This window comes from Ornithorhynchus anatinus, chromosome 2 (genome assembly GCF_004115215.2).
Source record: "Ornithorhynchus anatinus isolate Pmale09 chromosome 2, mOrnAna1.pri.v4, whole genome shotgun sequence".
Taxonomy (NCBI): Eukaryota; Metazoa; Chordata; class Mammalia; order Monotremata; family Ornithorhynchidae; genus Ornithorhynchus; species Ornithorhynchus anatinus.
In genome coordinates this window covers 77,833,418-77,943,569 of record NC_041729.1, presented here as the reverse complement: position 1 = coordinate 77,943,569, position 110,152 = coordinate 77,833,418, and the positions used below count along the sequence as shown (strand labels likewise).

Here is a 110,152-nt window from a genome sequence, read left to right as displayed (position 1 = left end):
TATATTATCTTATAGTATATTATACTATGTTATAGCATATTATAGTATAGTATAGTATGTTGTAGTATATTATACTGTGTTATAGTATAGTATAATATATTATGTTATAGTATATTATATTATGTGATAGTATATTATGTTGTAGTATATTGTATTATGTTATAGTATATTATAGTATAGTATAGTATAGTATATTATGTTGTAGTATATTATATTATGTTATAGTATAGTATATTAGGTTGTAGTATATTATGTATAGTGTTATAGTATATTATGTTGTAGTATATTATATTATGGTATAGTATATTATACTATGTTATAGTATATTATATTATAGTATATTATATTATGTTGTAATATGTTATATTATGTTATAGTATAGTATAGTATGTTGTAGTATATTGTATTATGTTATAGTATATTATGTTGTAGTATATTATATTATGGTATAGTATATTATACTATGTTATAGTATATTATATTATAGTATAGTATATTATGTTGTAATATATTATATTATGTTATAGTATAGTATAGTATGTTGTAGTATATTTTATTATGTTATAGTATATTATATTACGTTATAGTGTATTATATTATGTTATAGTATATTATATTACGTTATAGTGTATTATATTATGTTATAGTATATTATATTACATTATATTGTATTTTCTTATATAGCAATCATCATAATCATTCATTCATTCAATAGTATTTATTGAGCACTTACTATGTGCTGGGCACTGTGCTAAGCGCTTGGAATGGACAGTTGGGCAACAGTTAGAGACCGTCCCTGCCCAACGACGGGCTCACAGTCTCTGGTACAATAAATGTTAAGGACAAACACCACCCTATTCCTACAAGTATCCTATTATCTTCAGTCAAGGTAAAATGTTCTACCAAGTGCACCGTAGATCTAACCAAAAATGGACTTCTTATAGTAATAATATACATTATTACGGGATTTGTTAAGCATTTGCTAGGCGTCAAGCACTTTACTAAGTCCTGGGTAGATAGAAGATAAGCTATACAGGAGCGTGTAGAATTTAATAACAATGATAATAATAATAATAATAATGTTGGTATTTGTTAAGCACTTACTATGTGCAGAGCATTGTTCTAAGTGCTGGGGTTGTCTGATTCCCCATTTAATCACAGTCTTCATCCCCATTTTACAGATGAGGTCGCTGAGGCACGGAGAAGTGACTTGCCCACAGTCACACAGCTGACAAGTGGCAGAGCCGGGATTCGAATCCATGACCTCTGACTCCCAAGCCCGGGCACTTTCCACTGAGCCACGCTGCTTGTCTAATCCTCTTTCTATTGGCTCACACTGCTTCTCATTTTTGTGTTCTTCCGTCAATCTCAATGCGGGTAGGCAATGAGTCTGTTTATTGTCGTGCTCTCCCAAGCACTTAGTACAGTGCTCTGCACACCGTAAGTGCTCAGTGAAAACGATTGAATGAAGGAAGAAAGGAAGGAATGATGAGCTCAGAGCCAGGTGAGGAGGGGCCATAAACTCAGCTCACCCTGAGATCCCCAAACAGGCTGGAGGATAATTGAGGGCGAGGTGAGCCTCCCTTCCAGAGATGCTGTGGCCGGGCAGAAAAGAGGGCCGAGTACCCATTTCCCTTTCCTCCTTTCCCCTCTCATCATCATCCCTCTCTCCACCTCAGCGCACTGCTGGTGGAAATCCACACATCGGGCCGATTTTGTCCACCTCGACCTCATCCTTGCCTACTTTAACTCAGCCGCACAACGTTATTTTTCCATCCCTCACTCGTTGTTTCGGACGTTTCACTCCCTCCCCCTGCCTCTCCCATCTCATACCCCTAATAAATAAAATAAATAAATTGTGGTATTTGTTAAGCGCTTATTATGTGCAAAGCGCTGTTCTAAGCACTGGGGGGTACAAGTTGATCAGGTTGTCCCACGTGGGGCTCACAGTTTTAATCCTAGAATTCCTTAACTCCCATTCTCTCCTAGACCCCCTCCAATCTGGCTTCCATCCCCTCCACTCTACCGAGACTGCTCTCTCTAAGGTCACCCATGACCTCCTTCTTGCCAGATCCAGTGGCTCCTACTCCATTCTAGTCCTCCTTGACCTCTCTGCTGCCTTTGACACTGTTGACCGTCCCCTCCTCCTCCATACCTTATCTCACCTTGGCTTCACGGACTCTGTCCTCTCCCGGTTCTCCTCTTACCTCTCTGGCCGATCATTCTCGGTCTCCTACGCTGGCGCCTCCTCCCCCTCCCATCCTTTAACTGTTGGAGTTCCTCAAGGGTCAGTTCTTGGCCCTCTTCTGTTCTCCATTTACACTCACTCCCTCGGTGAACTCATCCGCTCTCACGGCTTTGACTACCATCTCTACGCAGATGACACGCAGATCTACATCTCCGCCCCTGTCCTCTCCCCCTCCCTTCAGGCTCGCATCTCCTCCTGCCTCCGGGACGTCTCCACCTGGGTGTCGGCCCGCCACCTAAACTCAACATGAGCAAGACTGAGCTCCTCATCTTCCCTCCCAAGCCCGGTCCGCTCCCAGACTTCTCCGTCACCGTGGATGGCACGACCATCCTTCCCGTCCCGCAGGCCCGCGATCTCGGTGTCATCCTTGACTCGTCCCTCTCGTTCACCCCACGCATCCTATCCGTTACCGAGACCTGCCGGTTTCACCTCTACGATATCGCCAAGATCCGCCCTTTCCTCTCCACCCAGACGGCTACCTTACTATTACGGGCTCTCGTTATATCCCGGCTAGACTACCGTGTCGGCCTTCTCTCTGACCTCCCTTCCTCCTCTCTCGCCCCGCTCCGGTCTATTCTTCACTCCGCTGCCCGGCTCATCTTCCTGCAGAAACGATCTGGGCATGTCACTCCCCTTCTTAAACAACTCCAGTGGTTGCCTATCGACCTCCGCTCCAAACAAAAACTCCTCACTCTAGGCTTCGAGGCTCTCCATCACCTTGCCCCTTCCTACCTCTCCTCCCTTCTCTCTTTCTACCGCCCACCCCGCACGCTCCGCTCCTCTGCCGCCCACCTCCTCGCCGTCCCTCGGTCTCGCCTATCCCGCCGTCGACCCCTGGGTCACGTCCTCCCGCGGTCCTGGAACGCCCTCCCTCCTCACCTCCGCCAAACTGATTCTCTTTCCCTCTTCAAAACCTTACTTAAAAATCACCTCCTCCAAGAGGCCTTCCCAGACTGAGCTCCTCTTCCCCCTCTACTCCCTCTGCCATCCCCCCTTTACCTCTCCGCAGCTAAAGCCTCATTTTCCCCTTTTCCCTCTGCTCCTCCACCTCTCCCTTCCCATCCCCACAGCACTGTACTCGTCCGCTCAACTGTATATATTTTCGTTACCCTATTTATTTTGTTAATGAATTGTACATCGCCTTGATTCTATTTAGTTGCCATTGTTTTTACGAGATGTTCTTCCCCTTGACGCTGTTTAGTGCCATCGTTCTCGTCTGTCCGTCTCCCCCGATTAGACTGTAAGCCCGTCAAACGGCAGGGACCGTCTCTATCTGTTGCCGACTTGTTCATCCCAAGCGCTTAGTACAGTGCTCTGCACATAGTAAGCGCTCAATAAATACTATTGAATGAATAAATACTATTGAATGAATCCCCATTTGACAGATGAGGTAACTGAGGCACAGAGAAGGAAAGTGACTTGCCCAAGGTCACACAGCTGACTAGCGGCGGAGCCGGGATTAGAACCCGTGTCCTCTGACTCCCAAGCCTGCGCTTTTTCCACTGAGCCACCCCTAATGGCCCGGCCACTTTCTTTATGGAGAAAATTGAGACCGTCAGGCGTGATGTCCCTAAAATCTCCCCTGATCTTCTCCAGTCCTGCCTTTTCTTCAACTCTCCCCCATCTGTCAGATGAACAGCCGGGGACACGTACATCCCCTTGATTCTATTTATTGCTATTAAGTTGTCTTGTTTTTGTCCGTCTGTCTCCCCCGACTAGACTGTAAGCCCGTCAGTGGGCAGGGATTGTCTCTATCTGGTGCCGAATTGTCCATTCCAAGCGCTTAGTACAGTGCTCTGCACCTAGTAAGCGCTCAATAAATACGTTGGAATGAAGGAAAGAGGCAAGAAAGAGTGAGGTCAAGGGGAGAGCCTCAGCTAGATGTGAGGCCCATCCTTTGACCAAGAGCCCTTTAGTTGCTCACGTTTACTGATTTTCTCCTGGAAACAGGCAAAGTGGGGTGAGATGCTCTGTCGTTCTCTCCCGTAACGATTACCACCTGCACCTTCTTCTCGCTTTTATTCTCTGAACAATCAAAGTATCTGTGGAGTGCCTACTACGTGCAGAGTGCTGCACTAAGCGCTTGGGGGAAGTTCTGCTCTTGAGCAGTCCCTGGTTGCCACCTTTCATTCAATCATTCGATAATATTTATTGAGCGCTTCACTACGTGCAGAGTGCTGCACTAAGCGCTTGGGGGAAGTGCCGCTTTTGAGCAGTCCTTGTTTGCCACCTTTCATTCATTCAGTAGTATTTATTGAGCGCTTACCAGGTGCGGAGCACTGTACTAAGAGCTTGGAATGGACAATTTGGCAACAGATGGAGACAATCCCTGCCCAGTGACGGGCTCACAGTCTCATCGGGGGAGACAGAGCAAAACAGAACGAAACAAAAACAAGACGACATTATCCCGATAAATAGAATCAAGGGGATGGACGCCTCATTAGCAAAATAAATAGGGTGATAAATAATGTATATAAATGAGCACAGTGCTGAGGGGGAGCAGAGGGAAGGGGGCTCAGCTGAGGGGAGGCGAAGGGGGAAAGGGGAGGAGGAGAGGGTGGAGGGGGAGCAGAGGGAAAAGGGGGAAGCTCCGTCTGGGAAGGCCTCTTGGAGGAGGTGAGCGCTCAGTAGCCACCTGGACTATTTGTGTGTATCTGTGCAGTTTTGAGGGGGGTAATTGCTTGGGCCCCAGACCTGTGGGGAGGGGAACGGGGATGATGCTAAGGATCAGTGAGTCAACTGTATTTATTGAGCGCTTACTGTGCGCAGAGCACTCTACGATGCAATTGAGAGAGGACAATATACCAATGTGACGGACACATTCTCCACCCACAGTGAACTCCCGGTCTAGAGACGAGCTCACAGTCCGACTCCGAGCCAGCAGAAAGTGGTTTGAGCAGAGCTTGCTGAGCCTGGTCCTTCCTTGGTGAGAGGGAGGGCTTGCCCCACTGCCTGCTCCTTCTTGGTGGGCAGGGAGGCTCGCCCCACTCCTAGGGATTTGGGGGGGTTGGACGGTGGGGTGCGAGACTCACTTACCTGAAGGACGATGGGGTCGGACAGAAGAAGGAGAGCGTGGCTCAGTGGGAAGAGCCCGGGTTTGGGAGTCGGAGGTCGTGGGTTCTAATCCCTCCTCCGCCACTTGTCAGCTGTGTGACTGTGTGCCAGTCACTTCACTTGTTTGTGCCTCAGTTACATCATCTGTAAAATGGGGATTAGGACTGTGAGCCCACAGGGGACAACCCGATTACCTTGAATCTACCCCGGTGTTTAGCACATAGTAAGCGTTTAACAAATACCAGCATTATTATTATCCGAGATCCTGCACTCTTTCAACCAATCAATGGCATTTATTGAGCGCTTCATGTGTGCAGAGCACTTGGGGGAGTCCAATACAACCTGAGTTGGTAGACATGATCCCAGCCCTCAAGGTGCTTTTAACGACCGGTGCCAAACTCTAGACTGGGGATAAGCCGAGTGAAGGAAAAATCATTCCTGCTGACCCATTTCTGAATCCAAGCACCTAATATAATGCCACGATATAGAAATATTCAGTAAAGGTGGTTCATAATTGTAACTAATTTTTTTTTCACTTTTTGGATACACCCCACCATCATCTTATCTAATTTTCTGAATGATTGCTTTTTTGTTTTCCTTTTTTTTGAAAAATGGCAATCAGGGCGATTTTGTACCCTCTCCTTTTTCAAAGAAGTAAAAGGACAAAAATGTAACATTAAAAATAATTTACTCAATTTTGAGGTGCGAGGGCCTCTTCTGATTTCACCGGTTCACGCTATCAGGGACGTGACACGTCAGCAAGGAAATGCATTGCTTAATATCCCTGAACTTAAAAACCAGGATAGCAGCGTAATGCACTTTGGGACGCACAGAGAAAATCTTCTGAAAGGATCTTCTCGGGAAAGGAATGCCCACTTTGGATCCAAAAACACGGTGCTATTTTTCCAAAAGCCTGGTTCTAAAAATCAAAACAGATGTCGCTGATGATTAATTCAATGGTTGCGTAAGAATTGCAATGATTTCCTCCCTCCGTCCTGGAAATTGGAAGTTGATATGTAATAAAGGATTTCACCTTAGTTTTAAGTCTGTTCTAGAATTCTGGGAAAAAAAATGTAAATTAGAAATCTGATTGGGTGTTGACTTGTCAGGCCGTGCTGATCAAAGGCTGGGGCAGAGGCGCTTACTTTGGTAAAAATACAGAAAGTAAAAATTGTTTTAGTGGGCACTCCTGGGGGACGACAGAGATGGTTGCCCAATGTGAAAGCCTCCTGGGGCATTCAGGCCCAAATCAACATGATTATTATCCGGAAAGCTTACGGTATTACACAAGTTTACAATATTGCACAATTTTACAATATTATGCCAGTGTTGGTTCAAAAAAAGCACACATTTGAAGGTGAACAAACTGAGGCAAGTATATGGGGCCACGTGGACAGAAAGAACCAAATAAATCATTTACAGTGTTCGAGCAGTGGGAGATGTATTTTTGGATGGTGAAGTGAGTTGTGAGCGTTACTGAATTCAGCTGGGCCAGGGCCGGGTGGGGAAATTTCCAAAATGGTTCTTTGGAAAACTTTTTCCTGTTCTGTTCAATGTCCCACCTGCTTAGTTTGTGAATCCCATGTGGGACAGGAGGCTGCGTCCTACCTGGCGATCTCGTGTCTTCCCCAGCGCTGAGGTCAGTGCTTATCGCATAGTAAGTGCTTAAGAAATGCTATCTCATTATTATTATTATCATTACCATCATCATGATCTCTCACCACCACCTTCATCATCATTATCGTCATCATTAGAGAGGCAGCGTGGCTCAGTGGAAAGAGCACAGGCTTGGGAGTCAGAGGATGTGGGTTCTAATCCCGACTCTGCCACTTGTCTGCCGTGTGACCTTGGGGAAGCCACTTAACTTCTCTGTGTCCAGGTACCTCTTCTGTAAAATGGGGATTAAAAGTGGGACGACCTGATTAGAACAGTGCTGGGCACATAGTAAGTGCCTAACAAATGTCATCATCATTATTATTATTATCCATGGAAATCACAGAGAAACATGTAAAAGCATCACCGCTTTGAAAAAAAGAAGATAGACTAATGGGTGTAAAACGGTCCTTGTTCTTTCGACTTTTTGGTTTAAGTCTCACATGCCTAAGTCAAGTGCGACTGCGATTCCTTTTTTTATTTATTCTTTCCTTCGGAAGGCTTATTTTCCTTCCCATTTGGTTTTGCCACGAAGAAAATCCACCCCACGCCAAGCTCCCCCACCTCCTCTGGGTGTGCCGCTTCCCTCCTCCTCCCTCCTCAATCAATCAAATGGCATTTATTGAACGCTCACTATGTGCAGAGTGCTGTATGAAGAGCTCGGAAAAGTCCAGTACAACAGAATTAGTCCGCCTGTTTCGTAGCCATAACGAGCTGACGGTCTAGAGCAGCTACAGTGGTTGGCACATAGTAAGAGCTTAAGAAATACCATCACTATTAATAATAATTATTATTATTATTACGGTCCTCGCTCCTCCCTTCTGGAAAGCAACTGCTGGGAGGCAGGGTGGCCTAGTGACAAGAGCCCGGGCTTGGGGGTCAGAGGTCGCCGGTCCTAATCCCGGCTCCTCCCATTATCAGCCGTGTGACTTTGGGCAAGTCACTTCACTTCTCTGTGCCTCAGTGGCCTCATCTATCAAATGGGGATGAAGACTGGGAGCCCCAAGGGGGACAAGTTGATGACCTTGAATCTACCCCAGCGCTTAAAACAGTGCTTACACATAGTAAGCGCTTAACAAACTCCATTATCATTATTATTCTCATTACATATTAATAATTTACCATTATTATTCCCCTCCCTCTCACTTCCCTCCGTGCTCCCTCCTCCTCCTCCATCCTTTCCCTTCCTCTCTGCTCCTCCATCCTTCTCCATCCTGCTACTTCTCCTCCATCCTGCTCCTTCCTCCCTGCTCCTCCTCCATCCTGCCCATTCCTCCTCCATCCTGCCCCTTCCTTCCTGCTCCTCCTCCATCCTGCCCCTTCCTCTCTGTTCCTCCTCCATCCTCTTCCATCCTGCCCCTTCCTCTCTGTTCCTCCTCTTCCTCTATCCTCCTCCACCCTGCCCTTTCCTCCCCACTCCTCCTTCTCCACTTATTCCTCCTCCTCCTCCATCCTGCTCCTTCCTCCCTGCTCCTCCTCCTCTTGCTCCTCCATCCTGCCCCTTCCTCCCTGCTCCTCCTCCATCCTCTTCCATCCTGCCCCTTCCTCTCTGCTCCTCCTCCATCCTGCCCCTTTCTCCCTGCTCCTCCTCCCCCTCTTGCTCCTCCTCCTCCATCCTGCCCCTTTCTCCCTCCCTGCTCCTCCTCCTCCTGCTCCTCCTCCTCCACCCTGCCCCTTCCTCCTTGCTCCTCCTCTTGCTCCTCCTTCATCCTGCCCCTTCCTCCTTGCTCCTCCTCCCCCTGCTGCTCCTCCTCCATCCTCCTCCACCCTGCCCCTTCCTCCCTGCTCCTCCCCTTGCTCCTCCTCCATCCTCCCCCTCCTCCTGCTGCTCCTCCTCCACCCTGCTCGGTCCTGCGCTCCCAACTTCAAGATGGAGAGAAGGCTGGGCCGGGCTGGGCCGGTCCTGGTCCTGGTCCTGCCCCTCCTGCTGCTGCTCCTGCCGCCGGTCCTGCTGCTGCTGCTGCTGCCGCCCCAGGTCCCTGCCCTGACCCCTGACCCCTGACCCCTGACCCCCTGGGAATCAGGATGCAGGGCTGGCCGCCTGCCGGCCCGGGATGGACACCGAGGAGGGGGAGGAGGAAGAAGCATGGCCTAGGGGCTAGAGCATTCATCCATTCATTCAATCGTATGTACTGAGCGCTTCCTCTGTGCAGAACACTGTACTAAGCGCTGGGAATGGACAGTTGGGCCGCAGAGAGAGACCATCCCTGCCCAGTGACGGGCTCACGGGCCTGGGGGGTCAGGAGGTCATGGGTTCACTCATTCAATCGTATTGATTGAGCGCTTACTACGTGCAGAGCACTGTGCCAAGCGCGTAGCACTCTACTATTGCATGAAGCAGTGTGGCTCAGGGGAAAGAGCCCGGGCTGGGGAGGCAGAGGTCGTGGGTTCTAATTCCGGCGCTGCCGCTTGTCGGCTCAGTGACTTTGGGCAAGTCACTTCACTTCTCTGGGCCTCAGTGACCTCATCTGTAAAATGGGGGTTAAATCTGTGAGCCCCACGTGGGACAACCTGATCGCCTTGTATCTACCCCAGCGCCTAGTACGGTGCTTGGCACATAGTAAGCGCTTAAATACCAACATTACTACATTATTATTACTATTCTGATCCCGCCTCCGCCACTTGTCTGCTCTGTGAACTTGGGCAACTCACTTCACTCTCCGTACCTATGTCCCCTCATCTGTAAAATGGGGAGGGAGACAGTGAGCCCCACGTGGGACAGGGACTGTATCCCATCCCTCCCCATTTTCCTTGCTCCACAAATGGCACAACAGGATCAGAAACAGTCACCCTTTCCCTGGTTGGGCCAGGTGAGGAGACCGGACGGGATGGACTCCAGTGGGATTTCCCAACGATGCTCTCTGGTGAGCTGAAATAGGAGGGTCCCGTCCAGGGTCCCAGTGTGACCCCGATCCTTGCGGCCCACCCCGTACAGGAAAAGAACTGCCATCGGCACCCAAACCTCGACCTGCGTTTCCCTGTGACATTTTCTGTCATTTTGAAGGAGATTTTTTCCCACCCACCATTGACTCCAGCCCTTATGCCAGTGACTATCTGCAGTTGCTGCGAGAGACAGTTTGGGGACCAAACTACTGCTGGAGCCATGACTGAGCTGAACGAACCCACTAACCCAGTAACCTCACGACTCTGCTACCGGCCTTGTGTGAAGCTGAAATTGTGTGCCCTGGTAAGTGTCCCGAAACAGAACTGGGTGGCTTGTTTGTAATAATAATAATAATGCGGGTATTCGTTAAGCGCTTACTATGTGCAGAGCACTGTTCTAAGCACTGGGGGAGATACAGGGTCATCAGGTTGTCCCACGTGAGGCTCACAGGTAATCCCCATTTTACAGATGAGGGAACTGAGGCCCAGAGAAGTGAAGTGACCTGCCCACAGTCACATAGCTGACAGGTTTGTACCCATCCTAGCGCTTTAGTACGGTGCCTGGCACATAGTAAGCGCTTAATAAATGCCATAATAATAATAATAATAGTAAGGGGAGCGGTCCACTCAGAGGGGCTTTTAATGATTGATTGAGCCGCGGTGGGCCGCAGCCCGGAGAACCAGGCCTCTGCTGGCCGGGGCTCACCGAAACCTCAGCCCTCTCTGCCGCCTTTGGGGATTACCTCGCCTCTCCTTCCCGCACAGCTGGGCCCGAAAGACGGGCCGGTCACGGCCTGTCATCCAGAGTGACAGACACTCCGAGAGGCGGTGGGCAAAAGGAGCGTGAGAAGCAGCCAGGCTTAGTGGAAAGAGCCTGGGCTTGGGAGTCAGAAGGTCATGGGTTCTAATCCCGGCTCCACCACTGATCAGCTGCGTGACTTTGGGCGAGTCACTTCACGTCTCTGTGTCTCAATTCCCTCATTTGTACAATGGGGATTAAGACTTTGAACCCCATGGGGGACAAGGAGGACTGTATGTGACCTGATTAGTTTGTATCTATCCCAGGGCTTAGAACAATGCTTGACACGTAGAAAGTGCTTAACAAATATTATTCAAAAATAAAAGGAGCGGATAGTGAAGGAGAGCAACCCAAAAGCCTTCCTTTTCCAGTTCTGTTTCGGGACACTTACTTGGGCACACAATTTCAGCCTCGCACAAGGCAGGTAGCAGAGTCATGAGGTTATTGGGTTGGTGGGTTTGTTCAGCTCAATCATGGCTCCAGCAGTAGTTTGGACCCCAAACTGTTTCTTGCAGCAGCTGCAGATAGTCACTGGCATAAGGGCTGGAGTCAGTCGGGGGAGGGAAAAAAAATCTTCAAAATGACAGGAAATCACAGTGAAAAGCAAGACGAGGTCTTGGTGCCGATGGCAGTTCTTTTCCTGTACGGGGTGGGCCGCAAGGATCGGGGTCACACTGGGACCCTGGACGGGACCTTCCTATTTCACCACACCAGTGAGCATCGTTGGGAAACCCCACTGGAGTCCATCCCGTCCGGTCTCCTCACCTGGCCCAACCAGGGAAAGGGTGACTGTTTCTGATCCTGTTGTGCCATTTGTGGAGCAAGGAAATGGTGTGGGTGTGCGTGTGGGGTGGGGTGTATGGGGGTGGGGTGTATCTGCACACTTGATATTTGAAGAACATAGGAATGACATTATTCAGTCGGACCAATGGTCCATCTAACCAGTAATTTGTCACTGGCAGCGGTAACAGGATATGCTTAAAAGAACTCTGGGTTGGTGCCCCCCTCCTCAAAATCTAACCTACTGTTTAGTAAGTGCCTTCTTGCTTCTCTTACATCGGTTTTAAAGCCCTCAATCAGCTGGCCCCCTCCTACCTTGCTCGTTGAATTCCTACCACAACCCAGTCCGTGCACTTTGCTCCTCTAATGCCAGTTTACTCACTGTACCTCGATCTCCTGACTGATTCCTAACCCACATCCTCCCTCTGACCTGGATCTCCCTCCCGCTTCATAAGTGACAGACCGCCACTCTCCCCACCTTCAAAGCCTTATTAAAATCACATCTCATGCAAGAAGCCTTCCCTGACTAAGCCCTCTTTTCTCCTACTCCCTCTCCCTTCTCTGCCGCCTATGCGCTTGGATCTGTACCCTTTAAGCATTTTATATTCAGCCCCACAGCACTTATGTACCTATCCGTCATTTATTTGCATTAATATCTGTCTCTCCCTCTAGACTGTGAGCTCCTTGTGAGCAGGCAGTGTGACTGCCAACTCTGTCCTGTACTCCCAAGTGCTTCGAATGGTGCTCTGCACAAACTACGGGCTCAATAACTACCATTAATTGATTGATTCTCTAATTTTTCCCTTCTACATTCTTAATTTTTTCCCTGGTGGTCGGAGGTTAGATGGAGTCTCCCATTGAAAAGCAGCGTTGCCTAATGGATAGAGCACGGGCCCGGGAGTCAGAAGGACCTAACTTCTCGTCCTGGCTCCACACCATTTGTCTGCAGTGTGACCTTGGACAAGTCACTTCACTTCTCAGGGCTTCAATTACCTCACCTGTAAAATGGGTATTAAGACTGTGGGACGGGGACCGTGTCCTACCCGATTAGCTTGAATCTACCCCAGCACTTAATATAGTAATAAATACCATTTAAAAGAAAAAAAAAAAGCAGTGAGTGATGACCACCTTATTCATGCATTTATTCAGCCCTCCTTGAATCTCCTGATCTCTTCTCTGTTAGTGCTTACCACATGCTACCACCCAGCGTGTAGAGGGGTTTTCTTGTGTTTGTTTTAAACCAACCACCTTTAGGCTTCAACAGGTGATCCTCTGCCTGGATTAAATGGTGGTATTTGTTAAGCGCTTACTATGAGCAAAGCACTGTTCTAAGCGCTGGGGGATACGAGGTGATCAGGTTGTCCCACGTGGGGCTCACAGTTTTAATCCCCCTTTTACAGATGAGAGAACTGAGGCACAGAGAAGTTAAGTGACTTGCCCAAAGTCACACAACTGACAAGTGGCAGAGGCAGGATTCGAACCAATGACCTCTGACTCCCAAGCCCGGGCTCTTTCCACTGAGCCACACTGCTTCTCTAATTAGACTGTAAGCCCATCATTGGGCAGGGATTGTCTCTATCTGTTGCCGAATTGCACATTCCAAGCACTTAGTACAGTGCTCTGCACATAGTAAGCGCTCAGTAAATACTTTTGAATGAATGAATGAATGAATGCTGTGGGAATTGATGACTTTTAGTTCCCTGTTAACCCTATCCTCACCTCGTATGACTCTTGAGTCCTCGATATGTTGTCTCAGCCGACGCGTCCTTCCTAACCAGAGAATCCTGATTCTCTCAGTCTCTCCTCAGCTTCCCCATTCCCCTGCTCGCTGCTGCTGACGGTGAGATCCTATCCAGTGAGAAGATCTGTGTGGGGCCAACTTTCCAATGTACATGGGCCTGTAAAAATGATCCTTGGCTCTGTTGATTTGTTTGCCACTTGCGTACCCCATCTCCATTTTTGACTGTTAATTGTCTTTTTGTCATTACCCTGTGAGATGAAAACTTACTAGGCTCACTCTCCACTGATATGGAGTTGAGAGTGGCCTGCAAGTCTGTTCTTATCTCTTTTCTCTTTTAGACTCTAAGCTCATTTTTTAGGGGTTTTTTAATGGTATTTGTTGAGCACTTACCATGTGCAAGGCACCGTACTAAGCGCTGGGGTGGATACAAGCCCATCAGGTTGGAGGGAGTCCCTGTCCCATGTGGGGCGCTCAGTCTTAATCCCCATTTTACAGTTGAGATAACTGAAGCACAGAGAAGTGAAGTGACTTGCCCAAGGTTACAGGTAAGACACGTGGCAGAGCTGGGATTAGAACCCAGGTCCTTCTGACTGCCAGGCCCGTGCTCTATCCACCAGGCCACGCTTCTCCTTGTGGGCCGAAACGTCTCTGTCAACTCTGTTACACTCTACTCTCCTAAGCGCTTAGTACAGTGCTCTACACACAGTAAGCGCTCAGTAAATATGATTGATTGATTGATTCTTGTGTGCAGTACATCCGTGCCCTGTTTGACGGAGTGGATGCTGGGAAAGAATTGAGATTAGTGGAACATGAGCTTTGCCAAGAAACCGACTAGACAGTCAGGCCTTTTTCTGAAGAGAGCCAAATGTCCAAACCTGTAGTGACTGGAGAATGTTGGCAACACGCCTGGCGTTCGGACTGGGCATTTGGGAGTCGTCCAGACATTTTGCTTTCCAAGAGAGTTAATCTTTTGTTAGAAGAAGAAAGCAGGGCAGAGTAAGCATTCCAGGAACCTATCACATAGAAGGATCGGACCCATTTATGCATGCCCCAGGACTCCAACAGATTGCATTTTTGGCTGCACTGGGAAGCCGAAGGATTTGAGATTTTTGTCTCGCCGGCTAGCGTGCAATCTTTATTTCCCCATCGAGGAAAATCCAAACCCGGCCTCTTGGTTTAAGACTAAAGAAGCTGTTGAAACGGTATTGACCATTCACACTGCTTGGCTACTTGGAAAAAAATAGCTTTTAGGGATGCCTCTCCCCGACCCAGTTAAAACAACAACAACAGTGTAACAGTGTACCTGACACATCCTTCTGGAATATATAAACTTAGCTGATTTAGTGAATTCGTGAATCAGGTAAAGACTACATGAAGTAGGAATATTGAAGAACTGAAATCCAGGTTTGATTGTTTGGATTGACAGTAGTACTTATTGCTTGGTCCTTTAATATTAGAAAAATGGGCTGTCCCCAGGGAAAGCAGCTGAAAGCCATTTCTGTACCAGACGTTTGTTCTCACTTAGGTAATAATATTTATTTATGCACATGTAAACACATAAAATATTAACATTATTAATGTTTTATGTGTTTATATAAATATATATACATACATACTACACACACACAGAGGTATTGAACTTCACGGGCAAACATGTCAACCTACTTGCTTTTCCAACAATCTGGCTGCGAATGAGATCACAGAAATGATAAAACATATCATCGCTCAGGGGGTGGAGGCAGAGACATGGAGAGATTGGCTGATGGATGTTCAGGGGAAGCCGAGGTGCTGAGATTTTATTAGTTGAATAGAAAAGATCCCTAAATTGGCTGCAAAGCTGGGGTCTAAACTGGCCAATGATGATAATAATAATATTTGTTAAGCGCTTACTATGTGTCAAGGACTGGTCTAAGTTAATCAGGTCCCACATGGAGCTCACAGCCTAAGTAGGATGGAGACCAGGTATTTCATCCCCACTTTACAAGTTGAGGAAACTGAGGCACAGAGAAGTTAAGCAACTTGCCTAAGGTCACACAGCTGACAGGTGGCGGAGCTGGGATTAGAACCCACGACCTCCAAGCCCTTGCTCTTTCCACTAAGCCACGCTGCTTCTTGTGGTGTATGGGACTGATGCCCAAGGGGACTCCAGGCCAGACCCCGTTATACTTCCGGAAGAGCGGTATATTTCAAGAAGGCCCCAAACAGGGTAGGACAGGAATCAATAGTAAATTTTTGATGCCTACTGTGTGCAGAGCACTGTACTAAGCACTTGGGGGACTACAATAAAGTAGACAATGTCCATTACCCGAAGAGCTTACACATTAGAGCAGTCTGGCTTTTTCTGAATTTCTGCCCGGCCAGAGTACTGTCCTGAAGCCTGGCTTAGGCCAAGGTCCAAGGATGCATCTTAGGCCAAGAAGTTTCCAGTAAAAGATATCAGAGAGTCGCCAGTGAATGATGGCTCAGAAACCACAGCGATATAAGAGAGATGAGCAGGTCTGAAGTTTACTGGAGATGTGAATTAAGCTGGAAATAGAAGACAGGGCATTGCTCGATCATTCTCTAACTAGCTAAAAGGAACATTGTCTTCTATGCATTTTTACGTTTCCAAATTAAGAGAGGCAGAGAAGTCAGACGATTGAAACTACAAACAGAAGAAGCTGTTTGTAGTTTCAATCGTCTGACTTCTCTGCCTCTCTTAATAATAATATAATAATAATAATAATATAGGTAATCCCACCCCACTTAGGTTTCTAACCTTGTCAAGACATATATGTCCTTTCCCCAAACTTTTCCACAGAACAGACTATTTTTACTTTGAGAACAGAATTTTCTCTCCAAGTGTCAATCAATTCAAACGTATTTATTGAGGGCTTCCTGCATGCAGAGCACTGTACTAAGCGCTTGGGAAGTACAATTCAGCAGCAAACCTTGCCCACAGAGGGCTCACAGTCTAGAAGGTCTCCCCAGTTTATATTAGCCTAGTGGCCACTTCAGTAATTCTGCACCCCCTAAGCGGTACTGGAGAAGGTCATGAGTCCGCATGTGCCTATTTTATATGCTTCATTACTTCCTCCTAGCTCTAATTTGTTCATATCTGCCTCCCCCCAACAAACTCTAAGTCCTCGAGGGAAGGGATCCTCTCTCCTCATTCTCTTGTACTGCCCATTGCTTTAAGAACAGTGCGCTGCCCGCAGATGCTCAGTACTGTTGATCGAGTCTGTCTAAACTAGAATTTCATCTGACCGTCTTTCTCCCGCTCTGAGGTTATCTTCTGTGGAAGAGGAAATAAAGAAAGGTTAATTTTCGTGGGCATATATGAGGCTTCCCCCTTCCCTGGCCTATATTAACTGAATTCAGGTGGGTAGAAACCTCGAGGCAGCCCTGGGGTGGAGTTTCTGTCAAAACACTGGCCGTATAGTAATACTAATAGTAACTGTGGTATTTGTTAAACTCTTACTCTGTGCCAAGCAGCATCCCAAGCATGAGGTAGGTACAAGAGTAGACATAATCCCTTTTCCACATGGACCTCACAGTTTAAGGGGGAGGGAGAACAGATATTGAATTCCCACTTTACAGATGAGGAAATGTTATATCGTTATATCGTACACCCAGTCGCTTAGTACAGTGCTTTGCACACAGTAAGTGCTCAATAAATACGATTGAATGAATGAAATGGAGGCCTAGAGAACTAATGTGACTTGTACAGGCATGTGGCAAAACTAGGATTGGAACCCAGATCCTCTGACTCCTAGGTGACTCCTGTTTTTTTCTCACAAATGCCAAGAATAACAGAATGATTGAGCTGGATAGGACCTAAGAGAGATTATCCGGACTAGATCTCGGCCTCTGAGCAAGCGAATGACTGAACTATCTCGGAGAGGCGTTGTGTTCTGCCTTTATTTACCCACCTGAGCTCTAGGAGTAGACTCGGGCCTGACTGCATTGCTGTAACTTAAAAAACAAAAACCCAGACCTCCAACTTCCAGGGTTTCAGTTAGATTCCACCTTCCTTCCTTCTCCCTCCTTTCTAGTCACGCAACTCTGCCGGACACCTTAGTGCTTATTTGTATTTATGAATGTATTTTAAGTGTATTAGTTTTTTTTAATGGTATTTGTTAAGCACGTACTGTGTGCCAGGTACTGTAATAATAATTATGGCGTTTTTGTTAAGCGCTTACTATGTGCAAAGCACTGTTCTATGCGCTGGGGAGGATCCAAGATGGGGCTCACAGTCTTAATCCTCAGATTAAGAGGAACTAATCTTGGTACTGTACTAACCTCTGGGGTAGATACAAGCTAATCAAGTTGGACTCAGTCCATGTCCCACATAGGTTCTCACAATCTTAATCCCCATTTTACAGATGAGGGAACTGAGGCACAGAGAAGTGAAGTGATTTGCCCAGTCATATAGCAGACAAGTACGGAGTCAGGATTAGAACCCAGGCCCTTCTGACTCCCAGGCCTGTGCTCTGTCCAATTAGGCCACGCTTCTTCTCAATTCTTAGATTGCCCTGGCTTGTACCTGTGACACCTACTATTTTACTTATTGTCTATTCAGCAAGTTGTAGCGGCTTCTCGGCCCCATTAATAATACTAATGCTGGTATTTGTTAAGCGCTGACTATGTGCAGAGCACTGTTCTAAGCGCTGGGGTAAATACAGGGTCATCAGATTGTCCCACGTGAGGCTCACGGTCTTAATCCCCATTTTCCAGATGAGGTCACTGAGGCCCAGAGAAGTGAAGTGACTTGCCCACACTCACACAGCTAAGTGGCAGCGGTGGGATTCGAACCCACGACCTCTGCCTCCCAATAGTATTTACTGACTGAGTGTGGTGCGCTGCCTGAACTAAGCGTTGGGGAAAGTGCAACCTAAGCAAGAGATACATTCCCTCATCACGAGGATTTTACAATCTAATGGGATTACTAATCCATCCAGTTCATGATATTAGTTACGATATTTATTACGCATCAACTCCATGCCAAACCCTGTGCTAATTTCTGGGTAGAGTCAAACCCACCAGATCAGACACGGGCCTCGTCTCCCATGGGGCTCACAATCTAGATATATTTCTTCCCCTACTGAACTCTCAACCCCCAACACTCTTTGCCCTAGTGGCAAGAGCAAGGGCTTGGGAGTCGGGGGACACGAGTTCTAATCTCGGCTCCGCCACTTGTACGCTGTGTGACCTTGGGCGAAGCACAAAGAGATGAACCTTAAATTCCTGAAGTCATCAAGCGGGAGTAAATCTCTCAAGTGAATGGAAACTCAAATTCAGGCAGGGCTGATTGGTTGACGATGGGGTCCGGTGGAAAAGGAGGGGCGAGCTTTGATCCTGAGATGATCGGGAATTGATTATAGTATCGGTGGTCTGAGCGATGTTCCCACTGGGGCACGGAGGGCAGTGAGGGACGGGGTGGGCAGAAGGACAGCCCAGAGCACACGAGGGTTTTCTTATGTGCGGTGCCCATTTATGACCAGAGGGACGGTAGTGCCGTGCTAATGCTGTGCCTCAGTAATGTTAAAGTACTGATAATTGTGGTATTTGTTAAGCACGTACTAAGCGCCAGGCACTGTACTAAGCGCTGGGGTAGATACAAGCTAATCGGGTTGGGCACAGTCCCTGTCCCACATGCGCTCACACTCATGAGGGAAAGCCTCATTTTCCCCTTTTCCCTCTGCTCCTCCACCTCTCCCTTCCCATCCCCACAGCACTGTACTCATCTGCTCAACTGTATATATTTTCGTTACCCTATTTATTTTGTTAATGAATTGTACATCGCCTTGATTCTATTTAGTTGCCATTGTTTTTACGAGATGTTCTTCCTCTTGACGCTGTTTAGTGCCATTGTTCTCGTCTGTCCGTCTCCCCGATTAGACCGTAAGCCCGTCAAACGGCAGGGACTGTCTCTATCTGTTGCCGACTTGTTCATCCCAAGCGCTTAGTACAGTGCTCTGCACATAGTAAGCGCTCAATAAATACTATTGAATGAATGAATGAATGAATCTTAATCCCCATTTTCCAGATGAGGGAACTGAGGCTCAGAGGAGTGAAGTGACTTGCCCAGGGTCACACAGCAGACAGGTGGCAGAGTCAGGATTAGAACCCAGATCCTGCTGACTCCCAGTCCAGCGCTCTCCCCACTAGGCTGCTTCTCTATCATTACCTAGCAGGTGGTTGCCCATCTGTCCCCATTTGCTGTCCCCAGTGGCCAATTTTGGGCCCCACTGATCAATTTTTCTGGATTTCTGATGAGCCTGTCCATCTCACAGAATATGATAGATGGTTCTTTAACCCGACACCTTCACTGCTGATGGCCTAGCCCCATCAGGCATTCTTGATCTCCGCGGCTCCCTCCAGTTACCACCCTATCTCCATGCTACCCTGCCTTTTCAGACTCCCTGAGTGAGTTGTCCACACCCGCAGCCTCACTCCCTCTCCTCCAGTTCTCTCCCTGATGCCCTGCCATCTGGCTTCCACCCCCTTCCCTCTACAGAAACTGCCTTCTCTAAGGCCATCGCTGACCTCCACGCCAAATCCGGTGGCCTCTACTCCATCCTGATCCTCCTTGACCTCTCAGCTGTCTTTGACCCCGGGGACCACCCCCTTCTCCTGAAAAGATTATCCATCACGGGGGCTCAGGAATGGTTAAAGAGCAAAGAAGGTCTAGGGGAGTCTTTCACTGGAGAGTGAAAGGAATGGAATGCGTGGGAAAGACGCATCTTTGGGTGTGTGAAGGAGCAGCGCTTTTATGTTGCTGAGAAAAACTGTCCAGACAGCTCTAGTTTTTAGATAATGCTTATTTTAAAACTGTTTTTCTCTGCTGGTGGATGGGCCGGTGTCGTTTAAAACATGAGCTTTAAGGGTAATTTATAGCCTTAGGGCCAACCTCACAGTTTCCTGGTTCACGTATCATATGAGGGATTTATCAATCTTCCAAAGTAAACAAACCATAAGCCCACCTCAGTGATATTTTTGTTTATTAACATGGTCATTTCACCCTCTTTTCAGGACAACATCCGAATTAATGTGACTCTCCTGAATAATGATGGGGAACTGCACGAAAAACAGGTGTGTCTTTGGTTTTTTTTCTTAATTTAAGATACCACGTATTACTCATTTAGTGCCCCTCATGAGTTCTTTTAATGAACTACTACTTTAGCTACGATTTGGAAAGGTTTTTCCCAAATGACAGGAGTAATCTGTGCTTTCACTCTTTTGTATTTTAAGGTTGTCCTCAACGTCACCTATGATGGTGGCCAGATATATGTAAATGATTTTCCTATGAAGACTGGGGTATCCCGCATAAGATGCCAGACCTTAATAGGTGAGACCTGCTCAATTGTTTTCCTGGGACATCTTTTTTTTTTTTTTTAACAATCTAGACAGAATTATCCAGTTCCAGTTCAAAAGTCATTATTAAAAGGGTAATTAATATTAAGTCTGAATCTTGGGCATTTGAGCACTCAGAAGTTTAGGAGATCATTTCCCCCGCTGGACTGTAAGCTCGTCGTGGGCAGGGAATATGTCTCCCAACTCTGTTACAATGTACTCTCCCAAGTATTTAGTACAATGCTCTGCATACAGTAAGCGCTCAATAAGTACCATTGTTTGATTGCTTAATGGACTGTTGCATACATTGTACATAATCTACTGCATTCTCCATAATCTACTGTGATACTACTTTACTGAAAGAGTGAATAGTCTTCCTTTCCTATCAGGGGATATAATTAGGGACTGGGAGATCAGGCATATAATTCTTACAATTTTTCTTCCAAGCAAAAAGATAACTTACTTAAAGGCAATTCATTACATGTAGCTCGTGTATTTGTGGTGCCTTGGATAAACATTTATTCTCTTGGAAAAAAAATCCTTCATTTGAGCTTGGAAATAATGCCACTGCATCTTAGGCGTTTCATTGTAAATACAAAGGACTGGAACATTGAGTATACCAACATTTAGATGGCACATAGCTTAAAAATAAGTAGCAAGATGATATTTCCTCTAAGGGGAACAAGTTGGTCTTCTTTAAAATCTCCTGTTCAGAAAATCAGCACTATTTTTTATACTTGGAACGGGGACAATAACAAAGCATCCACATTTAAAAGTCCACCTGTTGAAAATTTCATTTGTCTTTTGGAAATGCCGGCAACTGGAATTTGAGAGTCGACAAACTCAGGTGTCAGAAATGCTAGGTAGGAGTCTGAGCAAGGACTCTGCCCATTAGGCAACACTGCTTCTCATTAGGCATTAGCAGGGATAGAATGTGCTTAGTTCCTTTTTACACAGCTTGGCCTAGTGGATAGAGCACGGGCGTGGGAGTCAGAAGGACCTGGCTACTAATCCGGGTCCACCACTTGGCTGCCGTGTCACCTTAGGCGAGTCACTTAACTTGTCTGCGCCTCAGTTACCTCCTCTGTAAAATGGGGGTAAAGACTGTGAGCACCCTGTGGGACATTGCGTCGTACTTGATTAGCGTGTATATAGCCCGGCACTTAGTACAGCAGCTGGCCCTAGTAAGTGCTTAATAAATAACATTAAAAAAATTCTAAGGGGACATTTTTACTGCTGCTTTTACGGTTTGGCAAATGCAATAGAATCCTGAATGCTTGTGAAAACTTATCAGGCGACTAGCTTATTGGAAAAAAAGAATCAACTGTAGTCCCTTTTGGTGTTGAGAAAAAACCTCGGAGAGATCAAGTTCTTTTCATTTGAGGAAACATATTAGGCTCTAGGCAGTTTGAGATAGGTAGAGTGTTTGGTTTTGCCCTTTGGGAGATAAAAAAACTCTAAACTCCAGAGTCTGTTTCCAACGGAACGAGGCCAATTTCCACTTTTAATTGGGCCGTGTAGACGGGGAGAATTCCCACCAGCGCACCAAGAATTAGTGGATCAGTTTAGTGCCACAGTGCAGGGTATCTGCCCTATGTGCTCACAGGAAGCCCGTGGAGGCAGCACAGTTCAACAAAACTTGTAGGAGAGCTGGAGAGTTGTTTTAACCATCTACCTTGGAGCATATCAGTCAACCAAATATATTTACTGAGCATATACCGTGTGAAGAGCAATGTACTAAACACTTGAGAGAGTACATGTCGATGCTCACCCTGATTCAGAATCTGCAAATAACAGGTGGCCTGTCCCCGGGGTTAAGGGACCAGGAAGGAGCAGTCTTAAGTCATTTCTTTGGAAATAATAATAATAATTTAAGTACTTACAATGTGCCATGTATTGTCCTAAGCGCTGGGGTAGATTCACATTAAGTAGACCAGACATTGTCCCTGTCCCACGTGGGACTCCCAGTCTACTAAGAGGAAGAACGGATATCGAATCTCCATTTTACAGATGTGGGAACTGAGGCACAGAGAAATCAAGATCACACGGCAGACCAGTGGCAGAGCCAGAATTAGAACCCGGATCCTCTCAGACTTCCGGGCCCATGCTGTTCCCATTAGGTTAAGCTGCTTTGGTACTTGGGATCTCTGTTGGCAGCGATTGGTGGGAGGTGGATATTTCAGAAGGGGCCGTCTTGCCTACTTGGAGGTCACAGGTTGAAGGGGCAGTGGTCATTCCTTAGAACGGTGCTTGGCACGTAGTAAGCGCTTAACAAATACCATCGTTATTATTCCTCTTCCTTAGCAATCTATGCAAAGGAACCACATACGATACCCAAGATGGAGTCCTGGGCTGTCGTTCGGTGCCCAGTCCCAAGCCTACTCATTTTAAAAATTCATATAAGATGTTCAAGATCTTGTAATATCCGCACACAGTGCTGTTCCGGCTGGTTTGAAACAGCAGTGAATGTGGATGTAGTGGTGAAGCTAAGTGCTTAGCTTGTGTGTTTGAATCTACCCCAGTACTTAATATAGTAATAAATGCCATTTAAAAGAAAAAAAAAGCAGTGAGTGGTGACCTCCTTATTCATGCATTTATCCAGCCCTCCTTGAATCTCCTGATCTCTCCTCTGTTAATGCTTACCACATGCTATCACCCAGCGTGTAGAGGGGTTTTCTTGTGTTTGTTTTAAACCTACCACCTCTAGGCTTCAACGGGTGATCCTCTGCCTTGATTAGACTCTAAGCCCGTCGTCGGGCAGGGATTGTCTCTATCTGTTGCCAAATTATACATTCCAAGCGCTTAGTACAGTGCTCTGCACATAGTAAGCGCTCAGTAAATACTATTGAATGAATTAATGAATTCCCAAGGAATGGCATTTTTATGTATCTAAGCTAAATGGCACTGACTGGATAATAATTTCCCTTTCATCTTGTCACTCTCGGTTAAAAGAAGAGAACGGAAATTCTGGAAACCTACCTGTCGAAGGGAACTTTGGAGTTGTCAGTCTTCGAATTTTAGTTCATGTATGGCCCATGACTTCCAAGTCTGATGTGCAGCTGATTGTCGTTCAACAGGAGGTGATGGAGATTGATGGAAAACAAGTAAGAGAATTATGTTACTCGTGAACATCAGCGATTTCAAATCATGTCCTACATCTTCATAAATAAAAACATATTTGATTTTCAGTTTGTCCTTCCGGTGGGTTTACCCAGAGGCTTATTTCATTTTGCATATCATTTGTGGAAGGACATAGGGGGATCGATTCTCAGGGTTCGAGGCTTAGCTCTACCTCTGATTTACCGTGTCTGGGTTTCCACGGCCAAAGGGAAGTGGAAGGAGAAGGCGGTTATGTTGAAGATTCAGACAGAGTCGGACTCTAAATCATCATCACCATAATGAAGTACGTCTGTTAATCATATCTAATGAGCGCTTACTCTGTGCAGAGCACTGTACTGAGAGCTTGGGAGAGAAGCATACAAGAGAATTAGCGGACACATTCCCCATCCTCTCCCTCCCTCACCTCCTCACCGGGGGTCAGGGGCTAGCCATAACTTGTAGATGTGCCGGGACTCTGGGAAGGCTGCTGCAGTTTGGAATTGTGGCCTGGAGTGGGAAAAACCATTAGCCCTGCCCCTGAAAGCACTATCTTGCTCTTTACCAATCTGTCTCTGCCTGCTTAACTGCTGGGAGATAGAAGTAGAGGCGCAGAGGTGAGCGTTCATCTGATTTTAGTGGGACGGTCACTTCCTGTAGTCTAAATCTAATGTTTCTCTAGGCAGCTCAGTTGATTTTTGTAGAATAATAATAATAATGTTGGCATTTGTTAAGCGCTTACTATGTGCAGAGCACTGTTCTAAGCGCTGGGGGAGATACAGGGTAATCAGGTTGTCCCATGTGAGGCTCACAGTTAATCCCCATTTTACAGATGAGGGAACTGAGACACAGAGAAGTTAAGTGACTTGCCCACAGTCACACAGCTGACAAGTGGCAGAGCCGGGAGTCGAACCCATGACCTCTGACTCCCAAGCCCAGGCTCTTTCCACTGAGCCACGTAGAACTAACTTGTCCAACCTGTTTGGTGCAACTGGCTAAAGGGAGCTTTTTCCTGAAGGTGACAGTCGAATGCCAAGGCAGGTAAATTCACCTTCAGGTTACAAATTCAATGTACCAATCTGAGAAAAAGGAAAAACAAAACGACTTTACACAGGTTTTTTAGCTACTAGTTAAGGGACTGCAGAATAGAGAGGTCAAAGGGACATTGGTTCTATCTAGGGATTGGTCCTATTTATTTTTTTTAAATCATATGCTTTAACTTATAGGTTCAACAAAAGGATATGATTGAAATTGATATTTTAGTTAAGGAGGAGAGAATTCTCAGACGGACGAATTACACAGTTCCTCTACAGGAAAGCATGCTGTACTCTATTCCCGTGGGCAGTGACATCGTATTGACACCTCCTAATCTTTCCAGAAAAGGTTTGAGACTATTATTTAATGGATCCCACAAAATGTTTTCTTAATATCTACCTACGGGCTAGTTTTATTTTAGAGTCTTGAACATAAAAACATTTTATAAGGTGGTTCACTTCAGAAGTTTTCACTTTTTCTATTTGGCTCTAACCAGGTTCTTTACTTTGTACCTGAATCACGTGTATGGTAAGGTTGTGTTTTACCTGTGTTTCAAACAAAGGGGAGACTGCTGACTTGGCGCAAGGAAAACCAGAAACATTTTTGAAAATGTTTGGTTTCGCTATATTTAGGCAGAATTAAAAGGGTGTAAATTGAATTCGTCTAGATTTGTAACATGCTTTTAAATACATCTTCTATACCACATGCTTTTAAATACATCTTGTATACCATGAGCATGGACATCTTTTTCCAAAAGCATTAGAGAAGCAGTATGGTCTAGTGGAAAGAGCAGAGGCCTGGGAGCTAGATGACCTGGGTTCTAATCCCAGCTCTGCCACTTCCCTGCCGTGTGACCTTGGGCAAGTCACCTAACTTCTCTTTGCCTCAGTTCCCTCATCTACGGAATGGGGATTCACCATCTGTTCTCCCTCCTATTTAGACTGCGAGCCCCATGCAGGACCTGATTATACATCCCCCGCGACGCTTCGTATGGTGCTTGGTCCATAGTAAATGCTTAACAAACGCCACAGTCATTCTAGTAAGCACTGAACAAATACCATTAAAAAAAGAAGTCTGGCCTCAGGTGCATTTATTCTATCAGACACAAATCCTAGGAAGAGTGGCAGAGATTTCTTCCCCCCTCCCAGCCCCAAAGCACTTATGTACATACCTGTAATTTTATTTATCCCTTTGCTCATCCCCTCTCCCGGCCCCAAAGCGCTTCTGTACATACCTTAATTTTATTTATTTGTATCGATGTCGGTCTCCCCCACTGTGAGCTCCTTGTGGGCAGGGAGTGCCCCTCTTTACTGTTGCATTGTACTTGCCCAAGCACTTAGAACAGTGCTCTGCCCACAGTGAGCGTTCACTGAATGAATCGAATGAATGAATGAGTGATAATTAATTATGGCATTCTTTTAAGTTTACAATCTGCTAAGTGCTGAAGTAGATTCAAGATCAGCCAGCCGGACAGTTCCTTTGCCCCGCGAGTTAACAATTAAAAGGAAAGAGGAAGAGCTCTTCTTTGCCTCCGTTTTACAGATGAGAAAACTAAAGCCCAGAGAGGTTCAGTGGCTTGCTCAAGGTCACACGGCAGGCGAGCGGCACAGCTGGGGCTAGACTCTGGGTCTCCTTCCCCGCTGTCCCGTGCTCTTTCCATTAGAGAAACTAAGGCACCTTGACATTAATGCTTTTTCTCTTCCTGCTTCTGCAGCCAGTGATGGTCCACTGCAGACAACGAGCCAATATCTTCTCAGGAATGTGGAAACTACCGTAGATGAAGACACACTTGCCGTCAAGTTGCCTGAAACCCCTCTTCGAGCAGAGTCTCCGTCTTCATACAGAGTAAATCTTTGGTGTCAAATACTCTTCTTAAGGAAAGGAATTATGAAGTGGTGGGAGACACAGCAGAGTGTCACTGCCCAAAAATAACGGTGGAAATTTAAGGGGCTATAAAAACCTCTAGCATCCTGAAATACGTTATTAAGGGTTCCTTCCTTCTGCCACAGAGGCAAATTGCTGGCGTAAGTTTTTAAGCGGTGCTCAAAGGTAGTTCAAACATTTTATTCGTCTTAGTGTGGTAAGAGCTCCACCAGAAATAATCCCGGACGTTTTGATCGAGAAGGGCCGAAAGACTGCGCGTATAAAACGCATTTCTCATTTCCAGGTGATGTGCCGGTGGATGGAGGGTGTGAGAGAAGATTTACGGAGATTCTGGGTTAAAGCCTTCCCGGTGCTGTTTAAATTTATGAACGTCATGCTGGTTGGAATCATAGGAGCAGCTGTGATCATAACGTTTTTAACCATGTTTTTTCCCGGGCAGGAGAGCAAGTAAGTCATCCTTGCTGTAGACAGATTAAACATATGTGGAGGATTGGAGCAGCCCCCATCAGTCTAAGACTTTTCACTTTTAAACATCAATCGTTTCAATGTATTTATCGAGCGCTTACTATGTGCAGAGCACGGTACTGAGTGTTTGGGAGAGCAAAGTGAAGCAGAATTAGCACTCAATCAGTCGTAGTTATTGAGCGCCTGCTGTGGGCCGAGCAGTCAGGATGTCCATCGCGTATTTACTGAGAGCTTACTGTGTGCATGGCGCTGTATTAAGTGCCTGGGACACATTCCCTGCCCACAGTGAGCTTACGGTCTAGAGCCGGAGACAGACATCAGTATAAATAATGTATATGTACGTAAGTGCTGCGGATCTGTGGGGGGTGAATAAAGGGAGCAATTCAGGGCAGCGCTTAAGGGAGTGGAAGAAAAGGAAAAGAGGGTTTAGTCAGGGAAGGCCTCTTGGAGATGGGCCCTCAGTAAGGCTTCGAAGCGGGGGGAGAATAATTGTCTGCCGGATATGAGGAGGGAGATTGTTCCAGGCCAGAGCGCTGTACTAAGTGCTCGGGAGAGTACCGTACAGTAGTTGGTAGGCACGGTCTCTGCCCTCAAGGAGCTTACAGTCCAGCGGTCACAGTTCAGTCTTCTGGGTTCCACGGGCGTCCCCCCTCAGAAGCAGCCTCCGCCTGTCCTACGGAGGTATTGGAAATGTAGCGTTAGAATACAGTTGGCCTTAGCGCTTGCGCCGGTGCCCAGCTGTCGTTTGGCCGGACCGCAGGAATCCGGGCAAGGAGGGAAGAGAGGAAGGCTGTAGCAGAGTGGTCCATTACCTTCTGCTGCAACTTGAAACTCCAAGCGTTTAGTTCAGTGCTCTGCACATAGTGAGCGCTCAATAAATACTATTGAATGGATGAATTGTAAAGTTCTAGTGACACATCTGATCAAAAGCGACGGTGACACAGCCGATGTTCCTTTACAAACCCAAAACATCACCCCTGGGGGAATGAAATCAAGTGACGACGTGTGAGAGACTAAGGTAAGTTGATGTGATGATCATCATCAGAGAAAATGCTCGCTTTTAATGCTGAGCAATGCCTGTCTTGCAGAGGAATTCTTCGCTTGGATAAAGTGAACGCTGTACCTATAGCATCCATCAACCCTTTTCCCAATATCCCAGAGAAGGCAAAGGACGAGAAGATGGGCGTTGACTACGACGTGCACTGTGGAGCGAGTCTCTTGTAGTCCTGAGATTTGGCGCTCAGATCCTGAAATTCGAGTCATTTTGCTTAGCCAAGGTTAGAAACCAAATTAAGAAGGGTGTTTAATAACGAGCATGCTAAGAGCCAGTCTGGCTGTCAGCTGTAATGAGTTTGTTAAGGTGTGGGAGTTGCAACTCTAGCTGGCAAGAATGGGGCGGAGGAAGGAAAAGCCATGCAGAGCCCGGGTCGGAGTGCGTACTGAAAGACCCTTCGCTCATCCTAGACCACTACCCTTCTGGGTGCCTTTTATTGAGAAAATTCAGTCCAGCTACTATCGAACAAGTTGCACAAAACAATTAGCTGGATCTCAAGCACTTTATGAAAAGGCCAAGAAGTTGTGAAAGCACTTATTTTTTAATCGGTTCGTGATGTGCCTTTTGTATAAAGTTTGAGGCTGAAGGTCCAACAACAAAAAAACCCCTTCAAAAATGAACAAGATTGCTTTTATGATAGCTCCCGTACGGAGGACGCTTAATGGGAAATGATCAAGATTCAAATATGTTGTAAACACACGTGCTCACTTCCAAATAAATTCTCAATTTTTTTGAAAAGATGTCTTGAACCCTCATTGTGTTTTGGCTCTTTTAACCAAATGTATAGTATTAATGCCACAGATAGTAAAAATAGTATTCCAAGTAATTTATGACTGATTAGTTTTAGAATGTGATTCAGGAGGAAAGGTAGGTTTTGTCATTTCACCTAGCGAGTCCACTTCTGGGTTTCTTACAGTGAAAGGTATACTCTAAAATTAGCAAAAACACCTTCAGGGCAAAACATCTACCTCTGTTCCCTTCTTTTCTTGTCTTTCATATAGTGCTCTCTCTTCGCGGCGCTGACTGCGTTTCTCTGCTAACACCGTTTTTAGACGTCGTCTACTTTTCTTCTCACCCTGTAAGTTCCTTCTGGTTGTCTTTTTAGGGGCTTCAAATACTGCCCTTTCTTCTCCTTGGTATTTTTTGCCTTTAACTTTTCTTGTCGTTCTTTGCTCCTTGGCTTGCTTGCGTTTATCGGGACCGAGACGGGATCCGCGCTTCCACCTCAGAGTTACAGGACTCGGGTCTGCTGGGTGATGCGGATGGCTCGGGATAACTCTGGAGGAGGGGTCTTCCTAGCAGCAGCCCCCCGAGGCTCTGTCTGCTGTTAAGGTAAGCATTTCTTTCTCGTTTTCTTTCTTATTTACACTGCTGTGGAGCCTCTGCTTTTAGTTCCTCCCTCAGTCTCCCTTTCTCCATCCAGAAGAGGGGCAGTCCTGGTCACTGTGCAATCGATGTCTGTCTCCCCCTCCATTCATTCATTCAATAGTATTTATTGAGCGCTTACTACGCGCAGACCACTGTACTAAGCGCTTGGAATGTACAAATCGGTAACAGAGACAGTCCCTGCCCTTTGACGGGCTTACGGTCTAATCGGGGGAGACGGACAGACAAGAACAATAGCAATAAATAGAATCAAGGGGATGAACATCTCATTAAAACAATAAGCTCGCTGTGGGCGGGGAACACGTCTATTCATTGTTATATTGTACTCTCCCAAGGGCTTAGCACAAGGCTCTGCACACAGTAAGCGCTCAATAGATACGATTAAATGAATGAGCCAATGCACGAAGGAGCAGCTGAGAGCTTGTGGCAGAGAGGCAGAGGTATGGAGGAATACTGCTCGTGGTAAGGGCTCAATCAGCGCTGCTGCTGGTTTGCAGCACAGAACGACGAAGGCTGAGAAGCGCCTGGAGGGAGGCGATGAAAGTCCACAAAATTCTCAAACGTGGTAATAATAATAATGTTATTTGTTAAGCGCTTTCTATGTGCAGAAAACCGTTCTAAGCGCTGGGGTAGATACAGGGTAATCAGGTTGTCCCACGTGAGGCTCGTTTTCCAGATGAGGTCACTGAGGCACAGAGAAGTGAAGTGCCTTGCCCACGGTCACACAGTTGACAAGTGGCAGGCTGTGGACGGGTTCAACAGAGAATAGTTGCTCGCCATCTGCTACAAATGGACTGTAGGGCTGACTAAAATAAATAGAAGGAAATGCTTCAAGCAACCAGAGGCGAGCAGATAGAGTTGTTATTACTGGATGTTCTTGAGATTCCAGTTCCCTAATAAGAATCCTAGAAGGCAATCGAAGGTGTCAGTTGGTTTCACACAGCGAGATGGATGCCAAAAGATACTCCTACCTTTCCGAGACTGACTATGAGAAGCAGCGTGGCCTAGTGGAGTATGGGCCTGGGAGTCAGAAGGTCATGGGTTCTAATCCCGGCTTCGCCACTTGTCTGCCGTGTGGGACCTTGGGCGCTTCTCTGCGCCTCAGTTACCTCAGCTGTAAAATGGGTATCGAGACCGCGAGCCCCACGTGCGACAGGGACCGTGTTCAGCCCGATTTGCTCGTATCCACCCCGGCGCTTAGTACGGTGCCTGACACTAACAAGTGCTTACAGGCCATTATTATTATTGGAGGGATCGTTGGTGTGATCCAGTAACGGAACTCGATCTTCTGCCCTTCTGCCCCTCCCAGAAGTACCCCTCCCCTCGTTGACTTGATTCTATTTAGTTGCCATTGTTTTTACGAGATGTTCTTCCCCTCGACTCTATTTATTGCCATTGTTCTCGTCTGTCCGTCTCCCCCGATTAGACCGTAAGCCCGTCAAACGGCAGGGACTGTCTCTATCTGTTGCCGACTTGTTCATTCCAAGCGCTTAGTACAGTGCTCTGCACATAGTAAGCGCTCAATAAATACTATAAATAAATACCATTGACTTTGAGAAGCGGCCTGGCACGGTGGATATAGCGCAGGCCCGGGAGTCCGAAGGACCCGGGTCCCCGGCTCCATCACTTGTCTGCTGTGTGACCTCGGGCAAGTCACTTAAGTTCTTTGGGCCTCAGTTCCCTCATCTGCAAAATAGGGAGTTAGACTGTCCCACTGGATTTACTTGTATCCAACCCAGTGCTCAATACAGCGCCTGGCACATAGTAAGCACTTAAATACCATAATTTTTATTTTCGAGCCCCCGCAACCCCCGCCCGCCCCCCGCCACCTTTGGTTTTGCTCCTGTTTGCTCCGATGCTGCTCCTCTTCCTGTCTTCTAGTCTGTGTTCATGGGAACATTTTGCCTGCTGCCTTCCAAATAAAGTTAGATTCTGCGTGCACCAATGTCTCCTAAGCTCCTACCACGTGGGGCTGGTGCGGTGGGAGAGAAAGAAGGGGACTAAAGCAGGCTGACTGAAGGGTCAGTTGATGTGAAGCTGAAGTTCAGGCTAAGTGGAGTAGAGTGAACATCTGCGAGGGGGACAGTGCGGAAGAATAACCCCTCTGGGGCACCGGGCCTGATCGAACGCACCACGTATCACCCGGCGCCAACCCGAGAACTGCGGGCCCCTTCATCCTGAAAACCCACAGGGTCGCTGTGGCCGGAGGGGCTAGTGGTGAGCGATACGGAACGGTGGGCCCCTCGCTTCGGCCCAGTGGTGTCCCTGGAAGGCCTATCGTATCCCTGCACGAGGGGGAGGACAGCCACAATTTATATATTAACGTCTGTCTCCCCCTCTTGACTCTGAACTCAGTGTGGGCAGGAACGTATCTGCTGTTATTATTGTACTCTCCCAAGCGCTTGGTACAGTGCCTCGCACACAGTAAGTACTCAGTAAATACGAATGAACTTCGGGAATGCCGTCCTCATCTCACAAAAGGGGAGGTGGTCAGACAAACCCAAACACCTGGGCTGGGGGAAATCCCGGACTTGGGTGTGGGGATATTTAATAATAATGTTGGTATTTGTTAAGCGCTTACTAGGTGTCGAGCACTGTTCTAAGCGCTGGGGGAGATACAGGGTAATCAGGTTGTCCCACGTGGGGCTCACACACTTTTGATCCCCATTTTACAGATGAGGGAACTGAGGCACAGAGAAGTTACGTGACTTGCCCAAAGTCACACAGCTAAGTGGCAGAGCCGGGAGTCGAACTCAGGACCTCTGACTCCGAAGCCCAGGCTCTTTCCACTGAGCCACGCTGCTTCCCAGGGCCATCGCGTGCCCTCCTCCCTCTACTGTTGTATGTGAAACTGGCAGAGCTTAGAAAAAGGCGCTGCCCCCCCCCTTATCCTTGAGATTCACCGTGGGCGGGCAGGTGGCCGTGGGCAATCCTCACGGTCGCGGCGCTTGGGGCGCGAGTAGAACTTCCCTTTGGAAACGGCTGCTTAGCACCTGCCGGCTAAGCACAGGGTGCCACCCCGTGTCTCCGGGACCGATCTCTAACCTGGCCGAGCAGACTCGCGGCCGGCGCCGAGTTGGTTCACGCCTCGCTCTCTGGCTCTCGTCACCACACCCGATATACTTGAAGGAAGCGGAGTCGAGTCTGCCTGCAGCTTAAAAAATTACTTTTATTCAGAATCATGTTGTTCTCTTTTGATTTTGTCATTATAAAAGCTTAAAAAAATAGAGCGCGGGGTGCAATGGAACGCTGGCTTTCATTACAGACCGGAACGAATTAAGACTTAAGGCAGGTTTCTCAAGATTAGGTTTAGTTAGAAAAGAACTCAGCACGATCCAAATTCGACTATCCATTTCTCGTATCTCTCAATGTCCGCGGCCGATACTGACTTAGAAACCTTTTTCAAAGCCATGCCGAAATCCTCCATGGTGGTAGGCATGTGCATCTCATCTCTGGAAAGATTCCGGATTTCTTCGGGCGTCAACCCTTCGATCCGTCTCCTCATGGCCATCAGGGATGCATCCCTAAATTGGAAATACAGCAGTGAGGGGGGACGATAAGTCCAAGTCGGAGCGAGCGAGCACGGCTCCGGCTGAGCCGCACAACTGGGACACGATAAACCCTTGACTGTTTCGGCTGTGCCCGAGACTGCTCCCAGGCAACTTACTGTTTGCGAGGCCGTTCTTCATCCGGGCCCGGCAAAACCATTAACGCCGCAAATTTGGAGCTTGCGAAAATTTTCCCCGACGCTCTGCTGCGATACTCACCGAAAGGAGTCGGAGAGAAGGGGAATGGCCGGCAGGGAAGCGGGGAGAAGTAGCATGCTCTATCAATTAATCAATCGATCGTATTTATTGACCACTTACTATGTGCAGAGCGCTGTACTAAGCCCTTGGGAGAGCACACCACCACAGAATTAGCAGACACGTTCCCTGCCCGCACCACGCTTACGGTCTAAAGAGAGAGACAGACATCAACAGCCCTAGTGGAAAGAGTACAGGACTGGAAGTCAGGAGACTTGCGTTCCAACTCTAGCTCTGCCTCTTGCCTGCTTGGTGGCCTGGGGCGAGTCACTTCTCTCTGTTTCCTCATCTGTAAAACGAGGATTAAATACCTGTTCTCCCTCTGTCCTTAGACTCGGAGCCCCCTGCGAGACTGGGACTGTGTATGATATCTGTGTGAGGGTGTGACACATTCTAAATCCTGAACTATCCTGGATACAAAGACAGTCATAAAGGAAAGCCACAGTGAGCCTACAAAAGAGGGAGAATTGGCGACAGTGGGATAGGGAAAGGAGGCTCTAAAAGAGGGAGAGGAGTTGGGGGTGCTGTAGCTGTCTTCACAGTCAGCGTGAGAGTCTGTTCTCTTCCCACCATGGGTGGGGGATATAAGACCCTCACTGCACGCTGTTGACCACAGGGAACCAAGCAAGAAAGTGCAGAGGGCTCAGCACAAGCCATCACACTTGAGTGAGTGTCCTGGAGGTGGTGAGACTTTAAAAAATGATGAACAGAAATATCCCTCGTCCCTCCAAAAACCACGACTTTGAAAGTTTTCCTCTGACATACCTGCAAACATTGGTAATATCTGCACCGGAATAGCCTTCCATATTTTCTGCAATACTCGCAAGGTTGACATCATCAGCCAGTTCCAGTTCACGCAGGCTTATTCGCAGGAGCTCCTCTCTGCCCTTTGCTAGAAATAGCCCCAAAAAGAAGAAAAAGCTTGAACCAACTCCAAGTCACCCTCCTGATCCTCTGTCTTTCTAAGCTGTGCCCTTTCACCCACAAGAACTAGTTCCCGTGGTCTGTTAAAGAAAAAAAAATACAAGTACTAGGATCAGATTCATACGTCATTCCTGATGGGAGACTTCATCAATCAATCAATCATTTATTGAGTGCTTACTCTGTGCAGAGCACTGAACTAAGCACTTGGGAGAGTACAATATAACAGGGTCGGGAGACACGTTCCCCACTCACAACAAACTTAGTCTAGAGAAGACAGATATTAATATAAATAAATTACAGATATGTACCTAAGTGCTGAGGGTGGGGTGAATAAAGGGTGCAAATCGAAGTGCAAGGGAGATTAAGAAAAGACTGGGAGAAGAGGAAATGAGGAAACAGTTGGGGAAGCCTCTTAGGAAGAGATGGGATTCTAATACGGCTTTGAAGGTGGGCAGAATGATTGTCCGAATTGAAGGGGAAAGAGGTTCCGGGGCCAAGACAGGGCACGGGTGAAGGGTCAGCAGCAGGATGGACTAGAACGAGGTAAAGGTAGTAGGTTGGCACTAGAAGAGGGGAGGATGTGAGCTGGGTTGTAGTAGACAATCAGCAAGGTGAGGGAGGAGGGGGGAAGGTGATTGAGGGCTTCAAAGCCAATAGCGAGGAGCTGCAGTTTGATGTGGAGGGTGACGGGCAACCACTGGAGGTTCTTGAGGAGCGGGAAGACACGGTTTGAGTGGTTTTGTAGAAAAATGATCCAAGCAGTAGAGTGAAGTACAGAGCGGAGCAGGGAATACTGGAGGCGGGGAGGTCAGCCAGGAGGCCGACGCAGCAATGGAGGCGGGATAGACTGTGTGCTTGGATTGACTCCATTGTAGTCCTAGAGCACTGCAGGACTGCAGGGTGTAAGGTTGGGCAGCTGACTCTAGTATCCACGAGCATCTACGCTGGAGAAGCAGTGTGGCTTAGTAGCTAGAGCACGGGCCTGGGAGTCAGAAGGACCTAGGTTCAGTGTCTGCTTTGTGACCTTGTGCAAGTCACTTCACTTCTCTGTGCCTCAGTTCCCTCATCTGGAAAATGGGGATTAGGAGTGAGAGTCCCATGTGGGACAGGGACCGAGTCCGGCCTGACTGACTTGTGACTTGTATCTACCTCAGCGCTTAGCACGGTGTTTGGCACACTGTAAGCACTTATCAAGTACCATAACCATTATTATTATCCTTCTGTGATAAGCGATGCCCGTTCTCCACCTAAAAAGGCCAACTGACTAATGGTGAATTTCAATTTCAAAATCTGAGAAAAAAAATCACAGCAGACAGCGCTTTTATATAGGATTTGAATGAAGATACCTGATGGTAGTGGAATATAAATTCTTTTTTCTAAGCGTCGTCTTAAGGCCTCATCTATATCCCAGGGAAAATTAGTAGCCGCAAGAACCATAACCATTTTGGAAGGATCATCATTTTCGGCAGCACCCCCAACACCTAGGAAAAGGAAGAGGATAACAAGGCCAATATATGACTCTCACATAAAGTTTAAGTTTATCATGTATCCATCCCAGCGCTTAGAAGAGTGCCTGGCACCAAATAGGGGCTTAACAAATTCCATAATTATTATTATTATTACTGTTAATGTGATGAAGACAAAATATGGCACCGCTGCTATTGCAGTCAGCCCCCTTAAAAGGCCAAGAACCCACACTCCTGAGAGAAAAAGACAGTCCTTAGCATGGCTTATTCAAAGTGACTCAACTCATTCAATTGTATTTATTGAGCACTACTGTGTGCAGAGCATGGTACTAAGCGCTTGGGAGAGTACAATATGATAGTAAACAGACATATTCTCTGCCCACAATGAGCTTACAGTCTAGAGGCGGGGAGAGAGACTTTAATAGAAATGAATTACAGATGTCGGAGAAGCAGCGTGGCTCAGTGGAAAGAGCACGGGCTTTGGAGTCAGGGCTCATGAGTTCGAATCCCAGCTCTGCCACTTGTCGGCTGTGTGACTGTGGGCAAGTCACTTAACTTCTCTGTGCCTCAGTTCCGTCATCTGTAAAATGGGGATTAAGACTGTGAACCCCACGTGGGACAACCTGATTCCCCTGTGTCTACCCCAGCGCTTAGAACAGTGCTCGGCACATAGTAAGCGCTTAACAAATACCAACATTATTATATGTACATAATTCATTCAATCGTATTTTCGTTCTATTGTAATTCTTGAGCACTTAGTGCAGAGCACTGTACTAAGCGCTTGGAAGAGTACAATACAGTAGAGACATTCCCTACCCACAACGAGCTTACAGTCTAAAGATTTATTTGCTATTGTTTTAATGAGATGTTCATCCCCTTGATCCTATTTACTGCTATTGTTCTTGTCTGTCCGTCTCCCTCGATTAGACTATGAGCCCGTCAAAGGGCAGGGACTGTCTCTATCTGTTACCGATTTGTACATTCCAAGAGCTTAGTATAGTGCTCTGCACATAGTAAGCGCTCAATACTACTGAATGAATAGAGATGAGCTTACAGTCTTGAGTCCGTACCGATACTAGCAACAAGTCAAGCAAAAGCGATGGGGTAATGATGGTTATAGACAGAAACGGCTGGAGAGAAAGTGTGTGAATAAAAACGCAAGATAATTTTTTCCTTGGCTGAATAGTCTCCTTCTGAAAGTTGGTTTTCAAGAATATCATTTAGCTTATTATTTAACATCTAAAAATATCTTGTAGTAGCTTAGATTTGAAACTAATATTGTTCCTGTTTAGTAAATTACCTTAAATTTTGGGCTCCAAATCATAAGAAGGTTTGAAATATCTTAAGATTTGGTGGTCCTGCTAGAACCTAATCACAACCAGAAAGAGCACAACTCTTTTGCAGGGACGGCGGCTAGATCTGTAGACTGACACTTTATAATCAGGTAAAAACCTATCACCACTAAATTCCTTAAACAGCAGTTTATCACATTTATGGAGTAAGCTTGACTCCGGCAATGAGGTGATGTGCCAAGGCACTGATTTAGGGTTAATACACAAATATTGACTTCTTTTTCCTACAGACTATAAGTGTTTTGATTAGGGAGATCACACCCATCACCACAATGTATCCCTCAGTTGTATAGTGTGCTCTGTCTCTGTGGCTCCTCAGTCAAAACGGGACTAATCTGAGATCTGAAGCGGACGCTGGTTCGTTACGACAAGTTCACTTACCATCCATCTGAACTAGCAGCTCGGCTTTCACCCTTCGACTTGCTTCGTGCTCCTCAGAGGTTCCTCTGCGACTACAGATGGAATCGATCTCGTCAATGAATATAGTGGTTGGTGAGTAAAATCGAGCCTAAAGGGGGGAAAAATAAGATCAACAGAACAGCGGGACACTGACATTTTAAAGCCGCCTCGAGAAAAGAAACCCCACTCCTCCTGTTCCCGGCTACAAGGTGTCTCCCCAGCCCCAGCTTCCCCCTCTTCCAGAATCAACCCATTCGCTCACAGCCACCTCCACAGGAGGAAGAGCGCGGTGAACCTCACGTGAGTAGTATTAAGTTTAAAGTTAGATACAAATACATCGAGTCATAAAAGTGTCAGTGGGGGTTGGTGGTGCCGGACCGCATCTCAGATGGGCTATATTAGAGTGTACACAGACTTGTTCACCACCAGGAAACTAATGGTCGTGAGCCTAAAAGCGTTAAGTACAAGTTAGACAAGAGGAAAACCTTCCAGAATATATGGTCAAGCAGATGGAATGTTACTGGAGGAAACTGTGAAGGCAGTAAATATGTTTCAGTGGTCCACAGTGATGATTAGAAAGCAAGCCAGAAGCACTCAGAACAGTGCTGGACACATAGTAAGCGCTTAACAGATACTAGAAAAATGATCACTTAAAAAAGGAATGTTAGGAAATAGATATAGATATTAGAATGTGGAATTATGAACTATAATTTTTATAAGGGTTACTAATTTTAAAAAATGTTAATAATATTAGATGGTTCATCCTAAGCTCCAAGGCTGGATATCAAAGATAGCAACCACACTGTTGCTCCGAGTATCCTTTGTTGCTCCTGTTGACGACAGACTGTAGCGTTAGATGGGCCGCTGATCCAGGCCTTCCCCTTACTCTATGACAGAATTACTTTTACTAAGACTAACTCTTATTTTGAGCACTTATTAAATCTACCTATGGTCTAAATAGTTAAAAAAGAAACCTAATCCCTGGAAAAGTTTTTTTTTTTTTTAAATAAAATTTTAAGTTAAATTTTATGCAAGAAAAGGTGGATACGCCCATTGTGGGCAGGGACTGTCTCTGTTGCTGCATTGTACTTTCCAAGCGCTTAGTACAGTGCTCTGCACACAGTAAGCACTTAATCAATATGACTGAATGAATGAATGGTTACCAGCAAGATGACAGAATTACATTTTCTCATTCTTTTTAACTAAACACCATGAAGTCAGAGCACAGAAACTTAAGGATCATCTGGTAACTAAAAGAAGTAACCTATCTTCTTAATTACTAAACTCTATAATAAGATTAAGGTGGTTACATGCAAACAACCAAACTGTATGAAGGAACCTATTTTCAAAGTTGCTTTATAAAAAAATGCAATGCCAATATCAACACTATGGCTAAAGATCTCTTGGAGGCAATTTATTTTTTTTTTAAGCAGTTTAGAGTGGTCTGCTAAACTTCCTCTTGTCACAAATTTACAGTATTCCTGACCCTAGGAAACTGCCTTTAGCCCTCACAAAAAGTACAATTAAGGGATGAAGGAAACAATACGAAATGAATTTCTCTGGCTAGAAAACAGCTTAAAAAGAAGGGAAGACAGATCCTGAGAATGTGTTAGGTTTAGAAAGGAGGGTCTAGAACAGTAAACCTTAATCCCACCTGAGCCTTCTTGCATTCTATTAGAGATATCTACAGTCAACTTCCCACTTTCCATCTTCTGAAGAAGCAGGATATGTGCAGCAGTCTTTACACTGATGTTTAAAAATATATTTTCAATGCAGATTAAACACGCAGACTGAGTGCAAACACTTGGAAAGTCACGGTTCATTCTTACCCCAATATACTCAAATTTCCTGAGGGAGGGGAAAAGAACAAAAGTGCTAAAGCCTGAAAAAAGGACTTCTTAACTCATATCTTGGGTCATTAGGTTGAAACTATGAGGTGACTTTCCCCAAGTCGGTGAATGGAATAACGATTATGGAAACATGACTGTAGTATCAGTTTGGGGGAATTATTTCAGTGAGTAACGGCTAATTATAGGGAAGGCAGTGTAGAAATAACTTCAAGCTGCTCTAGTTGATGAACAAAAATCCTGTTAGGCACAAGAATAGGCACACAGCCAACAGACAGGCTCACATTTCGAAGTGGACTCAAACTAGGCGGTCAGGCTAAATTAATGGCCTTCAACAGCACCAAGAGCACAATATCCGCCTCCAGTTGTCACGCTGATGAGGGCTCCTAGGATTTGCTCAGCCACTGAGGATAGTTACGACTCACTTATTCCCCCTCACAGAGGTACAGAATCATTAGACTCTCTCGAACATTCACCATTTCAAACAGGAGCCGGACCAGCTTCTCGGATTCTCCTCTGTACTTGGACGTGAGGGTTGAAGATGAAACATTGAAAAATGTCGTTTTGCACTCAGTAGCTACTGCTTTAGCAAGCAGAGTCTTCCCCGTGCCGGGCGGGCCAACCATCAACACTCCCTGTTGAAAACACCACAGAGGAATTAAATGGTTAAGAGAGACCACCGATAAGACAGGCACCAAAAAGGGATACGGTTTTCTGCGACAAGGACTCTGTGTTTTATAATCAGCCTATACACGATATTGAAAGATGAACTTTTGTGAAAGTTTATACCGAACCCAGTATTCTTCAGAGGCAGCTCTGAATTCTGGTGCTTATTTTTAAATAACAAATGCAACGAGCACTAGCCTGGGCGTCAGAGGACCTGGGTTCTAATGTCGACTCTGCCAGTTGCTTGCCGAGTGACCTTGGCAAGTCACTAAATTTACCTGTGCCGCTGTTTCCTCATCTATAAAATGGGGATCATCTGGTCTCTCTCCTACTTAGACTGTGAGCCCTACGTGGGACAGGGACTGTGTCCGACCTAATTAACTTGTATCTTCCCCAGTGCTTAGACCAGTGTTTGACCTATAGTAAGCACTTAAACACCATAAAACAACAAAATAAACCATGAGAATGACATTTTTACCTAGAAAATATTGATAACATTAAGACGGTAATTGTTACAACTTTATTTCTGATACCACAGAATTGGAAAACTTACTTTCCAAGGTCTCCTAATGCCCTTGAAGAACTCTGGCATCCACATGGGTAGAACCACAGCTTCTTTGAGCAATTTTTTGGCTTCTACTAGGTCAGCTATATCATCCCTGAAAGAAGAAAATCCATTTTTTTCACTGCAATCCAGGACACTTCAGAAGGTTTCACTATATTAACGTTACATGGCCATTCTCTATTCAGTTTGAGATGCTGTGATCTCATCACAACCAGAAAACTGATGGATGGTATGGTGTGTGGTGGTGGGGAGGGGAAAGGAAGGGAAAAAAGCTATGGTTATGCCTCTAGGGATGGCACTGAATCAACTGTCCACAATATATAGTTATCATAAAAATTGGAATATACACAGAGCTCAAAAATCTCAACTGAAAATTGCTAATAATTTTACTGTGGGTTTCAGGTTGGCTATTGGGCAAAATGATAATCTGTTCATGAGTTCCACCAATCCTACCCTCAGCTCCTCAATCAGGAAAAGAATCCCTGCCTCGCTGGCCCAGAAGAGTGACCAAAAGTGACACACAAGTCAGGATTGCGAGGGAGCTTATAATTTGATCTGGCAGTGACCCACTTCTAAAGCTTAACCAGATCACCCTCCTGAAGGTCACCAATCTCAAGAGCTAGAAAAAGTGACCTAGTACTAAATCGAGGCAAAATCACAGCAGTGACCTCAGAGGTTGGAGCAGAGTTCGAACTATCACTCATGCCCAATTCCAATAAAAAGTGCAGCATTTGGTACTCTTAAGGGATTACGATCGGGGAGCTAGACAGGCTGAAGGGATCCTAGAGAGTTCTAGCCACTCATTACCGAAGGCTGTTTTACAGGGCCAAGCTGAGGCCAAGCCGAACTATACTGTGGATAAAATTCATATTCTATGAGTGAAAACAGTCTCAGAAGGAAGAAAGGAATTAGAAAACAGCAGCCAATCACTTGATTCAATCCCACTTTAGCAGCCCCAGGCAGACCTGCATCATCGGGGGAAGATTTCCACTTCACTTTGCTCAGAACGTAACTTACCATCGAATATTGGGATTCTGGGAAATGATATCTCTCTCTAAGGCTTCTACTAAATCTTTATCATACCCGGTACCGTCAAATTTATGTATTTCAGGTTCTGAAACTTCAGCAGGCGATTTGTTCTAGATGAGAAAAAAGAACCCTAGAATTAGCCCAGATGCTGCTGATTGAATAACGGGCTGCAATTTTTTTTTTTTTGCCTTAGTGAGGTTGGTACCCTTCCTGCGGGCAGGAAATGTGTCTGTTATACTTTTTCTCCCAAGCACTCAGTACAGTGCTCTGCACACATTAAGCACCTAATACAATTGACTAACAAGCTATCAAAATACTTGGCCATAAAAATGTGGAGGCTGCTCAGACTCCACATTTTAAGGGAGACCCCTGAAGGCCCTTAAAGAGAGATCGTCCTCGGGCATATGAATGGCCATGTCACCCAAAGGCACATGACAATTTAGTCTACATAAAATTTCCGTGGATGGGATTCATTCGTTCAATTGTATTTACTGAGCTCTTACTATGTGCAGAGCACTGTATTAAGCACTTGGGAGAGTAAAATGTAACAATAAACAGACACATTCCCTGCCCACAACAAAGTTACAGACATTAATATAAATGAATAAATTGCAAATATGGGAGTCCCACAACCTCCCTCCAAAGGTCCGCAGCCCGCTCTAGTGTTTCACTGCCCTGACTCAAGAAGCTCTTCCTCTGATCTAAAACATCTCCTGTTTTCATTTAAAGCCATTTCCTCTTGTTCTTATCGCTGTGGGTACAGAGAATAACAACAGAGAAGCAGTGTGGCCTAGTGGACAGTCAGAAGGGCATGGGTTCTAATTCCGGCTTTGCCACTTATCTGTTGTGTGACCTTGAGCAAATCATTTAACTTCTCTGGGCCTCAGTTTCTTCATCTATTAAATGAGGAATAAGTAAATAGGCTCACAGTCTTAATCCTCATTTCACAGATGGGGTAACTGAGGCACAGAGAAGTTAAATGGCGTGCCCAAGATCACGCAACAGACAAGCGGCGGAGCAGGAATTAGAACCCAGGCCCTCTGACTCCCAGGTCCATGCTCTATCCACAAGGCCCAATAAATACGCCTGATTGACTAAGTAATTGCTGGAAAGAGATTGGAAGAGATTGGAGCGGTTAGCTGAGGACAATACACTTAGGTCTATTATCCATTTCTATTGCATCTTGGAACATTCCAACAGGAATTCTACTTTCACATCGCTCCTCTCTTCAGCCTTTCCTTTCTTATTTGGGGAAAATATGTTATTTCTCATATACAAAAGGATAATGCTAATCAGCACCTGCAATGCTTTCAAGAGGAAAACTGTTAAAGTAACGGTCCTCCAAGAAATTTCATCATTTCAATGCACTTGCACTCTCATCTCTAATAAATAAGGAATCAATTTTAAAGGAAGTGTTAAACAAGCAGTGTGGTCTAGCGGAAAGAGCACGGGCCTGGGACTCGGAGGACCTTGGTTCCAATCCTGACTCCGTCTCTTGCCTGCAACGTGACCTCGGGCACATCACTTAACTTTTCTATGCCTCATTTTCCTCATCTGAAGACGTTTTCCCTCCAGCTTAGACTGTAAGCCTCATGTGGGACAAGGACCGTGTCCACCTGAAGAGTTTGCACCTACTTCAGCTCTTAGAGTACAGCTCTCATGCTTGGCACAAAGTAAGCACTTAATTGCCACGGTTATTAATCATTTCATTTAGAGCTTTTTTAAAAATTAGGGAAAGCCAGGAATGTCACACCTTCTCCTCTCTTCCTTTACTGGACTGCTCCTTCTTTTCCCGACCTCGGACTGCTTTCCCTTTGTCATTATTGGGGTTTCGAGCAGACGGCCGGTGTGGGCCTTTGGCTGCCACACCTGGACGGTTACTGTGTGTTCTCGAATCACTGCATTGAGCAGACTGGCGTTTTCTGGGTCCCGGTGAAGGTCTGATCAGTCAAACAGCAAATTGGGGGGAAAAAACAAAACAAAACAAAGAACTTAGGAAAAACAGCAATACACTGACCTCTATTTTACGGTCTACCTTGAAGCAGTTTAAGACAAAGCCCCACTTTTCCTCATCTTCCACTCCCTCTGCATTGCCCTGACTTGCTCCCTTTGCTCTTCCCCTGCTCCCAGCCCCAGAGCACTTATGTACACATCTGTCATTTCATTTATTTGAATTGATGTCTGTCTCCTCCCCAAGACTGGCAGCTCATTGTGGACAGGGAAAGTGACTGTTTATTGTTGTATTGTACTCGCCCAAGCACTATATTGCACACAGTGAGCACTCAATAAATACAATTGAATGAATTAATGAACAACATCCTACCATGTCACCTACCATGGGGAGTCATTTGGCTCATTCGAAATATGAAAGAAAACTCTGCAAACATATGACCATTATGATTTACCTTTATCCATTATCCATTTCTCTCCCTGACTTGGTGATAAATACATTTACTACTAAGTTTATATCCGTGACAAAGAAATGCTTACCCTATGGGTCAAATACTCAAGTAGCTGCCACACTCTTCCATACTAATAACTATTTACTGCTACTCTCCACGTCTGAATAAGAAATGGATTCTCGGCTCATTTTACAAAGGCCATAAACTCTGGTTTATTTCATTTAAACCAACTCTGTTATGTCATACTCTCCCAAGCCTTATTACAGTGCTCTGCACAGTAAGTGCTCAATAAATACTACTGCTTGATTGAGAGAGAGGGATCTCGGTGCACTATCTGAGTACGTATTCCAATCAAAAAAGAGACATCATTGGTATTTATTGAGCACTTATTGATTTAATTTTAGTGCTTTTTAACCACGACTTAAACACTACACCTGCACCAAGTCTAGAATATTTTCTGTGACTTCCACAATTATAGAGACCATATCTGGAGGGATTGTGGCTACCAATCAGGATTCGACAGTCTTGCCCACAACCTTGGTGTTATCCAGCTCTCCTCAATGTCTTTCGATTCTCACGTTCAACCAACGGCCAAATCTCACCAGTTCCTCATAAAGTTTCTCCCAGATCCGGCCCCTTCCTCTTTCTCCAATTACCTGCCATTTTGGTGCAAGCTCTGCTTGTATCATGGCTGAATTACTATATAAGCCTCCCCCCGACTCCAATCTATGGTACAAGCTGCCGCAAGGATCAACTTCCTGACACGTCTCGGCCCAGACCACCTGGCTCCTCAAAACTGTCCACTGGCTCTCGATGACCTTCACCTCAAACAAAAATTCGCCCCACTTAGCTCTACAGTTCCCCATCCAATACTATAGACCTCCTTCCTCCACCCCTGCTAAGACAGCTTTCTAACCACATTTCGCTCTTGACTCTCCTGTCTCTGTCTTCTTGCTATGACTGCTTCCTCAGCTCAAGAACTTCCCACCCCTCCGCCCCTGTCCGGCAGATTTCATTCATTAGACAGTATTGAGCGCTTACTATGTGCAGAGCACTGGACTAAGCGCTTGGCATGGATAATTCAGCAACAGAGAGAGACCATCCCTGCTCAATGACGGGCTCACAGTCTAAATGGGGGAGACAGACAGCAGAGCAAAACAGAACAAAACAAAAAGACGACCACATCATCAAGACATAAAATCAAGGGGGGGTACACCTCATTAACAAAATAAATGGGGTAATAAATAATATATACAAATGAGCACAGTGCTGAGGGGAGGGGAAGGGGGAAGAGCAGAGGGTGGGGGGAGCAAAGGGATAGAGGGGGCTCAGTCTGGGAAGGCCTCCTGGAGGAGGTGAGCTCTCAGTAGGGCTTTGAAGAGGAGAAGTCTTGTGAAATGTCTTCTGGACTCATTCTGACCACTCTAGTTGTAGAGATTTTTATATTTGTCTCTTCCTGTAAGTTCATTGTTGTGTAGCAGTGATGAAAGATCACAGGCCTGGGAGTCAAGAGACCCAAGTTCAAGTCCTGGCTCCATCGCCCACCTGTAGAGACATCTTGGGCAAGTCACTTAACCTCTCTGAACCCCCGTTTCCCCAACTGTAAAAAATCAGTCATATTTTGGAAGATAAGACACCTGTTCTCCTTCCCCCTTATACTGTGGACTCCGAGTGGGTCAGGGACTGTGTCCAATCTGGTTACACCGTATGAACTCCCAGGAGCCGGTACAGTGTTTGGCATATAGTAAGGGCTAAAAAATACTACAATTATAAATTAAAATATCTCTTCAGGGAGATCACCACTTTACTCATACTTGCAAATCCTGCGCATTTCTCTTACCCCAACTCATTTCTCATATCAACTTTCCTTCTAAAATGGTCTGAATTTTCATGACCCAAAGCATAATCTATGCTAACCTTTTGCAGTCCTATTTCCTACCTTATTTCCTTTTAACAAACAAGTTTACAGAGCACTATAGATGAACATTATAGAGATAAAGGACTATAAGAATGGTGTTATTAGGCAAGTGGAAATAACTGGAATCTTTGAATTGTGGCGTAATGCTCCCAAAAGATTAAAAGCATTGTGGAGAAAATGGAGGCAGTAGAAGTTTGTTCTAGAAAGTTTGGAAGTGAAAAAAAGTAAGACAGGTGTTACTGATGGAGAAATGCCTTTTTAAGGATGAAAGAGAAGTTTGTTCTACAAAGTTTGGAAGGGAAAAAAAGTAAGACAGGTGTTACTGATGGAGAAATGCCTTTTTAAGGATGAAAGAGATGTAGTGTATTTGAAAAAAGCCTGTCACATTTGCTCTTGTCATGTAAAAAAAGGTGGAAATGTCTGAATGAAGGAGACTAAAGGAACTTATTTAGGCAAAAATCAGTTCCTTAAAGAATGCTACAAAGACATGCTCTATGTGAGGGAAGAAAAGAACCTTCCGTGGTTGCCCATCTACCTCCGTGAACAGAAACTCCTTACCGTCCGCTTTAAAACCCTTTAAATCACCTTGACCCCTCCTACCTTATTTAACCTCTCTGATTTCCTACTACGACCCGGCCTGCACACTTTGCTCCTCTAATGCCAACCTATTCACGGTACCTCAATTTCATCTACCTCAGTGCTGAACTCTCACTCACGTCCCGCCTATGGCCTGGAACGGCCTCCCTCTTCACAGCCAGCAGTTGATCACTCCCACCTTCAAAGCCTTATTGAAGGAACATCTCTGTGAGCCCCTTGCACTTGAATTTACACTCTTTATTCAACCCTCCCTCAGCCTCACAGCACTCATATATATATATATATATATCCACAATTTATTTATATTAATGGATGTCTCCCCTCTATTGACTGAAATTTCGCTGTGGGCTGGGAACATATCTACCAAATTGGTTATACTGTACTCTCCCAAGTGTTAGTGGAGTGCTCTGCAACAGTAAGAGCTCAAAAAATATGACTGATTGGAAGCCGAAGTTTTCAAAGAATCAAGAAGGGTTTGGAGAAAAAATAAAGAGTCAATAATGGAACTGTAACCTGGCGATCATCAGGGTAGAACACAAAGGGATGATTTAAAATGCGTTGTCTGTTGATCGGACAGCATCTTGAAAGTTATCAGTTATTACTGTAAGTTCAGTCAAGCTCGTATTTTTGTTCTTTGTTCTTACGAGATTTCTACTTACCGACGTTCGACAGGTACTGGTAAGGACCAGACTTCTCCATCCGGAGTTGGGAGCTCCTGATGTGCTGCTTTCAAAGGGGTGCTGTCTAATTTAAAACTTTCCAGAGTTTTCATGATATCCTTAACATGCTTAGCTTCTACGCTTATCTCCTGCCGCACCTGGGTCAAAAAGCAAATGACAACTAGGTACTGGAAATTTAGAAATTTACATTTTTACAGACTTTTTAGTACTGAATAGTGTTATGAGATGTTTCAGCTAAATTTCCGACCACCAGCAGCATAAGGCTTTCCTGACAAGTCTTCACGTATATACTCATGGACAACTCTACATTACTAGCATTCAAGTTCTCATTTAATTTCTAATAAAATACAGCCAACTCTCAGTTTTCTTAGAACTAAAAGTCATTGTTAATAATCTGCTTCCTCACCAAACCTAAAATTTCCTGAAGATATCGATACAATCTATCACTAAATCCTGTCGATTTAACCTTCACGACATAGCTGTAATCTGCTCCTTCCTCTCCATCCAAACTTGCTGCTATGGTAATCCAAGCACTTAAACTATCCCGCTTTGATTACCGTGTCGGCATCCGTGCTGACCTCCCTGCTTTCCCGACTCTCCCCACTCTAGCCCATACTTCACTCTGCTGCCCGGATCATTTTTCTACACAAACATTCAGTCCAAGTTTCCCCACTCCTCAGTAATAATAATAATAATGTTGATATTTGTTAAGCGCTTACTATGTGCCGGGCACTGTTCTAAGCGCTGGGTTAGACACAAGGGAATCGGGTTGTCCCACGTGGGGCTCACAGTCTTCATCCCCATTTTACAGATGAGGTCACTGAGGCACCGAGAAGTGAAGTGACTTGCCCACAGTCACACGGCTGACAAGTGGCAGAGCCGGGGTTCGAACCCATGACCTCTGACTCCAAAGCCCGCGCTCTTTCCAGTGAGCCACGAACCTCCAGTCGTTGCCCATCCACCTCTGCATCAAACCGAAGCTCCAAAACATCGGCTTTAAATCAGTCCATCACCTTGCCTGCTCCTACCTCACCTCGCTCCTCTCCTACTACAGTCCAGCCCACACACTTTGCTCCTCTGGTGCCAATCTACTCACTGTGCCTTGATCTTGTCTCTCTCGCCACCAACCTCTTGCCCACATCCTGCCTCTGGCCTGGAACATTCTCCCTCTTCATTTCCAACAATTACTCTCCCCTCCTTCAAAGCCTTATTGAAGGCACATCTCCTCTGCAAAACCTGACTAGACCCTCGTTTCCTTTTCTCCCGCTTGCTTCCTTTATTCACCTCAGTCCCACAGCCCCTATGTACATATCTGTAATTTATTTATTTAATATTAATGTCTGTCTCCCCCTCTGCACTTTAAGTCCATTGTGGGCAGGCAGTGTGTCTTATGTTGTTATACTGTACTCTCTGAAGGGCTTACTACAGTACTCTGCACATAGTAAGCACTCAATAAATACAACTGACTGATTGATGCTGATAGATGGCTCAAAATTGCTTGCTATCTTAAAGCCAAATTATCAAATGAGCATGGAATTACCAGAGAAGCTTTGTGGCCTAGTAGGAAAAGGAGCCTGAGATTCAGAGGACCTGGGTTCTAATCCCGATTCTGCCACTTGTCTGCTGAATGACCTTGGCCAGGTCACTTAACGTCTCTGTGCCTCAGTTTCTTCATCTATTAAATGGGGAATCAGTACCTGTTCTTCCTCCTACTTGGACAGTGAGCCCACGGTGGTACAGGGACGGTGTCCAATCTACATATACTGCATCTCCCCCAGCACTTGGTACATGATAAGTGCTTAAATACCACAATTACTATTATTAATTGTAATGAATTTTAAAGCAGAATTCAACGCATCTTAAATGAAAGGCCTTTGACTCAAACTTCCAATATAGGCACAAAGAAAGGTTTAATAAGAGGACAATGAGCGTTGAGTAGAAGAATCTGGAGAGCAGACAGGGAGGTTGAAAGAACGACGGCCAAAGTAAAAATGTTAAAAGAAGCCAAGCCCAGACTTTCATCAATAAAAATTGATGCCCGAAGAAGAGAGGTAGGGAGATCTAGTGAATGTGATCTCTGAAATTGCCTTTCTTCATATAGTTAGAATTCAGGTAAATATTTTGGCTTTCAAAAACAGTAAATACTTCTAACTTCAAAAGTAGAAATTTTATAGAATGCTCTCCATCCATTCCTGAACAAGGAACTCATTTATAAAGATGTTGAAATATGACTGAATTGTACTTTCCAAGCGCTTAGCACAGTACTCTGCACACAGTAAGCGCTCAGTAACTATGCTTGAACGAATTAATATGGTCCAACGCCAACTTTTAAATGGATGTAATATTGTTCTCAAATTTTCTTAAATGAGTTAGCTCTTTACAGTTCTATTTGAGTACTTAAGCTATTAAAACATACAGTAGACAGCACAGAAGTCTCACCTGTTGCCATTTTTGTTGCAGGTATGTATCCTTGACAGAGTAGAGGTATTTGTTCATTTGATCAAGTACTCCCTGATAATAAACCATTGCCGAATCATAGTTTCCCAGCAAAGCATACTCACGAGCCAGTTTTACATTTTCACTAATCATAAGAAGACTCATGCTCGCATGAAGGCTGAAAACAAAATAGAATTTAAAAAAAAATCAGATTTTTTCATACTGCATTTCTTTTCAAATAGAGGCAGCTATGCCCTGAACTTCTAGACTGACTTCAAGACTTCAGGCAACACCGCCCCACCAGCGGGGCGATTCACAAGATCTGCCCCCCAGGCCCCGTGCCTTGGGGTGCCTCCGCCATCCCGGTTCTGGAGACAGAATCGCTCCATCCAGGCGAAAACAGCAGCTGTGGAGCTGAATCGGCCCCCGAACTACAGCCGTGGGCTCAATCCATTGGGGGTGTTTTAGGAGGTGAATTTTCCTCTCCCCTCGGACTGAACCCGGAAACAGGGAAAGGAGAACTCTTGATTCTGCATTAAAGCAAAGACATCATGCATTTCCTAATCACCACTGTCTGACTAGAAGGAAAAAAGTTTGAAAGATCACCTTTCGGGTTCCAAATTCCTTTGAAGTGCTAAGCCGTGAATGGGACCTTAATTTTACGCCGTCGACCGCATGAGCCTACTCATAGCATTTTTTAAAATCTCCTTGAAAAGTGTTTACCTTGCAGAAGTAATAAGCCTGAAATAATTGGAGAATGCTAAAGGTCTCTCTCACTTCTGCCTTTACAGAAAAGATCAGGGGAAGAGTTGATCAGAGCAAATCCCCTTGGCAGTGGAAGGTGGAAAGCCAAACTAGAACAGAGAAAGTTAAACAATTAACTGAAGGCATTGAAGCCCACAGGCATGATGACAAACTCCTAGGGTACTTAAGGATTTGACAAAAATCCTCATGGGCTTTGTCCATCACTAGCCACCACACAATCTTTAACCTGACCAACTCTGAAATCTCCCATCACAACCTCGTTACCCGTCCTCTATCCCCGACATGCTCTACCCGCAAAACTGTCCTGTCGCCGCCAAGACCTCTCATCTCTTGCTCCCCTCTCCCCATTATCCCTAGCCAACATGTCTTATTTGGGACACCTTACCCAACCTCCCTCTCTTCATGCACAGGTCTGTGCCTTCGACCCGGCCTTGTCCACCCAATTGAACTCCCTTGTGTCACGTCACTGCGTTGATCCTCACTCTAGGCTTCAAAGCTCTCCATCCCCTTGCCCCCTCCTACCTCTCTTCCCTTCTCTCTTTCCGCTGCCCACCCCGCACGCTCCGCTCCTCTGCCGCCCACCTCCTCACCGTCCCCCGTTCTCTCCTATCCCGCCGTCGACCCCTGGCCCACGTCCTCCCGCGGTCCCGGAACGCCCTCCCTCCTCACCTCCGCCAAACTCATTCTCTTCCCCTCTTCAAAGCCCTACTGAGAGCTCACCTCCTCCAGGAGGCCTTCCCAGACTGACCTTGCCCTTTTCCCTCTGCTCCTCTGCCCCCCCTTCACCTCCCCTCAGCTAAGCCCCCTTCTCCCCTGCTTTCCCTCTGCTCCTCCCCCTCTCCCTTCCCCTCCCCTCAGCAGTGTGTTCATTTGTATCTATTTTATTACCCTATTTATTTTGCTAATGAGGTGTCCACCCCCTTGATTCTATTTATCGTGATTCTGTTGTCTTGTTTTTGTCCTTCTGTCTTCCTCCATCAGACTGTGAGCGCGTCACAGGGCGGGGATTGTCTCTATCTGTTGCCAAATTGTCCGTTCCAAGCGCTTAGTACAGTGCTCTGCACATAGTAAGCGCTCAATAAATACTATGGAATGAATAAATGAATCTTGCCCCACCAGCCTCCAGCCCCGGCTCACCTCCACAGTTCACTTCCTCTGCTCGTGAGCTGGCCTCGCACCATGCTGACCTCACCCATCTTCAATTCTCCAACTCTGCCCTCTCCTTCTCTGGCCACCCACTTCTGGAAACCCTAGCCAGCCTTGGTTTCCCTGACACTGTCCTCTCCCAGTTCTCCTCCTACCGCTCTGGCTGCTTTATCTTGGTCTCTTTGGCCGGCTCTTCCTCTGTCTCCCAATTCCTCGCTCTGGGTGTCCTACAAGGCTAAGCTTTGGGTCCACACTCACTCCTCGTCCACTCTCTTGGCTTCAATGAACACCTCTATTTTTTCTTTTTCTTTCTTTTTTTCTTTTACAGAGAAGTAGCACGGCTTAGTGGAAAGAACACGGGCTTGGGAGTCAGAGGATGTGGATTCTGATCCCGGCTCCTCCACCTGTCTGCTGTGTAGCCTTGGAAAGCAACCTGTCTGTGCCTCAGTTACCTCATTTGGAAAATGGGGATTGAGACTGTGAGCCCCAAGTGGGACAACTTGATTACCGTGTATCTACCCCAGTGCTTAGAACTGTGGTTGGCATGTAGTAACCACTTAAATCCATCATTATTATTATGGTATTAATATGGTATAATGGTATATGGCATAATATGGTAATAAGCATTATTATGGTATTTGTTAAGCCCTTACTACGTGCCAAGCACTCTTCTAAGCACTGGGGTAGATACAAGGTAATCAGGTTGGACAAAGTCCACATCCCACAAGGGGTTCACAGTCATTTCCCATTTTACTGAGGCCCAGAGAAGTGAAATGACTTGCCCAAGGTCACACAGACAGATGGTGGAGCCGGGATTAAAACCCAGGTTCTCCGGCTGACTTCCAGACCCGAGCTCTATCCACTAGGCATTGCTGCTTTTCAACTCCCTCTGTGTGGAGGACTCCCAAGTCCACTCATTTTTGACATCTCTCCTCTGCAATCTCACATTCCCGCTCATCTCCAAAACATATCATACATACAAATATGTGGAATAAGGACACGGGCAAAGTATAGTTCACAACAACAACAAAAAAACACACACACTGTACAGGGTTGGGGAAAGCACATGGATACTCATTTCAGCCGCAATCTGTGTTGCCATTATGCATTTTGGCTACAACCCGACGGCGGAATGAGAGAAGGTTCTTCTGACAATACGTGCCTTTTGAATACATCACATAACTCTCTTTTTTTACTTTAAATACACTCTATTTTACTAGAGACAAGTCTTGCATAAAGAAGTTGAACAGGAAGACTACTACAAAAAGGAAAAAAAACCCTTTAAAGTAGCAAATTGAATTTAAATTATTCCGATTCCAGGAATCCCCTTCTGAGAAAAACACCCAGTTCATCTCATTCTGTGCTACAATTTAACGGGCTGAGGAATGCGTGCAGCGGATGGATAAAAAATAAGGTTAGTAACTATTCAAGTTACCTTACGCTTCTTTAGGCTACGTCGACGTTTCAAATCCCATCAATTAGGCTGGTTAGACTGAATAATTTTCATAACGTGACAAATGTTCTTAAATTTAAATTGGAAATTGATTATGCTTTACTGACTAATAGTCTTGTCACAAAAGTTTCTTGATTGAGTTGAATGCGTTCTGTTACCGTGCAGAAGTGAAAAAGGATTAGGATGAGGGCAGACGGAGTGTGGAACAGGAGCCGGAGTGTGGAACAGGAGCCTCACTAAAGTTCCCAGGTCCCACGGAGCTCTTCTGGCCATGTACTCACTCTCCCAAGTGCTTAGTACAGTGCTCTGCGCACGGGAAGCACTCACTTGAAATGATTGTTCTTCCCCTTGACTCAATTTATTGCCATTGTTCTTGTCCGCCTGTCTCCCCCGATTAGACTGTAAGCCCGTCAAAGGGCAGGGACTGTCTCTGTTACCGATTTGTCCATTCCAAGCGCTTAGGACAGTGCTCTGCACATAGTAAGCGCTCAATAAATACTATTGAATGAATGAATGAATGATTGCTATCAGGATTTTGACTCTCTGCAACTGGCCCTAAAGCCATTTTGACCGATCCTTCTCTCAAACGGTCACCCAACCTCATACTGTTTGGGCTACAGAACCACAAGAACCTCAGCTTGTGTGACTGTGGGCAAGTCACTTCACTTCTCTGTGCCTCAGTTCCCTCATCTGTAAAATGGGGATTAAGACTGTGAGCCCCACTTGGGACAACCTGTATCTGTATCTACCTGTACCCTGCATCTACCCCAGCGCTCAGAACAGTGCTCTGCACATAGTAAGCGCTTAACAAATACCAACATTATTAACAGAAAAGAAATGTAGGAACACATGAAATTCCGTGAGTGGGCCAGTCCGATAACCCATCAGCGGGCCGAGTCTTCGCCAAGCCGACAAAACGCAGTTTGGCAACGCTGCTCTCAGGCAGGAGCGCACTAAATCCCTAAAAAACAAAAAGACGGCAAGACGGCCCACACCAAGATGGTCTCTCAACGAGGCCTGAGTTCGGCACAGGGCCTAAAACTCCCAAGGATGGGGCAACCTTGGTCCCCGGGTGTGGAAGCCACTGGCTAGCGGATCACCCGATGGGACAGAGGGAGAGGTTGTAATGAGGGCATAGGTTCCACCCAGATCTCTCAGAAAACTCCCTGAAACACCAAGGCGAAGGTAGGGCAAGGTAGGAGGGAAGGAAAAACACCTTCTACATGCTCCAGCCCAGGAATTCCTAATCCCAGATGCTTTGCAGACCTCCCCCCCAGCCCCTTCCCCCGCACACCCTGGCCTGAGGCAGCTAGCAGGACACAGACAAGGATACAGCCTCTCTGCAGCTCAAAGACCTGAAAGGAAATTCTACTGGGTAGCAAAATGCAACTGCAATTACTGCTACAAAAACCACAGCAGGGTCATGAAGTCATTCATTCATTCAACTGTATTTATCGAGCGCCTACCGTGCGCAGAGCACTACTCTGTGCCTCAGTTCCCTCATCTGTAAAAATGGGGATGAAAACTGTGAGCCCCACGTGGGACAACCTGATTCCCCTGTGTCTACCCCAGCGCTTAGAACAGTGCTCGGCACATAGTAAGCGCTTAACAAATACCAACATTATTATTATTACTAAGTGCTTGGGAAAGTACAATATAGCAATAGAGACAATCCCTGCCCACAACTAGCTCACAGTCTAGGAGCAGGGAGACAGACAGCAATGCAAGTAAACTGGCATCAATATAAGTAAATAAAATTACAGATTTTATAAATTACATAGTGCTGTGGGCGGGGAAAGGTGGGGGGGAGCATAGGCAGCGAGTCAGGGGGATGTGGAAGGGAGTGAGAGTGTGGCACACATCAAATTTCTACACGAGGGGGGAAAAAAGCCTGAATTACTAATTTTCTCCTTCTTGTCAGGCTAAGTGAGAAGTAGCATGGCCTAGTGGACTGAGCACAGGCTCGAGAGTCAAACGGATCTGAGTTCTAATCCCACGCTCTGCCACTGGTCTGCTGTGTGACCTTGGGCACGTCACTTCACTTCTCTGGGCCTCAGTTCCGTCATCGGTAAAATGGGGATCAATACCGGGAGCCCCACGTGGGGCAGGGACTGTGTCCAACCTGTTTGGCTTGTATCTAGCCCGGCGCTCAGTACCGTGGCTGGTACAGTCAGCACTCAACAAATATCATAACAACAATTTTAAAAATCCTTTAAAAAAGTAGAAGTGAAGTAGCACAGTAGAAACAACATAAACTTTTGAGGAGGTCAAGTTTCCCTTCCGGCAGGGGTGAGAGTAACAGTGGCCTGGGGTTGGAGGGAGGGGAAACCAAGGCATTTGGAGTCCCAGCTGCGGCGAAAACTTGCCTAGCCTGCCCTGCGGCTCCCCGGCCCGGCTTTCTCCCAGTACACACATACTGGTTCATCATGGGAGTAGCCAGGGATGCCGGTGGCTGGCACTCCCAGTGGGGTCAAATCCACACCTCCCACGCCTGATTATTCCCCCACACCCACCCTTTTCACCACATGGAACTCGGCTGGGCGTTTGGGATTCACCCCACCCTCAGCCCCACGGCACTTACGAACACACCCATAATTTGTTTATATTAATGTCAATCTCCCCCTCTAGACGGTAAACTCGTTGTGGGCAGGTCCCTACCAACTCTGTTGAACCGTACCCTTTCACGAGTTTACAGTGGAGCTCCGTGGAAAGCGCACAGGGCGGGCAGTCCGTCAGACGAGCTGGGTTCTAATCCCGGTTTCGCCCTCTCTCTGTGTGACCTTCCTGGGGCAAATCGCTTCATTTCTCTGTGCCTCAGTTACCTCACCTGTGAAATGGGGATTAAGGCTGTGAGCCCTATGTGGGACAGGGGCTGGGTCCAACCCGATTATCTTGAATCTAGTACACTGCCTGGGACATGGTAAGAACATAGTAACCAATTATTATCATCATCTGCCTTCCAGGCGTTTCCGATTCGTAGCCACACGTTATTATTACATTACTCTGCATACAGTAAGCACTCGATAAATACCACTGATGGAGTAATTGATGGGACAGTACAGCCCTGGTACCACTGAATAATTCCAGCCCAGACAGTTCAGCCTAGTGCCGAGCAAAAAAACCCACCATAGCCGCTCTGAATTCAAAGGGAACGCACACCCCGTTTTGGATGGTTCCAATGTACTTCCATCCCCGTTCGTAGCCAATATTCCCTAGTTGTCTGAAAGCTGGCCATTGCTAAGAGCACGTTCAGAGGTTCTGGTGACAGAAAACAAGAAAACGGCACGGTCTTGACTTTGCCATCCATTTCTCCCTTGGTTTTAAATGAAATGTCGAGTCACAGCTAATCCTAAACCATCCTTATTGCCGACCTGATGAGAATGTCGTCGGTTCCCCCAGAATGCGTGCTTTTATTACACATATCGTATGGACCGGCGGGGGGGAGTTAGGGGACGTTCTTCTGACAACGGGTGTCCATCCATTCGGGACACGATGTAATATCCGAAGAAGCAGTTGCGTGCTTGGGGCTGTGATGGTCAAGAAGTTAATATTAGAACACTGGGCACTTCATGGGAACTCACTGTACTGTACATTCAGATTCTGAAGTCTGATAAAAGTTATACAGCCACATTTGAATGTCTAAACTACACACGAATACTCAGGGAGCATTTGGTATATCAAAATATACCAAAAATATAATATATATATATATATAAATATTCAGCATTTGGTATAATAGAGCAATAGAGAAACACCTCTTGTCCAAGAGCTTTCAGAAAATTACTCTGCCAACTACAGCCAAGTTCCCTCAGTGAAATGATAATAGGTTGTATCGGCCCTACCTCAGAGCAAGCTTTTCCACTTAGTTTCATCCTATCATGCCAACCCTTTTGTTTTCCCAGCTTGTTAGGCTTTAAGGCTTAACTGATGACTAACTCATTAAAATTGGTTGGGCAAGATGCAAACAAAACATTTTAAATCAAAGAAGAGCATAGGATGGCCAAGAAAGTCTAACTCCCATTTCTAGAACTTCACTGTCCGTATCTCAAGGAATAATGTAAAAAAATGACTTCTTAAGAGCATGTGAGGAAAAAGAAAGGGGAAAACGAATAAAAAGCATTTAGATAACACTTATTTAAAAAGTAACTGATTTGCTAATTTCTCACCATCTACTTAAATGGTCTCTGCCTCTTCTTTCCATTACCTTTTGGGTTAGTTTACTTGGAACTGTATTTGTAGTAAGCCAATCTTATTTACTGAGTGCTTACTATGCGCTGAACACTATACTAAAGGCTTGTGAGAGTACAATAGAACAGATCTGCTCAGTAAAACAAGCACTTACCCTTGGGAACCGATGTTATAATGCCAGGTAACATTTCTGGAAATTATGAACTCTGGTATAGAACACCGTAATACTGATTCAAAAAGTCACTGGGAATTAAGGAAATCTAACGAATGACCCAAGTCTATTTACAGCACAGTAAACATATTCTAATAATGTTGGTATTTATTAAGCGCTTACTATGTGCCGAGCACTGTTCTAAGCGCTGGGGTAGACACAGGGGAATCAGGTTGTCCCACGTGGGGCTCACAGTCTTAATCCCCATTTTACAGATAAGGGAACTGAGGCACAGAGAAGTTAAGTGACTCGCCCACAGTCACACAGCCGACAAGTGGCAGAGCTGGGATTCGAACTCATGAGCCCTGACTCCAAAGCCCGTGCTCTTTCCACTGAGCCACGCTGCTTCTCCATTCTGTCATTTAATGTACATAATTAGCATTATAAAACAAGTATTTGACCTTAGGAAGGTTGCTGTGGACTCTAAAATGGAGCGTAACTTCGAAAGAAGCATAAAAAAAGACTTGGCATTTTAAACTGTGGGACTCCACCCTCCATCTTTGTTGATAAACAATTCAGCTTGAAATCTGCATTCTCTCCAGAACAATCAAGATTAATATTCACTTTACGACAAGAGAGCACAAAGCTCTTGAATAATAATTACCGTACGGTATTTGCAAAGCGTTCACTGTGGGTCAAGCACTGCTCCCGGCACTGGGATAAATACAAGGTAATTTGGTCCCACACAGGGGGCTCGTAGTCTAACAAAATCCAACTAAAATTAGTACTTTAAAGGCCCATGAGTCAACAGGCACAAGATCATCAGTCAGGATGACAAGCAGAATCTCCTTGGCACTTTTATCGTTACGGTACACGCTATAACTTCTGCAAGATAGCACTATCTCCAAAAACAGGAGATGGATAGCCTCCAAACGGTCCCCCGTTCTCCTAGTGAAGCAGGAATGCCCGATTATTAGCTTTAAAGCAGTCCATGTGCCCTCTCTTTTTCTTACCAACTCTTCCCCCGTGCCTCACTCGTGACAGTCCAGCCCTAGACCTCTTGCTCACTTATTCATATTATATGAATTATTTATTCATTATGTCTGTCTCCCCCTCTAGACTGTAAGCTTGTCATGGGCAGAGGACACGTACCCTCCCAAGCGCTTAGTACATAGTAAGCACTCCAGTAAGCCTGGCTCAGCGGAAAGAGCCCCAGGCTTGGGAGTCAGAGGTCGTGGGTTCTAAGCCCAGCTCCACTGCTTGTCAGCTGTGTGACTTTGGGCAAGTCACTTCACTTCTCTGGGCCTCAGCTACCTCATCCGTAAAATGAGGATGAAGATGTGAGCGCCACGTGGGACAACCTGATCACCCTGTATCCCCCCCAGCGCTTAGAACGGTGCTTTACCCATAGGAAGCGCCTAAAAAATACCACCATTATTATTAAGTACCATTGATTGACTGATCAATCACTTCCAGAAACACTTTTCTTGCATACCGGCCAAACCATCGCTCTCCCCTTCTTCAAAGTCCTCCTCATCCCTCCGTACCCAGAATTTGTTTTTTCCCCACCGGTCTCGGCCTCAGTACTTGGGAAAACGGTCACCCTGGGACAATGTACACTGATTTACGTATCCCATTACAGCATTTATTCCTATTCACCCATCCATCTTTCCCTCCCATCTGTAAATCATTTTGTGTCCATCTCCCCCATGAAGTTATAAAATCCTTGAATTTTCTACCTGTACTGCATTTTCCCAAGTGCTTAGTACAGTGTCCTCAATGGTATCTGAGCACTTTACTGTGTGCAGACAGCAGGCTCTCATTAAATCCTATTGACTGATCAATAAATAGGATCGACCGAATTAGCCAAAAGATGGGAAAAGCACCTTAGCTGTTCCCTTGAGACCATCACCGATTCAACCTTTAACGTTGCTTCAGAGTTGGTTTCCAAACACTTTAAAATGAGACAAAGATCCTAACTACAGAGTGACTACCGATGGATTCTCACGATTTCTGGGAGTTTCTTTTAACAATTCAAGCATAACTAGCTTTAAAATAATTACGAAAGCCATCCATAATACCTCTCCCTATAGAGCCATATGGATTTTTTCCTCTTCCCCAAAGTCCTTTCACATTATTTACCTCGATTTTGTCCTCACAGATCAAGCAACAGTGGCTCAGTGGAAAGAGCACGGGCTTTGGAGTCAGGGCTCATGAGTTCGAATCCCAGCTCTGCCACTTGTCGGCTGTGTGACCGTGGGCGAGTCACTTCACTTCTCTGTGCCTCAGTTCCCTCATCTGTAAAATGGGGATTAAGACTGTGAGCCCAATGTGGGACAACCTGATTTCCCTATGTCTACCCCAGCGCTTAGAACAGTGCTCGGCACATAGTAAGCGCTTAACAAATACCAACATTATTATTATTATTATTATTATTATATTGAGTGCCTACTCTGAGCAGAACGGCACTGGATCAAAAACTCTTGGGAGAGTGCAATAAAATAAGATGACATGGGTAGCTTCCTAGAGAAGATTATAGTCTCCTAGGTGAGACATACAATAAAATATATAAAAGAGAAGGAAAAGGGGATATCTTTTCCTACTTAAAAGGTTATGTAACTTTGATATCTCAGTGCTACAGGAGGTTTGTGAGTAGAGTGTTGAAGTGGCATGGAAGTGTTGAAGTGACAATGGGGGGGGGGCACGCTATAAATTGGGGGAAAATATAAATTAAATTGGGGAAGGCCTCCAGGAAGAGATGTGACTTCAGAAGGGCTTTGAAGATTCTGTTCCTCCGAACTGTGCTCTGTCAGATATGAAGGGGGTGGGAGGGAGTAAGAGGTCAGTGGCAGGAGTGATGAAAATGAGGCACGGAAAGTAGGTTAGCTTGAGCGGAACAGAGAGGAAGAGCCGAGGAAGGGTGGGAGAAGCAGGACGGAGAGAGTTGGATGCATTCTCCTCGAGACTGCAAGAGAGCTCCTTGTAGGCAGGGAACACGTCTACCAAATGTGTTAGACCGTACTCTCCCAAAAGTTTAGTACAGTGCTCTGCACACGGTAAACATAGAATATAATAAATAATAATAAAGTTGGTATTTAAGTGCTTACTCTGTGCCGAGCACTGTTCTAAGCGCTGGGGTAGATACAGGGTAATCAGGTTGTAATAATAATATAATGTTGGTATTTGTTAAGCGCTTACTATGTGCCGTGCACTGTTCTAAGCGCTGGGGTAGACACAGGGGAATCAGGTCGTCCCACGTGGGGCTCACAGTCTTCATCCCCATTTTACAGAGGAGGGAACTGAGGCCCGGAGAAGTGAAGTGACTTGCCCACGGTCACCCAGCTGACAAATGGCAGAGCTGGGATTTGAACCCATGACCTCTGACTCCCAAGCCCGGGCTCTTTCCACTGAGCCACGCTGCTTCCCTATGACTGACTGGTTGCTGCCTGCCTTAAAGCCTATGGTTAGGTATTTCTGCTTGACGGAGACAGGAACGGGCAGCCACTGTAAGTTCGTTGAGGAATGGGGAGAGGTGTGCCCAATGAGGTTTCAGAAAAGCCATCTGGACAGTCAAATGAAGTAGAGAAGCAGCGTGGCTCAGTGGAAAGAGCCCCGGCTTGGGAGTCAGAGGTCGTGGGTTCTAATCCCCGCTCCGCCACTTGTCAGCTGTGTGACTCTGGGCAAGTCACTTCACTTCTCTGGGTCTCAGCTGCCTCATCTGTCAAACGGGGATGAAGACTGCGAGCCCCATGTGGGACAACCTGATGACCTTGTATCTCCCCGAGCGCTCAGAACAGAGCTTGGCACCTAGTAAGCGCTTAACAGATACCATCATTATTATTACGGGCTGCAGGAGGGAGAGACTGGAGGCCTGGAGATCAGCGAGGTGGTTGATTCTACTGCTAAGCCAGGATATGACAAGGGCCTGGAGAAGTGTGGGAACATTTGGAGAGGACGGGGAGGATACCGGAAATGCCGTGAAGGAAAGACTGACAGAACTTGGAGACGGAAAAAACGTGGGTAATGAAAGAATGGAAGGAGTCAAGAAAAATGTTACGGGGAGGAGAGTGATGTTGTCAACAGGGATGAGGAAGTTGAGGGGGGAAGATCTGGGAGCGAAATGAGTTTAGTTTTGGACAAAACTAATAATAATGTTGGTATTTGTTAAGCGCTTACTATGTGCCGAGCACTGTTCTAAGCGCTGGGGGAGATACAGGGTAATCAGGTCGTCCCACGTGAGGCTCACAGTTAATCCCCATTTTACAGATGAGGGAACTGAGGCACAGAGAAGTGAAGTGACTTGCCCACAGTCACCCAGCTGACAAGTGGCAGAGCCGGGAGTCGAACCCATGACCTCTGACTCCGAAGCCCAGGCTCTTTTCCACTGAGCCACGCTGCTTCCCCACTAAGGTGCCAGTGGGACACTCACGTACAGATGTCTTGGGGTCAAGAGAAGATGTGAGACTGCAGAGAAGGAGAAAGAGCCAGGCAGTTAAGGGAGATAATAATAATCATAATGTTGGTATTTGTTAAGCGCTTACTATGTGCAGAGCACTGTTCTAAGAGCTGGGGTAGATACAGGGTAGTCAGGCTGTCCCATGTGAGGCTCACAGTCTTCACCCCCATTTTACAGATGAGGTAACTGAGGCCCAGAGAAGTGAAGTGACTTGCCCACAGTCACACAGCTAAGTGGCGGAGCCGGGATTCGAACCCATGACCTCTGACTCCCAAGCCCGGGCTGTTTCCACTGAGCCGGGCTCTCATCTGTACAGAGATGCTAAACGAAGCCACGGGAGCAGATGAGCTCCCCAGGTGAGTGCGGAGAAGAGACGGGGGACCCAGGACTGAGACTTTTCATTCATTCATTCAGTAGTATTTATTGAGCGCTTCCTATGTGCAAAGCACTGTACTAAGCGCTTGGAATGAACAAGTCGGCAACAGATAGAGACGGTCCCTGCCGTTTGACGGGCTTACAGTCAAATCGGGGGAGAACAATGGCAATAAATAGAGTCAAGGGGAAGAACATCTCGTAAAAACAATGGCAACTAAATTGAATCAATAGACTTGAGGGACAGCCGCATCTAGGTAGGGAGCGGCAGCCGAACGGCAACAAGAGACCGAATGGGATCGGTCACAGAGCTGAGGGGAGAACCAGGAAATCTGGGAGCTGACTCTGAAAATCTACCCTATCGTAAAACTAAAGAGAACGAATTAACCTAAAGTAGACAGTTCCTACCGGCCGCAAAGATCTCTCCCATTCTAAGGATGCACATACCTCCACCATGCTAGTCATTCTTCAGAACGGTGGACGTTATAAAATGTTATTTTTTTTTTAATACCGCTGATAAATTAAAGTTTTCCTTCCTCCCTTAGCCCCCTACTCTCCAAAACAAGGGAATAAAGTGTTTTGGGGCTCTTAGGTGTCTGTGATGAGTACGGGAATCTTGACACCTTAGTGTTCTATCATTATGACAACAAAACAAAGCGCTTGGCACACATTCTAAAAGTACCAGGCCAGCAAGGTTTTCAACAGGGCTACGGTGAAGTGAAAAGCTATTCGAAGCTCCCGCTGATGAAGAAGGTATCAGCCATCACGCTGAAGCTCAATGTTTGAAAAGAAAACGTCGTCCAACGGGTGAAGGGATGCTTGGGGGGGGGGATGGGTAAAAGGAATGGTGTGGTTTTTTTTTAACGTCCAACGCTGAAGAATCCACTTGGTCACCATGTGACCACAAAAAAAAAACAAAAAACGGAGGGGGCAAACCACTCCGGACACTTTGTTCATTCAGTCGTATTTATTGAGTGCTTATTTTGGGCAGAGCATTCATTCAATCGTATTTATTGAGCGCTTACTGTGTGCAGAGCACTGCACTAAACGCTTGAAGAGTACAATCTGGCCACAGAGACTATCCCTGCCCCAGAACAGGCTCACAGTCAAGAAGGGGGAAGACAGACAATATGCTTACCCGGTTTCATGGTTCCCTAAACGTCAATTACAGAGGTCACGTCACATTTAAAACCCACAAATAATAATAATGGTGGTATTTGTTAAGCGCTTACTACGCGCAGAGCACTGTTCTAAGCGCCGGGGTAGATACAGGGCAATCAGGTTGTCCCACGTGAGGCTCACAGTTAATCCCCCTTTTACAGATGAGGTCACTGAGGCCCAGAGAAGTGAAGAGACTTGCCCACAGTCACACAGCTGACAAGCGGCAGAGCCGAGATTCGAACCCATGCCCTCTGACTCCCAAGCCGGGGCTCTTTCCACTGAGCCACGCTGCTTCCCGATCACAAATCACACCGTGCCCGTTGCGGGCAGAGATTCTCTCTCTTTTATTGCTGCACTCTACTTTCCCAAGCGCTTAGGACAGCGGCCTGCACCCAGAAGCAGCCTGATCACCTTGTATTACCCCCCCAGTGCCTAGAACAGTGCTTGGCACGTAGGAAGCGCTTAACAAATACCATCATCATCCCGGCAAGCGCTCGGTGATCATGATAATAAGGATGGCATTTGCTAAGCGCTTCCTTATGTGCCAAGCACTGTTCTAAGCGCTGGAGGGGATGGAAGGTGATGAGGTTGCCCTAGGTGGGGCTCCCAGTCTTCATCCCCATTTGACAGATGAGGGAACTGAGGGCACAGAGAAGGGGAGTGACCGGTCCAAAGTCACCCGACGGACGAGTGGCGGAGCTCGGGATTTGAACCCACGACCCCTGACTCCCAAGCCCGGGTTCTTTCCAACTGGGCCCCGCTGGTCGATAGAGACCGTAGAAAATGAATGAAGGGGAGAAACGCGAACGGTGCTGAATCCTCTTCCCCGACTGAGTGGAAAAAACAAGAAGAGAAGGGGGTGGTGGGTTTTGAGTGGGACCTGGGGGAGGGGAGGCCTTGGCTCTGCAGTCCTGTCCTGTCATTCAGTCCTATGTATTGAGCGCTTCTTCTGTGCAGAGCACTGTACTAAGCGCTCGGCATGGACAATCGGGCAACAGATAAGAGACAATCCCTGCCCAATGACGGGCTCCCGGTCTAATCCGGGGGAGAGGGACAGCAGAGCGAAACAGAACAAAACAAAAAGAAGACAACATCATCAAGATAAAGAGCAGGAAGGGGATGCACACCTCATTAACAAAAGAAATAGGGTAATAATATATTCATTCATTCAATAGTATTTATTGAGCGCTTCCTATGGGCAGAGCACTGGGCTAAGCGCTTGGCATGGACAGTTGGGCCACAGAGAGAGACCATCCCTGCCCAACAACGGGCTCACAGTCTAAACGGGGGGAGACATTCATTCGTTCATTCATTCAATAGTATTTATTGAGCGCTTCCTATGGGTAGAGCACTGGACTAAGCGCTTGGCATGGACAGTTGGGCCACAGAGAGAGAGAATCCCCGCTCATAGTCTACACAGGAGGAGACAGACACCAAAGCCAAACAGAACAAAACAAAAAGAAGACATCACCAAGATAAATAGCAGGAAGGGGATGCACACCTAACAAAATAAACAGGGTAAAAAGCAATATATTCATTCATTCAATAGTATTTATTGAGGGCTTCCTATGGGCAGAGCACTGGACTAAGCGCTTAAATGGACAATTGGGCCACAGAGAGAGAGACCATCCCTGCCCAAGGATGGGCTCACAGTCTAAATGGGGGAGACGTTCATTTATTCATATTGATCGAGCGCTTACTATGTGCAGAGCACTGGATTAAGCACTTGGAATGGACAATTGGGCAACAGAGAGAGACCGGCCCTGCCCCATGACGGGCTCACAGTCCAAATGGGGGGGACATTAATAATAATGTTGGTATTTGTTAAGCACTTACTATGTGCCGAGCACTCTTCTAAGCGCTGGGGTAGACACAGGGGAATCAGGTTGTCCCACGTGGGGCTCCCAGTCTTCATCCCCATTTTACAGACGAGGGAACTGAGGCCCAGAGAAATGAGGTGACTTGCCCCAAGTCACACAGCTGACAAGTGGCCGAGCTGGGATTCGAACCCATGACCTCTGACTCCCAAGCCCGGGCTCTTTCCACTGAGCCACGACATTCATTCAATAGTATTTATTGAGGGCTTACTCTGTGCAGAGCACTGGACTAAGCGCTTGGAAGGGACAAATGGGCAACAGAGAGAGACCAACCCTGCCCCAGGACGGGCTCACAGTCTAAACGGGGGGGGCATTCATTTATTCACTCATTCAATAGTATTTATTGAGCGCTTACTCTGTGCAGAGCACTGTGCTAAGCGCTTGGAAGGGACAAATGGGCAAGAGAGAGAGAGACCATCCCTACCCCAATGACGGGCTCACAGTCGAAAAGGGGGAGCCATTCATTCATTCATTCAATAGTATTTATTGAGTGCCTAGTGTGTGCAGAGCACTGTACTAAGCGCTTGGAGTGGACAATTGGGCCACAGAGAGAGACCATCCCTGCCCAACGACGGGCTCGCAGTCTAATCGGGGGAGACATTCACTCATTCATTCACTCATTCACTCATTCATTCAATAGCATTTATTGAGCACTTCCTATGTCCAGAGCACTGTACTAAGCGCTTGGCATGGACAGTTGGGCCACAGAGAGAGACCATCCCTGCCCAACGACGGGCTCGCAGTCTAATCGGGGGAGACATTCACTCATTCATTCTCATTCATTCATTCATTCAATAGCATTTATTGAGCACTTCCTATGTCCAGAGCACTGTACTAAGCGCTTGGCATGGACAGTTGGGCCACAGAGAGAGACCATCCCTGCCCAACGACGGGCTCGTAGTCTAATCGGGGGAGACATTCACTCATTCATTCACTCATTCATTCATTCATTCAATAGCATTTATTGAGCGCTTCCTATGTGCAGAGCACTGTACTAAGCGCTTGGAAGGGACAAATGGGCCACAGAGAGAGACCATCCCTGCCCAACGACGGGCTCGCAGGCTAATCGGGGGAGACATTCATTCACTCACTCATTCAATAGCATTTATTGAGCGCTTCCTATGGGCAGAGCACTGTACTAAGCGCTTGGCATGGACAGTTGGGCCACAGAGAGAGACCATCCCTCCCCCAGGACGGGCTCACAGTTTAAAAGGGGGAGACGGACAACAAAATAAAACAAGTATTCATTCCATCGTATTTATTGAGCTCTCACTATGGGCAGAGCACTGTACTAAGCGCTTGGCATGGACAACTGGGCCACAGAGAGAGAGACCCTCCCGGCCCCCACCACGGGGTCGCAGTCTGAAAGGGGGGACGGGGGACGGACGGCAGAGCAGAACGGAACAAAACGCAAAGAAGACAACATCATCAGCATAAAGCGCAGGAAGGGGAGGCACAGCTCGTTAACAGAACAAAATGGGGGAATAAATGCTCGGTGCAAATGAGCAGACTGGTGGGGGAGGGGAGGCGGCGGTCCCGGGGCGCAGACACTCACCCGGCCCCTGGGCCCCGACCCCTCACCTCCGCCCGCCTCGGCGGCTCCTCTTCTTCTTCCCCGCCCCCCCCCAAACCCAGTCTGAAGCCAAACCGGCTGCGTCACTTCCGGCCCGGAGGGGCGGGGGCGGAGGGGAAAGCTGGCGCCTGCGCAGAGGCTCCAGGAGCACCGCCTCTCTCCCCTCTCCCAGCGGGAAGCCAAATTGGCGGCGTCACTTCCGGCCCCGAGGGGCGGGGGCGGAGGGGAAAACTGGCGCCTGCGCAGACGCGTCGCCTCTTCTTTCCCCTCCCACCTGCGCTGGGAAGCCAAATTGGCGGCGTCACTTCCGGCCCCGAGGGGCGGGGGCGGAGGGGAAAACTGGCGCCTGCGCAGACGCGTCGCCTCTTCTTTCCCCTCCCACCTGCGGCGGGAAGCCAAATTGGCGGCGTCACTTCCGGTCCGGAGGGGCGGGGACAGAGGGGAAAGCTGGCGCCTGCGCAGAGGCTCCAGGAGCGCCGCCTCTTCTCCCCTCTCCCTCCTCCCAGCGGGAAGCCAAATTGGCGGCGTCACTTCCGGCCCCGAGGGGCGGGGGCGGAGGGGAAAACTGGCGCCTGCGCAGACGCGTCGCCTCTTCTTTCCCCTCCCACCTGCGGCGGGAAGCCAAATTGGCGGCGTCACTTCCGGTCCGGAGGGGCGGGGACAGAGGGGAAAGCTGGCGCCTGCGCAGAGTCTCCAGGATCGCCGCCTCTCCCCCCCCCCCCAGCGTGAAGCCCAACAGGCCTGCGTCACGTCCGACCCGGAGGGGCGGGGCAGAGGGGAAAACTGGCGCCTGCGCAGACGCGTCGCCTCTTCTTTCCCCTCCCACCTGCGGCGGGAAGCCAAATTGGCGGCGTCACTTCCGGCCCGGAGGGGCGGGGGCAGAGGGGAAAACTGGCGCCTGCGTAGAAGCGTCGCCTCTTCTTTCCCCTCCCACCTGCAGTGGGAAGCCAAACCGGTGCGTCACTTCCGTCCCGGAGGGGCGGGGGCAGAGGGGGGAAAACTGGCGCCTGCGCAGAAGCGTCACCTCTTCTTTCCCCTCCCACCTGCAGTGGGAAGCCAAACCGGTGCGTCACTTCCGGCCCGGAGGGGCGGGGGCAGAGGGGGGAAAACTGGCGCCTGCGCAGAAGCGTCGCCTCTTCTTTCCCCTCCCACCTGCAGTGGGAAGCCAAACCGGTGCGTCACTTCCGGCCCGGAGGGGCGGGGGCAGAGGGGGGAAAACTGGCGCCTGCGCAGAAGCGTCGCCTCTTCTTTCCCCTCCCACCTGCAGTGGGAAGCCAAACCGGCTGCGTCACTTCCGGTCCAGAGGGGCGGGGGCAGAGGGGAAAACTGGCGCCTGCGCAGAGGCTCCAGGAGCGCCGCCTCCCCCCCGTAAAGCCAAACAGGCTGCGTCACTTCCTCCCGAGAGGGGCGGGGTAGGGGGGAAAAACTGGCGCCTGCGCAGAGGCTCCAGGAGCGCCGCCTCTTCTTCCCCCTCCACCCCTCGAGGGTGAAGCCAGAGCGGCTGCGTCACTTCCGCCGGAGGGGGGGAGAGAGAGAACTGGCGCCTGCGCAGAGGCGCCGGCAGCGAAGAAATGGAAGCGCCACTGCCCCCTGCTGTTGGGGGCGAGGGATGACCTCTGAGCCAGGGAGGGCGGCGGAGCCCCGGGGCCGTTCTCCAGCCTCCGGGATGGGCCTCCAAGCGCTTGGCGCAGTGTTCTGCACACTGTAAGCGCGCAATCAATGCTACCGAATTGAAGGACTGAAAGGAAGCGCTCAATAAATACCATTCACGGAATGAATCCGTTTTGCTTTGCTGCCTCCCACCTTCTACACCGTGAGCCCGTCGTTGGGCAGGGAGGATCTCTTACGGTTGCCCAATTGGCCACTCCAAGCGCTTAGTACCGTGCTCTGCACGCAGGAATTGCTCCATAATAATGATGTTGGTATTTGTGAAGCGCTTACTATGTGCCGAGCACGGTTCTAAGCGCTGGGGGAGATCCAGGGTCATCAGGTTGTCCCACGTGAGGCTCACAGTCTTCATCCCCATTTTCCAGATGAGGTCACTGAGGCCCAGAGAAATGACATGACTTGCCCACAGTCAGGTGGCAAGTGGCAGAGTCGGGATTCGGTATTTGCATTACCCTATTTATTTTGTTAATGAAATGTACATCGCCTCGATTCTATTTAGTTGCCATTGTTTTGACGAGATGTTCTTCCCCTTGACTCTATTTATTGCCATCGTTCTTGTCTGTCCGTCTCCCCCGATTAGACTGTAAGCCCGTCAAACGGCAGGGACTGTCTCTGTTGCCGACTTGTTCATTCCAAGCGCTTAGTACAGTGCTCTGCACATAGTAAGCGCTCAATAAATACTATTGAATGAATGAATGAATAATTGTTCTTGTCTGTCTCCCGCGATTAGACTGTTAAGCCCGTCAAAGGGCAGGAACTGTCTCTCTTACTGATCTGTCCATTCCTAGCGCTTAGTCCAGTGCTCGGCACATAGTAAGCCCTCAATAAATACTATTGAATGAATGACTTCCAAGCCCAGGCTCTTTCCGCTGACCCGCACCTGTATCTCCGATAAATGCCGATAAAGGCTTGGCCAAAACTGGTTTAGACTGTTTTTAAACAGGTTTAGACTGCGAGCCCGTTGTTGGGCAGGGAGGGGTCTCTATCTGTTGCTCAATTGTCCATTCCAAGCGCTTGGTACAGTGCTCTGCACACACTAGGCGCTCAATAAATACCACTGAATGAATGGATGAATGAATCCCAGATTGGGCCCTCGTCTGCCCTACCCACCTCTGCGTTAACTCTGCGCTTGGCCCTGTCAGTCCGGCAATCGTATTCACTGATTGATTCAATCGTGTTTATTGAGCGCTTACTGTGTGCAGGGGACTGGACTCTACTCTTCGGAGAGTACGATGGCAGCTGGGTGACTTTGGGCCAGTCGCTTCCCTTCTCTGGGCCTCAGCGACCTCATCTGTAAAAAGGGGATGAAGACTGTGAGCCCAATGTGGGACAACCTGATCACCGTGCATTTCCCCCCCCAGCGCTTAGAAGAGTGCTTGGCACCTAGTAAGAGCTTACTGATGATGGCATTTGTTATTTGTTAGAGAAGCAGCATGGCTTAGTGGAAAGAGACCGGGCTTGGGAGTCAGAGGTCATGAGTTCGAATCCCAGCTCTGTCACTTGGCAGCTGTGTGACAAGTCACTTCTGTGCCTCAGTGACCTCATCTGTAAAATGGGGATTAACTGTGAGCCTCACGTGGGACAACCTGATTGCCCCGTATCTCCCCCAGCGCTTAGAAGAGTGCTCTGCACAGAGTAAGCGCTTAACAAATACCACCATTATTATTATTATTACTACAGTCCAACAATATACCAGACACACTCCCTGCCCGCATTAGCGTGCAGAGCACTATACAATTAACAGACACGTTCCCTGTCCATGACGAGCTTACAATCTAGAGGGGGAGACGGACATTAATATAAATAAATGACAGATGTGGACCTGAGTGCTGTGAACCTGAAAGTGGGAATGAATAAAAGGAGCGGGTCAGAGTGACGCAGAAGGGAGTGGGAGAAGAGGAAAGGAAGGGTTAGTCAGGGAAGGCCTCTTGGAGGAGATGGGCCTTCAAGGCTTTAAAGCCGGGGCAGAGTCATCGTCTGCCGGACAGGAGGGGGGGGGAGGGCGTTTCCAGGCCAGGGACGGGACTTGGGGGAGAGGTCAGCAGCGAGTTCGAAGTGCAGTGAGGTTAGAGGAGCCAACTGTGCAGGCTGGGTTGTGGTCGGAGAGGTAGGAGGAGGGAAAGTGACCGACTGCTCCGAAGCCGAGGTCGAGGAGTTATTCTTCGACGCGGCGGCGGAAAGGCGACCACTCAAGTTTCTTGAGGAGTGGGGAAACACGGCCTGAACGTTTTTGGAGAAAAAAGATCCGGGCAGCAGAGTGATGTATGGACTGGCGCGGGGGGAGACAGGAGGGAGGGAGGTCAGCCAAGAGGCCGATACAGTAATCAAGGCAGGATAAGTACTTGGACTAATATCGTAGCAGTTTGGATGGAATGGGCAGATTTTAGCAATGTTCTGAAGGTCAGACCTAGGGCATTTAGTAATGAATATGTGGGTTAAATGAGAGAGAGGAGTCAAGGGTAACGTCAAGGCGTGCGAGACAGGAAAGATTAGCGGAGCCGTCTAAGGGCAAGGGCAGGTTTGGGGTGGGAAGGTGAGGTGTGTGTTAGACAAGCTAAATTCGAGGTGACAGTGGGACATGCCCAAGCCCGGGCTCTTTCCACTGAGCCACGCTGACGTGGCATTAGTCCTGACTTCAAGTCTGGCCCAGGGACACCAGGGCAGCAGGCTTCAGAGATGAGTTAGGGAGGCGGACGGGTGACAGAGTTCACCAGCACATCAAGCGCTTAGTACAGTGCTCTGCACATCATAAGCGCTCAATAAATACTACTGAATGAATCCCGACAACAAGCCGACAGCGATGGGCCTTTCCCTACCTAAGAGGGGCGTAAAAGAAACCAATCTCACCCCGGTGTTCTCTTAAATGTCAGCCCGTTGTGGGCGGGGACTGTCTCTATTGCTGAACTGTACTTTCCAAGCGCTTAGTTTTGCACACAGTAAGCGCTCAATAAATACGACTGAATGAATGAACGTTCATATTTTCTCCGGGTCACTTTGAAAACTCTACGAATAGGCTACCAGCACGACCGCAGATGGAGGTGGGGCGTTCGGGGAGAGACGCGGCCACGGAGTCGCTACGGGTCGGAGACGCTACGGGTCGGAGACGACTCGAAGGCGTAACGCGAGACGGGACGACTTTGATGCGCTAAAGAAAGCCTCTGTTGTTCTGAACTGAAGCCTTGACCGTACCTGGGTGGCAAGAACAGAGCAAATAAGTCAGGGAGGGAAAAGAAAACTTGCGGCGATACACAAAATACGCAAAACTTGCAGCGGTACCCACGACGAAGGCCAATTTACACAGTATACACATGCGTAAGGACAAATAGAAGCAGCGTGGCTCATTGGAAAGAGCCTGGGCTTGGGAGTCAGAGGTCATGAGTTCGACTCCCGGCTCTGCCACTTGTCAGCTGTGTGACCGTGGGCAAGTCACTTCACTTCTCTGTGCCTCAGCTCCCTCATCTGTAAAATGGGGATTAAAAGTGTGTGAGCCCCACGTGGGACAACCTGATTACCTTGTATCTCCCCCAGTGCTTAGAACAGTGCTCGGCACCTAGTAAGCACTTAACAAATACCAACATTATTAAATAGAAGGCTGTAAATGAGACTTACTACAGAGGTGGGCAGAGAAATGAAATCCAGGTGGTAGAGGGAAAGTCAGAATATGAGGGAAAGTTATATCTTAAATACACGGGCTCGTTTGGGACTGGGAATGTGTCTTTTTATTGCTATTGTACTCTCCCGAGCGCTCTTTACGGTGTTCTGCACACAGAAAGCGATCAGTAAATATGACCGAATGAACTTATGAATGGGGAAGCCGTTTAACCTACGGGGAAAGAGCAGGGGCCTAGGAGTCGGAGGGTCTCGCTTCTACCTAACCCCAGCTCTGCCACTTTTCTGCCATGTGACCTGAGGCAAATCACTTTCTACGTCCTCAGTTACCTCATCTTTAAAAGGGGGATTAAACTCTCCTTCTCCCAATTTAGATTGTGAGCCCCCACATAGGACGGGGACTGTGTCTCAACTTATTATCTTGTATTTACCCCAGTGATTGGCACAGTGCCTGGCACACTGTGTTTAAGAAATTCCATTCTTTTTCTTTTTTAAAAAAGAACTTCCAGTTGTAGAAATGTGGCGGAAAGATTTCTGAAAGTTTATTTGGGGGCTAAACGGACTGTTTTTCTCATTAAAAGTGTACTCTTTCAAAAACTTGGTTTCCTTTCAGGAGATCATACGTCTACAGGAATGTGGGAGAGGAAGAAGTGAGAAAAAGAGGAAAGATCAGTGGGATAATCAGCAAAGTAAAAGTCAGCCGCTCTAGAAGAGGGCATAAAGGACAACTTAGCTGGGCACCCCTTAAACCTGCTGGTTTATAAAGTTATAAAACACAGGTCTAGAACTTTCTCAAAAGTTGTGTGACAATCTAGGGTGGTGTATCCAATCTTTCTTTATTTCTCTCGTCACTCGCAATGGTTCACAATAATAGTAATAAAACAGGCAATCCGTAAATCCCCTTGATTCTATTTATTGCCATTGTTCTTGTCTGTCTCCCCCGATTAGACTGCAAGCCCGTCAAAGGGCAGGGACCGTCTCTATCTGTTACCGATTTATACATTCCAAGCGCTTAGTACAGTGCTCTGCACATAGTAAGCGCTCAGTAAATAGTATTGAATGAATGAATGAACACCATTGTTGAGGACACTGTTAACATTGTAGGCGTATTTGACCATTTCACGTAATTAACGATGGAAGGCGAAGACTCGGGGAGGCGGGAACAGGGTGGCAAGGTAAGGAGGAAGAGCTACAGCTCCCAAATTAAACTTCCTCATTAGGAAAGCGGTTTTAGGTGGCCCGGCCTCCAAGGGAGAATCCGTCCCAACACCAGCTTCGATTTTACTTACGCTGCGCTCCCACGGGAGCCTGCATCAGCAACTCGGAACGAAGGTCCGCTGGGCCCACACCGCCCCAAAACGGAGGCCTCTCGAGATACCGCCTGAGTGGCAGAGGACCGACGGCCCACACGGGCTAAAGGAAAACTTGTCGTTTTTTTAAAATCCTGTAGCTCCAATGTCCCAGAGGCGACTCTGTCTTCCCAGTGGCTGGAAATCACTCCGGTCGGAAGGAGGCTGTGTTTAAAAATACACATTTTAAGTAGTGGGTAATCCAAACCTAAAGGGTGGTGGGACAGGGCTGCCGGGCTCGGAGAAGAGAAGGCATAAAAGCTAGCAGACTTCTTGACTAGTTTTGCCTCAGGTTGAATGAAACACCCTCAATCAGAAGGAGATGAATTTCTTCAGACCCTGAATGTGAGTGTCATTATATGCAAGAGCATTACATCCTAAATAAGACAGAAATTATAGAGATTTGACTCAATTTTTCAATCAAATCCCCCAAAGCCTGAAAAAAAAAAACTTAAACATTTTTATGTTTTTCTTTACACTTTCATTAACAAAATGGGTCTTTTTACAAATAACAATAATAATAATAATGTTGGTATTTGTTAAGCGCTTACTATGTGCAGAGCACTGTTCTAAGCACTGGGGTAGATACAGGGTCATCGGGTTGTCCCACGTGAGGCTCAGAGTTAATCTTAATCCCCATTTTACAGAGAGGGTAACTGAGGCAAAAAGAAGTTAAGTGATTTGCCCACAGTCACACAGCTGACAAGTGGCAGAGGCGGGAGTCGAACCCATGACCCTTGACTCCGAAGCCCAGGCTCTTTCCACCGAGCCACGCTAAAGCCATCCCTATTCTGCCACAGCTGGCTTGTCGATTATTAATGCTTTTACGTTATGAACTGTCAATGTCCCCGCTACCATTCACACATTCAACATGTATTTTGGGATGTGGCAACCGGAGAGTTACTTATTTTAAAGTTGTTCCATTCTTTTTTCCCCGCTGGATTTCCTTTCTACCCACACCGTAAAAAATCTGGGGTTTTCCTAAGTTACTGGCCAAAGCGGTCAACTTGTGCCTCCTCCTGAATGAGGCATCATTCTCCTCCTCCAAAATCGCGCCTCTGCCGGGAAACCGAGGTTCGGATATCTGTTAAATTTTGGCTCGAATCTGGGGTCTTGACTCCTTACATTCAATAAAACTGCCTTAACAAAAGGATGATTACCAATAGGCCGCTGTGATATTGAGCGTTCACCTGATCATTTACATCTTTGCAAATGCTAGAAAGGAGTAGCATTAAAATCCAACCACCGTAGACATTTTGGGGGCAGAAGCTGGAGCCCAGCCACCTGCAATGCCCACGCCACGGGATAATGCTAGATCTGTTGTTGCCGAGTTGTTATTGCTGAATTTACCTGGTTATTCCTTTCCCTGGGCTATCTGCCCTTCCACCGCTTTGTTTGTTTTGTTTTCAGGGTATTTGTTAAGCACTTACTACGTGCCAGGCACTATACTGAGCACTGAGGTAGACCCAAGGCAGGACACGGTTCACATCTCACACAGGGCTCATGGTCTTAATCCCCATTTTACCCAGATCATCTTAATCCCCAGATGAGGTAACTGAGGCACAGAGAAGTGAAGTGCCTTGCTCAAGGTCACAGAGCAGACATTCATTCCATCATTCATTCAGTTGCCTTAAATTGCGCGCTTACTGTGTGCAGAGCACTGTACTGAGCGCTTGGGAGAGTCCAACACCACAACAAACAGACACATTCCCTGCCCACAGATGAATCCACAGCCCAGGTCGGCGGGGGAGCCGAGATTTAAATCCACATCCCTCCGATTCTCGGGTCCAAGCTCTATCCACTAGGTCCCTCTGCTTCTTGTGAGCTCCCTGAGGGCCAGGGCCTCATCCCTCTCCCCTGTGCTCAGTATATATTGCCTCTGCATCACGCAAACGCCTTCTAAATAAGTAACAACCTAATCATACGATATCATGACATTTCTCTTCATGATTTAAGATGCAAAAGAAAGCAGGCAGATGATCAATACTTTTAATCAAATTATAGCTTCAAATGATATTTTCTTAGCAGCATAAGAATTAGCTTTTCACATATACTAAAAAAAGAGATTTGTACTTTGCTTTTTATTATTCCAGATGTTACACTAGAGGAACTGGAGAGAGAAAGTAGAAAGAGGTTCATAAAACACACAAAGAAGGTCATTGATTACTGACGATTATTATGTTCAGAAATATGTAAAGAATTCTGATATGTCTACTAAGGCTGCCATTCTTTCAACAGAAAGTGCAGTTTACAAAATTGTAATGTTGGGAAAACAATTATAATACAAAATACATTCACACAAACACACACACACACACACACACACAATACAAAAGTAAACTCCGATAGTTGCCTTCCACGCAGGAGCATTTTAAGGCGCTTCACAAATATTGTTGATCCAAATTACTCTTTGCTTTGGATGAATTAAAGCAAATAAACTGAACAATTCCCTAGATATACCAAAGACACTTTTTCAAAACGAGAAAAGAAAAGCATCTTCCGGTACCGTGGGTCAGAGCAGCAGCATTGTCTATGAACCCACCCACTGCATTCCCTACTAGCTAAACATTATCAGTGAAGTCAAGATAAATCATTCCCACTCACAGCTTTGCACTTTGCAACAGCAGATCAATTTTAAAGTCTCAAAGTGACTTTCTAGTCATACATTCTATCATTTCTATTGCAAACAGGAAGGTAGAAAAAGATACACAAGAGGGCCTGCCCTAGGATAGAACGTCATCGGACAATACATAAGAACAGTATTTACATTTACATGATTATAGAACACATTTTATAAATACAATTTCTATGCATATGTGGGGGGACGGTAATGAAAGACGGACTCTTTCGAATATTTCACAACCGGACGAAGTGACTTTAAAGAGCTAACGGGTGAGCTACAACTGAAAGGACATCTTGGGGTTGCTGTACAGGAGAATAATTTTTCTCTTACTATGACAAAGCAGTCCTTGTGCTTGTAATCAATGGGAGATAAGACTGCGGAGTGGAACAGTTAAGGACATCCCTGAAAGCCCAATATTGCTACTAAATCCACACGGGAAATCACACGGACATTAGATGGAATGTCTAGAAGATAACGGCTGCGCACAGGGTGCCGAAGCTGGACAACGGTGGCAATTTCAAACACTCCGTCCTTGCGGCAGTTGAGTCTGGCATCTCACTGCCACGCACCGATGAGTCGGAGACAGAGGAGTTTCAAAGTGGATCGGATTTAAGACCACTCCAAAAGTTAGAGGTGTTTCTTGAAAGACAACACGAGTTTTAACTGGGCAATTCTTGAAATAGCTAGCCTTGTTTTGCATAGGATTTTAGGGGAATCGCTCTAAACCGTACGCTCCTTGGGGCAGGGATGCCCACTTCACTGTGGTGTACTCTTCCAAGCACTTGGTACAGTGTTCTGCACACGGTAAATGCTCAAAAAATACCACTGATTGATGGATAACTAAACCCTCCACAACTCCAACGAACTAGCCTATTAAAATTCCTTTTCCTCTGTCTGATCGGGTGAGGCAAGGAAGGATAGCGGGGCCCATGTTGTTCAGACTTGTTCTATCACAATCCACCAGAAATGGTAAAAAGGATCAAGAGAGTCATGACGGAACAAATAAATACAACAAGCAACAATTATATCATAAACCCTGCCCTCCAATTTTGAACTCTTGTTTACCAATATTAGATTCTGGCTCAATTTCATTTTTCTGAAGGGTAGAAGAGGGATATTTGTATTGCTAGTTTTACCGGGGCCGTTTACAATATTAATAGAATATTTCTTTCCCTGATAAGCTAAACGTAGGATGGATTAAATTCAAACTTCCTTGAATTCTACATGTGACGGATGATAGAGATGTTGAGCTCTTAACTGACGTATTTCAAGTCGCATATTACTTAAATCAGCGGGGTGTGAATGCTGCCTACACCCTGCACTGCGTACAAAGTCGGTTCCTATACTTCTTAAGATCAACTTAAAAAAAAGTTCCTACCCTTTTGCCATGGGCAAAACAGCCCTTTCAAAAGGATAATGGGGATCCAGGCTTTTTTTTTTTCTTTGCATATATCACCGATGCAGCACTGTTGGAAAAGAGTTTAAAGCACGGCAAAGGAAACTGGTGACAGCTCCTGAAATATCATAAACGCATAAAACTAACTGGATTCTTGGGTGCCAAATCGATCCCCAGAAAATTTGTAATGACAATATCGTAGAGACTTGACCATAAACTCATTTTTACTCAGGACTGTGGAAGAAATGAAACTGACTCATATCGTCTTTTCAAAGGAACCGTCTTTCGCTAAAGTTTAGAGACCTTGGTTGCGGCATGAACGGAGGCAGAACGCTGAAAGTTTGGTTGGGTATTTTTTCGCCCCGGCAGTTTTGGTTCTACTTATAAATCAGAAGCAGCTTTAAAAGGTAAACTCAGTGCCAAGAGATAAGCGGGAATCTATCCGCTCCCGAAGGCGAGTACTTCTTTCAAATCAATTGGAGATCGATTCATCATTCAGTAGAATGAAATATTTTGGAGAAAATCTGTACTTTTGTAACAAACTCACGTACTGATAGGAATACCCACGTTCTCATAGAGCCGGGGAGGGCCGGGGAGGTAAGGTGAGGGGCGACGAGCGCTTTCTCGGGAACCCTCACGGTAATGAAAACTCACACTGCAGCTTTCACCCGTTCCAGCGTTCACGTGCACGGGCCGCCAACGTCGTGCCCCCACCCCGGGGCAGTTTCCTCTAGAATTTAGCTCAGCGAGCCTCAACAGGCTTGGATCGTTGGAAGAACGTTCCCTAATCCTCTAATCAGGATCTAGCCAAAATGCATATTGCAAATACACGTGGCAGCAGACCGGGGTGTACATTAATAATCCTGCAGCCCCACATTTCCTGGATGCGGGACGTGAACGGTCTCGTTCGCCATCAGCCGTGGCACAGACGTGAGCTCTGTGCCTCGTGTCTGCCTTAGAACGGAGCCCCGGGGTTCGCTTGGCAGGTACCAAAAAATGCCCCGAAGAAGAGTTCCGCCGATAGGGGTGGGAAAAGTTCCGTATTTGGTTAAAGCAAGGTAAAACTGTCTTTCAAAATTCCGAAAAGGTTTTCATTTTTTTAAATTACTTCACTTATGTACAAATAGATAGCAGGCAACTCCTTTAAAAGATATCACTATTTTCTTATTTTAAGTACTTTAAGTACCAGGAACTGATGATACAATTCAGTCCATAAAGCTTCCCTATAACAATTTTTTTCTCTAAATTGATTAACAGTTGTTGGAATAAATTAAATTTTGCAAAAGATTTCCTTATACGGGGGCGGGGGTGGGGGTAGGGGGACGACTAAATAGACAGAGCATAAACACGGTAAAACTTTTCCTTTCATTCTGCGTAAATTTACTCTGGAAACTTTGTCAAATCTCTTATAACCGAGGGCATTCTAAGAAGTCTCTACTGTAGAACAGGGGGTAATTATCTTCCGGGGGTGCTAAACATACACTAGGTCACGAATTTTTTGCACCCCTGTACCTGTGGGCTGACCATCTTCATCTGACTGCTGCTCTGAGTTTTGCGAACTGCTGTATTCGTACTCGATCGGCTTGGGATAATTGTACGGGTAACCATTGTCGTCGAAAAACCTTCGAAATGTAAACTCATAGAAGGCGTGTTCCGGATGCTTTCCATTTCTGTACCATCCATTTAGTGTGTCATTCACATTCCCTTCTTCATCCGCATCGCTCCTTAACTTATCCGGATCCACCGGGTCGAAATTGGACGTATCCGTCGGGTGTGTGATTTTGGGAATGTATGAGGCCGACTGCTGTCGAAGGTCGCTGGAAAAGTCGATGACTTTAAAAAACGGATGGGCTTTGATCTCATCCACGCCATTCTTGCCTAAGCGGTCTTCTGGGCCTCGACAGAGTTTGATAATAAGGTCGGAAGCTTCTGGAGTCAATTTAGCTTGCGGTGGAATGTGAAGAGCTTTTTGCCAGTTAATAACCTTCAGAAAAAAGGGGGTGGGGGATGCAGGGGAGAGGAGAAAACGAGAAGAAAAAAAGGTTTAATTTCTCTTGAAAAGTTAAGAAATGCCAAGTACAAAGTACACGAATCCCGTGGGGCAACCGATCCCTGCGGGTAGCCGGGAGATGGCACCGGGCTGATCCCGAAGGCCTTCGCGGCTGCCTCTGGGTTCAGGAGATGCTGTGCCCCAACCTTGCTCTAATTCAGGGCCACGATGGCTTCTTCCTGTCACGGAGGGAAGAGGGGACCTCAAATTCCACCAGGGCATTTTCAAAAAGGACGATAAAACCCTACAGAGTGGCTTTTACTGCTTCCTGGCTTTACTCTCTAGCCAGTCAATAGAGAACTGGAATGCGAATAAATGACTGTGTTTTATTATAGGCCTGGGTTTAGGGCTTTTCAACCAGGTAAGAATAAAACGCCTCAAGTCCCACAGGTACTAATTGAACCCCTTTACTAAAAACAACCTTAATTTAGAATTGGCCGTTTCGCCCATTCCTTCTCAAAGAAATTCATTTTACTTTCATGTTTCACAAAAGCGTAACATTTCTAGGATCTATACATATTTTATAATTTTACTACTATCGATCCTTGCTTTTTGATATTCGTGTTACCTTCATTTGTGTTTCTAACGGTGTCTGTGCTAGAAAAGGAGGCTGTCCCACCAGCATTTCAAAAAGAATCACACCAACGCTCCACCAGTCGCACAACTGCGTGTAGCCTAAAAGACACCAAAGACTGTCCATTAACGAACGCACGGCTTTGAAGGAAATTTATGAAAAAATCAACAGACATCGAATTAAAAAAGCACCCAACACACTTCTTTTGTGACCACCCACATTTCCACGATATTAAATTCCTTCTTTACACCTCCCAGAATAAGATGGTGATTCACTTTTTGGAAGGAATGAAAAAGAACCCCTTCCTATCTTCCAGAGAACTGAGTGGGCCTGAGTGAAACTGTGGGCTCCCCAGTCTGGGGTGGCTCAATGGACTGGCCTCCTTCTCTCGCTTTCCCCGTCCATACCAACAAAAATATGCAGGCAAGGCACGGCAAGCAGTACAAAAGAACTGCTGTCGGGGAGCGCTCTCTGGCTCCTTCACTACCATTTTTTGTTTCCCTGGAGAGGAGGAAAAATATACTATCCTTGAGTGTTCTCTCCCGTGTAAAGAAAATCCTGGTGGGTCAAAACAGAGAAAAGAGCCAGGCTCACCAATAAACCCGAGTAAACGAAGGAAAACAGGCTTTGCTCATTCTCGAATGCAACTGGAAAGTTTTGGCACTAGTCTTATTATGGAACGAAACGAGAACAACAGGAGAGAAGCAGAGTCCTACCGTAAAGAACACAGGCCTGGAAGTCAGAGAGCCTGGGTTCTAATCCCGGATGCTCCACCCGTCTACTACGTAACCTTGTGCAAATAATTTAACTCCCCTGTGCCTCAATTATCTCATCTGTAAATGGGGATTAAGACTCTAAGCCCTCCTACGAGGGACACAGACTGTTTCCAACCTATTTAGCTTCTATCTACCCCAGCACTCAGTATAGTGCCTGGCACACAGTAAGCGGTTAACAAATACCATTAAGAAAAAAAGATTGCTTTACCTGTTCGCAACAACACTTCGGGGGCAATATAGTTTGGGGTTCCCACCAGTGAGTGTGCCAGACAGCGCTGGTGTTGGCGAGCTGCTCTCCGCTCTAGAGGTTTCAGTCGGTCTCCACATCGGCAGTTTGCGGGGTCACCCCATTCATTACTGAAGTCCATGCTGTCTTGGCGTGGATGGTCACCTACCGAAGTGAAAGCGTTTAGGTGGGAAGCTATTTGCAAATGAGAGCCAGGGTGTAACTACAAATCCCGTTGAATCCCCGCTCCTTTTTTGATGTTACTTCATGAGCACCTCAAAAAAGCGCTGTAAAAAACCCCCCAAGTCAAGGAATTTCGGCGTGAGGTACGTGGGTAAATATTATTACATGACACTTAAGAGGGTGAAGGTCAAAGCAAGGGGAAAGACGAAGTCATCTGCCTCAAGAATGAATAAGTTCAGGTGTCTCAGACGATCAGATTATTCTGGAATTCTTTCACTCGTCCAATCAATCTGTATTTAGTGAGTGCTCACTCTACGTAAAGCACTAAGTGCCTGGGAGAGTACAATATAAAAATAAACAGACACATTCCCTCCCCACAATGAGCTTACAGAACTCATCCGTCTCTTTCCTTTAGAGTTTAAACATATTTTCAACTAAAACCAAACAAACAGAAACGAGTACCGATGAGTCTTTTCCACTCGACTGTCTGTGTTACGCAAATCCGTCAGGAATTCGGCCCCATCAGAATCCTCCAATTTTTCGGTCGGTTGGGTAGAGGCTCGCCCACACAGCCCACGTCTGGGGGGAGAGGTGCCCTCTCCCCTTCCAACTGTACCATCCCCAGCTCCCAGCCACCTTAGGGGACATGCCAGTTTTCGGCCTAGGTCTCCCGGCATCAGTCAGTCTCGTCTTTTAAAGGTGACGGACGTGCTCGGTGGGGACCAAAGGAGAGCACAGGCTCAACGGGTCTACGTCAGGAGAGATGAGGGAGACTGCTTTCACTTACCGCTCTGATAGTATTTAGAATCGTGGGTCCATCGGAAGCCCGTACAGAGGCCAAAGTCCGTCAATTTAATGTGGCCATCGCGATCGATCAGAATGTTATCAGGCTTAATATCTCGATGAATGAAACCCATTTTATGAACGCTTTCAACCGCACAGGTCAGCTCTGCTACGTAAAACCGGGCAAGGTTTTCTGGAAAGACGCCCATTCTAATTAACAGGCTCATCATATCACCCCCTGGAATGTAGTCCATTACGAAGTACAAGTTGTCCTTATCTTGGAATGAATAGTACAGGCGGACCACCCACTCGTTGTCGGCCTCCGCTAGAATATCTCGCTCGGCTTTAACGTGAGCAACTTGGTTTCGAAGCAGCACGTCCTTCTTGCGCAGAGTTTTCGTGGCGTACAGGGCATCGGTATCCACTTTCCTTGCCAGGCAGACTTCCCCAAACGCTCCGATTCCAAGGGTCTTAATCTTCTTAAACATTGACTTGTCCATCTTAGCCCTCTTAAGACGGATGTAGTTCGACTCCTTCTGACACAGCATTTTTCTCATTTGATCCTGGGCATCCTGGGATAACCCCACCTACGCAAATAAACTCAACATTAAATCTGGCAACGACCCCCTTTCGCTCATTTCATCCTTCGTTTAATAAAATCAGGCAACGTATTTAGGTATAAAGGTTAAATGTGCTGTACTTTTTTTCTACGGCAGGTTAGAGATCTACGAGACATATAGAGAAAAAATAAAACACTAAATGTGCGGTATAAAATATACGCAGGAATCACAAGGTGAGTGTGTGGTTTTGTTTCTATTATTGGGAATGAGAGAAGAAGGATGGTGTGGGCCGGTTTCCCCACACTCCAGGAGACACCACCTCAAACAAAACTACTACTTCCACAAGCAGGAGAATCCCTTAATGGATTGCAGTCTTTCAGTGTGTGTTCTCTCAGGTGCCCCTCCAAATATATGCAAGCAAACAAACAAAACTATAAAACACTTTTCCTCAATTACAGTGGTGTGCTCTCACTTTGGTGTGCTCTCACTTCAAATTCTTCTCTCTGCTGGGAGGTGGCCCATGGGCACTTCTTTCCCTTGAGGGAAACAGGTGGTGGAGGGACCTTTCTATATTCTCCTCCTCCGATGAAGGGAATAAAAATAATTATATTATTACTATCATGGTGTCTATTAAGCACTTGCTACGTGACAAACACCGTACTTGAGTGCTGGCATAGACACAACACGATCCGATGGGACTCGGGGCTCACCTGAAGGGAGATGGTAAAGTTTCATCCCTGATTGGTGTTTGTTCAACTACTGTGTAAGAACATAAGGCAAAACTATCACTGACCATCCTTTCCGATGAGGAGCAAGAGAACAGCCAGTCACTGATGGCTCTCTCCTCTAAGTTCCACCAGTCAAAGGAAGGATAATCTTTATCTCTTTCAAATGCAAATAAAAGAGAGGGAATGGTTTTTGTTTTCCCCCACATTTAAAGATGGGCCTTTTCCTCCTCACAAGGTATCATTCAATAACAGATACTCTTCTAACATATCTGACTTCGATCAGAACGGGATAAGGAAGAAAACATTTGTTATTTAAAAAAAAATACTCTTGGGTGGATGGAATGCTTGAAGTTCATCAGGGACTAGTTCATCTTCTGCTAATTAAGAAGAGAGCTAATTAAAGAGTCTAAATTAGAAACTTGGGGTTAGCAGATCAAAAACTGTAAGGCACATAAGAATAGGAGAGTAGTACAACCTCATGCTTTATTACGATGCAGATATGCATGCAGAGTCTTTAAAGAGGGAGCATGCTAGTCTTAATAGAGAACTGTTGCTCTGAAATCTTACTTGCCTACAGAGTAATGGAGGCTACAGAAGTCAGCCAAGCTTCCAACATCTTAATAGTTTATATCAGCTGTTAGTGAAAGTGAAAAGGAAAAAGGAAAAAAAAATAAACTAAGAACATATATCTAGAAAGACTTTACATGCTATAAAATGCACCCCAATAGATCGCTTGGATTTTGTTGTTAAAAAAAAGACGGGTTCAGTTTATAGCATGAACTAAATCAAAATGCAATACTGTGAAATACGTAGATTTCAAAATGTCATTTCAAGAAATTAGCCCAAGTGAATAATTCTGAAATATCGGAATCTGTAACGAGTTTTTCCCTGAGACCCTAAGAGGGGCAGAGCAATTGCTACTTTACAAAACCTTTCAAGTCATAATTTAATAATGTAACGCATCATGAAACCCCAAACTCCAAGCTCCAATCCCCCAATGGATTTCAATGACAAAGTAAGATTTTATTGACTAGAGAGCTGAGATCAAAAATAAACCACACAATACATAAAAACCACTCAGCAAATCAGCAGCAGAGTCAGGAAGAGAATCTAAGTCCCTAGGGAGTAGCTCACAGAATCTCTCAACGGAATCAATGATGAATCTGCAAGACGCCTCAAAGCTGTAAACCCTACGACAGGCTTTTTCTCCCCCGTTCAAGAGCTCCGGTCTCTTTCCTTTTAACGAGCTCCAACTACAATCCCCGCAATTTTGTGAAACTTCAACGAAAAGCTAAATTAATTCACTAAAACGACAGGTCCTTCGCATTTCTAGCTTGTTTTTAAATGCAGCTCTGAGTTTCGTGGACGTAACTTCGAAAAAGTCGTCCCTCTTCCTGTTTCTACAGACAGTAGGCATAAATCCACCCACGGCTGAGATTTTTCTTTTTGTCATGAATGAACACAAGCCATCATCCCAGAATCGATGAGGCAATCTTACACATGCCAAAACGAGCGGGTACTATTTATACACGATCAATAATAAGTCATTCAGATACAAGGCCACGGCATCTTAAGAAATGCGCCAGGAAAAACAAAATGCATACATATCCAACAGAAGATGATCAGATACTCTTAAAAAGGGAAAGGAAGGGCTCACCCGCATCATTTCATTCTCTAGCTGCTTCTTCCGGTGCAGGCGCTGGTGATGAGATTTCAGAATGTTTTCCACATGCTGTTCCATGAAGAATTTAAAAGCCTGAGGAGAGTAACTCTGGATACGGGACTCCCTCCTTTCTTCATCTCTCTTATTTTTCCGGACAGGAACCGGTGAGGTTGTAATCTGCTTCTTTTCTCTGTCTCCACTGTCGAAGTTATCGTGAGTCTTTTCGCCCTCCTCGTCTTTCGCTACGCAAGGCTGATCCTCTCTGCTCTTCGGCAGGGGCTCGTACGGCGGAACAGACGGGTTCTGGTGGAGCAGGTGTTTCGGATAAGGTGGCGGGGGTCCTTGATAATTTGGCGCCTCTGCAACCGGCGACATTACAGACACGTTTGGGGCTGGACCTTCAGAAAAAGGGATAACCTGGACAGCCTGGATTGGCTGCGGCATCCAGGAAGGATGGGTGGGCGCTAAGGCGGTCTGGAGCTCCGGCTTTAATACCCGCATACTTTTCACCGGCTGCTGGATGGGAGCCGGGGTAATAGCGGTCACCGTTGTAGCCGAAGGCTGGGAGCTAGCGGGGTGACTTGCCCGATTGCCCAGCGGGTTGTTAAAAGAATTCGATCTCACTGGAATGTTAGGTTGCCACGTGGGAATCTCGTGTCCGTTACCGGGGGACGACTGGGCTGGGGCGGACGACGACTGAGGCCAAGACGTTGGTAGTCCGGGTGTACTTATATTATAGAGTTCCATGTTGTGACTATTTCTATTTGGCACCATCAGGGACTGAGGAACAGTTCCATTAGCGTAGGGCGACGGAGCGGCCGGTACCCCGGTCTGCATCTGCAGAGTCGGGCTCGGCCCGTTGGCTGCGGGGAGGGGGTAGGGGGGCGGCGGCTGTCGGGTCACGGAACTACCGGGAACCACGCTCTGGTGAATCAGGTAATCGGCCTGACCGCTACCGTTCTGAATCCCGGGCCTTCCGGGTGGGAAGTTAAACTTGCTGTTGGAGCTCGGCATGATAATCGGCTGTCTCCCAACAGGGACGGAACTGATGCCTCTCTGGCCCGGAGGAGGAGGAGGAGGAGGAGGAGGATTCAGCGGGGAAGCGTTGACGGGTGGGGGCGGGTAGCCGTCCTGCCACGTTCCGGGCGGAACCGGAGAAATGCGAGAGATCATATATTCCATGCTGCCCGAATAACGCTTTGTTTGAGAGTTGGCTTCCCAGGAGGGTGGGGGTGGAGTCGTGCCCCTTGGAGGAGGAGGAGTCTGGCCCCTCGGGGGAGGCGGGGGAGGAGTGACACTCCTTACTTGTGGAGGAGGCGGGGGGTTCACTCTCTGTCCGTTGCAGGGATGACCCTGAGCGAACGCCGTTAAGCCCGACCCCGACAGGGGCCTTCCGACGTCCGTCTGAGGGTTGGGACTTTCCGAACGGTAAACGGCATTTTCTCCCAGTTGGGGCCCGAGTCTCTGAGGAACCAAGGACTCTTTAGAACCTTTCCAGCTTTGTTTGCGGTTGACTGACTGCTGGACGCCCCCTGATTTCATAAAACAGAAAGGACAACAGCGAGAGTTTTACCTCGGCTTTTCTAAGTTCGCTTCGTTTCGTGACTACTGATTCACACTCACCCATTTTCTCACAGTTAATTTTCAACAATGCAAAGTAGTTTATCCTAAGTGGAAGAAGACAGCTGAAGGTAAGCCTACACACCGAAAAAAAAAAAAATGGGACAAACCCCAAATCCCAAGGAGCTCACTTTATTCACCATTTTAGCCTGGAGTTTGAACAAGATTATTCACAATTAGGTCGTTTCACTTTCAAGGCGAGGGCCTTTTAGCTATTCAGTTACAGAAATAAAAATGTCTTGAAACTGTGGGACACTGGAAGCTATTGGGTGGACTTGCGCGTTTTCATTAAGAGAAGAATAATGAAAGAAAAGAGGCTGGTTAACCATTACCTGGTGGCTTCAGACCCGCATTAACAGGTCTAGCAGCTGCTGCTGCCATCTGCTCCCGACGAGGATCTTGGTAACTCATTTTACTAATAAATTCAATTGCTGCCTCTATACTTCTATTGTTAGTCTGTCGAAGAGCTCGTATAACCATTTCCTAAAAGGAGAATTTAAAAAAAAACCAAAATTAAACTTCCTCAAGGTCCCGCAGGTCCTGGTGTGCAAACATGGACCTTCCCGAATGACCAGAGAAGAAAGCGATTAATGTTGCTTGAACTGCACCTAGCTCTTCTGTAGTATGGGGACTGCGCTCTTGCAAAACCTCCCACCTGTTCCAACGCCTTGGGCAAACTCGCAGGGCCGGAGGGACGCTGCCATGAACGGAATCGCGTCAGAAGAAAGTTCCCAATTTCCTAACAATAATAGCCTAGCTAAAATATGTAGTGAAACGCACTGAAGTAATTATCGTAATAACACCGGTAGTAATACCTATCCATATAAGCATCTGTAATTCATTTTTTTATATTAATATCCTCAAGCTGTAAGCTCACTCTGAGCAGGGAACATGCCTACCAACTGTTATAGTGCACTCTCCCAAGTACAGGGCTCTGCACATAGTAAGGGCTCAATAAATACAACTGATTGATTGCATGCAAAGCCCTGGGAAGCTGCATGGTTTACTGCTAAAGGCACGAGATTGGGAGTCAGGAGACCTAGGTTCTTGTCCCAGCTCCACCACTTGCCTATGAGGTGATCCTGGGCAAGCCACAACCTCCCCGTGCCTCAGTTCCTCACTTGTCAAATGGGGATTTAAGTACAAGCCTTCCCTTCCTCTTAGACTTTGAGCCCCATGGGGGCCAGGGACCTGGTCCAACCTGATCATTTGTGTCTAACCCAGCACTTAGCACAGTGCTTGGCATGGACTAATGTGTGCCATCAATTTACTAAGCCCAGGGAATAATTCATGTTTGAGAATCAGACACGGCCTTGGACTCAGGATCTAAGAATAGGTCAGGGGTGGCAACATATGAATTGTTTAAATAGGAAAGACAAGGACAATGACAAATATAAAATGAGCAATAGTGTACTGTAGCTAGAGGAATAACACTCAAGCTCCTTATGGCTCAGAGTCCAACGGTCCCAGCAGAAATTCCAACTCCAGAGCCTTGCATGCGAAGGTTTGTTTTGTTTTATGGTACTTGTTCAGAGCTTTTTATAGGCCAGACAAAGCACTGAAATAGATACAAGATAATCAGGCTGGACACAGTCCCTGTCCCAGATGGGCTCATAGTCTAAATCAGAGGGAGGAAGAAGTTTGCATGCCGTTGCTAGTTATGCACGTATATAAAGGCTTTATGCTGGTAAGCATTATGCACTATGGCACGACAGAGTTAACCGTCAAACACCATTCAGCTTCAAATGAACTATTTCTGAAAATATACTCCATGACCTTATTTGAAATTTTTTACTTTCATTCATCATACACTACATTTTCTTCAAAGGTTTGCCACGTGACCGATGAAGGCTTTTTGAAACAGTATTAGCATTTAAGACTAATGCAATTGCAGATCTATTAAAGGAAATGTTTTGGGGGGAAAAAAAAATCTGCCACTAGCAAAGTCCAGCTAATATTTTGGTTTGCATTTTTTCCTTTACGAAATACTTAACATGTTTCCCATCAAAGTTAAATTCCTTGATTCTTCATCATCTTTCAAAACTTTCCCATTCAGTTTGTGGCTAAATCCAGTCAGATTTTCCTCCCCATATCCCAGATCCACCCTTCCCCCCATCATCCTAAGAGCTACCACCCTGGTCTGGGCCCTCATCACGGCCCAGCCTGACTACTTTAACAGCCTCCCCGTCTCCCTGCCTCACGCTGCCGTTCGGCGCATCCTTCTAAGACATCGCTCTGCATACGTCTCTCCACTCCTCAAAGACCTCCCCTTCACCTTCCCATCAAACGGAAGGTCCAGCTCACTGTTTTTACGGCACCGTATCAGCATTCTTCACCTCATCAGAATAACCGGGGTATTTGTTAAGCGCTTGACTATGTGTCGAGCACTGTATTCAGCGCTGGGGTAGATACAAGATGATCGGGTCCCCATGGGGTTCACAGTCTAAGTAGGAGGGAGAAGAGGTTCTGAATCCCTATTTTGCAGATGAGGGAACTGAGGCCCAAAGAAGTGATGTAAGCTGCCCACGATCACACAGCTGGTAGGTGACAGAGCGAGAGTAGAACCCAGGTCCTGACTCCCAGGCCCGTCCTCTTTCCACTAGGCCATGCTGCTTCTCACTCTCTTGTACTACGTACCCCAGTTTGCACTCTCTGTGCCTTGATCTCAACTCTCCTGCCTCTGACCCCTTGGCTCACACCCTTCCTGCCTGGAACTCCCTTCCCCACCACTCAAATCCAGCACACCACAGCTCTCCGTCTTCAAAAATCCTTCTGATATCCCACCTTCTCCATGAGGCTTTTCCCGATTTACTTTTCCTCTCCCAGATTATATCCACCAATTGCCAGTTCTGCACTTGTACACCAGCTAAGCAAGTGCTCACTACCTACCACAGCACTTGAGTGCAGGCTTGATATACGCTAGTAATAATAATAATGATAATGTTGGTATTTGTTAAGTGCTTACTATGTGCAGAGCACTGTTCTAAGCGCTGGAGTAGATACAGGGTAATCAGGTCGTCCCATGTGAGGCTCACAGTCTCCATCCTCATTTTACAGATGAGGTAACTGAGGCACAGAGAAGTGAAGTGACTTGCCCACAGTCACAGAGCTGACAAGTGACAGAGCAGGGAGTCGAACCCATGACCTCTGACTCTGAAGCCCGGGCTCTTTCCACTGAGCCACGCTGTAATTAAGCCCTCATTCATGTATATATCCCCTTTCGCGTCTTCTTCCCATCTGTCATTTATTTCAATATCTCCCTCCCCCAGTAAACTGTAATCTCCTTGAGGGCAGGAATCATGCCTTCCAATTCTATTTGTACTCAGTGCTTTCACACAATGGACGCACGGGAAATATTTTTGGTTGATCAAGAGATAATAGGGAGGATGTGACCTGGGTGAGCATGTGAGATTTCAAAGGAGTTTTGAAGATGGGTAGAGTTGCGCTCTGATGGATCTGAAGGGGGAGGGAGTTCCAGGCAAGAGGAAGAGTGTGAGCTAAGAGGTGGACGCAGGCGAGGCAAGAATGAGGCCAGGAAAGAAAGTGAATGTGGGAAAAATGGAGAATTGGAAGTGGGGAATAATAGGAGAAGTGATAGGAGGGAGAGAGCTGACGTAACGCTCGAAAACCAAGTCGGGAATTTCTGCTTGATGTGAAGAGTATATGTTTATGACCAGTCCCACCCAAGAGATTCTACTTTCAACACACTTGCCGGGTCGAGTGACTGCATTTCAAGCGTTTTCACCCATTTCCTCTTACTCCACATCAGCCTTTCGCACAGTTTCTATTCCCTTCCTGGGCTCCCCCCGTTGCTTAGCTCCGTTATCTTTAGAATACAAATCCTTAAGAGCACAAACAACCCATTATTTCCCTTCTCTGATTCTTGGGCTATATTGAAACTTAATCCCCAGCTTGCAACAGTTCTATTCCAGGTGGTCTGTCCAGTTCACCCGGGCAGCGGCTATCAGTGAGGCAGACTTGAGAGCTACGGCTATGCTTGGGTTGAAAATTTTGGGTCGGGGCCAACGCGGCCTACCTTGCTACTGCCAGGCCTGGAATTGGGGTAATACTAAATGGAACTGGAAAAGGTCCTGGGCTTCTCTTCGAGGGGGAAAGTAAGAAGAAAAAGACTCCTTAAAAGGTGGGTTCCTCAGGCAGCTGCCGTAGTGTGGGTGCCCCCCCCCCCACCCGAGGCCTAATAAAGCAATGTTAACAATAATAATAATAATTGAAGTATTTGTTAAGTACTGACAATGTGCCAAGAACTATAATAAGCTCTGGGGCAGATACAAGATATTCAGGTCCCAGCTGTTAACAATAATAATCATAATAATTGAAGTATTTGTTAAGTGCTGACTATGTGCCAAGCACTATACTAAGCTTCCAGGTGTGAAGCAGCGTGGCTTAGTAGAAAGAGCCGGGGCTTGGGAGTTAGAGGCCGTGGGTTCTAATTCCAGCTCCACCACTTGTCAGCTGAGTGACTTTGGGCAAGTCACTTAACTTCTCTGTGCCGCAGTGACCTCATCTGTAAAATGGGGATTAAGACTGTGAGCCCCACGTGGGGCAACCAGAGTACCTGGTATCTACCCCAGCGCTTAGAACAGTGCTTGGCACATAGTAAGCGCTTAACAAATATCATCATCATTATTATTATCAGCTGGAGCTCACATTCTAAGTAGAAAGGAAAACAAGTATTGAATCCCCATTTTGCAGATGAAGTAACTGAGGCCCAAAGAAGTTAATTCACTCAATCATATTTATTGAGCTCTTACTGTGTGCAAAGCTCTGTACTAAGCGCTTGGGAGAGTACACTACAACAACAGATACAGTCCATGTCCATAACGAGCTCACAGTCTAGGGGGAAGACGGACTTTAATATACATACTTAAACAAATAAATAAGTAAATAAACTACAGATATATGCATTCATGCTACAGGGATGGGAGGGAGGATGAACGAAGGGAGCAAATCAGGGTGACAGGAAGGAGTGGGAGAAGAGGACAGCTTAGTCAGGGAAGGCTTCTTGGAGGAGATATGCCTTCAATAAGGCTTTGAAGTGGGGGAGAACAATTATTTGTTCGATATGAGGAAGGGCGTTCCGGGCCAAAGGAAGGAGGTGGACGAGGGGTCGGTGGTGAGAGGGATGATATCGAGATACGGTGAGAAGGTTAGCATTACAGGAACCAAGTATACGGGCTGCGTTGTAATAGGAGAGTAGTGAGGTGAGGTAGAAGGGGGCAAGGTGATTGACTGCTTTAAAACCAATGGTGAGGAGCTGTTGTTTGATGAGGAGGGGGAAGGGCAACCACTGGAGTTTCTTGAGGAGTGGGGAAACCTGGTCTGAACGTTTTTGAAGAAAAATGATCCGGGCAGCAGAGTGGAGTAAGGACTGGAGTGGGGAGAGACAGGAGGTCAGCACCGGAGGCTGCTAAAATAATCAAGGCGCGCTAAGATAAGGGCTTGCATTAATGTGATAGCAATTTGGATGGGTAGGAAGGGGCGGATTTGAGCGTTGTGGCTTTTAGCGATGTTAAGTGACTTGCCCAAGGTCACACAGCAGGTAAGTGGGAGAGCCAGGTCCGTGCTCTGAGCACTGAGTACTAAGTCCCTCTGCTTCCCTAGATGGAGTGGATTGATGATGGTATTTGTTCAGCGCTTACTGTGTGAAAAGCACTGTTCTAAGCACTGGGGGGGGGGGGGGGAGACAAGGTGATCAGGTTGTCCCACGTGGGGGCTCACAGTCTTAATCACCATTTTACAGATGAGGTAACTGAGGCCCGGAGAAGATACGAGGCTTGACCAAAGTCACACAGCTGACAAGTGGCGGAAATGGAATTAGAACCCAAGACCTCTGAATCCCAAGCCTGGGCTCCTTCCACTGAATCACGCTGGCATCTGCAGCCGGTACCAGGTTCTCTCACCCACATCGATCAAGAGATGCATACTCACAGTCTGAAAAGTCTTGTCTCTGCGTCCTCACTCAGATGGACTTTGGTGAATCTACACAAAATTGCAACTTAATTGCAAAGGCAAACTCCCATTTACTGTGTTGCCACTGAGGCTGCAAACATACGCGTTGGCAAGAAACATTTGGATTTAAGCCTTTTTAAAATGGTTGTCTGCTTATGTCTCTTGCAGGTTTGTCCAATGTTTCAAAGCACCGTACACAATTGCTAGTTATTGTTCACTGACTTATTCATTCAATAGTATTTATTGAGCGCTATGTGCAGAGCACTGTACTAAGCGCTTGGAATTCCCAGGCGGTGTCAAGTGATTATTCTTCCCACAGTCCCACCTTGGAACTCTTGCAACTGTACAGATCCACTCCCTTTCCCGTTGCAGCTCTACCGTTTTGCTTTGTAACGTCTGAGGTCAAGCAAAAGTAACCCCAAATGACTTGCAATTCCAAGTTTTGGGGAGGGCAGGACCATAAAACAGAGTAGCATAGCAGAAGGGATTGGGAGTCAGGAGACCTGGGTTCTAATTCTGGCTCCACCACTTACCTGCTGCGTGACCTTGGGCAAGTCACTTAACATCGCTAAAATCCACCCCTTCCTCTCCATCCAAACTGCTAATGGAAAGAGAATGAATCTGGACTGTAAGCTCCCCTCTAGGCCGTAAGTTCCTTGAGGGCAGGGAATGTGTCTACCAGCTCTGTTGTAATGTATTCTTCCAAGTGCTTAGTACAGTGGTCTGCACACGGTGAACGCTCAGGAAATACCGCCGATTGACTGACTGGATCCAGAAGACTGAAGAGCCTGGTCTGTTGCTAGTTTGCTTTGGCTTTAGGCAAGTCCCTTAACCTTTCTGTATCTCCATTTTCTCACTTGTAAAATGAAAAGACTAGCTACCTCTCCTTACTTCACAGGGATACAGGGAACGCGATACGTAATGAGAAGGCACTTTTGGAAAAATAACTCTGTTATGCAAATTCCAAGAATTTTTACTATTATCAGAACGAGCTGAAGGTAGAATATTTTGTCTCTCTAGTCTTTGGGCCAAAAGGAATCCTGAAAAGGTACACGGTTTACCATTCAGTTTCTTTAGAATAAAAATAAGGGCCATTACCTCATCAAATCCAGCAGCTTGCAGGTCTTGCAGCATCTGTCGATTCACTTCTGAGGTCCCTCTGGCTGAAGAACTTGTTTCATTTGCAAATGGCAGTAGAGAATTTCGAATTTCCTGCAAAGCTTTATGATACGTTACAAATTTGGGTGGATTGCGGCCTTGCCTAGGATCTTCCGCTGGCATTTTACTCACGTGATCAACCTTAGCAGCATCTGATGGTTTAGGCAAATTCCGAAGAGACTCTCTTATTTCTTGCAACATTTGCCGGCTGCTGCCAGTATAGTTACTGGCAGGAAAGGTTTTAGGCCGCATCTGTCTATACCCTTCGGGTTTTTCGCCTCTCTTCATGAAAACATCTATCTGTGTAGCCTCCACGAAGGATGTGCTCACACAATTTCCAGTTGGAGCTTAACGGGCAGTTTCAGAACTCTCTTGTAGGCACAGGTGAAAACAGTATTTCACATGCAGCCGGTGGTGATGAAATCCTTTACCATCCAGATGAACAACCCTGGGAAAGCAAAAATGGAAACATGATGCAGTAGAGAGAGAAGCACACTCACTAACGAAAAAGCTGCAATGTCAAAATCACACATTTCCTCTGCAGTTCACTGAAGCGGGACTTCTCAACCGGTCGTCTACCGGCTTTAGAAGAGTGTGGATTTCTTTATCAATCCATGGTATTTACTGGGCATTTACTACGAGCAGAGCACCTGGGAGAGTACAACGGAATTAATGGACACATTCCCTGCCCAAAACAAGGCTATAGTCTAGAGGGGGGTACAGACAGTAATATAAATAAATATTTACGGGTTGCTCACTTCCAGTTTGCTGGTTGAGGTTCTCCTTTCTGAATCTACTAGCTGCACCTTAATACCCTGACCTTGGCCTGGCTACCCGACCCTCTTTGGATCTCTCTATCTGAAACTTTGGATCAAAATTATTCCACAGTCCAAACTAGGTAATGACCTGTCCAAGGAAGGTGCCTGTAATCAGCCACAGGGAAATTATTTGGGGGCCCAGATTATAAGACACTCTTGACAAATCATTGGCACACTGTTAAATTATTTGCACGGTGACTTGAATTCTGAAAAAAGATGCTAAGAAGCCTACAGAATAAACAAATCCCAGGGGAGGCGAGAGGTTAGGAACTGTGTCACTAGGTACACCTTTCCCACTTATGCACTGTTATCTATAGCCCGTCTGACACCGAACCCTCTGTCACACCATCTGGCAGCAGGAGCAGAGCGGGAGACAGAGGGAGGGGAAAGGAGAGGAGAACACAGGAAGGGAAGGAGAGAAAACTACTTCGACAGACTACGGCTGGCTAGGAGACAGTTGAGGGCAAAAGGAGCAAGACTGACAAGAGAAACCTGAGGCCAACAGCTGGAAAGGCTGACAAGTGGAGAAAAAGCTAGGCAAGAGCAAAATGCAGAGAGCAGTGCAAAGAACAAGGTCAAGAGACATCCTAAATCTCAAATTCCCTAAAAATAATTTGGGATTACTGTCAGTTCTCGTACATTTCAGTGCCAGATCATTTAAGTCCACGCTTTCAAACCGGTTCCTAACCTCCCTACACACGTCCTAATTTAAAAAAAGAGTCATTTTCTGTTAACCAAAATAAAAAATTTAGCACAAAGAACATACTTAATTAGGACGGGTCATTGAGGGTATGAGTAAGAGATACATTCCCTGCCCTACACTCCAGTGTCTCCATACGTTCATTTTTATTTTTGCCGTTAGGCCCCGCTACATTATCTAACTGTTCTAGAATACAGAATGATGTTGAGGGGTTAGAGGAGGGGGAGCATCCTCTCAGGCAGATGATAGAGGTTACCCTTACTGTGGATAACTTGTTCTTTATCGGAGGGCTCGTCAGCGGGCCACCTCTAGGACGGTGCCTCGCAAATCTGTCTAGCTTGCCCCAGTCCCTCTCTGCCCATCAAATAATAGTAATTATGGTTCTTGTTAAGCACTTAATATGTGCCAAGCACTGTTCTAAGTGCTGGGGTAGATACAAGTTAATCAGGTTGGACACAGTCCCTGTCCCACATGGGGCTCACACTCTCAATCCCCAATTTATAGATGAGTAACTGAGGCCCAGAGAAGTTAAGTGATTTGCCCAAGGTCACACAGCAGACATGCAGCAGAGCAGGGCCCACGCTCTATCTGCAAACCTGCATTTTTATTTCCCTGCGAGCTATCTTCCAGCACTTCAAATATTCAACTCCCATCTTCCTCAACACCGTTCAAAACGCCACTGTCCTTCCTGTTTCGAAAGCCCACAACTCTCATATCATCCTTGATTCCTCACCCTCTTCCATGGATCTGTCCCTTCCTTGTCATCTAAACGGTCACCACCCTGTAACTGGGGCTCATTACAGTCTGGCTCGACTACTGAGTTAGCCTCCTCGGTGGCTTCCTTGGGCTCTAGTCGCCTTTCTCCCCACCCTCCCAACTACCAACGCCCCCAGTCTTACAGATACTCTCCATTCTGCTGCACGAATCACCTTTCTAAAACGGCGTTCTGCACACACATCCCCAGCCCTCCTGATACCCATTCATCTCTGCTTCAAACAGAAACTCCTTACCACAGGTTTTAGGACACTCTATCAGCTCTCGCCCTCTTCGTATCTTATCATCATATATCTACCCCAGCAGCTAATACAGTCCTTGGCATAAGGTAAGCACTTAAAAACCACACATTATTACTTCTTCGAATAATCTTCTAGGCAGGATAATATTCTTAATTATAAGCCTGGTTCTGCAGGTTCACATATATATGAGCTTCTTCACTGTTTCCCTGAGTACCCTGGGCTTCTTTCAAACTCTCTCCTTCTGTCCCATTAACTATTCATGTACACAGCCCCCCACAGCTCAACTTAACTATCTCTATTCTCTTTCAAGGGGACCTGGTTTACAGGATCTCCTCAAAGACTATAAACCTACAGTGAGTTGAATTGACATCTTTTCCCAAAGACACCGTGTTTAAATTTTAAGATAAAAGATTCTATTTTCTAGCTACACGTGTAAATACAGACCACTAAATAATAATAATGATAATGTTGGTATTTGTTAAGCGCTTACTAAGTGCAGAGCACTGTTCTAAGCACTGGGGTAGATTTACAGGGTAATCAGGTTGTCCCACTTGAGACTCACAGTCTTTATCCCCATTTTACACATGAGGGAACCGAGGCAAAGAGAAGTTAAGTGACTTGCCCAAAGTCACACAGCTCACAAGTGGCAGAGCCGGCATTTGAACCCATGACCTCTGACTCCCAAACCCGGGCTCTTTCCACTGAGCCACGCTGCTTCTCTACCGACACAAGCTTTTCTACCTGGCAGGAATCAGATTCAGAGTCAGGCGGCAAAAGAACCAATAAAATGTGGATGAAACAACACTGTGGAAATCAAAAATTCCAATCCTGATGAGCCCAAAGATTTGTAACGTGACCCTGGAACATTATCGGTGTCTCAAATTGGGGCGGCATAAACATTCAGAAGTAATGACTAATGGGATAAAACACTCTGGATGTTACCAAAATTACCGCAAGAATAAAAGAGTATAGAGAAATTACGGTAACCTAAAGCTGGGGAAGAAATATTTACCTCCTCTCAGGTGAACAATGGCTTAAATGAGTCACATGAAGAAAGAATCTACTTAACGCCTAGTTACTTTGGAAGCCGTAGTTCAAAATCCTGAAAATTAGGCCATGATTTCAACATTTCAGATTAGGATTGCTATAGGTTACAGAAATCTTATCGCAAGTCTACATAAATACGGCTAAATTTCCAAAATTACCTCATCATTAAAAAAATGGTTGTTAGTATTATTAATCAATCCATCTCAATCAATGGTATTTACTGAGAGTTTACTGTGTGTAGAGCACTGTATTTAAACCTCTCCATTGTTTCCTGCATAAACCAAATATAAAGGAATTCCTTTAGAATTCCCTAAAAATCTACCCCTTCCTCCCCATCCAAAATGCTTCGACGCTGAGCCAAGCACTTATCATATCTGCCTTGACTACTGACTTTATCAGCCACCTCTCCAACCTCCCTGCCCCCGTCTCTCCTCACTCCAGTCCACCCTCCACTCTGCTATCAGAACCGTCGTAAAAAAAGAAAAACAAAAAACCTTTTTTCAATCTCTATATCACCAATTCTCACGACTCTCCAGTGGTTGCCATCCATCTTCACATTAAATAGAAACTCCATTCTACTGGCTTAAATTAATCCATCAGCTCTCCTCCTGGTGGACGGAGCACAGGCCTGGGAGTCAGATAGCTCACGGGTTCTAAATCCGACTCCTCCATTAGTCTGCTGTGTGACCTTGGGCAAGTCACTTCAGTTCTCTGTGCCTCACAGAGATTAAGATTAAGAGCCCCAAGTGGCACAGGGACTGCACCCAACCCAATTATCTTGCATCTACACCAGCGCTTAGAACGGTGCCTGGCACACAGTAAGCACTTAAATGCCATAATAATAATAATGATACCTCCTAACCTCACTCCCCACTACACCCCAGCCCGCACACGTCACTCCTCTAATTCTTACTATTGACTACTTCAATCTCTTCTCTCGCCATCGATCTCTTGTCCTTGTTCTTCCTTCAATCTGGACCTCCCTTCCCCTTTATATCCACAATTCATTTATATTCCACAATTCATTTATATTCTCTGCCTCTCCCTCTAGACAGGGAATGTGTCTACCAACTCTGTTGCACTGTACTCTCCCAAGAACTTAGTGGACTGCCCTGTGCTCAGTAAATACTCAATAAATACCAATGATTGATGGATAGCCTACAAACCACTATTCTCCTCTCTTCATAAAACCATACCTCCTCCAAGAAGTCTTCCCTGACATACCGCTCATATTTCCCCACACTTTTCACCCTTCCCTGTTACCTCTACATATGAGTCTGTATCCTCAAGAATTTTGATTCTTACCTGTCCTTCTGCACTTATGTACATCTGCTTATATTCTGCCATTTCCCCTATCTATAATGCCTGTCTCCCCTTCTAGATCGTAAGCTCACTTGTGGGCAGGGTTCACGTCTACCAACTCTACTGTACTGTGCTCTCCCCAATGCTTAGTACAGCACTCGAATACCACCGACCGCCTGACCGATTGATGAAGTCTTCCTTTGCGGGCTGGGTACTTCAATGGGTTGACCCTATTCCGTGCACCGTTCTGCCTTCCAACACAACCGAGGGGCTCTCGACTACCTTAGATCGGTAAACTCTAGGCAAACTTGGATCAACTTCTCCCCTAAAAGAGCATTTTGTAGCCTAAATATTGTAATCCTCCTGCCAGACCTCAAACGATGAGATATCTTCTTTTCTATCAGAGAACCCCTCAGAGTGAACTCCAACAGCTTTACGGTGAAAGATTGCAGGCTTTACCGTATAACCCGGGATCCAAACATCCCCTAAATGCAAAATCTGGACACGAGTCAGACATAATTTCCGACATCTCCCGGGAGCTGGAAGCTACACCCTCGGCCACACGTGCCGGTGTCACTATCGGCCACTGTCTGGCCAACGTCCCCTTGCTTAAACGTGCGTGCGGCCACCCTCACCACTCACAAGTGCAGCCTGATTGAGCGTGCACACACACATTCCCCAGTCCTGAGCCGGGTACTGTACCCAGCAGAAGTCCGCTCTGCGTTCAGTACAGTGCTGCGCGCGCAGCGGGTACTCATCCAATACCATCGGATTGAACTGGACTGAATTTGCCCGCCCTGCGTCCTGGGTGGCACCGCGGCCTCGGGGCTCCTTCCTTCCTGGCCCCAGGCACCGGGGTGGAGACGGGGATGGAGCGGGGCGGGATGAGGCCGAGCCGTCGCTGTGGGTGCAGCTGCCGCCCGTGGCTTCCTTCCCTTTCCCGGCCGGGGTGGGGAGGTGGGGCGGTGGGATGGGGCTGGCTGCACGGGCACCACCGGCGGTTGCTGTGAACACAGTCCAAAAATAATTATACTGGAGTGACCGGGTGGGGAAGGGGATTGAGTTCAGGGTACAGGAGGACTGGAAAGCCTCTAGGAAGAGGGTGAACAGTAAACGAGGGCCCCGGGGAGCGATTTACAGTACGATGTTTACTCACCCTTAGGGCTTGGTCATCATCATCGGGTTAGTTGGGGGGGGGGGGGGGGAGGAAAAAAATCCTAATGTTGACATTTTTCCGGGGCATGTCACCACTACATCACGGGGTGTGCCTGTAGCTACAAGCGATCGCTAAGTCGATCAATCAGTGGTATTTATTGAGCACTTTTTTGTATGCAGAGCACTGCACAAAGCACTTAGGAGACAACCTTACAAAATAACTGGAGGACGCAATCCTTGCCCACCAGGAGCTTAGTCTAGAAGGGGGAGGCAGACATTAAAAGAAATTACAGAGAGGGGAAATAGTACAACATTAAGCGCTTAGTACAGTGCTCTGCCCATAGTACACGCTCAATAAAGAAGACTGAATGAATGCAGAAGGGTAAATGCATTAAGTGCCGTGCGGCTGAGGAAGAGGTGAAGAGTTGGGGTACAGATCCAACTGCAAAGGAGAACCAGAAGGGAGGACAAAGTCAGGAGTTGAGGAGTTGCAGATCAAAGGTGGGCGGATTTATCCCGAAGGAACTAGAAATCAGAGTAGCACCTTTAGATCACCAGTTCAGATTGACTACATTGACTATCTCTTGCAGATTACCAGTTCAAATCTACTAGTCCAAAAGATGTCATCGCAGGATTTGAAATTACTGCGAGCAGCAGCAGGGAGAGAGGACAGATCTGAGAGTGAGGACCTGGGTTTTTACCCCAGCTCCGCCAATCGCTTGCCTTGTGACCCTGGGCAAGTCACTTGACTTCTCTGGGCCTCAGTTTCCACAAATACCTATTCTCCCCCCTACTAAAACTGGCAGCCCCACATGGGACAAGAGACTGTGACCAATCTGATTAACTTGAATCTATCTAATGCTTAGAACAGTGCTTAACATATAGTAAGTGCTTAACAAAAACCATCATAATAATAATTTCATGGTATATTGCCAACTTCTGATTGATTGCAACCCCAATGAAAATACACAACTGGCACTCTTGATAACAGCCCAAGAGAGCAAGGAATATAGAAACCTAGACACTTCATTCATTCATTCGATCCTATTTATTGAGCGCTTACTGAGTGCAGAGCACAATTGCTACTCACTACTAAGGGCTTGGAAAGGCCAATTCAGCAATAGAGAGAGACAATCCCTGCCCACACCGGGCTCCTGTCTAACCTGTTGCCGAATTGTACATTCCGAGCGCTTAGTACAGTGCTCTGCACATAGTAAGCGCTCAATAAATACTACTGAATGAATAACCTCCAAGTGAAGTTATGACAGGGCTGAATGGAGACAACTTACTCTGCTGATGCCCCGGTATTTCTGTCTTACAGATAAATAAAAAAGTTTGTGGTAGCTAGCCTTGGAAAAATGTCACAAGGGGGAAAAGAAAAAGTTCTTCCTGATCCTTTCCAAAAGAAACTGTACTTTCCTTATGTAAATCCAAACACGAATACATTATTCATATACTCTTGAGATTGGTAAAACCAATATGACTGCAATTTTTTTCTGCATCCAATGGACTAAGGCAGCAGGCATTTCTGTCTAGAACGTCTCTTATATATTCTTCAAATGAACTGCTTTAACAAGTTTTCCCAAAACATAGACATCATTTGTCAATAAGGTTAATTTTCCTATAATGGGATTCTTTTAAAATGTCTATACATGGATGTGTGTTTCAATTGGGGTTTTTTTTTTTTAAACAAAATTCAGAAATGAAAGAAAACTATGGGATTATTTCTTGCCATTTCAAAATGACATCAGAACCGTAAACTGTAATTTGAATTTAAGAACTCTCATTTCCCTTTAACTGAATATTACCTGAGGCATACAGCAAAGTATCAATAATCCAAGATGAATAGTTTCAAAGTGGAGGCGTCGGATAATCAAAAACGAAGAGCTGACTTGAGCTGATAGAGTACCAACTATACTTTCCAGGCCAGCCCAAGTAAATCTCGTAGTCGAAGCCCTTTAGTCCTAATTAAACTCCTTCAACTGAAGCTAGGGTTAATCAGTGTAGGTATTTCAGCTGAGAAAGATCCTCACACAAATGAGGCTCAGTTAAACTAAAATAAAGTGTGCTCTTAGTTTGTGTCCAAAACCACCATTTGAATAAAACGAATAACTTTATCCGAATTAATGCTTCAGCCCTGGTTTTGATGGACTTAAATGCCCTCTACAAAATTCTAAAGACTTATATACCTTACATCGCAATTTGCAATTCAGGACTTTCTAAACAACCACATCTGTTGCCCCCAAACTGATATTTTTTTTCCTCTTTTTGAGTTGAGAATCTTCAAGTGAAGATTTTAATATTTAGATTTCAAAATGTAGTGCAGTTCATTGGCTGTGTGTTTTAAGTTTATAATCCATGGGCACTAAATAAAGTCCTCAGTAATGTTAATCTAACCAAAATGCCTACTGCATTTCATTTTCTGTATCTTACCACTCTTTCCTTTTCCTCTAAATCCATTTACTTTCCCACTTATCTCACTTTTCCCCAGACTAATATTTTCCACCCTTGAGCCTCCATCCCAACAGCCACATATACCGGCCTGACTTCTGCATCAGCCTCCCTGCCGAGCCCCTCGTTTAGACCGGGAGCCCGCTGTTGGGCAGGGACTGTGTCTCCATCTGTTGCCGAATTGTACACTCCAAGCGTTTACTGCAGTGCTCTGCACACGGTAAGCGCTCAATAAATACGCTTGAATGAATAAATGAATATCCCTGCCTCCTTTGGATACTGCATTCCGCTGCCCAGATCACTTTTTTAAGACGTCATTCTGCAGATGTCTCCTCACTTCTCGAAACTCTCCAAAGCTTACCCGCTCTTCTCCACAAGCAGAAACTCCTGGACACTGTAATTTCCACTAGCAGAAAACTCCACGGAATAATTTCTTACAGTCCCCGCTAGACTGTAAGCTCATTATGGGTCGGGAAGGTGCCTGCTAGTCCTGCTGCACTGTACTCTCTGTGCATAGTAAGCGCTCAGTAAATACCACTGATTGATTGATTTGTAAAGCGCTCATTCAGGTCTCTCTTTCACCGAGATGCAGCGTGGCTTAGTGGATGGAGCACGGGCCTGAGAGTCAGAAGGTCACGGGTTCTAATCCTGCCTCCACCACATGTCTGCTGTGTGACCTCGGGCGAGTCACTTCACTTCTCTGGCCCTCAGTTCCCTCATCCGTAAAATGGGGATTAAGTGTGTGAGCCCCATGTGGGACAGGGACTGTGCTCAACCCGATTAACTTGCATCCACCCCAGTGCTTAGAAGAACAGTGCTGGGCACATAGTACGCACCTAACAAGTACCATCATCATCCTCATCATTTCATTACTACATCCCAGCTCACGTTCTTCGCTCCTCTTAAACCAACCTACTCACTGTGTTTTATTCTTGCCTCTCTATCCGACGATCCTCCCCAACACTTAGCAGAGTGCCCTGCACAGAATAAACGCTTAGCAAATACCATAAGTATTCTGTGTTACTAGCATCTCTCTCCTTTCCTAGATTCTCTGTGTTCAACCCGATCAGCCGGTATCTACCCCAGCACTGAGTACAGTGCCCAGCACAGAGTAAGCACTTAATAAATACCACAATTATTATTATTGTTATTACTAAGGGGAAGGATCAAGACTATTATTTCTACTATACTCTCCCAAGTCCTTAGAAAAATGCTCCACACAAAGTAGGTGCTCATTAAACGAGACTGGCTGATATTCACAAGAACCCTACTCGTATACAAAGTAAAATTTAATCACCTGTTTTTCTACCTCAATCCATAAAGAGAAAAGCAACCAGGCCATTTACGGTAGAGTATGGAGAGCATGTAATAATTATAAAAATAATAATAATAATGGTGATCGTTAAGCACTTCCTTTGTGCCAAGCGCTGGGGCAGATACAGGATAATCAGGACCCACGTGAGGCTTACGGGCTAAGCAGGAGGGAAAGCAGATATTGAATTCCCCTTTGGCAGATGAGGAAACTGAGGCACAGAGAAGTTAAGTGACTTGCCCCAGGTCACAAAGCAGGCACACAGAAGAGCCAGAATTAGAACCCGCGATTAGAACTCGAACTCCCCAGCCTGTGCTCTTGCCATTAGGCTATTCCAACATTCGAGGTAGCTCTGAATGTTTTTGAGGTTAGCAAAAATCTGCCAATGTAGAAATACACCTGCACTTTACATGAATGCCCGTTTCGAGGTCCTGTTCAGAAGTGAATGTCTTTACAAGTCTACGCCGTGAGTGTTGTGGTGTTATTACAGGAAGCAGCGTGGCGCAGTGGAAAGAGCACGGGCTTTGGAGTCAGGGCTCATGAGTTCGAATCCCAGCTCTGCCACTTGTCAGCTGTGTGACTGTGGGCAAGTCACTTCACTTCTCTGTGCCTCAGTTCCCTCATCTGTAAAATGGGGATTAAGACTGTGAGCCCCACGTGGGACAACCTGATTCCCCTGTTTACCCCAGCGCTTAGAACAGTGCTCTGCACATAGTAAGCGCTTAACAAATACCAACATTATTATTATTATTAATATGAAATCCTCGCACCCACTCCTCTGTTGCCCTGCGGTTTTACCTTCATCAAAAACGTGAATGTCAACAATTAAACCAAACCAAAGTTGCTGAGCGCCTCACCAACACTTGCTGAAAAGTCGATAGAGTAATGTATTAAGATTTCAAAGCGTTGAAGAACAAGAGTTTCACTCTATTAAAAAAAAGTTGAACGATTTACCTTGATGGTATGGAAAGAACGATTATAAACTACAAAACCCACAACTGAATAGCTACAGAGCAGCAGAAAACTCCACGGAATAATCATCAGCCTAATATTTACAGAACCTGTACAACGCACCTGACGTTTTCTCTATCCACTTTCTAAAAAAGGGCAGCTTTGTTTACAGTTTTACTGCAAGTGGCCACGCGGTCTAGCGGAAAGAAGACGGAACTAGGAGTCAAGAGACCCAGGTTCTAGTCCCAGCTCTTACACCTTCACCTGCTATGTGACCATGGGAAAGTCACTTAACCAGTCTGTACCGCTGCCTCAGTAAAATGGGGATAAAATATCTGTTCTCCTCCCTTCCTCTTTGACTGTGAGATCTACGGGGGACAGGGACTGTGTCCAACCTTATTATTTTGCATCTATTTCATCCAATCTTATCTCGTACCTACTCTAGTGCTTGGCACCCAGCAAGGGCTTCGTCAATACTATTAGGTGGGGAATTTTATTATCCTTTTCATAACCTCAAAAAAAACTCATGTCACTCAACTCATTACACCTCTATGCAATAAAAAAAGCTATTAACCACTGGTACCATATAAAGTGGGAAGGTATATTTTCCTGTTTTCTTCAAAAGTATTAGCGATACTTCTCTGAGTACACACTTTCTTCTGTCATCTACCTAAAAGAATCCAGTTTGATATTACATATGGAAACACGGGAACTATGAAATTTTAGGCCCAGGCAAAGCGAGTTCAATCCATTTTCACCCACTGGAAAAACTGTACTGTACAAATAGGTCTGTCCTAACGAGGCCCGTCTTTTCTAATGTCGCTAATGCCTTCGGCAGTCAAATAATCACCTAAATTTCTGAGTTGCTTTTATTCGAAGAAAAATAACCCCAGGTCTAGTTATTACTGCCAAGCGCTTAAGTACAGTGCTTTGCACACAGTAAGCGCTCAACAAATACGACTGAATGAATGAATTTGTGTGAGCAAATCCCAAGATCCTTCGCTATAGTTTCCCCACCCGTCAGAAAAGATAAATATTTTGAAGTTCAATTCTAGATGAAAAGTAAGCACAAAGTCCATACCTAACGTCACGCCACTCACTCTGGAGACTAAATTTAATTTATCACATCCTCCCGAAACAAAAATACAATGGGAGTTGATAAATCCGAAGGAGAGGCATTTAAAAGTCTTTCCTAATTTCTTATTAGAGTTATGAGTTTACAGCTAAACTGCCACCGACCTAAAAAAGAAAAATCTAGCAAGCTGGATACACAGGGTTTTTACTGGCGTTATTCCCATTGGGAGACACCAAGGAGAAAAGGTTGAAGCAAATATGCAGAGAATTTTTAGCGAAGCAGCGTGGTTTAGTGGAAAGAGCACGGGCTGGGGAGTCAGAGGACGTGGGTTCTAATCCCAGCTCTGCCGCCTGTCTGCTGTGTGACCTCGGGCAAGTCACTTCACTTCTCCTTGCTTCAGTTACCTCACCTGTAAAATGGGGATTCTTTCATTTATGCGATCTTATTTACTGAGCGCTTACTGTGTGCACAGCGCTGTACTAAGCGTTTGGAAAGTACAATTCAGCAATAGAGAGCATCCCTGCCTACAACGGGTTCACAGTCTAGAAGGGCGGACACGGACATCAAAAGTAGTACCGATTTGTCCATTCCAAGCGCTTAGTACAGTGCTCTGCACATGGTAAGCGCTCAATACTATTGAATAAACAGGCATCAATAGCGCCGATATAAAGAGAATTATAGATCTGTGCAAATCAAAACACGTACACAGGCATTAATACAAATGGAATTATAAATATGTTCATCTTCCTGCAGAAACGCTCTGGGCATGTCACTCCTCTTCTTAAAAACCTCCAGTGTTTGCCTATCAACCTCTGCAAGAAACAAAAACTCCTCACTCTTGGCTTCAAGGCTCTCCATCTCCTTGCCCCTTCCTACCTCTCCTCCCTTCTCTCTTTCTACCGCCCACCCCGCACGCTCCGCTCCTCTGCCGCCCACCTCCTCACCGTCCCCCGTTCTCGCCTATCCCGCCGTCGACCCCCGGGCCACGTCCTCCCGCGGTCCCGGAACGCCCTCCCTCCTCACCTCTGCCACACTCATTCTCTTCCCCTCTTCAAAGCCCTACTGAGATTTCACCTCCTCCAGGAGGCCTTCCCAGACTGAGCCCCCTCTTTCCCTCTGCCCCGCCTTGCCCCCCAGCTCTTCCCCCTTCCCCTCAGCGCTGTGCTCATTTGTATATATCATTTATTACCCTATTTATTTTGTTAATGACGTGTCTATATCGATGATTCTATTTATTTTGATGATATTGCTACCAGACTACTTGTTTTGTTCTGCTTTGCTTTGTTGTCCGACCCCCCGTGTAGACTGTGAGCCCGTCACTGGGCAGGGAGGGTCCCTCCCTGTGGCCCTGTTGGAAATGCCAAGCGTTTAGTCCAGTGCTCTGCATAGAGTAAGCACTCAATAAATACTATTGAATGAATATATTAATTATACACTATTTTAACGCGGTGTATATCTCCTTCATTCTATTTATCTTGATGATACTGACGCCAGACTACTTGTTTTATCCCGTTTGGCTCTGCCGTCTCCCTCCCCCTTTAAGACCGTGAGCCCGTCGTTGGGCAGGGATGGTCTCTATCTGCGGACGAACTGTCCATTCCAAGTGCTTAGTTGGGTGCGCCGCACCCAGTAAGCGCTCAATAAATAGGATTGAATGAATGGAGACAGGAGGGGGTGTGGGGTAAAGGAGGGGCTGGGAGACTGGAGGCGCGGGGACTGGTGGGCATAATTTAGTAAATACACAAATTGGGCGTTTTCTCTATGTTCAAATATATTGCCTATTTGTGTAATTGATCCTATTTATGGCTATTGTTCTTGTCTGTCCGTCTCCCCCGATTAGACTGCGAGCCCGTCAAAAGGCAGGGACTGTCTCTATCTGTTACAGACTTGTCCATTCCAAGCGCTTAGTACAGCGCTCTGCACATAGTAAGTGCTCAATAAATACTATTGAATGAATGACGTGAGGGGTGCGTGGACTGGAGACAGAGAGGAGGTGCGGGGACAGGAGGGATGAGGGGACAGGAGAGAGAAAGGGTGGGAGGACATGAGGGGTGCAGGGACAGAAGACTGGAGGGGTGCGGGGACACTGGACAGGAGGGGTGCAGGGACAGGAGAAAGGAGGGGTGTGGGGACAGGAGGAGTGCAGGGACAGAAGACTGGAGGGGTGCGGGGACAGGGGATAGAAGGGGTGCGGGGGCATGAAAGCCCGTTAATGGTTTAGGGATGGTCTCTATCTGTTGCCTAACTGTCCATTCCAAGTGCTTAGCACAGTGCTCTGCACACAGTAAGTGCTCAATAAATACGACTGAATGAATGAGGGGTGCGGGGTCAGGGAACAGGAGACAGAGGGGGTGCGGGGTCAGGAGGAGTGAGGGGACAGGAGGGGTGCGGGGACAGGAGACAGAGGGGGTGCGGGGACAGAAGGGATGCAGGGATAAGAGACAGAGGGGGTGCAGGGACAGGAGACGACAGAGGGGGTGCGGGGACAGAAGGAGGGGACAGGAGGGGTGCAGGGACGGGGACAGAGGGGGTGCGGGGACAGGAAGAGTGAGGGGACATGAGGGGGACAGGGACAAGGTGCGGGAGGGGTGTGGGGACATGGGTGTGAGGACAGGAGACAGAGGGGGTGCAGGGACAGATGGGGTGCAGGGAAGAGACAGAGGGGGTGCGGGGACAGGAAGAGTGAGGGGACATGAGGGGGACAGGGACAAGGTGCGGGGGGGGTGCGGGGACAGGAGGGGTACAGGGATAAGAGACAGAGGGGGTGCGGAGGCAGGAGACGACAGAGGGGGTGTGGGGACATAAGGGGTGCAGGGCCAGGATGCAGGAGGGGTGCGGGGACAGAAGGGGTGCAGGGACAGGGGACAGAGGGGGTGCGGGGACAGGAGGAGGGGACAAGAGGGGTGCAGGGACGGGGACAGAGGGGGTGCGGGGACAGGACGGGTGCAGGGACGGGGACAGAGGGGGTGCAGGGACAGGAAGGGTGCGGGGATAAGAGACAGAGGGGGTGTGGGGACAGGAAGAGTGAGGGGACATGAGGGGTGCAGGGCCGGGGACAGAGAGGGTGCGGGGACAGAAGGAGGGGGCATGAAGGGTGCAGGGACGGGGACAGAGAGGGTGCGGGGATAAGAGACAGAGGGGGTGCAGGCACAGGAGCGTGGCTCAGTGGAAAGAGCCCGGGCTTTGGAGTCCGAGGTCACGGGTTCGAATCCCAGCTCGGCCACTCGTCAGCTGTGTGACTTTGGGCAAGTCACTTCACTTCTCGGGGCCTCAGTTCCCTCCTCTGTCAAATGGGGATGAAGACCGGGAGCCCCACGTGGGACCACCTGATTCCCCTGTGTCTCCCCCAGCGCTTAGAACAGTGCTCGGCACCTAGGAAGCGCTTAACAAATACCAACATCATTCTTATTAGGAGACGACAGAGGGGGGTGCAGGGATAGGGAACAGGAGACCGAGGGGGCGCGGGCGTGCGGAGGCGCGGCTCCCAGGCCGCCGCAGGTCCCTTGGCAGAAGGCTGCGGAGCCCGTCGGCGGGTCTGTCGGAGGGAGGGAAGGAAGGGAGGGAAGGAAGGAGGGCCGGCCGGTCCTCGGCCCCGCCCGCCCCACCTTACCTGCGGGGGGCCGTCGATGTCGGCGTGGCGGTGGCGGGTCGCCGCCCCCCTCAGCGCCGGACGGCCGCCTCGGCCCCCTCGGCCGCCTCAGCCGCCGCCTCAGCCGCCGCCATCTTGCCTGGATGCCCGGATGGAGGCAGACATTTCCCAGAGCCCTTTGCGCCAGGCCTGACGGGCCTCAGGCCCGCCCCCCCCCCCCAATTCATTCATTCATTCACTCATTCAACAGGATTTTCTAATAATAGTAATAAGAATAATAACGTTGGTGTTTGTTTAGCTGTTACTCCCTGCAGAGCACCGTTCTAAGCGCTGGGGGAGAGACAGGGTCATCAGGTGGCCCCCCGCGGGGCTCCCAGTCTTCATCCCCATTTTCCAGATGAGGGAACTGAGGCCCCCAGAGAAGTGAAGTGACTGGCCCGAGGTCACACAGCTGACAAAAATAATGATGATGTTTGATAAGCGCTGACTGTGGGCCAAGCGCTGTTCTAAGCGCTGGGGGAGAGACAGGGTCATCAGGTGGTCCCACATGAGGCTCACAGTTAATCCCCATTTTCCAGATGAGGGAACTGAGGCCCCCAGAGAAGTGAAGTGACTGGCCCGAGGTCACACAGCTGACAAAAATAATGATGATGTTTGATAAGCGCTGACTGTGGGCCAAGCGCTGGTCTAAGCGCTGGGGGAGAGACAGGGTCATCAGGTGGTCCCACATGAGGCTCACAGTTAATCCCCATTTTCCAGATGAGGGAACTGAGGCCCAGAGAAGTGAAGTGACTGGCCCGAGGTCACACAGCTGACAAAAATAATGATGATGTTTGATAAGCGCTGACTGTGGGCCAAGCGCTGGTCTAAGCACTGGGGGAGAGACAGGGGAATCAGATTGCCCCTCGTGGGGCTCACAGTTTTTAATCCCCATTTTTACAGATGAGGGAACTGAGGCCCAGAGAAGTGAAGTGCCTTGCCCGAGGTCACACAGCAGACAAGCGGCAGAGCCGGGGTTAGAACCCACGACCTCTGACTCCCAAGCCTGGGCTCTTTCCACTGAGCCACGCTGCTTCTCTAGTAATAATGTTGGTCTCTGTTAAGCGCCTACTATGTGCAGAGCACTGTTCTAAGCGCTGGGGGAGAGACAGGGTCATCAGG

The 110,152-nt window shown here is 46.8% G+C and overlaps 3 protein-coding genes across 6 annotated transcripts; 1 reads left to right on the top strand and 2 right to left on the bottom strand.

The window, feature by feature from the left end:
* The first annotated feature begins 8,771 nt into the window (after positions 1-8,771).
* On the top strand, positions 8,772-28,767 carry GINM1 (glycoprotein integral membrane 1). Of its 2 annotated transcripts, none has more exons than XM_007660264.3 (8): positions 8,772-8,930; positions 20,173-20,232; positions 20,392-20,488; positions 23,446-23,597; positions 24,816-24,972; positions 26,339-26,469; positions 26,792-26,955; positions 28,062-28,303. In XM_007660264.3, the coding sequence occupies exons 1-8, from the start codon at positions 8,826-8,828 to the stop codon at positions 28,195-28,197; spliced, it is 1,002 nt and encodes a 333-aa protein (XP_007658454.2). In that variant the 5' UTR covers positions 8,772-8,825; the 3' UTR covers positions 28,198-28,303. The 2 variants fall into 2 exon arrangements, with proteins under 2 accessions (XP_007658454.2, XP_007658461.2); XM_007660271.2 differs by lacking the exon at positions 8,772-8,930 and adding an exon at positions 9,993-10,142 and having other exon boundaries at positions 28,062-28,767.
* A 3,791-nt stretch (positions 28,768-32,558) lies between these two features.
* Positions 32,559-66,702, bottom strand: KATNA1 (katanin catalytic subunit A1). Of its 3 annotated transcripts, none has more exons than XM_029057867.2 (11): positions 66,622-66,702; positions 49,501-49,675; positions 47,041-47,198; positions 43,218-43,404; positions 41,453-41,574; positions 40,424-40,529; positions 39,681-39,839; positions 37,340-37,466; positions 35,487-35,621; positions 33,982-34,108; positions 32,559-32,937 (listed from the first exon to the last, which is right to left on the bottom strand). In XM_029057867.2, the coding sequence occupies exons 2-11, from the start codon at positions 49,660-49,662 to the stop codon at positions 32,739-32,741; spliced, it is 1,482 nt and encodes a 493-aa protein (XP_028913700.1). In that variant the 5' UTR covers positions 49,663-49,675; positions 66,622-66,702; the 3' UTR covers positions 32,559-32,738. The 3 variants fall into 3 exon arrangements, with proteins under 3 accessions (XP_028913700.1, XP_028913702.1, XP_028913701.1); XM_029057869.2 differs by having other exon boundaries at positions 66,648-66,666; XM_029057868.2 differs by lacking the exon at positions 66,622-66,702 and adding an exon at positions 62,476-62,581.
* Positions 66,703-75,238: 8,536 nt separating this feature from the next.
* Positions 75,239-109,099, bottom strand: LATS1 (large tumor suppressor kinase 1). The gene is made up of 8 exons (XM_029054563.2): positions 109,013-109,099; positions 93,516-94,023; positions 86,780-86,930; positions 84,822-86,359; positions 81,881-82,463; positions 80,893-81,075; positions 79,903-80,009; positions 75,239-79,268 (listed from the first exon to the last, which is right to left on the bottom strand). Exons 2-8 carry the CDS (start codon positions 93,861-93,863, stop codon positions 78,756-78,758), a joined length of 3,423 nt encoding a protein of 1,140 aa, XP_028910396.1. The 5' UTR covers positions 93,864-94,023; positions 109,013-109,099; the 3' UTR covers positions 75,239-78,755.
* Positions 109,100-110,152: the final 1,053 nt, after the last annotated feature.

Bases quoted from the DNA above. Each gene is read 5' to 3' on its own strand.
- GINM1 (XM_007660271.2), top strand. From the start codon at position 9,996: ATGCCAGTGACTATCTGCAGTTGCTGCGAGAGACAGTTTGGGGACCAA. The intron at 20,489-23,445 runs GTGAGACCTGCT...CTCGGTTAAAAG, and splicing joins AAGATGCCAGACCTTAATAG to AAGAGAACGGAAATTCTGGA. The intron at 23,598-24,815 runs GTAAGAGAATTA...TTTAACTTATAG, and splicing joins TGGAGATTGATGGAAAACAA to GTTCAACAAAAGGATATGAT.
- LATS1 (XM_029054563.2), bottom strand. From the start codon at position 93,863: ATGAAGAGAGGCGAAAAACCCGAAGGGTATAGACAGATGCGGCCTAAA. The intron at 81,076-81,880 runs GTAAGTGAAAGC...TCACTTCGGTAG, and splicing joins TTCTAAATACTATCAGAGCG to GTGACCATCCACGCCAAGAC. The intron at 80,010-80,892 runs GTAAAGCAATCT...GGTGTCTTTTAG, and splicing joins CGAAGTGTTGTTGCGAACAG to GCTACACGCAGTTGTGCGAC.
- KATNA1 (XM_029057867.2), bottom strand. From the start codon at position 49,662: ATGAGTCTTCTTATGATTAGTGAAAATGTAAAACTGGCTCGTGAGTAT. The intron at 40,530-41,452 runs GTAAGTTACGTT...TTCTTCTTTCAG, and splicing joins CAGAATCCCAATATTCGATG to GGATGATATAGCTGACCTAG. The intron at 32,938-33,981 runs GTATGTCAGAGG...TTTCCAATTTAG, and splicing joins GATATTACCAATGTTTGCAG to GGATGCATCCCTGATGGCCA.